The sequence below is a fragment of the Suricata suricatta genome, chromosome 8, assembly GCF_006229205.1.
Source record: "Suricata suricatta isolate VVHF042 chromosome 8, meerkat_22Aug2017_6uvM2_HiC, whole genome shotgun sequence".
Taxonomy (NCBI): Eukaryota; Metazoa; Chordata; class Mammalia; order Carnivora; family Herpestidae; genus Suricata; species Suricata suricatta.
Window position 1 is genome coordinate 95,412,511 of NC_043707.1, and position 106,780 is coordinate 95,519,290.

The 106,780-nt window shown below is 45.6% G+C and overlaps 1 protein-coding gene, 2 long non-coding RNA genes and 1 other non-coding gene across 6 annotated transcripts; 1 reads left to right on the forward strand and 3 right to left on the reverse strand.

The window, feature by feature from the left end:
• Positions 1 to 8,305: 8,305 nt before the first annotated feature.
• LOC115299315 lies at positions 8,306 to 79,163 on the reverse strand. 3 transcript variants are annotated; one of them, XR_003912124.1, is made up of 5 exons: positions 79,059 to 79,163; positions 17,888 to 17,982; positions 13,699 to 13,844; positions 9,500 to 9,647; positions 8,306 to 8,799 (listed from the first exon to the last, which is right to left on the reverse strand). It is a non-coding gene; the product is annotated as an uncharacterized LOC115299315 (long non-coding RNA). The 3 variants fall into 3 exon arrangements; XR_003912122.1 differs by lacking the exon at positions 79,059 to 79,163 and adding an exon at positions 69,222 to 69,368; XR_003912123.1 differs by lacking the exon at positions 79,059 to 79,163 and adding an exon at positions 69,222 to 69,368 and having other exon boundaries at positions 13,699 to 14,597.
• A 3,240-nt stretch (positions 79,164 to 82,403) lies between these two features.
• Positions 82,404 to 90,176, reverse strand: LOC115299316. The gene is made up of 5 exons (XR_003912125.1): positions 90,118 to 90,176; positions 88,769 to 88,918; positions 88,079 to 88,168; positions 87,609 to 87,769; positions 82,404 to 83,389 (listed from the first exon to the last, which is right to left on the reverse strand). It is a non-coding gene; the product is annotated as an uncharacterized LOC115299316 (long non-coding RNA).
• Positions 84,911 to 85,016, reverse strand: LOC115300520. The gene has a single exon (XR_003912691.1). It is a non-coding gene; the product is annotated as a U6 spliceosomal RNA (small nuclear RNA).
• A 12,183-nt stretch (positions 90,177 to 102,359) lies between the features above and the next one.
• Positions 102,360 to 105,630, forward strand: JUN (Jun proto-oncogene, AP-1 transcription factor subunit). The gene has a single exon (XM_029948962.1). The coding sequence runs from the start codon at positions 103,338 to 103,340 to the stop codon at positions 104,340 to 104,342; it is 1,005 nt and encodes a 334-aa protein (XP_029804822.1). The 5' UTR covers positions 102,360 to 103,337; the 3' UTR covers positions 104,343 to 105,630.
• The last annotated feature ends 1,150 nt before the right edge of the window (positions 105,631 to 106,780 follow it).

Genomic DNA, 106,780 nt, shown 5'->3' on the forward strand with positions numbered 1-106,780 from the left:
AACTCTCTCTCCCTCCTCCGTTCCCCCTGGTTCTCCATTAGGTCTCTCTTGTTTTCCTGCTAGATCTATGAGTGCAAACATATGGTTTCTGTCCTTCTCTGCCTGGCTTACTTCACTCAGCATGACACCCTCAAGGTCCATCCACTTTCCTACGAAGGGCCATATGTCATTCCCTCTCATTGCCATGTAGTACTCCATCATGAATATATACCACATCTTCTTGAGAGGATGGTGGTATCTTTAACAGAAGTAGGCAATCCAGAAGATAAACTACTGGGGTGGAATGGGGGGTGGAAGAAGTGAAAATGTGTTCTTCCATTCATTCATTCATTGAACAATTATTTGCTAAGCCTTGTTGAGGCACTCAGGATTCAACAGTGGATAAGTTGAGTTAGATTTGGATAGTATCTCTGGGCCATCATTGACTTCTTTATTCAACTGACAGTAAGCACCACCTGTGGGCTATGCACTGTCCATAGAACTGAGCATAAATCTAGACAGTGGTGTCCAGCAGGCAGCTGGAAAGAGAGTTGAGTTGGCATTTCTGTTGTAAGTGTTATCCACATGAGGATAATTTTGGAAGACGTGGGAGACAGCACTTGGAGAAGAGAAGTCTAGCTCCATACGCTTTGTCCATCATGCCTCAGCTTCATTGGTGAGCTGAGAATGCAGTGTTTCTTCAGCCCATGTCACTGAAGCAGCCACAGAAAGAGCATGAGTTTAGGAGTCCAATCTGGTTGGCAGCCTGGGTTCACACACCAGCCCTTCCAGGTAACCGTGTGAATGATCCTGAATGAGTTGACTTGCCTCTTGGAGTCTTGGCATCCTTAGCTACAAAATGAGGATATGAACACTCACTCCCGTGTTGACAGTAAGAGAGAAGGCAGAAGTGCATTCACTCAACCACAGACATGTAGTGACTGCCTATATGGAGGACCAGGCTCTAGACTACAGGATTAAATGAAATCAGTATTAGGGGGCTCCTCTGAGAGAGACATGTGAATCTTTGGGGCTACCACGGATGAGTTCTGATTCACCTAAAGCAGATGATCTCTCTCTGCCCACCACAATCTGCACCAATCTGCCCCTTCCCCAGCCATACAAAAGGCAACATTTTCTGCAATTAGAGAAGAAAGGGAAAAATGAGTGTTCTGCTGTTCTCTGAGAGCTGTCTAGAGCAGCAGAAAAAGGGCCCACGTGAGCCATGCTGTTCTTGGCAGCCGCTACCCTGCTCCTCACAGCCAGAGGCTTAAAGCTTTATTTGTGGTTTAAGTTACAAGCAAGGGTGAAAACCCCAGAAAAGGGGGGGAGAAGGAAGAAAACATTTTAAAAGTTGAGAAAATTGCCCTGTGTTCTCAAGTGAGGGCAATTTGTCCAAACACCTGAGCTCTGTAGAATCCTAGTGGTCTGACTGCGGTTTTATATTTTGGGGCTCTGGGCCCAGGGTCAGGGGTGGGGGGTGTTTTTTCATACACAGTGAAAATCACAAAATCACTTTTTACAATATATTAATGAGTAGCTTTACCGTTTCAATGGCGACATTGTTGGAAGTTTTGAGAAAAAAAAATCCAGGTCCAGGTTTTGGAATGGTTTTGTTTTGAAGATTGCTACATAAAGCATTTCACAGTCATTACATGCCACGTCTGGGTGTTGACCCCAAGATCAAGAGTTGAGGAGGTTAAATATTTTAGAGATAGAGGCCTTTAAGGTCTTCAAGTCCAGTCCTCTCTTTACTCTGATGACAAAAACAAGGCCCAGAGAAAGCAGGAAATATGCCCAAGGAAGCACAGTATGCTTGTGGTAGAAGCAAGTCTAGACCCCAGGCTCCTGGATTCTGAAGGTCTTTCTGGCAAAGCCGTTGAGGCAGCCCAGAGGTGACATTCCACCTCAGAAAGCATGACTGGCCTCCCCTTCGTGTTGACATTTCTACGGCAGTGACTTTGAAAGCTGCCTTTTATGGCCCTGGCTCTGGAAGGGCAAACACTGTTATCAGTAGAACAACACAGGTGGCTTCTGAAGCTGGGCCCAGGTGGAGCCGGGCAGGAAGGGAGGCCCCTCTGCACAGGCAGACATGACCCAATCACCTGTCTGGGTTCAGAAAGTGCACAGACACTCCTTGGAGAGCAGGACAAGAGGTTAGTGTGGTGGTAGAGGGCTGGCTTTGGGGCAGACAAGATGGGTTCAAGTCCCAGTGACCCTACTCACCAATGGTGTGGTAAAGACAAGCTCTCGGACAGGGCTGTAAAACAGAGACAATGATCATTTGTGTAAGTGCTCAAGGGTCACATACTGTTGTGGCCACTGTTAGCTCAGGTCCAGGGTGATCAGTAGGTTGGCCATGCTGGGATGGGTACTGGGCTCTTGGTGTTGGTTGCTTGCTTCTGGATCTTGCCCAAGACAGCTCTTAAAGCTCAGGCTCCTGGCAGAGACATCAGGGCCCCAGGCTCCTCTCTCTCCTCTTTGGCCCCGTAGACAATGCAAGGATTTGGCTTCAAGATGGGCAGCCTGTCTGAGTGTCCCTCTTGTGCTTCCTAGAGCGGAATCCCAGAGTGGGAGGAGGTAGGGGTCAGGGATCAGGGGCTGGGCGATGCCTGATGTAAATACCAGTGTTCAGAGTCAGAAAGCCTTGGGATCAAGCCCCAGTTCTCTCGCTCAGGTGTCAGTGGCCCTAGGTAAGCCACTGAATCTCTCTGAGCCTCAGTTTCCACATGAGTGCTCTCTGCCTGCCAAGTCATGCACTAATGAGGGAATGAGGCAGCAGGGGTAGAAGCACTTTGCACTCTGTTAACAATGGGAAGCTCTTAAAAGTAAGGAGTTTGCTTTCTCCTTGCTTTGCTTCTCCTTTCACTAAAAAAGTACTGAGATGGAGGCTGGTAGATGCCTTTGAATCCAAAGTAAATGGCTGTTGTACTATTTGGAAATATTCTCCAGAAGTCTGAGGATTAGAAGAACCCAGAATCCCAGACATACCCTGGAGGAGTTCCCTGGAGGAAGGGACAGAGGGAGGAGAGGAAGGGGAAGCATTCTTTACACATCTATTATGTTCTAGATACCACGACAGACATTGCCCATACAGAAAGAGTGATGACGATGATGATGGCTGACTGTATCAATATGTTCAGTTCGGAGTGCTTTAAACAGAGTAACCTCCTTTTGCACATGAGGCAACTAGGCATGGAAGGGTTAAAACAGGGCAGCGGGGAACCTGGGTGGCTCAGTCGGTTGAGCCTCCAGCTTCGGCCTAGGTCAGATCTCACGTTCGTGGGTTCGAGCCCCGCGTCGGGCTCTGTGCTGACAGCTAGCTCAGAGCCTGGAGCTGCTTCTGGTTCTGTGTCTCCTTCTCTCTCTGCCCCTCCCCCTCTCATGCTCTGTCTCTCTATCAAAAATAAATAAAACATTAAAAAAAAATTAAAACAGGGCAGCAAGTTTGCCCCGAGCTGCAGTTTAGATCCCAGCAGTCTGTGTCTGAGCCGCGTGCATAAGGATCAACAGCCCTGCTCCCATACTCCTGTATGTAGTTGGATTCTCTGGCGACACCCACCTGCACCTTCTAGGCAAGGAGACCGAGGCTCAGGAGAATGAGGTAATTTGGGCAGGGTCACAAAGAGAAGAGGGAGAAGGTTCCTGGAGTTTTTTAATTGTTTTTTTTTCTCTTCAAAACTATTTCCTTATTTGGCTGCCTTTTTAACTGGTAGAAAGGCATCATTCCATTTGAATCTAACTCTAGCTTCCTGTTAGCTTCTCACTTGAATCCCATATTCCCCTGCGGAGTCAGTAGAAGAAATTTATGGCCTCGCTTAGGGAAACCTGACAGCATGCTCTTCCCAACTTCCTCACCACTTCCCTTCCTTGGGAAGAAGAAATGCGGGTCCCTCAGCCTATACAAGGATGACAACATCATTTCATTCTGTGTTCTGGTGCTGAGGTTTTGGACTGGTTTCAGGTTGACTATGACCATCTGAAAATGTGGAACTGGACCTTAACCCCACATTCCAGCTTTAGCCTGACCACGAAGAAAGTGCAATGTCACCTTACTTACTTGACACTGTGCTCCTAGTGATACAACCAAAGTTTACATGATCTCTTTTGGCAGCCGCCTCCGCACTGCTGACTCACAATGCTATCATGCCCTGATTTCCTATCCATTGTTCTTTCCTCTATTTGGCCTGATTTCTTAAGACTTCTCCTGGTCACATTATGCTGAGATTCTTGAGGGAGTTTTGTCAGCAGTTACCATGGAGGAGACTTCAGGTTTGAGGCTAATCCATATCCTCACATTTGGCCTTCAAGTTCCCAAAGATAGCTGGATCCAGCAGCGGACTGGCACATGCTCTCTGACCATGCTAGGGGAACCAGTGGATACAGGACTACTTCATAAACAGTCAGCTCAGTAGGTGGAAACTGGAAAACACCTCTATCTGTGGAGCAAACACCACCGTGGCCTGGTCCCTTTCAGAAGGGTTTGGGATTTGCCCAAGGTCACAGTGGGCCACAATCCATTTGCAATGTATTCACTTTACTGTCGTGGTTGGTAGTTAAGGCTTTGGAACCCAACAGGCCTGGGATCACTTGCCAACTTTGTGACTTGAGGCCAAGTCCCACCATCTTTAGGTCTCAATTTCTCACTGTAAAGCTGCAGCCACAATGGTACTTCCTTTCTCGTGGTGTTTCGAGAATGAAGGGAAAGCATAAGCGAATGGCTTCGCCCAGTGCCTGGGTGTGCAGTGGGGGCTCAGCATTGGTGATGAGTTCTTCATGACTTTGTCTCCCTTTAGAGCATGTATTCAGAAGTGCTCAGGGAGAGTCAGCATAGCAGGTGGCTGCTTTAGTAAAAAAAACACAGACACTTATAGAAGCTGGAGAGCTGGAACGGGCCCCGGAGCATAGGGATGCTTCCGGGGAACAGCTAAATTCTCTGCAGGAACTTCTCCCGTTCTGGGTTTGTACTACTGTGCGTCCCACGCACTGCACCACCACCCCAGCCACCAACAGACATCATCTCTCTGCCCATGTCTGAACGGGAAGCTTTTCAGATTACTCTCAATGTGACCTTGGGCAAATCCCTTAAGTCAGCCTCTGGCACATTTCCTACCAAACAGAGATAAGAATACCCACAGTGCTGAGTTTTTCTAGAAGATTAACCAATAACAAATGCAAAGTGAACAGCCAAGCCCACACTTGGCCAACAGTCTGTAACTTTTAGCTGCATTGTCCCCACTACACCCTGTCAGCCAGCCCTCTGTCATTATGTGCCAAGCTGGGGCTAGATGCTTGTGGTCAACAGGCTTATGAGAAGTATGCCCTGCCTGTAGGGAGCTTAAAGTTTCGGGGGTGGGGGGATAAACATTTGAAATTCCAACCCTAATAAAGTATGCTTAAAGACTGGGGTGGAATCATGCCCAAGGTCATGTGGGAACACCAGGAAGGGCAAATCACTCTGCCTCTTTTGCCCTCAGTTTCCTTATCAGTCAAATGGGTATAATATGTTTTTACCTCACATGAGATGACTCAAGTGAGTTAGTAAACATGAAACTGTATGTTGGAAAGTTGAGTTGCATTCTAGTGCTTCTGTTTACTCATATGGTTCCCACTAGAATCTAAGAGAGAGCCTATATCTTATTCATTCCTTGTCTTCAGCACATCAGCACAGAGCAGGTCCCGGTCAATGTTGGTTGAGTGAACTGATGGAAGAATTTGTTCTCTAATTTTATGCCCCCTGACCCCAGAGAACTACACCCATTTTATAGACGGAAAAAAACAGGGTACAGAGTTCAAGGAGTTTCCCAGAAATCAGTGACTGAGCCAGACATCTTCCGAGCTTTCTGATGACCTTTCTACTAGATTCCACAACAGATGCCACTCCGGCTTGGATGGGGTAACACTGCTGTCCTGGTCATGACTCAGCCTGCTCCATGGGTCACAGAGAGAATCCATCAGCCTCTCACACTGAGTCATGGGCTGAGGTGAACCTGGGACCTGAGGAGAAAGCAGAGCTGTCCTGTTGGACAGGTATGCCCAGGGATCCCTGAGGCCAGCTAAGCACACTGCCTGGAAAATCCCTCATGGGAGGGGGTGAGGATGGGGTGGGTATAGAGACGTCACACCAGGTCGACTTCCCTCTCTTGCAAGAGCGTCTAAAGGACAACACCTAACCAGTCACTATGCCTGGTGGGCTCCAGCTCAGAAGCATTCCTTCCTCTACATTCCCAGAGCCAACACCCTAATTTTTTCCCCTCATCACTTTTTTGTCTTGACTGAGCTCCCAGTGTCTACCCCACTATCTTTCCTCCTAAGAAATGAATGAAGCTTCCATAGTCACACATTACGACTATGTTGTGCTTATGTTCACAAGATCTTTGATGGCTCCCTAGTTTTCAGGAAATAAAGTCAAAACCTCCAACTCTGCATTCAAGATCCTCTTAATCAAACCTCAATATATGTTTAGTCCTCTTCTCTACACTCCCTTGAATTCCTCACCTCAGCCTGATAAATGTGCTGCTATTGCTTGGAGTTGCTATTCACTCTTCTCTCCTCCTTGCCCTTGTTATTACACCTTCTTTCACCTTGTAGGCCCTTCCCTTGTTTTACTCATCTTTCAAATCTGAGCTTAATATCTGGAAACATTCCCTGATCTCCTCAGCCCCAAATGATGTAATGCTAGCATTGATCATTTCTTTTGTCTAAGTCATTGTGATTAGTATTTTAACATGCTTCCTTTAATTTGACACTTCCAACAATCTTACATGATGACTATTATCATTCCCTTTTTTGCAATGTGGAAACTGAGACTCAGGAAAGAGACCTAACTTGTCCATACCACACACCTCCTGAGGCTCAAATGTCAGTCTGCCTGACTCCCAAGTTGCTCCATGACTTTGGTTCATACACAGCACATTTTTTGCACATTTTGGAGCCACATATCTTGCTGGGTATTTTGTTTTCCTTTACCAGTTCTACTGTGCTCATCCCAAAGACAAGAGACTATTTCTTGTGCACCCCTAGCTCTCTTGTGGCATTAACACATGCTAGGCCATGGGAGAGAAAGCAAGATTTATCGAGCACTTGCTGTGTGCCAGCCCTGTGCTCATTGCTATGCCCACACATGCACACACATTCATGTAAGTCCTGCTAGTGTCATTTATAGAAGAAGAAAGAGAGGTGCAGAGAAGCTACCTAACTTTTCATTATCAAACATTTTGTTTGAATTAGCTTTAATCACTTGCATATATTTCTTTTTCAAAAATTAAAATCAGTTTATTTAAAATATGGACTCAGGCTCAGTTGGTAGAGCTTCCGACTTCAGCTCAGGTCATAATCTCACAGTTTGTGGGTTCAAGCCTCGCATCAGGCTCTGTGCTAATAGCTCAGAGCCTGGAGCCTGCTTCAGATTCTGTGTCTCCCTCTTTCTCTGCCCCTCCCTTGCTCACACACACACTATCTCTCTCTCTCTCAACAATAAACATCAAAAAAATTTAAAAATAAATAAATAAATATGGATTCATACAAATTTTTTTTTGATCACACGTCCTAAGAAGAATCCAGGTTTGGGTTTTTCTGACTCCAGGGATCATTCTACTGTAACCACATCATTTCTGACATACCTGAAGAAAATTTTCATTCATGGTGTTACTAGAATTATGATCAGCTGCAAGCGACAGACAACTCATGATCATTGCAAGGCTCAAGTCTTTCACATGTAACAGAAGCCCAGAGGGAAGTAATCACACTTTGTGGTGGCAGAGACCCAGGCTCCTTCTATCTTGTTGCTCTGCCATCCACAATGCACATTTTCTACCTTCTTACCCAAGATGGCGGCTCCCTCCAGCAAGAAGGAGGGACAGCAGGACAGAAGGCACATGCTCTGCAGGTAAGCACACTTCCAAGAAGTCTCATGCACCATTTCCATTCACATCCCATGGATCAAAACTTAAGTAACAGCTAGCTGTAATGGAACTCAGAAAATACTGACTTCGTTTCTAGCAGCCACATGCCCAACTAAAACCCGGAGGCTCTTTTGTCCATGAGGAAAGGGAAAACTGTTATTGGGGACCACCAGTCATCCTCTGACATAGGTATGAGTGTTTTGCTTTCAGGATGTATCTTGTTCCCTAAAACTGATTCATTATTGGAAATGTCTCATGCTTCTGACATACTCTCAGGCCCTCAATACACACCAAGAGAATACAATTTAATAACCCAGTTTCTAAACCAGATGATCAATAGGCTTTCTCTGAGGGAAGGTCCAGTTGTATGATCTTAAGCAAATCAATTAGTCTAAGTTATATGACCTTGGGCAAGTCCTTTATCATCATAAGCCCATTCTCTATCAGTTAATGGAAACAAGAATAAAATATCTACCTCATAAGGTTGTGGGCAGCTTAAATGACATGGTGAAAAACATGATAGATTAATTTTGATAATGTATTCTATTCAACTTAATATATCCAAAATATCATTTCAACATATAATCAATTTAAATTGCTAACGAGATATTTTACTTATTATTTTTCATACTAAGACTCTGAAATCCAGTGTGTTGCAAAATCCAGTATTTGCAAAATATCTCAATTCAGACCAGGCACAATTTAAGTGTTCAATAGCCACAGGGGGCTGGGGGCTACTGAAGGAGCTAGTACTGGTTGAGATGAATTTTAAATGCCCTTGGTAGGTGCTCCTCTAATGCCCTGTACTTAAAAGTGAAGAGGCAATTCTCCCCATGGAGTGTCTTCTTACTTGACTTATCTGCAAACAATTCCCTTGAGGAGAGGGAATGACGGTGCCCCTGGGGTCTCACAGCACCTAGCACAGAACAGACACTCAATAAATACTCGTTAAACAAATATTATTCATCTCTCTATCCCCAATACCCAGCCCAGTGCTTGACCTTCAGTAGGCATTTAATAAAGACTTATTAAACTAATAAAGTAATGACCCAGAATTGTAATGGTAAGTGAATTTGTGATTTGTCAGCGGGTGAAAACCAGGCAGTTTATTGCCAAGGAGACAATGGGACCTTTCTAGCCCTCAAAGTAACACCTGCTGTTAAGTTTCCTCCACCACCTCTTCCTCCCCAACGCAGAAACTGAAGCCAGATGGGAAGCCACGGGCCTGCACATTCTGCTAAGATCACACAATGCCCCGCCTGCAGTGATCAGCAGGCATATCAAGTTCCCATGAATAAATGGTTAACTCCCAGCTAAGGCTTAATTTGTCTGTGTCACTATTTCTTTTCTCTCAAGACTGACTCCGCGTAAGTGCAAGGGGAGAGGCTCCACCAAGTTGCGAGACATTGTGCAACAGAAATCTAGGGAACTTTACGGTAATGCCAGTAGTAGTCATAATGCTGGGACTTTTCAGCGCCATGTGCCAGTGTGATAACCTGAAGATGCTTGTGTCCCTTCCATGAGCATTAACTTCCTCATCTGTGAACTGGGAGTGACGGCGTGGCTTCTCCAGCACGCAGCTGCAGCCCCTGGGAGGGCAGAGCTCCTGCACTTACCGGTGCTCAGTGAGTGGTAACTCGCATTGTCTCTGCTGCAGCCTTGCAGGGCTCTCCTGAATGACATCATTTTTGTCTTGACAATCAGACATAAGCTGGATGGTTTTCTTAGAGTTCTGTAGAGCTTTTTTCCCCCTCCTGTGGACAACTAAAACACAAACACTATTTAGAAAGATCTGGGCCGAGTCATCTCTTTGGAGCCTGGTGGCAGGCCAGGAGGCTGGTCACAAAGGCTGCATTCAGCTTTGAACAGCAGCCTGATGGGCAGGGGCCTTGTCCCAAACATTCTTAACTAGGCTTGGTGGGGGGTGGGGGTGGGGACAGGGAGGTGTCACTGGCCTCCTCCAAATATTTGTTTCCGCATCTCCATAGCAACCCCATTGGCCATACAGAAACCTTGAAACTGCACATCGAAACTTGGGAGGTGCTGCAGAGTCACCCATGATTGGGAGAAGGCTTTTGCCTGGACCTCTCCCCCCTCCTCTACTGAAGTTTTCCAGCCTCCTTTCAAAGGGCTTTAAAGAGAAGCCATTATTCTGGCAGCACAGAGCCTGCCGACCGCTCTAATGAAAGTTGTGTGAGCAAAGGTGGCACCAGTTGCCCAGGAAAGGTTCTAAGAGACTTAGACCAAGTTGAGCAGCCTGGTCTTATCTGCAGAGCCTTTGCAGCATGGCTCTGTACACTGGACAGTAACACCAGTGACTACCTGTCTGACCTTGGGTAAATCATCTATAGTCACTGAACCCTTTCCTCAGCAAAAATACTAATAATAAATAAATAAATAAATAAATAAATAAATAAATAAAGCCCAATTCTCAATTCAGTAAATTCTTATTGATGCCTATCCTGAGCTAAATTGCAAAGCTGGAATTGCAAAGCTAAACACATATGGCTGTTGCCCTCAGGGAACTCATAGCGTCTACCAGGTGAAGCTGTGTGAAGTGTAGTTGGATCATACCCATGTCCTGCCTCCCAGTGTGGAGAAATACTATAACGGTTTATTTCTCCCACTTCTTCTTACTGAGCTACTCCCAAGAAAGCCTTGAAAAGTGAACAAGAGTCCATGTACTTTGATAATGTTCTTTTCACATCCAAGACAAATTTACCAACTTGGACGGCACTGGGGCAGAACTGATTTTTTCACTGATTTTATAAACCACGTCTTCATTATAACATCCTTTCATGATCCTCATCTCATTGGATTTTCTTTCTGCTGAATCTAGAAGGACAAAGCATCATTTTCCAATGTATTCTTTCAAAAAATATTTTTGAGTAGCTCCAAGGTGTCCATATTGTTCTAGACACTGAGGCTAAAGCAGTGAACAAAACAAATGTCTGTTGAAGAACTTAAGTTCTAGAGGAAGGAAGCAGGCTATTAGCCAGCACATAAATACCTACTATCTCTGGTAGTGATAAGCACTATGGAGAAAAACTAAGCAGAGTGAAGTAAATACTAGTGTGGGATACTATTTTCTATAGCCATCTGGAAAGTCTTTTCCATGGAGACCTGAGAGGAGAGAGGAGCTAGCCATGTGAACACCATGGTGGAAGAGTACCCAGGTAGGAGGAGGAGGGAACCTTGAGACACTGAGGCAGAAACAGTGTCTCTGCTCGCCTGTGAACAGCCAGCACACCAGCATGGCTAGAGCAAGGAGAAAGATGAGGAGATCTGCAGGGGATGAAACCAGAGAAGATGTGAAGGCTCCAGTTCATGAGGGCCTGGTGCGGGGGAATGAATTTGGATTTTACTCTGAGTGAGACTGGAGCCATTGAAGGGCTTTGGGCCAAGGAGGCTGACATAATGTGACTTGGCGTCCTTCATGCCCACATGACCGTCGGCCTGAAGAGCAGCAAGGATGGACAGGAGGACCAGTTATGAGGCTAATGAAACAATGCACGAAAGAATGGTGGCTCAGAGAGTGGTAATCATGAGGTGAAGAAGTGACAAATTCTGGAACTATTTCTCAAGGACAGACAACAGGATTTGCTGATGGTTGGAGGTGAGGTGTGGGCAAGAAGAGTCGGTGATGACTCCACAGCTTTTGGACTGAGTAACCAGCAGTGTGAAGTTGCCATTTCCAGAGACGGAAAATCCTGGGATAGAAACAGGTTGGGGGTAGGGTGATAAGGAACAGTTTGTTTTAGATAGAGTAATTTTGAGACACAATGGGAGAGGCAGAGTAGGTGGAGAGCAGCAATCTGGAGATACTCAATTGCCATTCATCAGAACACATGCTATTTATGGGAACCATAGGCCTGGATTGAAATTACCAAGAGAGTGACTGGGGATACAGAAGAACACCAACCCATGGAGCATTCCAATGCCAGAACTGATAAAGAAGAAGACCCAGCAAGAAAGCTGTGCAGGAGGGACCCCTTAAGAGAGGAAGAAAGTCCAGAGATTCCAGTACTGGCAGTTGAGTGAAGGGAGTGCCTCAAGAAAGAGTGAAGATCGGTGGTAGGTTAGGGTAGAGACTAGGGATCTGCCTTGGGTTTTGGCAGAATTTCCTATCTGTGGAGATGGCAAAGTGTGGCCTTGACAAGATCTGTTTCAGTGATGTGGCGAGGGCAAGAGCATAACTGGGTGGGTCTGAGAGACAACAGGAGGAGAACAAGTAAGGACTACAAGTAGGTTCAACACTTTGGAGGGTTTTTCTGGAAAGAACAGAGAACTGAGGGGAAAATGGGATCAAATGGAGAGTTTCTTTTTAAAGATGGCTAACTTCACGGCATGTTTGTGTGCTGATGAGCATGGCCTACGAGAGGGATACATTGATGGGGTGGGCGAGCAAAGGAACGGTCTGGTCTGAGAGCAATGTCCTTGAGTAAATGAGAGGCTTGGAACAAATTTCAACCCTTAGTGTATCTTCTACTGTCATGACATGGCCCCTCAATTGATAAAATTATATGTTTGGGGATAATTTTAGGCCAGTTTCAAATGCAAACATTTCTCTCAATTATATAGAATACATTTAACAGGAGGTGGAAAAAATATTTCCCAGTGGGTCTTGGAGAACCTGTCTTGGTGAACATGAGTGCGACAGTCCTCCTACTGCCGCTTCCCCTAGCATGTGCATGCAGCTCTGGTTGCAGGTCACTGACATGGCAGGCTCCCGTCCTTGTCTTTGTACATGGGACCTCGCCACAGGTAGGGACTGCACTCTACTCCTCTGCAGCCCCGTGACTAGCAAATGTCTGGTACATGTGGATTCACAAACCACTTGGGACAAGAAGAAAAAGAAAGGGTAAAATGAAAGGAGGTTAGAAGTAAATCTCTCTGGAGTGCCTGGGTGACGCAGTCAGTTGAGCGTCCAGCTTCGACTCAGATCATGATCTCATGGTTTGTGGGTTCAAGCCCTGTGTCAGGCTCTGTGCTGACAGCTAGCTCAGAGCCTAGAGCCTATTTCGGATTCTGTGTCTCCCTCTCTCTCTGACCCTCCACTGCTTGTGCTGTCTCTGTCTCTCAAAAAAAAAAAAAAAAGTGAATCTCTCTGCCCTACAAAACCTTTCCCTTTTCAAATGAGGCAAAAACTTAACATTATTTTGTAAATATACCTTCCTGACAGTATGGTCAGTAAATAGTTTCTTTTCTTTTTAATGTGTGAAAGACATAGAGGAAAGGAGGAAAGAAGTAAGATTTATTGAGTGCCCACACTGTGCTAGGCACTCTGCTGGGAACAGTTGATGAATTATCCCTTTTACAGATAACCAACATGGTTGGAAAAGAGCTTTATTTTGCACACCGTCATCAGCACTACAATTGATTTAGAGTCATGCAGTGTAACAGGATTCCTTAGATAGTGATGAGCTTCCCATCAATGGAGGTATGTAAGCACTGTCTGGATGATGTCTGTGAGAAGTCCCAGCATCTAATGGTCACTGGACTTTATCAATTATGGTTCAACCTAATCCTGGGAATTAATGGGTCTAAGTCATATCATTCTTTTTTTTAATGTTTATTTATTTTTGAGAGCAAGAGAGAACATGAGCAGGGGAGGGGCAGAGAGAGAGGGTGACACAGAACCTGAAGCAGGTTCCAGGCTCTGAGCTGTCAGCACAGAGCCCAATGCAGGGCTCAAACCCACAAACCATGAGATCATGACCCGAGCCAGAGTTGGACGCTTAACCAACTGAGCCACCCAGGTGCCCCTAAGTATATCATTCTATAACTGTACAACAGGTACCTCAAGGTTTCTCACCATCAGAATAGAAACATGTAGAATGTCTTGTTTCAGCAGGCAAGACCGCATAGTAGTTAAACATGCAGAGTCTAAAGTCAGACCATCAAGGACAAAATCTTGGCTCCACTGCTTACAGACCATGCTGTGTGCCTCAGTTTCTTCACCTGCAAAATAAGAATAATAAGAGCATATACCTCACCCTAGAATCCATCTCAAGTGCTTGGAGCAGCATCTAGCACATAGTAAGTACTCAATACATGTTAGCTATTATTTATTTATTCAGTTCGACCATCTTTTATAGACTGTGCTGACTGTGTCCTGGAACTGTGGGTATCTGTTATGACCCATGCTTATACATTAAACCAAGTCTAGTTAGAAAGATTGGCCTCAGCAGACAGAAGCCGTTGGGGATTGAGGTGTTTTTGTGGGGGTACCGGTGGCCTCAGCCAAGCCAGCCCCGCTCCTGCTGCACGAGTGTATCCATCTGCCCTGGTTGGGCAACGTGCAGAAATGTTTATGGCGACCTCATCTGTTTTCCTTTCTGTTACTGCTGCCTTCCAAAGGCCAGGAACCGCTGAAATTAAACCAAGGCAGGGACCAGGGGAGCAGCCGGGGCCTGGGCCAGGGCCAGGAGTAATGAAGTGGAAAATGTTCACACCACAGGCAGCATTACAATGCACCTGTACAAATAGAATGAGACCTGCCCACCCCCTTCCTCCCCAGGGGCCCAGTGAGCTCCAAGACTTCTCTTTATGGCTTCACTTTCTCCCTTGTCCAATCAATGCTGAGGTCCACGGTGAAGATAAGAAACAAAGACATCCAGAGTGTAGTGATGAGAGGAGGAACAGAATGAGAAGGATGCTCTCAGCCCCAACAGTTCCAGAAAGTTCTGGTGAGTTCTCTGATAGCCTGATTACCTAAAACAGGGGAGAAATAAACTGTTTATTAGTGTCAACTGTGAGCTAGGATTTGGGCAGACACGTTCATATGCCTTTGCTAATGTGACCCATCCAATATTATTTCATCCCATTTTACAGACATGGAAACTCAAATCCAAGGAAACAAAGCTAGCAAGGGACAGAATAGAGATTCTAAGAAGGTATCACCATTTCCGTTTTGCAATAAAGTGACTCAGAACCAGAATGTTGAGGGCCTTTCTCAAGGCCATCCAGCTGCTAAGCAGAAATCCAGAAGTGCTGCATGGTCCATGGGGTGGTCAGTGCTGCACCCTTGAACAGGCAGGGCAGTAAAGATGAAGGACCTGGCCTCCCCCGGGCAGAGGAGCAGGGCCATAATCTCCAGCATGGAGCAAGGCAGAGAATTAAAGGCAGACTCATCTGAAACCAGCATTGCATAGTTTTTGAAGCAATGTGATACAGGGTGAGACTCCAACCTCCTTGAGGCTCAGTTTCTTCATCTCTGAAATGGGTATCTGTGAGCATTAAGTGAGATGGTATCTCTAGAAGCCCAAAGAGTTGTGGCTTTTCACCTCCCTCAAGCTCCATCTGCAGTCACTCCCAACTGCTGGGGCAACCAGGTGCTTCCATAGCAACATGAAGGAAAAATACCAGCCAAAAGTAAAGGTCTTGGCCCTAACATATACTCCAGGGGCTTGCCTTTCACCACAATTTTCTCTTCCATAAGTTATTGGGATCCTTAGAAAAGCTAACAGACAAAAATGCATCCCACAAAGTGTCTGGACACAGTCACTCAAAAAATGTTAGTTCCCTTGGCGGAATAAGAGCTCTTTGCAGACCAACACACTTGCTGCTTTTCACCTTCAAATATATAACATCATGTCCTCATAGTAAATGCTGAGTAAATGTCTGCCCGTTGAGTCTGGTAAGCACTTGAACATCCGTCATTGCGTCCCCTTATCTCAGTTGACTTCCAGCACCAACTTTGTTGCTGTCCGAATGCCAGGTACTGGATTCCAGGATCCAGAAACCCAGGTGACACAATTCCCTGAGGAGGTACTCCGTTGTTTCAAGGAGTTCAACTACACTTAATTCAACATTGGGAATGAACTAGTTTTGCTGCGCTTTGGCGCTGTTGATATTTGTGTGGTTGCTATAGGCTTATCTGATTATTATTGTTGCTTTATTCAAGGAAGACTTCTTTGTAATGTATAAAAAAGTCAGGACTGTCATGTGTTTGTAAAAGCCTCTGCACTTACTGTACTTTCTCCTATTCAATAAACTTGCCCTGGTCTCTCACAAGGTCCAAGGCAGAACAAGCTCGCTGCTTGTGGAGAAGCAGACACTGGAATAAATACCTTCCATACATCGTGACTCCTGAAACAATAGGAATATGTCCAGGTGGGAGAGAAAATTCAGTGCAGGAGTGGGCAGTCAGCAACCTCTTCCACCAACATTGTACTAACGGTGGTGATCTGAGTTAGGTTTGACTTCCACCATGGGATAGTCCCTCAGTATGGACTGGCTAGATCTTCTGAGCAGTTGAGTGGCCTGCATCTTCAAAGGGAGAAAGACCCAGCCACACATGGTCTGTTTTCCCTTCATTTAGAACATACTGTTACCCCTATAATGGGTACTAATAAGATGCTATCTAGTGTTGCCATTTAATAGTTTTCACATGAAGATTGTCATAAAAGGAGCTCCAAAATGTCTGTCAATCCATCTGAACTGAATGATGAAATCCAGTCCTACAACCATGAGACTGTAAGCTTATGAGGACTAGAAGCAAGTCTTAATAATTTTAATCTATGTATCTGCCTTCTAATTCCTATATCCCTAGGGTAGCTGACTCCTATTTGTCCATCAAACTAGGATGACCAGCATCTCCCCAGGAAACCTTCCCTGATTCCCAAGGCTGGTCATGCCTCCGCACTCCCATTGCTCCCCAAGTCTCAACCACCACAGCATCCACTTGTTCATTTGCTTGTTTCCTCAGGAAAAGGGTGAGACCCAGTCGTCTATATGTTTCTCTAGGCCCAGAACATAGGAGGTCTTCGGTAGACACATGTTGAATGTATGAACAAATGAGTGCAGTTTCCTCTAATAGGGCTGAATTCCCCCAAATGGATGTTAAGTTCCCTGTGGAGAGCTGGAGTAAGCCAGGGCTCTAGAAGAGTGTTAACATCAGAAGAGCAGGATGGTGCCGAAGGGTGAAGGAAAGAGATTCCTTCTATTTTTTTTTTTGGCAGATTTTCCTCATCTTTGAGATTCTTCCTGAAACCTGGAAGTAATTCTTTTATTTATTTATTTTTGAGAAAGAGCGTGCAAGCAGGGGAGGTGTTGAGAGAGGAGGGGGACAGAGGATCTGAAGCAGGCTCTGAGCTGTCAGCACGGAGCCCCACATGGGGCTTGAACCCACAAACCATGAGATCATGACTTGAGCGAAGCTGGACGCTCAACTGACTGAGCCACCCAGGTGCCCATGGAAGTAATTCTTGAAGCAAAGCTCAGTGTGTGATTTCAGGAAGGCTCAGGCAGGCCAGGTGTTTCCTGTGAGGGGCTGGCCCAATCCACTCTTCCTGGCCAGGCAGAGGTGCCATGGCTGGGAGAATGTGCTGGGCTTGAGTCACTGTGTAGGACAGGAAGCAATTCCAGAAGGGCAGTTGTGAACCCTCAGACACAAATGCCAGTTTGCCATGCTTCCAACATCATTATAAAGATTGATAGTTCTGAATTATAAACATTTTTTACATTATTCTATGAAACCAAAAGATAAAAATGAAAAGATTTCCTTTTCCTTGTGGGGAACCCACTTAATTCAGCTAATATCCGATATGTTCTGCATAAGAAAAAACAGACCTCAGAAACAGCACAGAAAAATCACAGAGTGCTCACCTGATATACAGAAGAGCCCCCTATATGCAGCTGGCACTGTGACAAACTTTTGGATAGCAAGCAACCCCACAGTTCTGAAACATTTTACAAATAAGAATGTGATCATTCAAGAAACACCAGGCACACAACAGGGGCCAGGGGTATCTAACATGTGCCAGGGTTGTACAATCCAATATCGAGCAAACAGATAAACAAGTATCTACCAGTCCTTGGTAAATGTGCAGAATTTTAAGTCATTCTTACCTTCAAGGCTTCAACATGCCACGGGGATGGAATTTGACTTTTCTTTGTTCACATCCAAACTAGATGCACTGAATATTTTTCTGCCTTCCTTGAAATCGACATGTTAGACCCAAAAGTAACATCAGAAATCAGGGACAATACAAGGGTTTTACCTGGCAGCGACTGTGTGGAACGGTGCTGAGAAGGATTCTGAGTTGGACTGAGCCAGAAGGTGTGCAGTGATCGATTAGGGATGCATGTCCTGGGTCTACGAACAGAGAATAACAACACACCGTATGTTCACCATCCCTGATTCTGTTTGAACGTTCCAATCTATTGATGATGCAGCTGAGGTCCAGAGAGACAAACTGACTTTGTCTAAGGTTACAGTGAACTTTTTTTTCAAAGGGCTTGGAATTATGTAGCTATAATTACTAGGCCATTTGTATGAGCTAGAGAAGCTCATGCCAATATGAACTCATAATCTGTATAGCTTAGAGAAGATGCCTAGCCTTGGCACAAAGGGTCTTGGGCAATAGAGATTCCTGCACCATCCAGCATCTAAGAAAATATATCCCTGTTGAATGGAACAGCCTTTTTCCCACTGGAGAGCCTTTTCCAACTATATTTGAAGTTTAATGAACAGAAACTACTGATACCATAATGCGGCCATTGAGACCCACCACACCCCAAGTCTCTGAAACTCTTTCAAGAGTTGGGGATGTTGATGATCACCAGAGAGGGGATGGGATATGAACCCATATCCCCTCTGGTCCATGTCCTCACAGACCACTGCACAGCTATGTGGGTGGTGGCTCTGATACCCTCTTCTAGGAAAAATATTTCCTTAATTTATTCAGGCTTTCTCTGAGATCACCCTCTCGTGCCCTGGCTGGATGAGGCACTATCTCCATGCTCCCTTCATCCCCTGTGAATCCCTCAATTGTGGTATCCATGACACCTTCTTATGATCACCCACTAGAGACAGGTTCACACAGATTAGAAGAATATCTTAATCAAGATTATGGCTCTCGTAGGAGAGTACAGTGTCTGACCCAGAGTAAGTGCTTCATAAGTATTTGTTGTAAGAATGAATGACTGAATGGATGAATATTCTTCAGTTTTTACCCTTCTCAGAACTGTTTTAATCCAGTTGCTCCCAAGACAAGTTTTCCTTACATTCTGTGAAATCCTGGCAATCCGTGATAAAGCTGTTACCCTGAAAAAGTTGTTAATAAAAAGTAAAAAATAAAAATAGTTCTTGGGATTTTTTTTCTAAAATGTCATTTGACGTATATGCATAAGAAATGTGTGTATCTGTGTGTGTGTGTGTGTGTGTGTGTGTGTGTGTGTGTGTGTCTATGTACTCTTTATCATTATAGCATCATGCTCTGGTCAGAAGAAATGAAGAAATGGCACACCCTACATTGGAATGCCTGGTGGTCTTGCGAAAACTCCAGACTCACAAACTTGGGACATTCCATAACTGTGTGATGCATCCATGGCTCTACCAACTCATGTCTATCACCTTTTTGGATTGTTGGTCTATGTTACGTATACTTCTTATAAGATCACCATATACACGAAACATATGAACCAAAATGTGACAATTTCTTACAACAATTAAATATTTTCATTAAAACAATAAAAATACTTTATTCCTGTCGATTAAAATGGACATTCTAGTTGTTAGTTCCTTTCATATCCCATCAATATACTATTTTTTTAAGTTTCTTAGATACATAAATCTGATTATTGAATTGTTCCTTCTCTGACTTGCTGTTTTCCTTGGGGAAATAGGCAGAGATTTGGAAATGGAGGGAAGAGTGGATGGGGAATTGGAGGTAATAAAATGAGATCCCACAAAAGTTAAAGTTTAAAAAGACACGAAGTTCTTGTAAGCCCACTATTAACCACAAGAGCAAGGGAGCTGTAAAACATGTGGATAAGCAGAAATGAGCTTGTAAAAGGATAGAAACTCTTGGTTTAAATTTTAAACTAAAAACCAGTGGTTTGTCTACATCAAGGACTGGCACACATTCTTGAGTTAAATTTTTTGAGTTAAATTTTAAAATATAAAACCAGCGATCTTTTTAATCGTTGGCAGACCAACGATTACAAAGAGTTTAAAATACTAAGGATGCAACAGATAAACATAAAGAGAAAGCATAGTAAAATAAATTAGGCAAAGAAATTTCAAACGGGGGACAGATAACAAAAATCATTTTATACTGATAAAATTTACAAGGACATAATAGTGACAAGTGCATTAAAATTTTAAAATGGCAATGTTGAAAAGTAGCAAAAAAATAAGTTGAAGGTTTCAGATGTTCACCAAAGCTCTAATTCTGGTGATCATTTTGCAATACATACAAATATAGAATCATTATCTTGTAGCCTTGAAACTAATATAGTGCTATATCTCAATTATACCTCAACGAAAAAAAAATAGATCTTCAGTGCTCTCAACACACACACACACACACACACACAAAGGAAGCTGATGGGTATGTTAATTAGCTTAATTGTGGTAACCAATTCACATTGTATACTTATATCAAAACTTCAGGTCGCTGTATACCTTAATTATGTATAATTTTCACTTGTCCATTATACCTTAGCAAAGCTAGATATATAAATAATTTTTTAAATCTGACAGATACTACCAAAAATAGGTAGCATTAGCACAATCTCCCACATTAATGTTTTTATAAAAATTCTAAATGAAATAATAATAAACTGAATTCAAAAGTATACTATGAAGAATAATTCACCATGACTATGTAGGGTTTACCTCAAGAAGGCAATGATTCTAAAATTCCTCTTGATTAATAAAGAGCGGAGAAATACAAAGAGGATTTGGACAATAATTATAGTGAATAACTAGCCTTGACAAATTTGAAAGCATACCACAAGTCTATAATTAATAAAATAGACAAAAAGACATGGACAGAAAATGGAATACAATGAACATAAGAACTAAGCCCTATTTTACATTCAAATCATAGGTATACTAACGATGACATCACATATCAATGGAAAGGGAAAAGAGAAGAGAGGATGTGGTCAGGAAGAGAGGAAAACTCAACTGTCTTTAACTATCTCAGGCTAATCAGACTTCGAAGGCTGAATTAGACCAAAAGGGCACCAAGGAAGGGAGATTTCTGTTCGATAAATAAAAAAGCATCATAGCTGTCAGCCTCACCCAAAGAGGGATGCAGTCCCCAGAAAGTACACGCAGGATCTGCTACTCAGTTTATGGAAACTAGCACAAGATGATAACGTGGGGCTCCTTGTTCAAAGGTATTAGGACTTCTAAGATGGAGGCAGCAGAGCATGAACCCAAACACGGTTGGGGACCACATGGCTGCATCCGCCCTGGGGGTAAGTTTTCCATCACAGGGAAGAAGGCACTGGAGGAAGCCTTGGTGTGGGCACTGTCAAATGGTTTCAGGTACAAGCCTGATAAAGAGACGATATGCACCATTTAAGTTAAGCAATGATAACCATTCCCCCTATTCTTACCTTTTCATTAAAGTTAAGAAGTAGGACATTGACACACCCTCAGGCTGCTACTTCAGACTTACCTCTTTCCCCATTGTCTGGCGCCATGTCAGTTTTAAAATGTTCATTATATATTGCTGAAATACGAAACATTATTTTGTATTTTGTGACTTTTCTGTTTGCACAGCATTCCCACCCACATTACTTCTTTTGATCATAATAGAAAAGCATTATTTTGTCCATTTGCCTGAAGGGAGAGTCAAACCCAGCGAAGTTCTGATGTGCCCTCGTCACACAGCTGATGAACTACCACCCAGGCTCTTCCAATGCTAAGGCATTCCATTATTTATTTATCTGTTGTTCCATCAGTCCTAACACCTGCTCTGTACAAGGCCCTGGGGACCCCACAGCTCCTGGCCTTGGGAGCTCATGGTTTAGTGAGGAAGACTGCCAGGAAAACAAGTTCTACCATAGCATGAGGTGAGTAAAATAATGGAAGTGAGTACACACAACAGAATGCTGAACTCTGTCTAAAGGGCCCAAGGGCAGCTTCACAGAGAAAGCAGCCATTGAGCATGTTTTGAAGGGCGAAACTGTGGGTTCCCCATTGTACGCTTGAATTAAACAGACACGAAGAAAAGCACAAGCTTCACTGCATTCTCGAGGGAATTTTGCTGGCTAAAAAGCTTCTCACCCAATTGATTTACACCAATGGGAACCTGTACCACATGGAGCCTTTTGTAGCCAGTTTCCCTTGCAAGTGGTCCTGGGTCTAGGGAGGGTTCCTGGGATGGAATGGCCAGAGCCCAATGATAGTCCCCACCAGAAAAGCGCTTTCCAAGCACTGACAAATGGAATACATCTCCTTTGGAGTTCACAGTCACCTGTCCAGGTCAGTGGGGCAGAATTCTATTCATGGTTCATAAACGGCAATCACATGGAACATGTCTAGAACTTATTCTGAGCCATCCACTACTAGGTATCAGAACCCATGTGGCTTACTTACTACTTCAAGGCTATATCCACTTGCCCCATAAAGAAGGTAAGAGCTCTGCTTAATCTCCAAAGAAAGAGGCCTCTCCATTTTTAGGTAACTCTCTCCATCTTTGTAGTTCAATTTATCTCTAGGGCAAATATGACTAAATGACTGACAGTGTCTGCTGCCTGCCTGTCAATCCTAGTAACTGACCTGAGATATCACCTAGGAAACTCTAGCACCACAACAGATTTCTATCAAATACTTGACCAACAAGGGAGTGTATTGCTATAATGAGTTTACATCAGAGAGAGCAGGGCTATGATAAGAACAAAAGAGCCACAATGGCCTGTGTTGTATTTGTCAAGAGCAGCGTGAATGTGATGATGAATGATTGTATTCTAGCTTTGCCTCCACCAATCACTGCCTGTCGGTGGGTGCCTTGGGTGACTCTTGACCTTAGTTTTCTTTTATGGAAAATGGATATAAGTTTACCTACCTAATAAGGTCGCCTGCAGAATTGCAAGTGTACATCCAAGTCAAAGAAATTCAACTTCAATCTTTCCTAGGCATCTACTCTGGGCACACTGTTGAGCGCATGTCATGAGAAGACACAATGCCTTGTCCATCCTAGCTGTCCCCTTACAGTCCCTGGCAGAGCACACAGCACATAGTATGACTGGTGTTTTGTCAAACTGAGATAAACTGATTCTAATGGCCAAGGGAATTTCAAATTTCCCACACAAATGAAATAGAACCAATCGTTGGGCAAATGGTCTGTACCATTGTTTCTCAAAAGGTAGATGGCAAAGGACCAGATTTTTAATCTCAATCTGTGGCCAACGAACACTTTTCTAAAATACAAAATCACATGACTGGATGTGATGAAAATGTCAAATTGCTGTAAAATCTCTCAGCATCCACTCTCAATTTCTGAACTTCTCTCAGCAAGGACCCATAACAGTTGGCAGGCTGACACCAGTATACAGATCACGCTCTGAGAGACACTAGTTTATATCATTCCAAAACCGTCATTATCTGGAAATCCTAGAATGACTGAGAAAATTGGCAAGTTTTGTTAAGCATTTAATAATGCTGATGAGAGTATCATTTTCCAAGTGTTTCCTAAATTGAAGGCACTGTCAATTACTAGGAACTAGCCTAATCTTATCTTTTCATTGAGGAGACTAGTGTTTAGTGAGGGAAACTGATGACTGCACATCTCAGTTCTTTTTGTCCATAGCTTGAATGGAGCAAGAGAAGGTATCATTGGCAGTAGAAAACATAGGAGCTCTGTAATTACAAAGCTCTTAGCATAATCCCTCCACTACTTACCATCTACATGAAATAGAGCAAGTTGCCCCACCTCTCAGAGCCTCAGTTTCTTGATCTGGATATAAGAGGCCCTCCATAGTGTGTGGTCATTTTTTCAGATGTACAATGGCTTGTAATGATTGGTGTTAGTATTATGGAAAGAGGCAACTAAGTGGTTTGTCACAGGCTCAAATGAGGGGTATCGGAAAGAGAAAAATTCTGATGAGATTGTCAGTGTAGTAAAATGCCTCAAGGCTGCATGATTAAGAGCATCTGAAGGATGTGAAATATCTTGGCTTGAAGGAGAAATGATTCAGAGGACAAGAGAGTCGCCTTCATTTCAGAAGAGCTATTACATGGAAATGAGCATAGGCCTGTTTTGGGTGGTCCTAAAGCCTGGAACCACAGCCAATAAAAAACAAACAAACAAACAAACTAGAAAAAAGGTAGATTTCTGCTCAAAGGAAGAAGTCACTGGCAGCCAGAGCCAAAGATGGAAGGGGCTGGCTTGACTGGAGTGAACTATGACCACTGTGTAAAGCCTGTGTCCTTTGTCTGAAGAGCCAATAGCAGGCAAGCCTAGTGTCAGATCATGAGTCTAGGCGGTCTCCGGGTGTTCTTGCACCTGCCTTTATAATTCTGAAAATTCAGGAATCAACTTTCTCATGGTGCAAAGAGTCTCCTCAGACTTCTGTGAGTTTGGACATTTAAGGTAGAACAGCTGGGAAGATGTCAATCAGTCTGTCAGAACTGCCAAAATAGTAGTGTGCACCCAAAAAAATGGTCCTCATGTCCCTTTTATTTGTCTAGCCCTGTATAGTATATGAAACATCCTCACACATCACCTTCCCCACAACTCTGAGAGGTAAGTATTATTACTACCCCCAATTTACAGAGATGAAACAAAAGCTCAGAAAAGTTCCTAGTTCAGTCAAGAACACTCATCCCGTAAGTTAGAGACCTGGGGCTCAAACACAATCCCTAACTCTTCTCATTGCACAGACTCCTCTCATCCTTCCCAAGACTCAGTGTCCTTATCCTGGGTAACTATTTCTACCCCAGCACTCAGCCTCCCCGTGAAGGTCAGATGGGGCAAGGCATTTGAAAATACTTTGAACAGCTGGAATGATTTCCTTCCTTCCTTCCTCCCTCCCTCTCTTGTTCTCTTCTTCCCTTCCTTCCTTGAATGTTTACTGAACAGATTTAAGGTTCCAGGCACCATGACAATCCGTTGGGATGCCAAGATGTGTAATATACAGACTTTGCTTTCAAGAAGTTGCCAAGCTGGCTGAAGGATACAGACATGTTCAAGGAAAAAAATCACAAACTGTGTCAATAGTGCAAAAATTAAAATGTATATAATGGAGATTGCTCAGAGATAGGGATGATTAATTCAGACTGGGGAGTGGAATGATTAGAGAAGTCTTCCTGGAAGAGGTGACATCTGAACTTGGTTTGGAGAAAGACTTGCAGTTCACCAGGAAGATGGTGTTGGGACAATGCTTGGATAGGGAAAAGATTTTCCAGAGGAAAAAAAAAGGGACATCTACTAAGGTATAGAGATTTGGAGCAGGATGGGGTATTCAGAGGCCTGGAAGTAATGCAGTAGAGTTAGGGTGTTGACTAAGAACTGGGAATGGTAAGAGATGGCACAAGAGAGGTCAGAAAGGTCATTAGGAAGATTCAGTGCCAGCTTAAGGAGATTTGGTTTTATCCTAAGAGCAATGGGGAATTTCCATAGTGGTTCAATCAGAGAAAGGATATGGTCAGCATTTTAGAACTAGCACTTGGGCATCAAAATGCAGAATGGATAGGGGGGAGGAGGCTAACAATTCTTGGTTCTCCTCTTCCATGTTCCTGTATCTGTCTCAGCCCTTCTCTGCCCAGCTCTGCATCCCAGGAGGCCAGCCCCAGATGACCGAACCTTCTGAACTCCCTTGAACAAGCCAGCTGGGTTCAAACAATGGGAAACACCAACAAGGAGGAGAGAGGTAGATGAAGGAAAATTGTGTGATTTCTTCTTTGCCTCCTCGCTGCTTCACATAGCCTCTCGGCTATTTCCCACTGGGCAGTCTTTTTCCATAGCTCCAGTCCTCAGTGGTCTTCAATATCTTCCTTTCTTCCACTCGTGCCTTCAGTCCTACAGGTTGTTAACAGCTTCCAGTAGTTGCTAGTCTCTAGATGCCTCCATTAATCTAGCCCCCGCCTCTCTGGTAGTCCCTTCTTTAATGGTCCTTCATTTGAACCATGCGAGATGAGTTCTTCTTATAGCCATGATCCTGACTGATACAGAGAATCAAGATTAGAGGTCTGGAGAGCGGTAGAACCATTGTAGTAAACTGCAAGAGATTAGAGAGAGAGGTGCAGAGGCAGAGTGATGAAGAAAGGGAGCAGAGTGGGAATCCTTCCAAGGGGGAAGCCATGGGTCTTGACTCCAGCTTGTTCAGGGTCTCCAGCAGGGGGAATTCCTATAGGACTGAGTGGGTGATGGGGCACTCCCCAAAATGGAGAACTCAGGAGGAAAACCAGGTTCCAGTGGGCTGACGAGATCTGTTTTAAACAGCTGAGTCTGAGGTACCTGTGGGCCATCAGGAGGAGATGTCCAGGAGTCTGGTGGACTAGAGGTCTGGCCAAGGCACTAGGGGCATACAGCTAACAGTTAAGGTCCATTGACAACTGAAAAAATGCACTAAATTTGCCACAGGCTCATCTCAATGGCTGTCTTAATTACTGATACATAAAGAAGTAGAGTTATAATCATCTAAAATCTCACAGAAGACTCTGTTAAGAAACTGCTGGCCTTGTACCTTGATTAAATACCCTCCTCTTAAAGATGTAGAGGTTTGTTTTTCAAATCCACAATTTTCCCTGGCATTCCATTTAGTCATTCCTATTTTTCACCACCAGATTGTTTGCTGGGGAAAAGAACAAAAACAGCAACAGATGTCTTTGTTTTGGGGTTTGCAAAACTCTCTGGTTAAGATAACACTTTCAATTAAAGAAGTTGTATCATCCAAATACCATATGCCGACAAGCCCTCATTTGCAAAAATCACCTGCTTTTAGAAATTGATGAGTCCCCCCAAACTACCACCCAGCAGCTATGGTGGGCATCTAAACAGGCCTCTCCATTGCTCTTCTGGATGATTCTGAAAGCTTCAATCCAAAAAGGTGAAGTCAAGATGGTATATTCTGATTTGTCCTCAGGCCTCTGCAGATAATCATCACCAATTCCTCAGTCTTCCTGCCCACACACACACACACACACACACACACACACACACACACACACAAACACACACACTCCTGCATGTATGTAGCCTATGCTATTCACTGTATATAAAGGGCCTGGAATATTTTAGACACTTAGCAAACCCTGTGGAATATATTAATTCATTTCTCCTTTCCTTCCATCAACCTTCTCTCAATCTTTGTTTCTCCTATAGCTTCACATTTTCTGAGCCTTCTGTGCCGCACAGTTGCTAAGCACTGAAAGCACAAAGATAATTAAACAGACGCCCTGTGCTCATGATACCCATAGTCTGGAAGGCAGACGGCACAAAAGGGCTCCAATCCCAGGAAGACTGTGAGCTCCCTGAAGGCAGGAACCAGTCCGAATGCCTGGGTAGTGCTTTTTTCACACAGTGCTGGGACCGCAGCAAGCATTCAGCGTCTGTCGAGTGAAATGTTTGTCCAATGCAACAGTCTCTGTCCAGACAAGCAAGAGCCATGCTGCAGAAGCACAGGGAAGCCCAAGCTGCAGTTCTGAGTGAGAGTGAGCTGGGAAGGACTCTTGGAGCAGCGGCATGTGCACCGAGCACTGAAAGGATGGAGGAAGGCAGGAGGGGGGGTCCGCTGGGCTGTAGAAAACACTTCAACCGAAGCATGGAGACACAGCAGCGTTTATGACTGAAGTGACTGCAATGGTGAGCGGTCCAGTTTGGTCACAACATCTGGTGAGAGGAGGATTTGACATGATCGGAGTCCCATTACAGAGGATCATAATGGGACTGCTTAGAGTCTGGACTTTGTTAGACACTGGGAGCTATGTCACACCGTGATAAATATAAAGTGGCAACACATCTAGCTCAAGCCTATAATAGACTCCCCTCACTCCAAACTGTGTTGTTTGAATATTGGGTAAAAGTCTCATCTTCCTGAGAAGCCTGGGTGGCTCAGTTGGTTAAGCGTCCAACTCTTGATTTCAGCACAGGTCAGGATCTCACGTGTTTATTGGATCAAGCCCTGTGTCTGGCTCTGTACTGACAGTGGGGAGCCTGTTTGGGATTCTTTTTCTCCCTCCCCTGCCCCCTCCCCTGCTCATGCTCTCACTCTCTCAGTCTCAAAATAAATAAACAAACTTTAAGATAAAGTCTCTTCTTCCCTATTTGACCATAAGCAATTCTGGCATGGGAACTGGGATTCCATATTGAAGGAACACTTTGTTGGATATTCTCCGTTTGCCCGTGCAGATCCACCCTCCCTACTTCTCCATCTGACTGTGTCCCAAGATGCTGGCCTTATAAAGGACCTTATAAATCCTCCCTCACCCTCTGGCTCTCAGCTGGGTTTGGCCAGTAGAAGCCACCAGAAGTAAATGAGAAAATAAGAAGAGAGTAAGGATGGCATATTGGTTCCCCTGGCTCCTTCGGGATCTGGTTGCCATGGATTAGCCATAATCCTCCACCAAAGGCCACAGCTCCTGAAAAGCGGTCCCTTTATATGGCTACTCTCTTCTGGTTCCATAACTGACTAGCACTCTTGGCCTTAATTCCTTCATGTGGACACTGAATAACAATTCCTACTATACAATGTGATTGTAGGGTTTAAACAAGATAATATTCACAAAGTACCTAGAATAGAACAGGAGCTTTATAAATGATAGGCTTATTTTAGGCAGAAAAAAAATGAGAAAGTAAGAAAAAAAATATATATATATACACACACACACATATATATATATATATATATATACAAATGTGTGTATATATATATATATATATATATATATATATATACATATACATATTCTGATTAGTACTCCAAACAATGTTGAAAACCCACATGGACAGGTAGCTTCAATGAGCACTCTTCTTACAAATTACTGCTCCAAACATACAGACAGACAGATGTACATACAATTCCTTATGAGTTCACTGAAGTTGTCAGTGCTTAAAGCTTCTTGTCCAGACTATTCCAGTTTCTCTTACTTGGCCAACTCAGACACTCTGTATAGGAGACTGTGCAGGTAGAAGGGATGTGACAAAAGGGAGAAAGAAAACAAAGAAACATTTGAGACCTGTCATGTGCTGTGGACTCCCATGTCCCCATCTTATTAAATTTTCACAAGAGCACACATAACACAGGCAGAATTCCCATATTCACTGATGAACTTGATCAAATTCAGAGAAGTTAAGGGCTTTGTTCAAAGCCATACAAGGAGTAAAGAGTGAAATCGGGCTTTGAGCCTAGGTCTTCTGGTCCCCAAGTCACACACAGCCCTCCTAGTGCCTCCCTGCAGAGTCCACACCACTTGTTGCAGCCAGATAGCTAGAATGCTTATGTGTTTTTCTCTTTAAGCTCAAACTTCTTCAGCTGGAAGCAGCAAATCGTTCCAAGACACGTGATAGTTACTCACTTAGGAGTGAGCCACAGGTCTTTCCTGGCTGGTCCTGCCAACCCTTCTCTTTTAATTGTTTCTGGGGGAGGGGAAAACTCCTCGTTAATGGAATTCCAAAAAAGTATGTTATGGTGGCAAAGCAGGGAGAAAGCTCAGACAATGGGAGGAAATGTTGAAAGATTCCCTTTCATCTCCTAACGGCAGTTTGGGGCTGCACACATCCACTCATGGGAACAGACTCCAAGAGCAAAGTTGCCCCACGATGAGGAACCCACATTTCGAGAGTGCATAGTTACTCTTCCTTCCGTTTTTTAAAAATATTTTTCTAACCAGGTCTCCGGAATTGAATACAAACACTGCAAGGGTTGTTTCATCCTTTCCAAAACAGCATTTCACTCTCCAGCCCCTCTCTAACGCCCCTGGTGAGAATCTGAGTATCTAGATAAATGGACCCGAGCCTTTGAAATCTTGGGAAAAAGAGGTGTGACATAAAAACACATAAGCTCTGTTCTGGTTCTGTTTCATCTCCAAAGCAACTCTGTGAGAGCGAGCCTGAGGAAAAATAGGACGGGGCTCTGATTTGCTCTTCACTGGTTGAGGAGGCTCAGCTGTGCTGAGAAAATGAGGCATTGTGAAGAAAGTGGATTTGGACTGAAAAGCTCTGCTTTTGAGTCCTGGCTCCTGCATTTATTAGCAAGTGGCTCAACCCATCTGATTCTCAGTTTCTTTAGCAATGCAATGGGGACAATGGCAACCACCTCTCAGAGCTATTGTGAGGATTTAAAAAATCTCTGCCCTGTGCTTCGGGGAGTCTCCAGGATGGTCTCTTTGGGGGGGGGGGGGGCTGGAGCTGGTTGACAGGTGGTGGCAAACCCATGGGTACCCCCACAGCCATTTTTGACAGGAAACTGTGAGCTCCCTGAAGAAGTGGCTGGCTATTGCCCATAAGTAACCCCAAGTTGAAATTTGGGGTTCCACAGTTACTGAGAAGCTGAGGTATAATCCCTCAGACTACAGAAGTTTCCTCCAACTCAATGGGTCCACCACTCCCTTTTTCATTTTTATTTGTTTTTTGATTTAGGAAAAGAGATTTGGCATGAGTACAATAACACAGATGTTCTAGGGAGTGGGAGCCGAGATGAGTGAGGAGGGGAGAGCCAGTGTGAGACAGTTGCTGGGGAGACCAGGACGGCTGGAGGAGCTGGCTGAGCCAACAGAAGCCCTTTAAAACCTGGCTCAGGCACCCCTCCTCCAGGAAGGCTTCCCTGACCACCTTCCCACAGGTTGATTTAAGTGTCCTTCAGGGTTAGCAAATAAAGCAAAACAAAACAGTGGCCTTCAGGGTGTTCCACAGACTTCCTGTGCTCACTTCCATCATAGCATTTGTGCATGGAGCACTGTAAGTTTCCATGTGGTCCTTTGTGAGCTAGTGATGAGATCTTATTAATCTCATGAACCCAACTGACATAGTGCATGGCATACAGTATTTTGCCCAAAGTGGTAAATGCTATCGAAAGAATAGGTGTCTAACTGATTCACTGAGCCTGAGCTCCCCTCCCCCAGTGGTCCTGTCCTTCAGCGGGGTATAGCCACTGGCCATGTTCAAAACTGGGCGAATGGTGACTGCATGGGGGCATTGAAATCCTCACATTCCTGCTTCTGTCAGTACAGGATGAGTAGGAAAAGCATAAGACAACACCTCCCTTCTCCTTCCCCCAGGCCCTTCGAAGGAAAAGTAGCCTCAGCAGCAGGGCTCCAACCCATCAGGCTCAAGTCTGACCTTTACCCCAGGAAGAGCCTGAGGTATCAAGCAGGGAAATTGAGGCAGATGTCCAGAAATTTAGATTAGGCAATAAAAATGTCCCTTGGTCCAAAGAGCCGATACTTCTAACAGTCAACTAAAAGAACACAGGGCTGCAGAAGCAGATGAGGGGACACCTTCATCGAAATGACACGAACACAGCAAAAATACCCTAGCTCTGTCCAGAAGTTATCAGTGTAGATCTCTGGGGAGTTATGTTTTCATTAACTTCCTCTGTGGGACTGTGTAATTTAAGGCAACCATAAAAAAGAAAATCACTTCATTCTGAAATTCTCTCTCTCCCAATGCCAAAGATGCAAGATCACCCTGTGACTTAAATGGAAAAGTCTCCAGGGTAAGACCTGTGTGAAAATCAAATACCAAAAGTGGACTATGATGGGGTCCTCATTTGTCTGGGTTCCTCTCCTACATAATCAAGACAAACACTGGGCAGAGGGGGCTGGGCAGCCTGCTCAAGAGAGAGTATGCTGGGAGTCTGTGTGAAGGCTTTCCTTGAACACTCCCAGACAAGGGGAGTGGGAAAAGCAGAAATGCAAGTGATTTCTGTGAGGTGCTTCATGACCATGGCAAGTGTAGATCAAGATTTCTCAACTCTTGACATGAGGGGTAAAATCACTGCCCTTCACTTCTACCCCAGTGAGGAACTACTGGGCAGATGAACTATGAAGCTTAGAGCAAAAGTCTGAGCTTGGGTATGGCTTCACAGTAGAGGTCTTGGACATATGGAGATTCTGGACAATGTAAGGTTCTGGTAACATCATGAGTGCTATTACTATTAGACTATAATCTCCATTATTAAACTATAATCTCCATTATTAGACTATAATCTGCATCCAAAGAGACACCTGTAGAATTGAACCACATAGAGACAGAGAGAAAATAACCAAAATCACAAATGCATGAAAAAAACCCCACAGTACTCTGAGTCTAACCCAAGAATAATATGAAATTGAGCACCAAATTTATTTCAAAGCTTTTGAAGCCAAGACAGAAAAAAATGGGAAACTTGGGGCATTTTATAGCTCTTGGTTTCTGATGAAAGGAAGCAAACCTTTTTTATTTGTCAAAAGAAACCCACTTTCCTCCTTAACTGAATTTTACAGGGGATTTATTGGAAGATCCTGGTAGAAGAATTATTAAAAAACAGAAGGACCAGACAAATAGCAGGAAGGCAGCCAGCCTGACAGAGAGGATTCAGGGCCCCATGTATCCTAGAAAAGAACAAAAAGCAGCTTATCCATTTATGCAGCAAATTTTATTGAGCACTGTCTGCATGCCAGGCACCACATTCGAAACAGGTGGCATGTGGACCTACGGACCTCAGAGGTAGTGTATCTCCAAATAAGACCAAAAAAAGTTCCAGTTTTCCTAGAGCTTACATTCTTGTTGGTTCAGAATCAACTCCTTAATCTCTGTGGGTCCTCAAACATGTCATTCCATTTTGTGTACCTCCATTTTTTCATCTATAAAAGAAGAGTAATCCCCACCTATAGGACTAGACTGACACTTGAGGGAAGGAAGAGCTGAAAAGGAAGACGGTGGTGGGTCTCCCGTGCAGGGCTGTCATCACTTGGTGTATGGAACAGGGCTCCTCTCTGTAAATACACATACGGTACGTGTGAGCAGTGTGCAGCCTCACAAGCAGTGTAACACGATGTCGAGGATGGCAGCACCCCACCGCATACTCCACGGAGCAGACCAAAGCTCTGCCATCATGTCGCCCACCCTCCAGGGAAGACAGTTTAGGCACCTTTGGGCTCACTCCTCTGACTCTTCCATCCACATATTCTGCCTCAGAGAAGCTCTGCAAAACATACATCTTGTGTTACCGGTGATGCTCGATGCTTAATGTCTCTGGAAGACTGATGGCCTGAGTTACAGCATCCCAGGTTATTGGTCAGCTGGCTAGCTCTGCTTACCTCTAGGGCCTGGAGGGTTAAATGAAAAAGAATGTGGAAACCACCTGGTAGGTAGGACCCACTCAACAAGAGATAGTCCTCATAATGTCCATCATGCTCCCCCAGGACTGTTTGAGAAGTGAATGAGGTAAAACAGGAAGCTAGGGGATATCTATTGTCCAAATGCCCAATAGATCCTAGTAAGTATCATTACTGTCAACTCATCCATCAGAGGCAGCCCGTTGGACAAAAGGCCAAACTATCAGCAAACTAAATAGCTCAGGGTCTGAATTTGTAAAAACAAACGAAGGAGAACTGAGAGCCAAGGGCAACTAGAAACTCTTTGCCGTTTGCAAAGCCATGGGCACAAAGGTTCCAAAGGAAACCCATCCCCTTCCCCCATTCTCCCCACCTCCTCCGCCCCAGCTTCCACTGCCCAGCCAACATTATTTTCTGGACCCCTTTAATTTGGAGGCTTTTAGGGCCACATCCTGCCATCAATTTGGGGGCTGACTTCAATGAACATTCTGTGTGGGGTGGGAGAGGGGCAGGATGCAGCTTTCTCCTGGCAGGCCCTGATACAATAGGGTTTTCTACTGAGATCAATGGATTAATTGCAAAAGCTCCGTTTGAGGCCATAAGGAGATGTATTGTTTTCCCACAGTCGGCAGTCAGGGCTGGGCTGGCCAAACTTCATTTTTGAAAAGTCAGGGAAAACAATTTTGTAAAAAGGGGGTGGGGGTGGAGGGGCAGGGGAGAGTAATTTTGCTCATCTCACTAAAGGTCAATAACAATTATAGTGAAAATTCAGAAGGCACATTTGTTCTCTGACTGAGGCCTTGTCTGGAAAATTCCATCCAGAAACAATTTGCCATCTCTCTTGCCGGCCTCCCCTCCCCCACAAGGCTCTTTCTCACTAATGCCACAAATGTTGAGAAGAGAGAAATAACCAGGGAATTCTCTTTCTGACCCTTGAGGTGGGTATGTTGGCACCATTCCTTTCTCCATGGAGTTGTGGGAATGCTTTCCTGGTAATGGATACAGCCCGGGCAGACAGGAAGTAGAGCCTTAGCACTGCCATTTAGCAGCTGATAAACTTGGGAAAATTCAACTCTCTGAGCATCCACAGTGCCATCTGTAAAATGGGAATAGTAATTTTGACTTCCCAGGACTACTAGGAAGATTACATGCAATGTGATATGCAATCTGTACTGAAGTCAGTGCAGCTTAAAGACAAGGCCCGATGCAGCCCAGAACAGGAGGCTCTGATCGTGGCTCTGTATGAAAATCTTCCAGGGGAAACCACTCTCACACCATCAAGACCACATCTGCTGGCCCAATATTCCAAGCCCTCTGTTTTCTGTCCCCCTCCTCCCTTTCCAGACTTATTTCCCTCTCCTCCTCACCCCACGCCCCCTTCTCTGCCTAATCTGTCCTTTCCTCTCTACCAGCCATGCTTCCGACTCTGGAGACTCGACTCTGAAATGCACCTGTTCTCACCTGCCCCATTCTCAAATGAAGCATAATTGTCAACTTCTCCAAAAATTTTGATTCAGTCAGCTACAAGGCACTGGTTCTCTTCACTACACTTGGCTCACTGTTTTCACCCTGCCTTCATAATGCCTACTTAGACCTGGTTCTCTCAAACATTCACCTACCCATTGAACATTTAGAACCATGGTTAAAACCTCCAGTTCTGGGGTTAAGATCACCTAGGCTTGAAACTCAGCCTCACTTCTTGCTAGTTGTGGCATCTTGGCCTTTCTGTGCCTTGACTTCCTCACTTGTAAATGGGAATAATAACTGGAAATACCTCAGAGGTTTCTCGTAAGGCTAAGTGAGATAATACATGTAAAATCAATCTTTCAAAGAGCTTTTGGAACATAAGTGTTCAATAAATACTAGATAGTATTATTAAATACCTAGTTTGTTTCAAAGCCTAGGGATACAGTGATGAATAAAACATGCTTTCCTTCAACAAATATTTCTTACATGTTTTCTATATGCCAGGGATTGCTTTATTCCTGGCAGGAAGGGGAGAGGAGCGGAGAGATAATAAACTAGAAAAAAAATAGAGAAGCAAGAAAAATACCATCTTGTAAAAAGCGCCGTGTTGCAGGTTACAATAGATTGAAATGGCAGAATGTAGCCAAAGGTTTCTTTAGATGGGAGACCAGGTCAGGGAGCGTCTCTTTCAGGAGTGGCATTTCGGCTACAGTGGTGTCATGCCCTGGTGGGGGTGTGTATGGTGGAGCACAGCTTGACTTAGTGCTCCAGAGGACAGGGGACTGGTCTGGCTCATCTCTGTCGCTCCCTGAACCTTGTTCTGCAATCAGAGCACAGAAGATAGTGAACAGGGACAGTGAATTTGAACTCTTAGCGCCTACTGCCAGGAGGGGTGAGCAAGGGCTCCTGGGAAGGTATGGTTTGGATACAGAGGTTGGTTAGAAATATAGATGACGAGAATGAAATCGGATAATGTGTTGACTGGGTGGAAATACATCCTCGTATTTTCTTGAAGAAGCTGAGAAGTGTGCGAGCCACAGCTTTAGGGCAGGGCAAAGCTAGAAGTGCACCCCAGTTGGACCACTCTTTGGCCTCAGAGCCTTACTCCCCTCTTCTGTGACACAGTGCAATGGCACCTCCCTTCAGGGGATTGTGAACACCGCATAAGACCTTGCACCTAAAGTGGCTTCCCGGGTAGGCTTCCCATAAATATTAACTCCCTCCCTGAAGACCAAGAACTGCATTCCTGGACTCATCACTATAATAAAAATCTGTAGGAAAAAGTGGGATATTCCAGTGACCACTTGTTCATCTCCCATTCAAACCCCATAAAATGTTTTTTCGAGGGAAACAAAATAGTAGGAAAAGGGAATAAGTTTTTTAAAAGTTCTCTCTTCTCCATTGCCCTCAAAAAAAAAAAAAAGATTGGCTTCCAGAACATCAAAAGCTCCTCAAAGAATCAACAATATTTTTTGATGATGGAAGTATGAATAATCAAACATATGGATTACATTTCCTTAAATTATGCAGAGCCTAAAATCCAGGAGGAAAGGGAGGGTGCTGGTAAAATGTTTTTCACATTTTATTAAAACCTCAAGGTCTGAGAAATAATTTTATGACTATTACACACACGCACGCGCACACAGACACACACACATTTCCCCTCTCAAGAAAAAAATGAACACATTGAGCATCTTTTTTTCCTGCTGAAAGCTTTATGTTCCCTCTGCTCAGCTCTAATTCCTCAGCACCAGCCTTATTCATGGAAATAAATGGGCCACAAGTCAGTGTGGCTCTCAAGCTTTGCCACCGTACCAGTTGTGTGGCCTTGAGCAAGTCACGTATATTCTCAGAGCCTGCATTTCCTCTGTTGCTAAACAGGACCGTAGTCTCTACTTCATGGGCGGTGGTTAGGATAAATGGCGGGAGACATGTGAAGACACCCTGGAAATTGTACAATGTCAGGTGGGCGGAAGGGATGGAAGCGGCTCCAGGAAGCCATTCCTGCCTCGACAGGCAGAACAGCTTGCTGGGGGTGGTTAGAGAACCTGACCACCCACCTGCAAACTCCTGCACTGCTGATTGCAAGCTGTGTGTTCCTCGGCAGGAAACTAAGCCACTCTCTGTGGGCCCCATCTACTTACTAGCAAAATGGGATGCCGCTGATAATCATAGTGCTTACATGTATCCAGTGGTAATGAGGATTAAATCAGTAAATATTTATTAAGCACTTAAGTTAGAGCCAGGATTTGTTTTGCAAAACCAAGAGAACCTAAGAGGAAAGACACAAGAGAGCAGGAGGGAGGAACAAAGGGAGAGAGTGAAAAAGGAAAGAAATGTCCCACTGAAGGTCACCTGTGCTAGAAATTCACCACTTAGTTGTTGCTGTTAGATATTATCTTTTCCAGGAGTCCTTTTTGAAACTGCAAACACTCTTAAAAGCCGTGGCATAGTGATTCAGATTTAAAGTGTATTCATTGAGCACCTACTATATGCAAGGTAGTATATTGTGTTATTTAATCCTTTGGAAGATCTCTGACCCCTTGAAGAGTGAGGGTGGGGATAGGTGACAAGTGGGAAAAAGGGGAAAAGAGGATGGGGAGAGAGAGAGAGAGAGAAGAGCCACTTCCCTACTGTGGCCTTGGCACTGGACAGATGTAGGTCCATATGTCTGTTCTGCCAGTTAGTAACTGTGAACTTGGGACAGGCAAGGGTAAATTCAGACGCCACTCCAGATTTGGCACCCTTGAAACGGGGAGAGTGACAATAGATTGTACTGGAGATAAGATGAAACACTGTGTATAGAACATCTAATTGTCCTTCTCCCCAATGCCTCGCCTTTGTCCAGGCTTCCCAGGACTTTCATGCACCGAGAACAGAAGTGCTAATGGCGACGTCTAGGGGATTGGAGTCAGACCTCTCAGAAGAGGAAATTAGTTTGCCATTAAACTTTCTCTGCACAATAAAAAGTCCCCTCTTTTAAAAATAAAAAACCATGCTCTGCTAACTCATGGAAGCACATTTCCTCCCTCTGACATCTCTGATCAATTAGCCAGCAGTAACCAAGTGACTAACTGCCTTGAGAGGCAAAGAGCCAGAACCGGTGTTTGACTTCTCCCCAGCCTCTCAAGTGCAGAGATGATTCTTGCCAGATACTGGTCCATGGAGGAAATGGGACAGAAATTTAGCCTTGGCTTCGGCAATTTCAACCAATAAAGGAGGCAGGGGAAAAAGCTGAGTGAGAAAGAGAGACTACAAAGCCTTCTTCCTGGATTCTGGCAGATGCCAAAGGAGGACTCAGTGAGTGAGTAATCCTGCAGCCTGAAGTCTAAAGTCTGCAGCCGGAGGTCTGTGCCAGGAAGACAACGCAGGGTTCAGGAGAGGTGGGCGGCTCCTGGGCCAGCCACGGCCGGATGAGGGACAGCTCAGTGTGAGTCAGGGACCCCATCTCTGCTCCAAGGGTCTCCTGCAGGTCACATCCATTCAGAAGAACCTCCCACAAAGGGAGCTTTCCCTTGCAGAGATTCAGATGACTATCAGGGCAGTGTGTCATCAACGGGCATTGAATGGAAATGATAGAAAAGCACTGCAATCCAAGCTCAAGCCAGCACAAAACGGAGTGCAGATAAGTCTAGGACACAGGTACCAGGTGTGTGCCCAAGGCCGTGGGCTGCCAAACTCCCACACTGTAAATGACAATAGCTATCATTTACCCGTGGCTCACCAGGTTCTGGCACTGTGCTAAGTACAAGCCACACCATAGCCCTTATGTGCAACTACTAAGCATTATGGTCTTCAGAGGTCTCCCAGTGAAGCTGGGAGACTATTAGGTAAACCATCCCCCAACCCCCATTACCTGCTTCCCCATTGCAAAATAGGGCTGATCTCTGCCTACATTCGGGGTTATTTTGATAACTGCAGCATGGTGATTCAAAACCCAGACTTCTGAGTCAGAAAAATTTGGGTTTGGGACCCAACTCTGCCTCTGATTTGCTGTGTGACCTTGGGCAAGTTTCTTAGCCTCCTGGGCTTCAGTTTCCTCATCTGTGGTCATAAAAGAACCAGTCTCGAAGGAGTAAGACAAAGATCAAATGAGGTAATGAGTGAACCTGCTTCCTCATCTGTAAGCCAGAGAAAATACCATACAGCTTTCATTGTTGTGAAAAGTAAATAATACTTAAAAATGGCCTAATAAAGTATCTCTTGATGAGTCAGGGTTATTACTACTACTGCTATTATTGTTATTCTTAGCATCAAATGATTCATTACATGAAAAGTTATTGGTAAATTTTAAGATGTTGCTTTTGATAAAATATATTACTTATTAAACTCAAGCAGGGGGTTAAATGTGGTAGTTAGTATTTTGATTATTACTGCCATTTTTGAAAAAATAACTCTGGTTCTTTTTCATAAGAAGATTGTTATATTGTGGTATTTTTTTAATTTTTTAAATGTTTACTTATTCTTGAGAGAGAAAGAGAGAGAGAGAGAGGGAGAGAGAGAAAGACAAAGTGTGAGTGAGGGAGGGGCAGAGAGAGAGGGAGACACAGAATTTGAAGCAGGCTCCAGGCTCTGAGCTGTCAGCACAGAGCCAGACATGGGGCTCAAACTCACAAACCATGAAATCATGACCTGAGCTGAGGTCAGACACCCAACCAACTGAGCTCCCCAGGCGTCCCATACATTGGTGTTTCTGATCTTAGATCCCTGGACTCAAAGGGACCTGGAGGATGGTAAAGACAATGAGAGAAGGGTGCTTGGGTGACTCGGCTGGTTAAACATCTGATTTCAGCTCAGGTCGTGATCTCACAGTTTGTGAGTTCGAGTCCTGCATGGGGCTCTGTGATGACAGTTTGGAGGTTGGAGCCTGCTTCAGATTCTGCCCCTCCCCTGATCACACTCTGTCTCTGTCTCTCTCTCAAAAAATAGACAAACATTTTAAAAAATGTTAAGACTTTTTAAAAAATGACAAAGTAAGAAAAGTACCTAGAAGTGCTTTTGATATTCCAAAATACACTGTCGATAATGCGACCTCCACAAACTTCCTAGAGGACCAACTCTCTTTGCTGTAGACTATAGTGGCTTGGTTTGGCACCACTAATTAGCTGCTGTTCACCAAAATCTCCAATTGGCAGAGGAGTGAATGGTAGGCTACCTCCATCAGTCCCACCAGGGCCTTGAGCCCAAATCCCTGGGCCCCCACTTTTCATCTGTGTGGGCTTCTCTGGCCCTCAGTCTCTTCCTCTGAGAACTGAGAATGACAATACTGGATGGTGACAGTATCTCACCACAGGGCTACTGAAAAGAATTATGCATGCAAACATGTAGGGACAGCCTGGCCCATAGTAATTACCCCAGTCTATGAACTTTAGGGCCACTGTTCTGGATACTGGACTTGAGGAAACATCTTCCCAAGCTCAAATACGGCTCATCAATGGTAACGATTGAGACATTGTTCAGAGTGAGTTTCTGTGATAGGGAAGCCAGTGAACAGTGTGCTATGCGGTATAGATGTCATCCTTTTGGGTCTGGTCCACCACAGTATGAGACGGGTACCCTACCAAGGAAGAAGCAAGATGAAGAGGGTCCCCAAGTCATGCAACCAGAAAGTAGCACCAGAATCCCAGTCTAGTCCTTTGGACCCCAACAGCATGAATTCTTGGATTACACCATGGGGATCCTAGGAGAAAATTAATTGAAAGGAGGCACTTCTTGGACCACAAGTGAATCAAGCATTCAATTCAGGGTCACAAACATGACCCTGAATTGGTGAAATAGGGCATTCCTCCCCTTTCCTGATTTTAACAAGAGTGAGAATCACTTCTGAGCCCTTTGAGGGGGAAAAGGAGCCTCAAAATCGCCTTCTGCTGGCAGGCTCCAGCTGCCCTTGGCACCTTGGATTCTACACCTGTATTTACACTGGCAACAGATTCAGGCAGCCCCAAGAGACTTTGTGAAAACCAAACTCCCCATCTTGGAAGTGGCAGGAAAGCAATATTTGCATCCCAACCCACTTTGACTGGACACTTGATTAATACATTCAACTCAAGTCTTGAGAAGGTGGCTAAGAATGACTGACATGTATTCATTCATTCATCTCACCCACATGCACTGCGCCCTTCTCTGTCCTGGTTCTCAGATGGGTGTAAGGAACACAGAGCTGCCCCCATCTCTTAGGGGCACCGACAAAAGTACAGATGCTAACACTTACCATTTTGGTGCCAGGAGGTCACGAAGCACTCAGGTGCCTGGCCCTCCCTAAGGAGCCCCTTAGAAGAGGTTGTGTCTTAGAGGAACGGCAAGGTTTGTAAAGTTGAGAAGAAGAAAGGAACTGCGCCCTCAGCAGAGGGAATAGCACGAGGAAAGGAAGGACAGTGTGGGGGATCAGAGTGGAGTTCTGTGTGGCTGAGCCTGAAGGGAGATTTACAGAGTGCTGAGCAATGAGGCATTAGTTACATGACAACAATGCCTCCTCAGAAGCTAGAATTCTGTCCTAGGAGCCATTAAAGAACCTTCAGGAGAGGAGATGCATGATGATTCCCTGCAGCTTCATGCGTGCCATTTCTGACTTGACCCAACATGTTTTGGTCCTCTTCATGAAGGTCCCTACCGTGCCAGACCTTCATCTACCCCAGGAAAACTGATGACAAGAATTATTAAAGTAACAATAATCATTGTCTCATATGGTGACATTTCCTCTTTAACCATGAAGCCCCAGGCGACAGAGGCACAGTCTTGTTCACACCACATGCCATGCCAGGCACACAGAGCTTTTCCTTAATGAACATGAGTGAATGAATGAATGAGTGAACAAGGACTTGCTTCGTTTTGCTCAGTTCGTCCAACACTATCATACTTAAATCTCTCACAGCTCCGGGAAGGTAGGTATGCCTCCTTCCCCCACCTCCTGTTTTATAGATAGAAAAGAAAACAAACAAACCTGAACTTGAGAAGGAGAACACTTCCCTGCCCATGATGATACAGGGAGGATGCAAGACAACATGTGTGGCGAGTGCCATGAAAGGGCCGACTAAATTACTCTAGTATTCAGAGGAGAAAGCACTTGCTGCTAGCTGGAGTGAGAAGTGGGGGTAACCTTGAACTGAGCCTTGATGACCTAGTGTGTGCTCCTCACCTTCCCAGACCCTGAATTTCACCTTAACAATAACTAATAAAACTTACTGAGCACTTACTATGTCAGGCACCGTGCTGAGTGCCTTGCGTGCTTTTTTCACTATTTAGTGGGTGAAAAAACGGAGGTCGGAGTTGCTATGCAGTTTGCTCAGGTTTCCACCGCTAGTGAGCAACAGAGCTGTCACTGAAACCCAGGTCTGTCCAACTCCAAAATACTCTGCTTACAAATGGGGAAGGGTGCCCCAAGCAGTAACTGTGCCTCAAAGGATCACAAGTGAGCAAAGAACACAGAGAAAACCAATGCAAACACCCCTGCCACCAGCCTTCCATTCTCATGCCACAAGTTTGCCATGAAATGACCTCAAGCCTGGGTGAACGGGAGGCCAGACTTCGCATTCACTACAAGAGCATTATATAATAAACAGCGCACTGGACTGGAAGTCCACTAATGTCAATGACTTCTTTCAACCTGTGGACCTTGGGAAGCCAGCTGACCGTTCTGGGTCATTGTTGCTATTGTTGCTGTGTAAGGAAGGGGCTGAAATTGATAAATTCTGCACGTATTTTATTTTATTGAGAGACAGAGAGAGAGCAGGGGAGGGTCAGAGAGAGAGGGAGACACTGAATCTGAAGCAGGCTCCAGTCTCTGAGCTAGCTGTCAGCACAGAGCCCGACGTGGGGCTCAAACCCACAAACCGTGAGATCATGACCTGAGCCGAAGCCAGATGCTTAACCCAGTGAGCCACCCAGGTGCCCCTCTGCACGCATTTTAAACCTGAGTTCCCATGACTCACCTAGACTTCTTTTTAAAGTCCAGTTGGAGTTTTCCTGAGAGATTTTGCATGTCTATTATTTCACAAGACCTGCTCAGCCCACATTTTAGCAGTTCCTATTTCTCCCTGAGGGAATCTTAAGAGGCTTCTCATTGATGACCAATGCTATACTGAAAATCAAAGAGGAAAGTAACCGCTTCTCCACCCTGGTTGCAAAAAGAAAAATGGTAACAATTAAAATGTGGCTCCCTTGTTAAGGAGGTTTAGAAAACCTGACTTGAGTACATTTCCATCCAGCTTCCTACATGTTCTCCAGCTACAGGGACACAAAGATGTTTCTCTTTTGCAGGGATCAGCCCTGTGCTGTAGCTGTTAAAGGGAATCCTCAGTAGGGCTCAGTTTCTCCCCATGTAGAATGGGGGTTTTCACAATCGTTGTTCTGCCTATTTCACAATGCTGCTTTGTGAATAAAAAGGAGACAACAGATGAAGTGGGGGCTAGACAAATACAAAGGATATTATGATGATTATGACTGCATTTGTCAGGATTCTCTAGAGAAATGGAATCAGAGAGAGAGAGAGGCAGAGACAGAGATTTAAAGGAATTGGTTCACATGACCATAAAGCATGACAATTCTCTAGACTTACAGCCAGCAAGCTGGAGACCTAGGAGAGGCAATGGTTTAGTTCCAGTCTGAGTCCAAAGGCCTATGAATCAGGACAGCCAACTAGAATTCCCCTGTGACCCAGCAATAGCACTACTGGGGATTTACCCAAAGGATACAGGAGTGCTGATGCATAGGGGCACATGTACCCCAATGTTCATAACAGCACTTTCTACAATAGCCAAGTCATGGAAAGAGCCTAAATATTCATCAACTGACGAATGGATCAGGAAGATGTGGTTTATATATACAATGGAGTATTATATGGCAATGAGAAAGAATGAAATCTGGCCATTCATAGCAACATGGCTGGAACGTGAGGATATCATGCTACTTGAAATAAGTCAGCAGAGAAGGACAGATACCATATGTTTTCACTCATAAGAAGAACAGGAGAAACTTAGCAGAGGACCATGGGGGAGTGGAAGGGGGAAAAATCATTGAGAAGAGGGAAGGAGGTAAACCATGAGAGACTCTTGAATACTGAGAACAAACTGAGGGCTGATGGGGGAGGGGGAGAGGGAAAGGGGGGTGATGGGCATGGAGACGGGCACTTGTTGGGATGAGCACTGGGTGTTATATGGAAACCAACTTGACAATAAACTATAAAAGAAAAAAAAAGAATCAGGATAGCCAACGGTGCTAATTCAAGTCTGAAAGCTAGCAGCCTGGAGACTCAGGCAGAGCTAATGGTTCAGTGTGAGTCATAAGGCAGTAAAACTGCTCATGTCTCAGTTCAAAGTCCACCAAATAAAATTTTCTCTTACTCATGAGAGAGTTCATCTTTTTGTTTCATTCAGATCTTCAACTGATTGTATGAGGCCCACCCACATTAGGGAGGGTAATCTGCTTTATTCAGTCTACTAATTTAAATGTTAATCTTGGGGTGGCTGGATGGTTCAGTCAGTTGAGCATCTAACTCTTGATTTTGGTTTGGGTCATGATCTCATGGTTCATGAGTTCAAGCCCCATGTCAGGCTCTCTCAAAACTAAATACATTTTTTTAATGCTTTATTTATTTTTGAGAGAGAATGCAGGATAGGGGCAGAGAAAGAGGAGGACAGAGCATCTGAAGCAGGCTGTGTGCTGACAGCAGTGAGCCATATGTGGGGTTTGAACTCATGAACTGTGAGATCATGACCTGAGCTGAGGTAGGACACTCAACCAACTGAGCCACCCAGGCACCCCATTAAACACTGTTTAAAATGGTAATCTTGTCCAAAAACACCCTCGCAGACAAACCCCAAATAACATTTCTGACCACACACTAGACATCCCGTGACCCAGTCAAGTTGACAAAATTAACCATCACAATTATGAAAATGTAAGCTCAGTGAAGGAATCAAATTTTTGTTGATTTTGGTCCCTGAAGATCTCCAGAGAGAGCCTAGAAAAAAAAGTCTAGCACAGAATAAAGGCTCACAGTATATTGAATGAATGAATGAATGAATGAATGAAAGAGGAGGAAGAAAATTTGATGCCAGTGGAAGAAGAAATCCTATACACAACAACGAGCCAGGTACATTTCCATCATTTTTCCATCAACAATCATATATTTAACTCTCACACAATTGTATCCTTATGTCAACTTTGTGAGTTAGCCATTATAATTCTCCATTGTCCAGATAAAGAATGTGAGGTTCAGAGCAGTGAAGTATTCAACAGGAGTCCTATCTCCACTCCACAACTTTCTAGGTTTCTTTTCCCACCTCACCACTAACCACAATGTGCAATTATGTCGTTTGTTTTTTAAATTTTATTCTTGCCTCCTGCAATGGGTTGCACAGGGCCCTCCAAAAGATATCCCCACCTGACACCTGATAAATATGACCTTGTTTGGAAAAGACTTTCGTAGGTATAGACAAGGATCTTGAAATGAGACCATCCTTGATCAAAGTGAGCTTTAAATCCAGTGGCCAGTGCCCCAATAAGAGGAGAGAAGACCCACGGAGGAGAAGATATGAAGACAGAGAGAGGGATTAGAATGATGTACCTGTAAAAAAAAAAAAGGGGGGGGGAGAAATACTAAGGATTGCAGGAGCCACAGAAGCTGGGTGACAGGCCTGGAACAGACTCCCCCTCAGAGCCTCCAAAAGAGCCTAACTCCATCAACATTTTGGTTTCAGGCTTGTGGCCTCCAGAACCAGGAGAGGATAAATTTCTGTTATTTTAAGATGCTCAGTTTCTGGCATTTTGTTATGGTATCTATAGGAAACTAACATTCTCCCTACTTCCACTCCACCCTCCAGTGAGGCTCAGAGGGCCACAGAGGCCGTGATAAATTCTATTTTTTTTTCACTATTTTATGCCTTCTAGTGTTGAGAAGTGCCAGGTTCAAAGTCAGAGCATGGCAAATATTTGTTGAATAAAGGAAACATGACTAACCAAATTTCAGATGCTTGTAGCTAAGAATGTCTTCTACGTGGGAGCAAGACATTCTGGGTTCTCCTTTCTGCTCTCACCAGGAAATGCATATTCCCTGGGACTACCATCAGAATGTTCCATAAAATTCATTGTGTTTCTGGAGGCCTTACCAGTGGGGAGGAAAGGGTGGGGTGTGAGGGCATGTGTGTGCCCATCCCCCAGTTTATAAAATGGGCATGGGCCTCCCCCCACCCAGAGACTTTGGAGGCCAGCACCAAGTCTACACACCAACACAGGAGCAAGTGGGGTGCCCTGCCCAAGGAGAAACTAGTTTCCAGAATTCCAGGCCCTAGTCTTCTTTTTTTATTAATTTTTTTCTGTTTTCTTTTTTTAATTTATTTTTGAGAGACAGAGAGAGACAGCACAAGCAGGGGAGGGTCAGAAAGAGAGGGAGATACAGAATCTGAAGCAGGCTCCAGGCTCTGAACTAGCTGTCAGCACAGAGCCTGATGCGGGGCTCAAACCCACGAACCGTGAAATCATGACCTGAGCCGAAGCCAGATGCTCAACCAACTGAGCCACCCAGGCGCCGCTGGGCCTCAGTCTTCTGCATCCGGGATGACGGAGTTCTCCTCCTCTGCTCTACCTGCCTTTCTGCCATGTCCTCCCACTTCTCCAGAGGCTGCACCAAGGTACCTTTTTACCACCCATGTCACTGGATCCTCCACTGAAGAAAGGGGTCAGAGGTGCCCCATAGACACAGCTGACCCGAGCCTGGGGACTCATGAGCTTGGGCTCTACCACCCCTGGGCACTCTGGGCCAGGCTCTGCCTTTCTCCAGGCAGGTCTCAAAGACCTCCTTGACTGGTTTACCCAGACTTTACTCAGAACCTCCTCAGGCCTGAGCACTACTTCCTGTTTGTCAGCAACTCAGGAAAGGATCTCAAAATCCAGGAAAAAAGAGATCCGTACACCATTTTCAACTGGGTTAACATTCTTGGCTATACTTATGTGGCAAGTTCCTTTACCCCTTCCTTTAAGGATCTATAAATTGTGGTAATAATACTCACCAATTTGAAAAGAGGACACAAGGTGTTAAGGCATCCAAGATAGTGTCTAATACATAATAGCTGCTCAAAACATCCCTTTACCTCCCTTTTAACTCTCTTTTCCAAAAGAGATAAAAGACTTTGCATTCATTCATGCAATTCATTCATTGATCCATTAAAGCACCTAACGTGACTGCTTAATTAATGGCAGGTGCTATTTTTCATTCACTGAGCAATGATAAGTATCTATGATCACTTGTGATCAGAAAACGAAAGCACTCCAAGGAAGCTTCAAGAGCATGTAGCCTAGCCCTCATTCTTCGGATGAGGAAACAGAAGCACAGAGAAGGCGAGGGGTTTTCCTGAGGTCACACGGCTGGTAAACTGGGAGTTAGGAAGGAACGCTGTTAGGAAGGAACAGCCTGCCTGCCTTCATTCCCCTGATGACACATCCAGCCTCAGGCAGCGGGGAAACAACCATTTGGCCAACATCCTCTGGTGTCTGCAGCACGGGGGGAGCGCTGGCCACTCTGGGGGCTCTGAAGACCCTCAAGGGCCCACCAGAACGGGGCCAGCTGGAAGGAATTACAAGGCAGGCATTTAGGAAGCAGTTCCTTTCCAAATCAAGTGCATTCTTGCTGCTACTCTCTAACACTCATATCCTAAAAATTGTTATTGAACATGCTCTCCACATCCGAGCTTGACTCACCCTTTGAAATGGAAATCTGGGCAGTTTGGGTGGCTGTTCCTAACGCTAGGCAGCAGGCGACAGGACAGTGCTTGTTGGCAGTCGGATGAACGGGCAGCCTTGACCTCAGGCCAGAGTTCCAGCCTCCGAGGCCACCTGGCAGGCTGTGGGGGCTCCAGAGCTGGGGCCTGGGCCTGAGCAACCCTGACCTTGCCAGAGGCAGGATCTGTTTCTGATACAGTGTAGCAAATTTCTAAATCCCAGCTCTGGGATGGCATTTGCTCCTCTCGGAGAAAGAGCAAGGGGCCCAGGGGGTTCCAATTGATTTCAAAGTAGAACCAGCTGTTGGAATCCTGCAGCACTGATTAGGAAAGTTCACTTCCAGGTTGCGGTTTCCAGTTGATGAAGCCTTCATTTGCCCCCTCACCCCCCACCCTGTGCTGTCAGAGAGGCCCCCAAAAACTGAAATTGCTGCATTCACTCATCTGGAGCTGGAAACCAGGCAGAAGGAGGAAGAGGGGCTGGACACAATAGCCTCCATCTCTTGAATACCTACTATGTGCCCACCTTAGCTTAAGGGGCTTTATAAATAGTATTTCCCATTCTTGAAACTGTGAAGCAATACCAACATTCTCAGATTTACAATGGAGAAAAAGAAAGATTCAGGGATAGTAATTATTATTATCATCATTATTTTTCAACCTCACAGTTACTGAGCGCTCACCCTACTTTCCTCAAGCAGATTCCCTATCATCTGCCAATTTATTAGCATATCAGCCCCGTGATCTGGGCATTATTATTGTCTTCACCTTACACATGAGAACACTGAGCCTCATGGAAGGTAGGTAAGTCCTCATGTCCCTCAGCTTGAGATGCTAGCACACAGCTGTTAGCGTCCGAGCTGGGATACAAATTCGGGTTTTCCTCAATATAAATTTAGTAATAATGAACATCTACCACTTACCAGCTCACTATGTGCCACATATACAATGCTGGGTTTTTTTAACGTATGTTACCACATTTAATTTTCATGACAATCCTCTGCTGTGTATCATATTTTCTTGGCTTTATAAGGGAAAAAACTCAGGCTTGGTGATCAAGAGAAGCAGGATTCGAACGCAGGTACCTCTGCCCCCAGGCATTGGTCTTAGCCACTGTGATCTCTGCCTCCAAAAGTGTCCTGAGGACCCACATTCCCTGGTTTGAGTCTCTAAGTTTGCCATTCTTTGGTGCAATTTTATCATATTGTGGAAAAACTGGAAGCTGGCCTCAAGCTCAGCGCAAGGTTTCACAGTGACTACTCTGTCATTCTTTCCAATAGCAACCTTCAAAAGCCACTGTAAAAATGCATTTGCAATCCGAAACTTGCCATGAATGCTATAAACAGACCATTAGTTTAAACGAGTGTTGATTTTGTAGACTATTAAGAATGAAATGAGTTTGATATTTACTAAGTTAAAGGAACATGAAGTTTATGGTTTTTAAATTGCTTTTGAGGAGGCTTACTAGAATTTTCCCTTATATAAAGTCAGGATGAATAATATCTTTGACAATATATGTTATATGTTCTCAAACCAGGTCCACTTGGCCTCAAATATGTCCTTTAAAGCAAGGTGAGATTGACACATCAGAAAGGGAGAATAATGACCACTGCTTATTTTGACCATCAAACCACAGATACTAGACACACACTGAAGTGTCTGTGACCACTGGACATTTTCCAGGAGCTTCCCACGTGGTTAGACTTGTTTGTTAAATTTGCGTCAATATGTGATATGGGCATTCATACATTCATGGAATCATTCATTTATATGTAAATGTTAATTAAATGTATCTGTGTGCCGGCCTCCATGGCAGATGCTAGACCCAAGGGTCTTCTAGAATTTCCAAGTCTCAAGGGGCAAGACATGCCACTTAGGGGTCACCGTTGGTACCACGGGAGCAGCTGGAAGCTCCTCATTCAGGCTAGGTCCAAGAGCGATCAGGAAAACTTTCTGGAGGAAGCATCCTCTAAACTGATGAACAAAGGGAAACATGGAGTTTAAGAGAGATAAGCAGGACTTCCACACGAAGCGAAGAGATTCACAAAGGTCTTGAACGGAGAGAAACAGTCATTGGTAAGTGCTGAGAGAAGGAGACAATGACACTGTCAGAGTGGAGAGAGGGGAGCTCCGTCTGAAGGGGCGGAGGCCAGGAGAGATGTGTCGGAGACACTACAGCAGGGCGCAGAGGCTGGGGAGGCGTGAGGGGCCGCATACGAAAAAGCACCAAGGGCAGAAGTCATGTTGAGGCGTCCGTGAGAAGAGACAGCGTCCTGAACGAAGCAAAGCATCCACGCCGGCACCACGGTCGTCCTCGCCATGGCTGAATGCTTACAAAGCATTTAAACCCCTGTGGCTCTTGTTGGGAGACGATTCTCCACAGGTTTCCCGTGTTTCTGTGCATTTTGCAAGCAGAGCTACTGACAGCCTTTGTTCCAGACCATCCTTCAAGGATGGTCTTATCCGAACAGACATGAAAGATGCAACGTGCCTCTCTATACCAGGGAGCAGTTTCTCTTGGAGTCCATTGAGAAAAATTCTGGTCCCTGGAGCTCAGGGTTCCTCTCCTTAATGCAACCCCCGGATCTCAGATATCACCTGGCCTTTTTCATGCACCCATGGGAGCCGGAGCAAGGGAAGGGGCATAAGAAAGCACTGGGAATCTGACCCCTGCTAGCTCCCTGACCGAGCAGCCATGAAGTTGTGCCAGGCTGACCTATTAGTTTGCAGGTTGTATCAGATCCCAGACTCCCGATTCTGGAGGGCCCTCTTTTAAGCGCTTTTGCAACATGAACTCATTTAATCCTCATAAAAATCCCATGATATAGAAATGCTTATTATCCCTTTTCAGACAAGAAAAGTCCTCGAAGTAGAACAGCGGTACCTCAAAAGGGGTCTCGTGTGCTGGGCTAAGGAGTTTAAAGGATTTTGAACAGGAGAGGAGTCAGAGGAAAACAGCATTTTGCAAAATCTCCTCTAGCCTTAGTCTGCTGGATGAATGGAGCAGTGAGGAAACGCTGCGAGGACACAGGCAGGCAAATGGTCGGAGGCAGCACCAGACTCCAGACAGGCTTGATGGATGGACTAAATGTACCTGCGCTAGAATTTCACAAGCCTAAATGTCAGGCCCTGGACAAGACTCCTCAACACCAATGGCTCCAGCAAGTGGTTGGGGAGATGTGACTTAGCAGCACAGCCCTTGAAAATGAGGCCGAAGCCTTCCAGGGACCAGACAACCTGGGGTGAGTCAGCAAGGGCCTCGCTGCCAAAAGGGCCACCGTGATCCCCGGCTGCATGAATAGGCCAGTGTTACCTCAGGCGGGAGGTAACCACGCAGCTCTGGCTAGGCTCTCCCCAGTCAGCTCGGATGCAGTTCTGGGCCGCACACTTCGAACATGGCCACAGCGGGTGTTTACTGAGCACTTGCCTTGTGTCGAGCTCCGAGTCAGCTCTTTGCCCTCACAGTCAAACGTAAACCCCCCAGCAGACAGACGGGGCATAGGACCCTCTTGCTTTACCCACAAGCAAACAGTCTCAGAAGAATTTGCCTAAGGTCTCCCAGCTAGTAAGTAGCAATGCCGTGATTCACAATTGGGCCTAGTGTCATCACAAAGACTGGGTCCTTAAGCACACCAGCTGCTCCTTTATTTTTTTAAGTTTTATTTATTTATTTTTTAGAGAAAGAGAGAGGGAGAGTGCGTGCATGTGCACACAAGGTGGGAGGGGCAGAGAGACTGGGAAAGAGAATCCCAAGCAGGCTCTCACGAAACTGGCAGATCATGACCTGAGCCAAAACCAGGAGTCGGACACTTAACCGACTGGGCCACCCTTTCTGAAGGACATTGTCAGAATGGAACAGGTTCATGAAAGATGGTCAGAGATGACAAGGAAATGAGGAACTGTAGTGCTAGTCAAGGAGGCTAGAGATGCTCACGCGTGAGGAGCCTGGCCACACAAACAGCAGAGACGCAAGCTATTCCCAGCTCTGGGGCAATCCCACAGAACTCATGTATGTATGTGGATCCTCAGAGGCACCAGGGCCCATGAATGGGTAAGAATCCCTCCTTGTCGAATTCCTTCCTTCTTTATCTCTGCGTGGAGAATCCCTTTGCATCTTTTAAGACCAAGCCTGGACACCACTCCCCTCAAAGCCTCACTGGGCTGCTCAGGTGCTGCTGCTTCATGAATCTGCAAGACCCTGGCCTTGCTTTTGATCACCCTTTTTACCCTAGGTGAAGCATTCAACCCTCCCCCCACCCAGCCCCCAGACAGGGAATGCCTCAAGGGTAGAGGCTGTGTTCAACTCTATACTCCTAGAGATGCCTGGCCCAGAAGATGCACACTGAATGAAGACAGCCTGAGGATGCCCTGGTAAATAAGAAAGCCATGATCCCTAAGAGACACAAAAGTCATGAACTGGACCCAAGAGTGCTGGTTTGCAATGGCTGAGGAAACAGAGCCCAAGAGAGAAGCCTGGACTGCGAGTAACTGGCTCTGGCCAAGGGAGAGGATATTCTGGTTGGCAGAGCTTTCCCTCCTCTTATTGTGCAACTGTCCCCAATAGCATTCAGGTCTGGAGAGGAAGGGACAGGAAGGAACCATCCACCTCAGGCAGTCAGTGGTCCAGCATCTTAATATCCTGTTCCTCACTGGACACATTCCAGGGAGAAAAAAAAAAAAAAAAAGCAGGTGCCCAGTCAGGGACTGGTGTTTTCTTTTGCGCCTGTGGGGCCAATGCACCAGGGACAAAACCCCCTCCCTGCCCGGCAGCGTGCCCCTGCTGAGAACAAGAAGGTGAGGCTGAAAGAGAAGAACACAAATGAATCAATCAGACCCTCAACTAAGCTCCTACTGTATGCCTGGCATTGAGAGATGAATACCAAGATAAATAGCAAGTAGTATGGTGTAGCCAAGAGGCTGGGGGTTAAGGCCGTGCTAGGAGAAATCCCAGCTCCATTCCCTGTGAGCTGTGGGATGCTGGCCAATGACCTTCCCTCCTGAAGCTCCAGTTTCCTTCTCTATTCGGGGATCCTATGACACTACCCTTGCTGGGCTGGTATGCAGATTAAATGGAACCACACATGGGAAGCCTTTAGCAGGTAGATAGCAGGCATGCCCCAGATGCTAATGCACTCCGCTCGTCTACCCGCAAGTATGAGATTGAGAGCAAGTACGAGACTGAGAGGCAGACAGGTGGGAGCAATGGGCTGGGTTACCCAACTGATGTCTTAAACTCTCTGAGCCTAAGTTCCCTCTTAAAAACAGGACCATCTGAAGGAATGCAACGAGGGGGATGGCCATGACCGCACTTGAGGAACATTGCAAAGTTCTAAACAAACCCAAGGCATTGTAGCTATTGCTCTTCATTCTGTCATTCAGAACATAAAACTTCATCAGAAGAGATGTGCAGAAACAAGAGTCAGTTGGAGGTACCAAGGGTCGGGGCAAGCACTCAGAGCTAGAGGGTTCCAGGAGCAGGGGCCATGGCCATGCACAGGCTAGGGCGGCTGGGAAGGGCTTCCTTGCCAGAGAAGAAGTGGGCTCCGTGGGATGAGCTTGGTATGCTGACTAGAAAGTATTCTCAGCCTCCCCGAACCTGGAGCGGAGGGGACAGGAAGGAACCATTCACCTCCGGCAGTCAATGTTCCAACATCTTAATATCCTGTTGCGCACCAGGCACATTCCAGGGAGAAAAAGAACAGGTGCCCTTCCTCCAGGATCCCAAATTCCCTGCACTTCCTTCCCACAGCTCATCACCCTGAATTCAAATTGTCTATTTGGGCTTCCACTTCCCCAGCAAACCATGAGGCTGGGGCCGTTTCTCCATGATCATATGCCTACTATCCACACAAGACCCAAGGCACAGTGAATGCTACAGAGATGCATTTGAGGGAGGGCCAGGGCGAAAGGGCACAGAACCAAACTAAAAGCCATATTTGAGCCCAAGCAAAACCTTGGGGAGATTTTTCTGAGCCATGAAAGACCGGACAGATCCTGGCCCCATAGAGCACTACAGCACAGGAGGAGACCGGACCTGAATGAAATCAGGGTTTGGTCCTGCCTGCCTCAAGGTGGCTCTGTGGTTTGGCCTTGCCTGGCCTTCTGTAAGCCAGACAAGTGCCATCTCATGGGAAGGGTTCACTACCCCCGTTCCCTTCCTTCATCCCAGCCCCTGTGTCTGAACCCGGATGTTCTGTCTGCCTCCAGGGGAATTTGAAGTCTGGAAAAGCAGTGCTCCGCAGCCCATTCCCTCATGAAAGCACACCTCCTCGTACCTTCTAATTAAATGTCTCAGCACACCTGGGAGGCCACGATTCCACCCCTACCCCTGTCTGCCTTCCCTTTTTACAGTTGGGGCCAAGGGGGGCTTTCTGGTGCCTGTTCCTTTTTCTGCTCCAGGCCATAGAGAAGGAGTCTGATTTTCAGGACTTTATGGCTTCTCATCCTGTACTCAAACCCTGGGTTACCTCTTTCATAGGGGAACTGGGAGGTGTAATTATCGCTGCTGAGAGCTTTGAAGGTCGACATGCTCTGTGGCAGCAGAGGTGTCAAAGATGATGATTAACATTAACAATAAGTATTATTAGCAGCAGGGCTTAGCTCTTTTGAAAGGAGGGAAATGGTCCTACAACTGTTTCCCAGTTGCTGAGAACTATTTCTCCACTGCTTGTTTTGCTCTTAAAGAAGATGCCATACCAGAATGGGGTGGGCTTGGGATGTGGGCCACAGGCCTCCTATAATGAGCAGATATGGCCACAGGCCTCCTATAATGAGCAGATATGGCCACAGGCCTCCTATAATGAGCAGAGGCCAAATATGGCCACAGATGAAGAGAGAGCACTGGTAAGTGCCCACTGTGGGCCTAGCATTTAGTATGTCTCGAGATGCCTGAGTCAGCTCCTGTCTGCCTCATCTTGAGCCATTCTCTCTACCAAGACACACCGGCCCTCTTTTACTTCCTCTAGCACGCTCTTTCCAACCCCAGGACTACTGCACTTGCTAGTCCCACTACCCAGAAGGCCTTCCTCACACCCATGACACTTCACTGAGCTGATATCAGCACACCCTTTGGTCTCTCTTATGTGCTGCCAGGTGCTCTGCATTTCTCTTTCGCACAGACATTTACTGAATGTCTGCCTTCCCTGCTGTGGTGGCATGCGTATGAGCCCAGGTCAGAGTTCAGCTGTGAGCCAGTTCATCTCACTCCATCCTTAAATTTGACAAGGTAAGTAGGTGCCTATTCTGTACATTACACCTAGCCAACTTCTCTGAAGCCAGGAGTAGAAGACATCCCAAGTGTAATCAGTGCAAGGTTTCCACCTTATACTTCTAGGCAGGCCTGCACTCCCAGAACTAGAGCATCCTGAAGGAACCAGAAATCTGCAGAAGAATCGCCTTTTGCCATCTTTTATTGTTTAAGTTCCAATCGTTTAGGTACCAATGGGCGCAGCCACACTGTGCTTTCTGTGCCCCTTGGCCACATGGGTGGGCCCGAGGCCTGAGATGGGCCAGTGGTAACACACACTCGGCTACAGTGATTTGTCCGAGGCATACACGTGACCTACGTCAGGCCAATCACGGGGCTTCCATGGGACCTTTCTACCTCACGCTCTACCAAAACACTCTTCCCTCTCTGAGAACAAGCTGAGAAAAATAGAAGCCTAAATGATACATACATCATTATGTATTTTTCTGTATATATTGTATTTTACAAATTTAAAAAGACTTCACAAAAGTTGGAAGACAAGCCTGAAGCTTTGGTAACTATTCTAGAAGTTCACAAACATCAGGAGAGAATAAGGCAAATAGGCAATAAGTCAGGGAGGTCAAAGACACAGGGGTGTACCGGAAGCACTGGAGACAGATCTAGCCATTCCTGAGGATGGCTATCCTTGCACTTGACTTATCTGAGCAAATAAAGTCCCTCTTTTGGCTTAAGCTAGATAGAGTTCAGGTTTCTTTTACATGAACTGACTAATGACCAAGAAATAAAAATAATACTTCATGTTTTATTTTTGCCCACTTGGTTCCACAAAGAATCTAAAGCTAACATCATTCCTTTGTCTTACATTTTCTGATATATGATAACTTTACTCAAGGTAATCTCTCAGCATAACTTTGTGAGGCAAACCAAGCAAGTAAAATTCACCCATTTTACAGATAAAATAACCAAGGCCCAAAGAAGTAAAGGAACTTCAGTCCCATGGCTAATAAATGGCAGAGCCATGACTGGAATCTAGATTTTCTCCTTTTTTTCTCTGTTTTGTTAACAAATCATGGCTATGAGCACTGAGAGAGAGAGAGAGAGAGAGAGAGAGAGAGAGAGAGAGAGAGAGAGAGAGAATTTGGCTGCTTAGGTACACAAGGTTCCCACAGCTTCTTACTGTGGGAAATTGCATACCCTTTAAGAAGCACATTTTCATAGTACACAAACACTTGCTAGAAATATTCCTAAGAAGTATGAAAGTTGAAGACTATCAGAGTCTTAGGAGTCTGCCCAGGTTGAAATAATCCATTAATGTCAAAGAGATACCATGATCCTGACTTGTTTCCAAGGAGAACAGGGTGCTCAGAGCCCAGAGGAAGGAAATATTGGGTGATGAAGCATCCACTGATGTTGAGAAAAGGCAGGAGGTAAGAGGGACGAAGTGGGAAAGTTCTGCTTTCATTAACTGAGATGTATGAAAAAGATGGGAGGTTGAAAACCACTGCTGTGAAGCCAGATGGACCTGAGTCCAAATCTGGCTATCAAGTCCCACATCTTGTGCAAGTCCCTGAATCTCTGCAAGCCTCTGGCTTTGTGTGTGTGTGTGTGTGTGTGTGTGTGTGTGTGTGTGTGTGTGTGTGTGTGAGAGAGAGAGAGAGAGAGAGAGAGAGAGAGAGAGAGAGAGAAATGAGATTAAGAATTCCTTCTTTCAAAATGCATGTGTATGGATCATACATATAAAATGCACCCAACAGTGTCTGACACACAGTGCTTGCTCAATCAGGTTCTCTTTCCCTCATAGAGGTAAGGTTCACACTTTGTCCTCTGCAAGCAAGAATCCAGTAGGAAACATCTGTGTGACCCAAGGCAGAGGAGTACAATGGTGCACCGTGATTCTGGGACAGGACCTTTCACCATGTGGCCCCAAGCGCCTTCTCCGCCATGATGCCCTTTCCCCTCTTCCTTCTCTCACACCACTCCAACCACCCTGACGGGTTGTCCTTGGGCAAAATCACATCTTCTCCACTCCACCTGCACCTTAGTGTATCTCGAAACATAATGTTTTCCTGGATGGTTTATTTTCCAATCAGTCTTGCCCTGAAAAAGCTTCTAGAGATGTCCCTTCCTCAGAGTATTGCCTCTTTCAACTGAGAAAAGGGAAAGAAGCAGAAAAGGAAGGCAGAGGAGGGTCTGCAGGATGGGAAAAAAAAAAAAAAGAATAAAGGAAATATGATAGACTTACTGTTTCAAGGGCTTTCTCCAAGAATTTTATTAATAGCCATAAGAAAAGGTTCCCTTAAACATCATATTTGCCAATTACTATATCCAAGTTTTCTATTTTTGGAAACTTCTACTACACACTCCACTCTCTTATGGTCAAAATGCTGCATTAGTCCTCAAGGCTCAGCTCAAATGTTTTTTGACTTGTGGTAATTAATTCGTGTATTTGACTAGTATCAATTGAATTCCAGTTATGTGCCACACACTGCTTTAGGTGCCAGGAATACTTTGGTGACAAGACAGACCGCATCTCTATTCTTTTTTTTTTTTTTTTAATTTTTATGTCTTTTATTTATTTTTGAAAGACAGAGAGAGACAGTGCAAGCAGGGGAGGAGCAGAGAGAGAAAGAGACACAGAATCCCAAGACAGGCTACAGGCTCTGAGCTAGCTGTCAGCACAAAGCCCGACATGGGGCTCGAACCCACGAACGATGAGATCATGACCTGAGCTGAAGTCAGATGCTTAACGACTGAGCCACCCAGGCACCCCAGTACCTGGCTCATTTTAGGCACTCAGTAAATTATCGCTGGCTGCCAGGGGCACCTGGATGCATGTATGCACAGCTTTGCTATGTGAATGGAGCACAATAAAGATTCTTGAAAATACAATCATAAGAAAGAAGACATTATAGTGGGCTGTATAATGACCTCCCCAAACTCATGTCCACCTAGAATCTCAGAATGTGACTTTATCTTCAAACAGGGTCACTACAGATACAATTAAACAAGTGAAGGTAATATCATGCTGAAAGGAAAATTGTAGATTTGGAAAACAAACCCCAACATCTTATAAGAAAAGAAAACAGAGAAGACCTATGCACAGAGGGAAGGCAATGTGAAGACGCCAGGAGAGAACACCACATGAAGATGTAGGAACAGATCAGAGTCCTGAAGCTGCAAGCCAAGGAATGCCAAGGACTACTGATAACCACCAGAAGCTGGGAAGAAACAGTGGGTGATTCCCCCTTAGAACTTCCAGAAATAGTGTGGCACTGTTGACACCTTGATCTTGTATGTTTAGCTTCCAGACCTGATGGAATAAATCCCTGCTGTTCTAACCACCACCATCCCCAGTTTCTATTTTTTTAAGTTTATTTATTTATTTATTCATTTTGAAAGAGACAGAGGCAGCATGAGTAGAGGAGGGGCAGGCTCTGCGCAGAGCCTGATTTGGGGCTCAAACTCAGAAAACCATGAGATAATGACCTAAGCCAAAACCAAGAGTCAGATGCTTAACTGACTGAGCCACCCAGGCTCCCCTCTAACCCACTCAGTTTCTGGTAATTTGTTATAGCAGCTACAGGAAACTAATACAGACAGTTTAAATGTTTCACTCTTCCTTTCTTATATTCAGCCTGAGAGGATGCTCTGAGAGTATTGGAAGAATATTCAACAAAATTAGGAGAGGGTTCAAATCATGGTTTAACCACTCACAAGCTGTGTGACCCTAAAGAGTAATCTCACTTCTCTGATCCTCAATTTGATCAGTAGCAAAATAGGGACACAAATATATAGCACACAGAATTAGTTTGGGGACTAAGAGTGATAAGGCATAGGAAAATGCTTTACAAACTATAAAAACTTTTCAGATATCAGTCATTTTTCCCCTTTTTTTTCTTAAGTAGATTTTCTATAGGTGTGCCTATTTTATTTTTCCCCCAAAGAACCAGCTCATGAATATATTTATGAATCCTACTATTTTTTATTTCCTTTTTAAATGTTTTTATGTTTACTTTTAAGAGAGAGAGAGAGAGAGAGAGAGAGAGAGAGAGAGAGAGAATGTGAGCAGGGGAAGGACAGAGAGAGAGGGAGACACAGAATCTGAAGAAGGCTCCAGGCTTTGAGCTGTCAGCACAGAGCCCAATGTGGGGCTCAAACCCACAAACTGTGAGATTATGACCTGAGCTGAAGCCAGATGCTTAACCAACTGAGCCACCCAGGCACCCTTACCCTTGTCTTTTTTTAATCATCCTGTGTTTCTTGGTTTTGCTTTACTGCCCATTTTCTAAATTCTTAGGTTAGACATTTCATTGCTTTCTTTTCATCTATTATTATTTTTAAGTGAAAGCATGAAAGCTATGATTTTACCTCTGACTATGGCTTTTGCTGCACTACATATATTTTCAGAGCTAGTATTCTCTAGTATTTTCCCCCTAAGTTATTTACAATGTGTATTATTTAAATGTTTCATCTTTGAGTTATTATTACTATTATTTTATACTTAGCAGTGTGTGCTAGCCTCACTGATCCAGGAGCACACGGTGTTGTCATCACAATGCTGATGTTGAAGTGTTACAATTTTCTTTAAACATCTTTCAGACATGTACGTCATGACTGATTTTTTTTTTTTAAGTAGGGAGTTTTTATTTTCGTATCATGAAAGCATCAGCCACAAAATATTTTGGATTCAGCTCTTTGGATTCAGACATTTGTAAATGAGTACATTACTAAAGTTTTCTCATATCTCCCTCCAAATCCACCAACAACTAAAGAAGTCAACAATCCTGCTGATGAAAGAAAAAGTGTTAGCAGCACTAGTCAATGGCCCTGAACTTGGCTTATGAATTATGTTCCCAGGACTGCAGTCTAAATATTAACCTTCCTTTATGTTTAACGTAGGACCTGATGTCTCCTTGAAAGCTTCACAAACTACCTACACATGGTGGGGGGGGTCTCCCCTTTCTCAGAGCGCATACTTTGCTGAGTCAACGACTCAATCTTGACTCCTAAATGAGACTGTAAGCTCCTTGAGAGTAAGACCATTTCTTTGTTGTTGTTGTTGTTGTTGTTGTTGTTAATTATTTTTAATGTTTATTTTTGAGAGAGACAGAGAGAAAATGCATAAGCAGGGGAAGGGAAGAAACAGAGAGACACAGAATCCAAAGCAGACTCCAGGTCTGAGCTGTCAGCACAGAGCCCAACATGGGGCTCAAACCCACAAACCGTGTGATCATGACCTGAGCCACCCAGGTGCCCCAAGAGTAATATCATTTCTTACACTTCTTTTAATCCCTCCTTACACTTCCTAGTATCTAGCTCCAATAAATAGAAGAAATGTTTGATTATAACTCTTGAAGAACATTTCTTGAGAAAGGAAATGTAACTGAAATTTAGGCTAGACACATGGTAAAACCAAGGCCTTTTAAAAACCTTTATAAAGGTTGAAACTAAATACCTTGGATGCACTTTTGTAGAGAAGAAATTGTGGTATCCCAAACATCAAGGGATTACATTTCTAGGCTGCAAAAACCAAAAATACCATATCAATATTGTCCAACTAGAGCTACCTTGGGCTTATGTTCTCCCAAGTATCATGGTGATAGCAATGGGCTCCAAAATGATTCTAATAAAACTGTGTCACATATGGAAAATACTTCACAATTCACAAACGCTCACTTGATGCTCAAGGCAGACCTGTGAAGAAGGCAAGTTAGGGACTGTTATCCTCATTTTGAAAAATAGGTGTTTGAGGTTCAGAAGACATTAGTTAATTTACCCAAAGTCACAAAACTAGTGGGTAGTTGGAAGAAAAATTAAGCCAAAGTCTCTGATTCTCCATCCTAACTTTTTTAGCCTACAGCTACTTTAATTTGATTTGGATACTCATGCTATAAATCTCTGCACTCAGTCATCAGTTTCAATGGCTAAATAGTCACTCGCCAAATATCCTTTGTATAGCCACATGCTTGGAGATACCACACAAAGAAGACACAGTCACTACCTCTAAACAGCTCACAGAAAAGTAATCTGGTTGTTATAATGTAACATTATATTTGCTGCAAGTACTAAGAGTATTAAGGTAAATAATGAGGATGATAATAAGTCACATTTATTGAGAACTTACTATGTACCAGTTTCTGTCCAAAGCACCTTGCATGGGGGATGAGTAACATTATGTACCAAACTGCCTGGTACATAACAAGAGTTTAAGTTAGCAACTATTATTACTGCTGTTGTTTAAAAAAAAAAATAAGATCAGGGATTGATATCTGTAAAAAGGGGGGGAAGAATATTTAAATTTTAAATTATCCAGAGCAACACAGTAGGGAAGCCACTGGCCATCTGAGAAATCAGAACCAAGGGGGACATGTTAGAGCTGAGTCTTCAAGGACAATTGAGGGCTCGCAGACAGGGAAGGGAGGAACATTCCAGACAGAGCAAGAGCACTTGCAAAGACTTGGGCCCTGCGCAGAGAGAAGGGAGAGGCAAGGAAAGGAGGCATTGCCCTTTGGGCAGCCAGAGACAACATACAGAAGAGGAAAAGGAGGTGGCTTCCAGCGAGAAGAGACAGAGGGTGGGGCTCGCTTTCTCTGCGCTGACCCAGGCCCTGAGGGTGAGGCACAGATTTTCCAAGGCTATTTGTTTGTAGGTTACATTTTTCCTGAACAGGATCCAAATTCCTTTGTTTTCACAAAGAGCACCATAGTTTCCAAAGAAAAGAAAAAACAGACTTCTTGGTCCAAGGGCTTTCCCTGAGAAATATCCTAATGGCTAGGGGCCAAGACAGGGTTCTACCAAGCTCTGCACTCAGAGAACAATAGAGCAACAAGCTGGAATCTTCTCTAGAACCTACAAGAAAGTGGGACTTCGAGGTCATCCCCTGGGAGATTTTTAAATACAAGTCCTGTGTCCTGTTGCTTCTGCCCCAACCAAACCCTCCCACTTGAAGTTCCCAGAATACCGCATGTAGTGTGAAAAGTCTGTGCCTTGGCAGGCGCTGTCACTTACACTGACAGTCCCTCCTCCTCTTCCCTTTAGAGGGGGCCAGCCTAAAGGCTCCTCCTCTGCGCGCCTTCCCTGGCAACATCCCCACACCCTAACACCAGGGTGGGTGGGTGAGTGGGTGGCGCGTACAGAACCACAGACCCAACTCTGCGCGGCGGCCATCCACTGCCCTGTAATTAGAGCATATCTTCTCCCCCAATCGCCCCCACCCTGTCTTTCTCTTCGTTTTGTAAGCCAGCGAAGAACTAAGGAGGGGAGGTAGGAGCAGCCCCCTCCGGTGCAGGTAGTAAGGGGGTACGTTATCTGTTGCAAACTTGAAGAAGTAAATAACTTTTTTAAGTTGTCTGTAATAAGTCAGTCATCTTCACTATCACCCTTTGCAGGTAAGTCTGAACTATTTTAGAGATGAGATGTTCCTCCTCTCCAGAGCAAAAGGCGTGTGGCCAGGGGTATACACCACTCCGGTGAACACCTTCCCATTCCTGCTGGCCGAGGAGAGAACATGCTGTCCGTGGTCGAATGTGATGTAGGGCAGAGCCTTTCCTCGGTCAGCAGTTACTCAGTAAGGCCTACTGTGTGCCAGGCACCGTTTTACACGTATTGTAGCCAATCTTCCCGAAAGCCATAATATGCACCCATATTTGGTCTTCAGATAAAGAAACTGAGTCTCGAAGTAGTTAAATGATTTGTCCAGGGTTCTACCACAAGGAGGTAGTAGAGAGAAATTCGAACAAGATCTGCGGAGCCCAGCGTCTGTGCTCTCTCCCCTGTGCCTAGAACTGCTAGCCACACAGCCTCTTCTTGGGGCCATCACAGCCTGATGAAGAAAGGAACTCTCAACTCATTGTAATTCAGCCTAGCATGGGACAAGTACCTTAGGAATAAACCGGACCCCCCCCCCCCAAGAAAACGCAAGAAATAAAGCAAGAAACATAAAGGTCGAATGGTTTACAAAGCAAGAATATCACTTATGCCCTATCCTAAGCCAGAGCTCATTTGGTTCCTGAAAAACAGAAGTTAGCGTTTTTGTGGTTTCAGAGACTTACTAGGCACCATCGGCGACCCACAAAGACAAGGCAATGTGATGGTAAAAGTCTGGGCCTGGGAATTATTAAGTGATTGAGAGGAGAAACATCAAGGCTCAGAGAGGTTAATTAACACTCTGAAGCTCACACAGCACTCCACATGGTTGAAAATGAAGACGGAATCCGAATCTCAGTCTTTCCGCCTTCACCTTCCCTGCCCTTTTGGAGTCAAGTGTGTATTTATCTGCCCTCCAGGCTGAGTAAAAGCAAACCTAAAGTTTGCAAACTGTGCCTGAGGGCCTGGGGGCCTGGGCTCCTGCTCCTCCCTTAACTGTCCTGGATCCCATAATCACTATAGGATGAATGTTACATGCATGAGGCAGACCTGAGACAAAAGAACTTCCAGATCATCCTCTTTTATTCTATCCTTATTGTATCAGATAATGTCACTGTTCCAACCACATTCCCTTGGGATTCGTTTTTATTGTTTCTGGGGCAGGGGAGTACCCCACCTCCATGTGCCTTCAGCCACCAGTGCCACAGCTATTCCTGGGAAAAACATCAGGTGCTATAGCTCCCTGGCCGAGGCCGAGGATAACTCTGGGATGCCACCCACACTCCAGAGTCCTCCAGCAGGGTCAAGGTGAATCGACCTAGCCTCTACAGGTGGCATCTCAGTGCCATCCCCAAATCAACAGTGAAAGTAACTTTTACCTTTCCGTTAAAACAACCATGGGATGGATTAGGCAGATTCCTTTTTAAAGAATAAACGCTTTTCAATACTGAGAACAAACTGAGGGTTGATGGGAAGTGGGGGAGAGAGGAAAGAGGGTGATGGGCAGTTGGGAAGAGCACTGGGTGTTGTACAGAAACCAATTTGACAATAAATTATATTTTAAAAAAAATAATAAAGTCCAGTTGGAGCTTAAAGGGAGAGAGAGGATAAACACTAGGGATGCCTGGGTGGCTCAGTGGGTTAAGTGTCAGGACTTTGGCTCAGGTCAGGATCTTAGTGGTTCATGAGTATGAGCCCTGCATCGGGTTCCATGCTGACAGCTCAGAGCCTGGAGCCTGCTTTGGATTCTGTGTCTCCTTCTCTCTCTGCTCCTTCCCCACTGTGATGTCTGTTTCTCCTCTCAAAAATAAATAAACATTTAAAAATTTTTAAGAAAAATAAAGAACAAACACCAGAATGCTACCTATTTTATACTCAGAAACATACTCTTTGCTATACTTTGATCATTTAAACTCATTTTTAAAATCATATTGTTCTTATATTTTGCTCCACAAACCTTCATTTGTTGCTGACTAAAAGCTATAAAAATATAACCACGGTGTTTGGTCTGATTCTTGGCTAAATAGCCATGTTCCATTCATTCATTTATTCAGAACAAGGTGCTAAGGCTAGTCTTACCTCGTCTATTAAATTGGCATCTGACCCCAGCAGTTGCCATTGAAAACAAACCAACCCCTTCCCCAGCCACTGTCCATGCTGTCACTTCAGCCATGCTATTGATCCTCAATGGGCCCCATTGTTTCTACCTCAGGGTCTTTACACTTGCTGCCCCTCCTCTGCTTGAAATAAACTTCCTACAAACCTTTTCTGGCTCCCTCTCTCACCGCATTCTGGGTTCTGTCAAAATGCTGCTTCTTCAAAGAGCCTTTCTTGACCTCCCCATCTAAACTAATCCGCCCATCCCCTACTTCATCCATTGTTTGTGGTCTTGATCTTTCTTCATAATGTTTATTACCAGTTGAACTTATATATTTACTATTTACTTATTTATTGTCTTTCTCCTTCAGGAGAATGTGAATGTCATGAGAGGAGATATTTTTTTCTACCTTGCTCATCATACCCATGGTTCCAAGTAAAACCTGGACAACGAAAGCCAATATTTTTGGAATAAACAAAGAATTAATGAAAAAAAAAAGTTTTCTCCTGTGCCTCTTGTTGATAAAATAAAACCTTCCCAGAGAAAGATTATAAAAGCAAAGGCGTGGAAACTGCGAGATCTACAGCTTCAATCCATGAGCAAGTTTCTATGGATCAAGGAACTCTACCTCAAAAACCTGCAATGGCTCCCTATTACTTCAACAGAGGACAGTTGTACATAAGAGCTGATAGCCTGGGTGAAGTCTTAAAACTATTACAGTTAAAAAAAAGAAAAACCTGATAGTGAGCTGTGTGTCTATGTGTATATTTGACACACATTTACTAAATGCTTGCTGTATGCCAGATCTTCTGCTGAAAAAATATAAAGATGTGGTTCATCCCCAAACACCGTAATTTTGGTAGTAGTGTTGATGGATGCTCAGGGAGGCCAAAAGTGATAAGAGGCAGCAAAAGAGAGAGGCTTGCAAATAACATTTAAATATTAACAAATACCAGGAGATGCTTCTACATAGGCAGACAGGGAAGAGGAATCAGTTCCCTTTATTTGGATATAGATGAGAGTCCAAAACACTTTTCGTTGAGAGAGCTGCATTTTAGCAGAGTCCTAACCGATAGGAGGTCAGCCAGCAAACAGGAGGGCACGGGGAGTGAACGTTTCCAGGAAAGAAACAGTCTGAGCAAAGGCCTGGAGGAGTGATACATTCTGGAAATACAGGTGATAAAGTTGGCCGGAAGTGTGGACCCTGTGATGGGTCATGGGAAGAGACCAAACTGAGAGGCAAGCAGGGTGTTTAGAGGGAAAACACTACACTTGGAATCAGACGGACCCAAGTTCAAGTGCTGGCCGTGTCATGAGCAAGTCACTGTCTCCGGGCTCCAGTTCCCAGGAAGGAAACAAGCTGGGGGTGGGGGTCAGAGCAGCAGCTCTCCACTGGGGACAGAGTGAGGAGCTGGAACCAGAGGCTCCAACGAGGCTTATTTTGCTTAAAAACAACATGCTGAAAACTTTGTCCTTTTGCTTTCATTTGTTTTGAATCATGATATTTAAATTATTTTGAATCAGAAACTCATTAAAAGGATGTGAGGTTTTTGTGCTTATCTAGGGTCACCTGGGTTATCAAAGAGGCTGGGCTGATCTTAAAGTCCCCTCTGCCTCTAGCCTCCAGTTTTAAGATGACTGACAGCTAGGCAGGCACACAGGAAAAAGACGGCTGCCATGACTCAGACACTGAACTTGGAGTCAGACCCAAATTCCAGCTCAGACTGCCCCTTATTCTCTGGTGATTTAGGCAAGTGAATGAACTTCTTGGACTGTCAGCTTCTTTTACAGCATATTCTCGTCACAGGCTTATTGTCGGGTTTATTTTAAACAATGGACTTCCAAGCAACCGGCACATAGTAGGTGCCCAATAAATGTCAGTTGAGGATAACGTCTCTAACTGCAACCCAGTCCCAGATTTAAACAGCTTTCCCTGAGTGCCTACCATGAGCTGAATGCTCTCCACAGGCCATCTCATTTACAAGAAGAAACTCAAGATTTAATACTATGTCATCAATCGAATTCCCTGAATTGTCTAAAGGTGGTATTGACCCTTTAGAAGAATGTACCCATGATGAATGATGGGAACTTAGGGTATGCTGTCTGGAATCAAACCAGGCTTAAAATCTTTTAAAATTTAAAGCTGCTTTTTATTACTCTGGAAACCTACCCACTGCACGCTTTTATTTCTAACCGTGATGGTGGTTTTTTTTTTTTCTTACTTTCCACATTTAACTCAAGGCTTCAAATGCAAAAGCCAAGCTTGAAGTGATCATAACATTTAAGCGATAAATGTAAGGACAGCTTACACTTGCATCGCAGGAAGATCTACGTTCTATATTTAATAGCTTCAGCCACTTACAGCAAGAGTTATCACGGGGACCCCACGGGGGAGGGTTGGAGAGGGAGAACTCTACAGCTTTGACTAAAGGTGTCATAGTCATAAGCTCTCTGGGAAATGATTAAGTGATAAATACAGTAAATTCACCCTTAGTTCTGGGAACCCCACAGCCCAGACAGTAACTCTCAGAGGCAGAAGCAATTATTATTATTAAAAGGTCTAAACCTTAAGGGTGTGCTGTTTCAGTCTATGTAATTGGAAGATCACTAAGTACAGAAAAGGAGGAACTGAGGTGTGCAAAGCACCTATGGACGTCAAGTACTCCAACACCTAACACACCTCATGTCCAGGCTCCACGTAAGTACTTTTAACTCCCCCTCAACACAGAAGAAGGGGGAAACAAACAATGTTGAGTACCTTCTGTGTACCAGATGAACACAGCATGCACAAAAAATACCATACAGTGCGTGCAGTGCTTAAGCAGGTATAAGGAAGACCAGTAAACTCACAAAGGAACCCCTGCCCTTGTTAAGGAGGTGACTGTTCCATGTTCATGCTGGATGCATCCCCATGGCCTGGCATAACGCCTGGTACATTCAAGTAGGGGTTAAGAAAATGGAATGTAGAGCCAGATTTTGTGGGTGCAAATCCTACTTCCTAGCTGTGGGACCTTAGGTAAGTAACTCAAGCTCTCTGTGCCTTGGTTTCCTACTTGTGAAATGGGACAACAGTGATACCTCTCTCATACTGTAATTGTAGCATTAAATAAGCTAATAAGTACTAAGCACTGAAGACATGTTTGAAGTTGCAAACATAAACACCTGTGGACTTTCCAGATACTGAGGAGCTCATCTGTCCTCACCCTCACCTAGCGATGTACAGCGTAATAAAGCTCTCTTTTCCAGGTGGGGTAACTGAAGAAAGTACACCTGCCAGGTCATCGAGTTCTTAATTAGCCTAACTTACATTCCTACCTGGGCCCGCCTAACATTAAGAGCAAAACGTAGCATTTAATTGTTGTTGGTTTTTTTTAAATATTCTAGGCTTTTACAGATAGGCACACATTTACTTTTCATGGCAATTATATGACGTAAGTGTTCCTCCCCCCCACCCCCCATTTTACGGATACAGAAACTGAGAGTGAGCAGATAATTTTCTCAAGGCCTGATAATTAGCAAATATCAGGATTGGATTTAAATCCAGGCTCACACGCTGTCCCAACACACACATCTGGTCCCAGGTGTCCGGGGCAGTCCTGGGTCCTGCACCCCCTCCCCTCTCCCGCCCAGCCAGGGGACAGCAGAGAAGAGCTATGGCCGGAAGGACCCAGCGAGCTCCCACTGCGGGGACCCCGGCGGTGGCCCCGCCTGCGCGGGCGCGGGAGATGTCCACCCACCGCCCTCCCAGACCGTCACCCGCGTGTCCCTTTCGCTTTTAGACCCAGCCACGCTGGTAGCCTGCATTACTCAGAATCGCCCCCACTTGGCTGGCTGAGAGACAAAGATCGGCGGTAGTTGTCCGAGGAAACCTATTTGCAAACTAGGACTCCCGCCCCCAGCAGAAAGCACCCGGCGGCGGGCCGCTGGCCCAGAGTCCGGAAGTCGCGGTTCCCGCCCCCGCTTTGCCTCTCGCTTTCAGTGGCTTCAGGCCTCAGTTTGCCCATCTGTGTAAACAGTGTCAGCAATGCTCCTGCCCAATAGATCGAAAGGTGAACGGAGTGTAAACAGCCCGAAATTTCTTTGAAGTTCCCTATTTTTGGCTAAAATGAATATAAGAGCATCATATTCTTAGCCATCATTATTTGTTTCACTAAGCATCTTTTGTATTTTCAATTTGAAAAGGAGTAAAATTACCACCCAGGAAAAACGATACGTGATCATCCTGCAGTTCAAGTCCCTGTTTGAGACACCCAAGAAAATTCCGGAAGACCCTTTCAGCTCCCGTTCGGCTGTTAATCGGATTCGTTGTGGTTATTTTTTATTCTTTGCCGTTAAGACCTTTAGGAGCTCACTGATAGGTGCGGTAGAGAAAAGGCTGGGTTTTGCAACCAGATATGTCCGGTTAGAATTCCTTGTTCTGCCATTTTTTGCCTGTGAACCCAGTCAAGCCATTTAAACTTGCTGAGCCTCAGTCTCCCGTCTTTAAAATGGGGAGAATACCCCTGGCAGGGTTGGTATTTGTCAATGGATGAGGGTGCTCATGGGCGGGGACTCTGAAGGTCTGTCAAACCACAGACTTCGCCCTCGGCTCCTGCTGGTGGCCCCCTGCGCCCCGCCCTGCGCCCGAGAGGGGCGCGCCGGCTCCCCAACCTCCCAGGTCCGCGCTGCGCCGGGGGCCCCGGTGCCGCCGCCCCCACCCGCCTGCTCTGCCCGCGGGACCCGCGGCGACCTGCAGGCGGAAGGCCCTGGCTTTATTTACACAAAAAGCAGCCGGTGGAGGCTGGCCATGTATGGGCGAAACGCTGGCGGGGTGGGACCGTCGCCGGGGGAGGCCTTCTCCTGATAGGAATCTGTGAATAAATCAACACGCGAAAGAAAGAACGCGTTGAAATGGATTGCAGAAACACGACCCAAAGGCGGCCTTCAGAATCAGCCCACACGCCCCCGCCCATTGCATAGTTTGGCAGACTGAGGCTCAAACGAGTTATGGCCAAGCCAGACCTCCTGCCACCAAGACCCCACTGTCCTAGGATCTCCTGTGTGGCGCGACCTCGGGTCGGGGGGAGGGCAGTGAGAGCTGGATCCTAAACAAAGGACGAAGAGGGAACCCCGCTGTATGGGCGCCCAGGACTCTCTAGGCACCGTTCCTATGCCCTTTCACGGACCTCTCGCACCACGCTTTGAGCCCGGTATTCCCGTTTTTCATCTGGGGAAACTGGCTTAGAAAAGCGAAGTCACTGGCCCTAGAAACCAAAGGCCTGTAGGGGAAACAGCTGGGAAGCCAGCGCAACTCCGGCCGGGCTTTTCCCACCCAAACGTGCTGCGGGGGTGGCCCGGGGGTAAGGCACCAAATGCGCGGTGGCGACGTCAGTAGGGCAGCTAGATCACCCGGCCGTTTCTGGGATCCGCCCCTTCCCTCGTTTTCCTTTCCAGGCAAACTGGACGTCCAAAGCCTCCTCCAGTCCAAAGCCTCCTCCAGTTGTACCTGTCAGCTGATTCGCGGCTGCCCCACCCGCTCGCCTGATTTAGCAGCCGGAAGTCGCACTCCCGGTGACCGCTGACCCAGAGCCCCTAGTCGTATCATTGCCAAAGCCAGTGTCGCCCTGGAAGACACACAGGTGCGCCCAAGGAGCGCACTTCTCTCGTCTCCGCCTGAGTCGTCACCGGGCTACATCCGGTCGGGAGCAATTGAAACTGGTCCGGCAGCCCCGATCCCGTCAGGGCCCCGCCCACGCCCAGCCGGGGGAGGCTCAGAACAGCTTTCTTCACTTTCCCTGGCCAAGCTCCTGCCGGGGGCGAGGAAGGGAAGCTGGTTGCTCAATGTGCCTGAGGATTGTTCTGGTTCTCATGCGATTTGTTGACCAACCATCAGCCAGGGGAGCCCAGCTCAAGCCGCCCAGCACGTAGAGGCTTGGCCGTTCAGGTCCAGTCAGCAAGCCCTTAGGGTTCCTCATGGGACACCTGGACCCTGTGCTCTGTGCTGGGCCTCCAGCATCAAGTCCCAGCATTACACCGCGGAGAGGGTGGGCAGGATGTGGTGGGCAAGATGTGGTGGGCTACCCTAGCCTTCTTGGTCCCCTCCTGCGGTCAGAGGGTGTCAGAAGCTGGTGTCAGGTTTGACCTCAGGCTGGCACACTGACCTCTGGGTGACCTCGCAACAGCATATGCCCTAGGATCTTCAAGGACTTCCCGAAGCCTCAGCTCCTTTGCTTTAGACCTCTTGACCAAGAGGAAGGCTTGAGCAGGAGAGCCAGGCAAGTGACAGAGTGCTAGGCACTGTACTAGGCCCTGGGGAGAACACCATGACCCAGACACAGTTCCTGCCCTCACCCAGACTAGTGAGGCATCAGGCAAATAACAGGTCACTTTAATTGCAGGCAGGGAACCATTTTCTGGAATGCCTCTGGAAGATGACCCTAAATTGGTTGGGGCTGAAGGTGGGAGACACAAGGAAAGACTTTCTGAGACTTCAAACGCTACCTTTCCTTCCTTCTTCCGCCTTTCTGCATGCATTTCTGGAGTGCCCGAGTCATGCAAAGAGCCCAGGGAACAGCTGGTAGTTTTCCAGGGGCAGCAGGTAATGGATGTCATGGTGTAGCGGTTAAAATGCCAGGGCTCTGGCTACAGCCACTTAACCCTGGGTGATTTGCCTAATTTCTCTGAACTTCGGTTTTGTGTCTGTAAAATTGGGCTAATGATAATACTGGCTTCATAAGAACAAGGCCTGGCCTACGGGAGGTAATCAGTGAATGGAATCTACTGCTGTTGTGGTTCACATTTTCTTCTGATCCTCTTGACATCTTGTGTGGAGTGGCATGGGTAGCTTCATACCCATTTTACAGAACAGGAAGCTAACCTGAACACATTAACAGGATTGCCCATATCTGGCAGGTTTTTAAGACTAGGACCCCGGGGAGAAATGGCCTCCGGCAATTGGGGAGACATTACAACCTTCACGTGCCCTCCCTGAAACCCCAGATGACTGGTTGAGACTGAACTGTCTGGGGAACTTCCTTTGACCTAAATCCTATCAGCTATACCTGAGCAGCACCCAGAAAATACAAAGAGCCGCACCTTTGGCATTTTTGTCCCAACTTGCATTCTATGCCAGGGATTTCTTTTTCAAGGACTGCTTTAAAAAGGGGAGTGATATATGCTAATTGAACACCTACTATGTGCCAAACACTACAGCAGACATGCTCATGTGGGTTATTTCACTTTATGTGGGCAGGGAAAGGAGGAGAAAGGAGATCAGGAAGAGGAGGAGGTCAGGATCAACTTATCGCAACTGTTCTCCGTAATGTAACTTGACATATGCATAAACCCCCAGTGTTCTTTTTAGAAATGCAAATGTGATGATGTTATTCCAACCCCCTCACTTAAAATCTCTCAGTGGTCTCCCACTGCCGTCACGCAAAGTCCACACTGCAGAAGGGCAAACTCAGCCAGCCACATTATCACATCTGCCGCACCCATTTACCTCCTAGCCTTTGCACATGCAATTCCTTCTTTCTGGAATGCTTTCCTAACTCCCTGCTTCCTTTCCTACTTTTATTTGGCTAAGTACTATTATCCTACAGCTCTCAGCGTTAGATGGCACCTCTCTTCTCCAGGAAGCCTTCCTTGTCCATTCAGACAGGGCTAGGCCTATCTATACTCAATTGGAAATATTTGTTTAATGGTCTGTCCCACTAGATGGTGAGCTCCTTAGGAACAGGGGCTATGCTTTGTTCCTCTGTTCTCAGCACCAAGCACAGTGTGGCTCGTAAAAGGCATTAAATAAATGTTGAATGGGTGGATGAGAAAAAGTTGAGCCTGAAAATTATTCCCATTTCACAGAGGAGAAAACCAGCTCTCAAAGAGGGCAAAAATGCCTACGTAAGGTCAGATCGCCGGTTAGGAGAGGAGTTAAGCTAGAACTAATTCCCTGTAAATCCACTCAGTTTTGAGTCACCATTTCACTTATATTAAAGATAATACAACTGGAGCGCCTGGGTGGCTCAGTAGGTTGAATGTCCGACTTCAGCTCAGGTTATGATCTCGTGATCTGTGGGTTCGAGCCTTGCATTGGGCTCTGTACTGACAGCTCAAAGCCTGGAGCCTGCTTCCGGTTCTGTGTCTCCCTCTCTGCCCTTCCCCTGCCTGTGCTCTGTCTCTCATGCTCTCAAAACTAAATTTTTAAAAAGCATTAAAAAATTAAAAATAAAATAAAGCTAATACAACGTCCTTCTAAGATTTCTCCTCGAAATGGCTCCCAGCACTGGTTTTCAAAATGGCACAGAAACAGGACCTGGGGCCTGATAATGTAATAATTATAAACACCAATCGTCAAGAGTACCGTTAGTCCCAGGTACTGACTGTAGGTGCCTGAGACGTTTTATACCTCATAACATCTTAGGTCAACTTTGTGAGGTCTATTTAACAGATTATGAAGCTGGTTCAGAGAGGTTAAGTGATTTGCCCAGGGTTCCACAGCCTTCAAACCCAAATCAGTCTACAACTCCTAAGCTGGAGTTCTTTCCACCTCCCCAGGCAGATTCTTGGCCATGACCCTGGGGCCAACCCTCATGTGGCCCTTGTACCCCAACTGGGCCCCCTTTTCTCTCCTGATGGGACACAGATGAGACTCCGTAGCTTTCCATGGTCCTCTGGACATGGCCCAAGTGTCATATAACCCCGGCATTTTTCTCTGGCCACTCTTCTCTTCGCCCCTGTGATTCCAGCATCTGCGCCGGCTCCGCCTCCGGAGAAAAGACAAGGCATGGGAAGCCGTCATTGTTCCTTGTTCCCAGTAATGGCCCCCTTGAGAATCGGGCAGGTAGGGGCAGATCCCTCATTCTCAGGTGTCTCAATAAACAAACTCCTTAGCAATTACACACACCCTTGGCCACAGCTCCACGACCTTTCCTGACTCCCAGAAACTGTTCCCCAACTCTAATGTCACCCCAAAAGTTTCATTAAGGTGCTCGCATTGACTTATTTGTTCAATGAATATTTGAGCATCTATTACATGCCTGATATAGACCTCTCGGCTAACAGTTTCCCTTAGCGCCCTGGCCCTTCATCAACTATCTTCGAGGAGGGAGTTGCCCCCAGGCATCTACGCTAGACTGGAAGGTCCATGAGGGCAGGGACCTCTGCTGTGTCACTCTGTCTCCTCACCTGACGTACTGTAGCCCTTATTAAATATTTGTTGAATGGCTAGATGGCTAAATATTAAAAGATCCATTCATCCCTTAAAATTGCTGCATGGCCTCCACTTACAGAGATAGGATCATGGCACTTTACAGTCAAAAGAGACCACAGAGGGGAAAAAATACGTACTCCAATCCCCTCCTTTTACAGAAAGGGAGACCCAGAGAAAGGAGACACAAGAGTTCAGAGAAGAATCTGAAATACAACCCAAGCCTCCTGACCTTTGCCTAAGTACCTCCTCTGTGTTGGGACCCTGTTCCAACAGCATAAATGTATTCCCATTTAATTGTCACGACCACCATCTGGGGACAGGAGCAAGGAAGAAAGAGCAGCACCACAGCCAAACACCACAAGAGATAACTGGGCCCAGAAAGGGAGTGGCGTGTACCCAGGATCACAAGCTCGGCTTTCTCCACCACAGCCATGCTAAGAGCTCCTTCTTCCCAGGTCTCTCTCTGCCTATTGCTCCCTGCTTGTATGAGCCCTAAAAGAGTTTTGGGTGGTTCAGTTGCTTAACCGCTGGACTCTTGGTTTCGTCTCAGGTCATGGTCTCACAGTTGGTGAGTTTGAGCCCCACGTTCATCAGAGCCTGCTTGGGATTCTCTCTCTCTCTCTCTCTGCCTCTCTCTGCCCCTCCCCTGCTTGTGCGCTCTCTCTCTCTCTCTCTCTTTCCAAATAAATAAATAAACTTAAAAAATAAAAAGAGTTTTGAAAAGACTAGCCCTAAGGTTGCAAAGACCTTCATCTTTATCATTCATTCCACTTCTGAAGGTTTGATCAATCTGTCTGCTCAGTGCAAAAACTAAGACCATTCAGGTATGCAAAACTGTCATCCCTGAAAAGGGCTGGTGGCCCCAGTACATGTCTCAGAGGCCAAATGTTCTCAAATGGTCCCAGAGACGTCTTCCTACCTGCTATGGTGGCACTGTGTAAGTGGGGACCCGGGGTCTTTGGGAGACTATCAGAGCCTGTCTCAAACCTCAGAGGCACTTCTGGGTGCTGAGCACAGCAGGCTTCTCTGGCCATAGGCTCATCCACACTACAGGTCCTGCCTGTGCCATCATGGCCAGCACTACCTCAGGTGCAAGTAGTGTGGTGACAGCGGAGAAAGGTCTTAAAAGGAGGCCAGATGCCTTAGGAAAAAAGGAGAAAAAAAAAAAAAGCCAAATGAGTGAGAGTAGCCGTATTCTACCCTCCTCACATCACACTCCAGTGACCCGACTTGAAGATTTTTATCTCTGGGACAAAACACTCCAGTTACTCAGGAATGAAAAGATAAAGCATTTCGTTTTCTAAAAGAGCAGGGGTGGAGTCAGTATGCCAGCCTCCTGGGCCATGAATTAGTAAAGGTAATTTACAACTTAATTGAAAAATAAAATGTCTTACCAATAACTTTAAAACGCCACTGTGGGGGTGCCTGGGTGTCTCAGTTGGTTAAGTGCCTGACTCTTGATTTTTGCTCAGGTCATGATCTCACAGGTTGGTGGGATTGAGCCCCACATTGGCTCTGCATTGACAGCTCCCTCTGCCTTTCTCCCTCTCCTGCTTGGGCTCTTGGGTGTGTGTGAACTCGCATACTCATGCACACGTGCTCTCTCACTCTGTCTCTCCTAAAGCAAATAAACAATGAAATAAAATAAAATAAAATAAATAAAATGCCAGTGTGGCTGCTGTTTGGATGGTGCTGGGCAGGAGCCCTGGCTTGCTCCACACCAGCCGGTGGTCTTGAGCAAATGGCCCAACCTTCCTGAATCTTTTAGGCTGAACAGTGGTGCCCACGGTGCCCCTTTGGCAGGGTTTCAGGGATTCAGTGATGTCACAGATGTAAAGAACTGAGCACCACGCCTGGCATAGAGTGGGTGCTAAACAAATATTAGTTTTTTTTTTTTTAAGAATAGGGAATAAATTGTACTTTGGAAATAAAATAGCCATGGAAAAAGCCAGGGGCCCCCACTGAAGTAAAGTTCCACCAGGGCTAACCAGAGCCATTTCCCAATCCTTTGTTCAAGGACCAACCCTCACCCGTGTGACTGGCTTCCCACACAGAGGGCTTGTGTGCTTCCTTTCCCGTTCTCCCTGAGCCAAGCCGTGCCAGCAAAAATGCATTTAGCCACTCAGAATGCAATCATGACGACTCACTGGGCAGGTGCTTCAGCATGCTGGTTGTTTGACACGTGCACGCAACTTTGTAAAAATGCATGCGACATGATACACCCTGATGCTACACGTGGCTCCCCTGCACATACACTCAGCACAGCGAGAGCTTGGGAGCCGGAGGAACAGGGGCCCAAAGCCGTCCCCTTCCTTAACAGTGGTGTGATCTGGAAGCCCCAGTCTGAAAAGATGGTAAGCCCCATACTTAGTGTCGGGGCTTCCTGCAGGGATCATATAAGACAATGTCTGTAGAGGGATGGTCTAGAGTGCTTAAAGATAGTTATTGCAGAAATGCCAAGAATTTGAAATGGGAGGAGAGAGGCAAGTCTAGCAGTGAGCTCCCCTTCTTTATGGTGTTTTACCCAATAAAGTGGCCTCATCTGTTTCTCAACTCTCTTGGGGGCTTTCTGCCTCTTAACAGTAAGACTTTGACTTTAGCTGGCTTTGCTCTGTTACAGGACCTCTTTTCGTTTTGCCTCAGCAAATGAACCAGACCGCCATCTGAGTGTGAATGCCATGCTCCCCCTACGTCTCCGCCACACACCACTCACAGTCCCCAATGCTCAGCACACAGCTGGGGACAGCAGGTCCTCAGGGAAGGCTGGGAGAGGAGAGTTGAATTCATCTCTGCCCTCAAACCTCTCCCCCAATCCTTGCCCTCCTTCTCTGCCTCATTTGAGCCTGGTTGGATGGGACAGCAGTGAGCGGGAAGGCCAGGGATAAAAAATTGCACAAGAGCGACAGTCCATATCCAGGGTACATTATTCTGGAATGGGAAACAAACAAAAAGGCACTGCAAACATAGAAATTCTCCCCCTCCTCTCCTTCTCTTTTATCTGACAAACTGCAAAAGGTAGGTCAAGTGAAGCAGTCCAGACCTGAGACAGGTTAGAATCTGAGGATCCCATTAGCAACTGTTCTACATAATATTTTCCCCAGTTTTGTCTCATTTCAGTCTTCACATCTTGGTGAGACAGATGCTGTTAGCCCATTCTATAGATGGTAAAACTGAGGATGACAGAAGCATAGCCATTTTTCTGCAATCTCACAGCCAGGAAATACCAGATATGGGGCTAAGAATGGAGTCTGCCTTCTCCAGATCCCAGGTTCTTCCTTTCACAGGGGCCATTTACCCATAGGACAAAAAATGGAATTTTGAGTCCTGGGCCCATTTCAGACTCTCCTCTATCCTGGCCCAGCTCTGACAATCCATATACCTAAGCAACATGGGGCTGCTCACTTGCTCAAACTTCACTTGTGATCTGTGTATATGCTATAGTTCTTTTAAAAAGACACAAGGGGCGCCTGGGTGGTTCTGTCAGTTGAGCATCCAACTTTAGCCCATTTCATGATCCCATGCTTCATGGGTTTGAGCTGCGAATTGGGTTCTGTGCTAATGGTTCCGAGCCTAGAGCCTGCTTCAGATTCTGTGTCTCCCTCTCTCTCACTCTGTCTCTCTGTCTCCCAAAAATAAACGTTAAAAAAATTTTAGTAAAAAATACAATAAATAAAAATAAAATGACACAACATAATAAATACTATCAAATCTATTGACACATCACTAGGTCTTTTTCTAATTTTTATTTAAAATTTTGATGAACAAAGCAGGAGACGATTGATGTTGGAGAGGATGTGGAGAAACAGGCACCCTCCTACATTGTTGGTGGGGATGTAAACTGGTACAGCCGCTCTGGAAAACAGTGTGGAGGTTCCTCAAAAAATTAACAGTAGAACTCCCCTATGACCCAGTAATAGCACTGCTAGGGATTTACCCAAGGGATATAGGAGTGCTGATGCATAGGGGCACATGTACCCCAATGTTCATAGCAGCGCTGTCAACAATAGCCATATCGTGGAGAGAGCCTAACTGTCCGTCAACTGATGAATGGATCAAGAAGATGTGGTTTATATACACAATGGAGTACTACATGGTAATGAGAGAATGAAATCTGGCCATTCATAGCAATGTAGATGGACCTCGAGGGTGTTATGCTAAGTGAAATAAGTCAGGCAGAGAAGGACAGATACTGTATGTTTTCACTCATAAGTGTAACAGGAGAAACCTAACAGAGGACCATGGGAGAGCAGAAGGGGGAAAATAGTTGGGGAGAGGGAGGGAAGGAGGTAAGCCATGAGAGACTCTTGAATACTGAGAACAGAGGGCTGATGGGGGAAGGAGAGAGGGGAAGAGGGGAGATGGGCATGGAGGAGGGCACTTGTTGGGATGAGCACTAAGTGTTACATGGAAACCAACTTGACAATAAACTATAAAAAATTTTATTTTTAAGAAATTTTTCTGAATATTGATTTATTTTTGAGAGAGAGAGATAGCACAAATGGGGAGGAGTAGAGAGACAGGGAGACACAGATTTTGAGGCAAGCTCTAGGCTCCAAGCTGTCAGCACAGAGCCCGCTGTGGGGCTTGAACCCATGAACCACGAGATCATGACCTGAGCCGAAGTCAAATGCCTAACAGACTGAGCCACCCAGGTGCCCCTTTAAAAAAGTTTTTTAAGTGTATTTATTTATCTTGAGAGAGACAGAGGCAGTGTGAATGGGGGAGGGGCAGGATCCCAAGCAGGCTCTGGGCTGGTATTGCAGAGCCCCACTTGGGGTTTGAACTCAGGAAACCAGGAGATTGTGACCTGAGCCAAAACCAAGAGGCAGATGCTTAACCGACTGAACCACCCCGGTGCCCCTCTAATTTTTATTTTTAAATGCACCCTATACAATCTGACCCCTTGCCTGCCTCTCCAGCCCACCACCTACAGAAGCCAGGCTTTCTTTCCTCTGTGCCTTCTTCCCAAAGCTCTTCCCCCCCTCCCGGGGCAGGCTGGCTCCTCCTGCCTCCTCCCTCCTCCCTCCTCCCTCAGGCCTCAGGTGTGGCAACCCTTCCTCCAGAAGTCTCCTCCAGAGTTGTGAGCCAGACCTGCTGAGCCTCACACATCAGGGCCCACGGCCTGCATAGCCTGACAGTTCTGAGCTGGGAGTACCTGTTTCTCTGTCTGCCGCTACCAGTCTATAAACTCCTTGAAGGCAGGGACTGGGCTTCGTAATTCCTACTTCCCAGCACCCAGCTCAGCAGATGCTCAGCAAGGGTTTCTGGGTCAGAGAATGAATCAATCCACCCCTACTCACCTTCCAGTAGGGTTTGTTCTACACTTTACTCAAAACTGGTTTTCAGTGGTGTGTGCTCTGTTCTTTTGCCTAATCAGAAATTCTTGGTGTGAGGGGGGTTGGGGGGGAGACAGGGCACTGTTGTGGGTGAACTGTGTCCTCCAATAAGATATATTCAACCCTTGGTACTTGGAAATAGGTCTTTGCAGATATAATTAAAGATCTCAAGGGGAGCCTGGGTGGCTCAGTCGGTTAAGCATCCCACTCTTGATTTTGGCTCAGGTTATGATCCCAGGGTCTTGAGACTGTACCTCATGCTGAGTATGGAGCCTGCTTAGGATACTCCCTTCCTCTGCCCCTCTCCCTTGCTTGTGTGCACTCTCTCTCTTTCTCTCTCAAATGGTTTTTTTTTTTTAATTAAAAAAAAGGATTTCAACATGAGGTCATTTTGGATTTAGGGTAGGCCCTATATCTAGCCTACTACTGTCCTTATAACAGAAAGCAGAGGGAAATCTGAGACACAGAGACCCCCAGGGAGGAAGATGGAGGCAGGGGTCGGAGTGACGCTGACAGTCAGGAGCCAAGGAACCAGAGGCGGGAGGAGGCCAAGAATGGCTTCTCCCTTAGAGCCTTCCAAGGGAGCACAGTCCTGTCCACACCTTGATTTCAAAGTTTTTGGCCTCCAAACCTGTGTGAGAATAAATGTCTGTTGTTTGAAATCACCAAATGCTGTGGCATTTGTTACAGCGGCCCTAGGAAACTAATATTAGCAGCAACTGTGACTCTCACGGCTGTGATGTTCCCCACACCCATCCCAGATCTTTAGAAATCTCCCCGTGCAAAGAGAAAAACTTACGAGGTGCTGCACCTGAAAGGCCTTGTCTGTACTGTCAGCTGGGTTGCCTCTTGTAAAGGTTGACAGAAGCCGAGGCAATGTTACCCGGAGCCTTGCTCACGCCAGTCAGCCAGTGCGAAAGGCACTAGCACCTGTGGGTGCTCACTCTGAGCTAGCCACGCTCCCCTGGCGTCACGTGTCATGGTCTTCCACTCAACACATATTCTTGAGTACATTCTCAAGGCCCGTTTTAGAGAAGAGGGAACTGAGGCTCAGGGAGGGGGGCTACCCTGGTTGGGATCTCCCAGGGATCTCACTGTGGGTCTTGGGGTCTGAAGCCCTGAGCTCTCAGTGCCGTTTGTCACTGCACTAAGCTGCCACACTGGGTGACAGGAAGAGAATCAGGACAGGGAGAAGGAAAGGGAGGGAGAGACCAGCGGAGGAGAGTGGTTCGGTTGGCAGATTTTGTGTTTTTGCTTTCATAGTCTGGGAACAATCCGGTCTCCTACTTCTAACTTTGTGGCGGCGCCAGATTTAAACCTTGACTGATCCTTATCTGGGATCGGTATGCATCTGTATGAGCAAGATTAATCATATTGTAAAGCTGCCATGGGAATTCCAGACAGCCCAGCAACCAGGGCCTGGAGTGCAAGTGCGAGCACAGGTATGCCACTGCCACACATGAAAGGGCATTGTTCCTAGGGGCGCATGTGTGCAGGCAGTCGGCCCCTAATCCTCCTTCTCCGTGTTTATCGCTTCAGTCCAGAGGAGATAAATGCCGGTCAGGGAGCCCTCCAGGCCTGGTGTCACCTGCAGCATTGATTCAGGCTCTTCCCTGACATTTCTGGGAGTGGTCACACACATCGTGTACTCAGCAACTCTTTCCTGAGTGCTTACTGTATTTCGGGCTCTGGGGACACAGCAGAAAACAATCCTATCGTAATGACATCCTAGGGTGGGTGACAGGTGGTATCTACACTTATCATAGTGAACATTTCCTTTTTTTAAAAAAGTTCATTTATTTATTTTGAGAGAGAGGTGGGGGGAGAGAGAGAAGGAGAGGGAGAGAGAGCCAAGCAGGTTCTGGATGGTCAGCGAGGAGCCCAATGTGAGGCTCAAACTCACCAACCATGAGATCATGACCTGAGCTGAAACCAAGAGTCAGACGCTTAACTGACTGAGCCACCCAGGCACCCCTGAACATTTCATAATGTAAAAATTGTAGATTCATTATGTTATATACCTGAAACTAATATGACATCATACGTCAACTATAAAACAATTTTAAAAAATAGAAAAAGGGAGAAAATAAAATAAAATCTATTCTTTTTTAAAAATTTTTTATTGATTTTTTAATTTATTTTTGAGAGACAGAGACAGCACGAGCAGGGGAAGGTCAGAGAGAGAAGGAGGTACAGATTCCAAAGACAGGCTCAGGCTCTGAGCTAGCTGTCAGCACAGAACCTGATGCGGGGCTCGAACCCATGAACCCATGAGTGCTGAAGCCGATGCTTAACCAACTGAGCCACCCAGGAGCCCCTAAAATCTATTCTTAAAATGTTCTCATTCTACTGGGGGGAGAGAGACAATAAAAAGTAAATAAATAAATATGTAATATTTCACTGGGAAGCAAGAAGGAAAATGCAGTGGGGAAGTGGGAGAGGCTAGGGGTGCCATTTCATGCAGGTGATCAAGGAGGGCCTTTCTGATAAGGGGACATGTGGGCAGAGGCCAGACGAAGTGAGAGAGAAATCTACAGATATTTGTGGGGGAGGGAACTGCCGGTATAAAAGACCCAAAGGTAGAATGTACTTGAAAGGTCCAGTAACAGCTAGGAGACCTTCGAGGCCAGAGCGGGGGGAATTGAGATAGGGCATGAGGAAGCCAGATCCAAGAATTCCCCGGGACAGGCCCTGGTGAGAGCCCCAGACTGCTCTGGGTATTATGAGAAGCTACTGGAAGGCATGCCACAGAAGAGCGGCCAGGTCTGTGCAGGTTATGGACAGATAAACAGCAGCAGGCCAGATGGAGGCAAGGAGGCCAGGGAGAAGCCTGCTGTAATCGTCCAGGGGCCAGATAGTCCTGGATGGAGACCATGAGTCACAGTGGATTGGAGTGGACCAAAAAAGACAAAGAAAAGGAAGCGAAGGGAAGGTCGGGGGAAGAAATCAAAAGGGTGGAAAGGCAAAAATAAAAATGGAATGTGAGATGGGGCACCTGGGTGGCTTAGTTGGTTAAACACCCAACTTTGGCTCAGGTCATGATCTCGAGGTTCGTGAGGTCAAGCCCCACATAGGGCTCTGTGCTGACAGCTCAGAGCTGACAGTTCAAGCTAGGGCCTGCTTCAGATTCTATGTCTCCCTCTCTCTCTGCCCCTCCTCTGCTCTCACTCTGTCTCTCTCTCCCTCAAAAATAAACATTAAAAATTTTTTTTTAAATGGAGTGTAAGAGAAAAGGATGTTTCACATATCAAACAAGAACTCAATCGTCAAACAAGAACTCTGGGATAGACAAAAGGGAAATGGATACCGCCTATGTGTTAATCTCTGTACTAGGTCTTCATATGTCCCGACTCATCGTATAACAATCATTCGAGGTAGGAATAATGAGCCTGAACTCAGAGGAGGAATCTGAGGCCCAGAAAAGGTAAGTAATTTCTCCAAAGTCACACAGCCAATACGGGAGTGCTGGAATCAGTCGATAGGGTGTCTAAGACCAAAGCCTACTCTTTCCAAACCTCATTATGGCTAGGTACAGAGAAGATTGTAGACAGAGTCTCTGCCCTCAAAAAATTCCCGACAACAGTTCCATGAGGTCAGAACTGTTATTATCTCTCTTTTCAGAAATAAGAAAACTAGAGGCCCCTGGGTGGCTCAGTTGGTTAAGCATCTGACTTTGTCTCAGGTCATGATCTCACGGTTCATGGGTTTGAGCCCCACATCGTGCTTTGTGCTGACAGCTAGCTCAGAGCCTGGAGCCTGTCTTCGGATTCTGTATCCTCCTCTTTCTGACCTCCCCTTCTCGCGCTGTCTCTCTCTGTGTCTCAAAAATTTTTTTTAAATTTTTTTTAATTCTAAAAATGAGAAAACTAATGCCCAGAGAGGTTAAGTGACTTGCTGGATTCACGACAGTTGGGAGGTGGCAAAGCCAAGAGGCAAACCCTGGTCTACCTCCTCATATCTTAAGCACAACTCTGTGTCATTACATAACACAATGGTTTTGAACTTTAGTAAAACATATTGTTAAACTTCATTTATAGATAGAAGGTAGGTAAGAGAAGAACCAGGTCATCTAAGCCCACCCGTACTCCAAGACTTCTTCATGAACACACATACACATGCACACACATACATTTATTGACATGGATACATATACATATAGATATGGACACACCCAAAAAGTGCATGCATACACAACATTCCAAAGTCAATTACTTCCTAAATTAACCTCTGTTATCTGGGTCTTTGAGGAAGGTAGGTCATCTGCCCAATTATAATGAACTACCAAAGCCATCTTGTCCATTCCCAAGAAGTACACGAATGTAGTCCTCAAATTACTTCTTAAAAAGCCAACTGTACCACTGTGTTAACATTTCCTTGGGAAGCTCAGGGAAAGGGTGATAGGTGGAAGGTTGAAATGCCACATTTTCATCACTTAGCAATAGAGGACTCCTCAAAACACCAGTCCCCAGGGCCTTGCTTCTCTGAAAATGCAGACTCAAATATACTGGTAATTCAAATTCCAAACAAAGGGAGGAAAAAGTCTCCTGGTGAGAAGTGCTCTGATGTAGGGAAATATGTGGAAGCCAAATCTGTCCTCCAACAGTCCTGAGTTCTAAGCCTGTTTCCAGTCCTTCCCAGCTACATATCTCCAAGAGGTGACTGAGTTCCCCTATAAACCAAACAAGGATAATATAATACCTACTTCTGAGCTGTCACGAGGATTATAAAAGATTCCTTAAATAAAATGTCAAGCACACACCTGATGTTGATGGAGGGCAAAGTTCAGAGTCTTGACCTTTCCCCTACAAGGTAGAGAGTCACTAACTCCCAACCAATAGGACCTATAATTACTATCTTTGGCCACCATGGGAAGGAGTTTAAAAGGTGTGGGGGGGCGGGGGGAGTCAGATGTTTTGATCCAGAAAGGCAGGCCCAGGCATCATTACCACGTTGCTAGGTATTGTTAAGCCACCCACCTAGCCCCAGAGTGGGCAGCAATTAATGTAATTAATGCAGTGATGAGTGTCCTCTGCAACGATAAACAGCTCAGTCCTGCAGAACTGGACAGACCTGCTGGTCCCATGAGGCTCCTGACCTTGAACGTCCACTTGGGGAGTGGTGTAGTACGGTCTAGTGGAAAGAGACAGGCTTTGAGTCAGAGAGAACCAGAAGTCAATCCTGTCTTTGCTAATTCCTAGCTGTGTGACCAAGGGCAACCTGTGTCACCCCTCTAAGCCTTAGTTTCCTCATCTGTAACACAGGGTTAATGATATTTTCACAGGGTTGTTATAGTCCTCTCTATGATCACCATCATCATCACAGAAAACTCCAAGCCCAAACCGGGCTGGTGTTGAATAGGCAAAAGGGTGGACACAAAAGCTGCTGGTACCTACAGCTGGAGCGGCCCAGGGCTTTGTGTCTGGCTAAAGTCAAAGCGTGCAGTGCTGATCTGACCAGCGTTAGGGAGACTGCTGGGGTTTGGAATGCAAAGCATATGGACACCTAGAATCAAACTGGAGAGAAAGTACTCTTTGACTTGATCATTAAAGATAATGTTATAAATAATCACCACAAGTATTAGCAATACCATCACTTGCAGAGAATAAAAGCACCAAGGCAGTCTGGCAGTTGGTAATAAAGCACAAAACCTGCTTATATTTTGTAACTATATTAATTATATTCCATGTCAAGAATTAGTACCCTCAAAAGATGTCATAGAATCCAAAGGCTATTACATGTATATAAATGTATGCTGAGGGTCCTGATAATCATTAAGAATTCACTAATTTGTCCAACAGTTCCTAAGTGCCTGTTGCTACTAGGGATAAAGACCCTGAGTGTGGGGACACACACACACACACACACACACACACACACACACACACACACACAAATTAGGATTCTTTGAAATGAAGGTTCTGAAAAGGTCTGTATAGTAAATCAAGAGGGAGGGAGCTATAGGGAAACTGCTAACAAACTGAAACAAAATCCCTGAGACTGACGTGGGAGAGAACCACATGGCTTCTTGGAAACACACATCTGAAATGGTGTTAAATGAAAGAGCCAAAGAAAAAAAGAGAACTAATCACACGTCTCATAGAATGTCAAAACTAGGAGGAGCCTCAGAGAACACTCAGTTCTGTATTTCATTCAACCCTTTCCATGGAGTCTTGGAGACAGGTGAGGCTCATATATCCTAACAGTCTAGGCAGAGAAAACAATTTCTGCGTAATAATAATAAACATTTCCAGCTGTTAGCTGTCACACCACTGTTTTCTTTCCCCCTAGAGAAAGCTTTTCAGTACACCCGGGAGTTCGCTGAAGCTATTAAAGGGATAACCTTGAATCCACTCTAATTTGTTTAATAAAGTAGAGGTTGGGAGTCAACACTATAGTTGGAAAACCAATGGTCTGGCCCAGCCCTTCATGCTATTGATGGAGAAGCGGAGGCCCCAAGTGACCCATATGGCCTGTCATGCTAGCGCATACTTCTTGCTCAATTGGTATTTGCTGAATGAGGATTCGTGAATGAATAGGCAAATGAGATGATGTGACCAAGGTTCCCCAAACATACTGATTAAAACTTAGGGATTGGGAGTGAATTACCTATCTACCTATCTACCTATCTACCTATCTATTTATCTATTTACTTATAATATGGAACATTTCCCAAATCTGTGTGTCATCTTGCACCAGGACCATGCTAATCTTCTCTGTATCACCCCAATTTTTGTATATGTGCTGCTGAACTGAGCACTGGAATTTGGAATGGGGCACCTAGAAATCCATATTCATTGTTTCCTTTCTGTATTTTGCTCAAGTGTAACCTGAGAACTAAAACAACAGACATGCAGTGCAGAGGGAGCCACAGTCAGAGTCTGAAAAGGCATGGAGTTCTAGAATCTTCAGGAGATGGAGGATACCAGTGTCCAGGCTCCAGCCCTTAAAAGCCACAAGTGAGAGCTCCCCATATAGTAGACACTTTAACTGACCAATGAAGAACAGAAGACCTTTTAATAAAACTGACCCAGGGGTGCCTGGGTGGCTCCATCGGTTAAGCGTCTGACTTCAGCTCAGGTCATGATCTCACAGTCTATGGGTTTGAGCCCCGTGTCAGGCTCTGAGCTCTCAGCACAGAGAGCCTGCTTCAGATCCTGTGTCTCCCTCTCTCTATGCCCCTCTCCTGCTCATGCTGTCTCTCTGTCTCTCTCTCAAAAATAAATAAAACATTAAAAAAAAAAAAAAAACTGACCCAGTGCAGAGCCCCTAGGAGGAAGTCCTCAATACCTGATCCTTGGTGATGGCTCTTCTCTGCCGAATGCCCTTCCCAAACCACCCTCCTCTCTGTGTCAGCTTGTTCCCCCTTTATTTTGTAGCCCCTCTTTAGAGAGGCCCTTTCTGATCATCCCTTGAATACGATCCCTGTTTTTCTTCTTTAAACCCAGAAATATAGAGAGTTCTTCTAGGTCAATAGCTCAATTGTCTCCCAGCTTCCCTGTCAGGTAACATTCACATGCTCTATTAGCTACCCCCCAGGGAAAACACAGTTCCAGGTTATAGGCCATTCTCACCTTGTTTGGGTGTTTTCCACTCAGAACACTTACTGCTTATTGTGATTTCATATTTATTCCTTATCTATATAGATAGCAACTATAATACTGGTATTATAGTTAATGCTTATTAGGCACTTACTGGGGCAGGTACTCATCAATTCATTTAATATTCATAACAACCCACTGAAATAGGTTCTGTTACGAGCCTCATTTTACAGATGAGGAAATGGGATTCAGAGAGGAATCTGGCCGAGTTCATACACTGCGTAAAGGACAGAGCCAGATATCAGCTCCCAGGTGATCTGGCTCCGGAGGTTTAGTGCTTCACCTCTAGGTGATATAGAAGCATCAAGAGGGCAGACTCCATGTCTTTTTTGCCCACAGCTTCATTCCCAGGACTTTGTATACTGTGTGGTATGAGATGGGGCCTCACTCAATATTTGTGGAAAGAATGAAAAGGAGGGAGGGGTGAGGGAGCAAGGGAGGGAGGGGCGCTGAGGAGGGAGATAAGCCACTAGCCCCTTCCTGCTCTCCCATGGGTGAAGTAGGGCTGGGGCCCACTGAGGAGTCCCCACCAGGCAATAGAGATATTGGAAATAGAGCTGAACGAGCCACTGGTCCTGTCCTGGCAGATGGACTCCATCCTCAGCTCAAGGTCGTCCACTGGTTCTGAGAGGAGTCCAGGAACCCTTTCAGTGGGTCCAGAGCCCTTTCCTGCCCTAGGAAAAAAAGTTCAGCTGTAATGCAACCATTCCTCTTCAGGGTCCTTGTGCGGGCCCTCAGAGCACAGCAGTGAACGTGACAGAGCCCTCCCTCGAGGAGTCACAGGCTAGTGAGGAAGAACAAGCCTGGAACGAAGGAGAAGAGGGGAACTGGACCCATCAGCCCCACTCTACTCCGCGATGCTGTGACACATGTGACGTGAAGAGAAGCTAAGACTGATCACCAGAGGAATGAGAGCAGTATTACATGCAGGCCACCTTATCTCACAATGGATTTGCTCCACTGAGGACAGCAGTGAAGCAGAAACCACTACCACACAGGACATGCAATTGCCTCAGAGGCGTACAGAGCCTGGGGTACTGGGAGTAATGCCCTTTCACCCTCCAGCCTCACACTGGGCTGTTCACCTACATCCTCTTTCTCAAAAGAGCTAATTGCACGGTGTGCTCCTGTCTTCAAGCATCTGCCCACACCCCCCTAACTCAGCAGCCTCTTCTCTCCCTTATTATGCCCTCCATCAGGAACCTTCGCCAGTTTTAAAAAAATTTTTTTAATGTTTATTTATTTTTGAGACAGAGAGACAGAGAAACAGAGCTTTAGAGGTGAAGGGGCAGAGACAGAGGGAGACATAGATCTGAAGCAGGCTCCAGGCTGAGCTGTCAGCACAGAGCCTGAGGCTCATGACCTGAGCCAAAGTTGGATGCTTAACTAACTAAGCCACCCAGGTGCCCCTAACACTCACCAGCTTTAAAGTCAAGTCCTATATTTTCTATATTGTGTGTGCCTCTACACAATTATTTATTTAGTCAAAATTTAACAGGTCTTTTTAGCACTATTATTTGTATTAGGATATTTAGAGTTTTATCTTAGCATTGTGGCTATAATATTGTACAGATTATCACTGAGTGCCTCAACCCTATTTTTGCAAAAAGTTCTGTTATTTTTAATGTACAACTCTGCAGAACACAAAACTTTTCAGGAACATACATACATGTCACATTATAGCAGAAATGCCTTCATCAATGCACCAATGCACCAAAAGCTTTCCCATCTGTTACTAAGGCATTCCTTACCTAAGTTCTTTGAAGTAGGCCTAAGTGGCAGATGAGGGAGTTGAGGCTCAGAGATGTTAAGTGACTTAACCAAAGGCGATGAAACAAGACTTGAATCCAAGTCTTCAAGTCCATTTATCCAGTTTTCATTGTACCCACAATATTCAGCACGAGCACGTTTCCTAGCAATATGGTAAACAATCAATCAGTAAGTTACTCAAGGAACAATTAATACTGCCAACAGATCATTCATCTATCTAACTAAACAGTTTATAAAGGCCATTTTTTAAAAATGAGGGAAAGAAGAGGGTAGCTACATTTTTGAGCTCCTACTGTAAGTCAGGAACAATCCTCGATGCTTTTTGAACACACCTACACACATCAAACACACACACAGACAAAGATACTATGAGACAGCTGTTTTTGTTCCATTTTATATATTAGAATTTTATGCTCAAAAATTTAAGGAAATTGTGCAAGATTATAACTACCTGGAAAGGGAATGTACTGAGATTTGAACCCAAGTCTTTTGATTCCAAGGTCCATACTTTTCCATTAGATTAACGGAGAATGCCTACTTCCTAGAGAATAAGAGAATACTTTCAGTGGTATAAAAGACAAATCTGTTTATTTTAAAGACTATATATTTATTTTTACATAATTTTACAAAGGTCTAAATGCTTATGGCCAGTGATATTTGTAATTAGTTTACAATTATAATACATCATATCCCATAAAAAATATCTTTAAGTTTTAAGAAAGTAAATCTTGGGGCACCTGGGTAGCTCAGTCCGTTAAGCGTCCAGCTTTGGCTCAAGTCATGATCTCATGGTTCGTGGGTTCGAGCCCCGTGTCCAGCTCTGTGCTGACAGCTCAGGGCTGGAGCGTGCTTTGAATTCTGTCTCCCTCTGTCTCTGACCCTTCCCTGCTCGTACTGTCTCTCTCTGTCTCTCAAAAACAAATTTTAAAAATTTGAAAAAAAAAAAAAAGAAGAAAATAAACCTCTTTCAAAAAAAAGTATTAAGATCTGTAAGTGGATAGAGCAAAATGGAAAAAGTGATGGGTAAAAATCACTGAAATTTGAGGAACACAGCTCGTAATCCTAACAAGGCCCTTAATAAAACATTTTCCTTGTGCAGTTGATTCCCCTGAGCTGGATCAGCAGACATTTTCTAAATTACCTCGAATAGAAAGGAAATGAAAATAGGCATGATTCCCTGGCCAGTGTTTTCAGGACTTTAACATGGTGCTCTTTATTCCAGTGCCTGTACCAATTGGTGTTTTCTTCGCAGGACTCAGAGGTAGTTGGTCGAAGAAGTGCTTGGGTTCTCCTAAGACAGAGGAAGCAGTAGAAAAAGAAAACTATATTTCTTAAAGAAGGCAATGAAAGTTTCAGTGCCTAGTGAATATTCCCAAATGACCCATATGCTTGATGTTTGCGTTACACAGGGAGAAGAGAAAAAGCCCTGGGCCTACTCGAGACACCTGCATTTCAGTCTCATCTTAGCCACAAATCTAATGTGCCACTCAGGTAAGTGACAGCTGGGGGGCTCACTATTCCCACTAGCTAAATGAAGGAATTTTGATTTCCACAACTACTTTCCAGCAATGTGAGAGATGCCCGATCGAGAATAACCACCACTAGGTTCATGTAAGTTAGATGGCATCTGCCTGCCCTGGGCACCAGAGCCCTTCCTGCTCCAAGAATCTGTGCTTTCATGATTGAAGCTCCTTGGACTGCAGATGACCATGCAATAGCCAGACTGCACACAGAGAGCCACTGAAGTCTCTGGGTTATGCTTAAACTGTCACACCACAGGCTGCATACACCAAGCTGGTATAAATGCCTACCAGCCCTCTAGCATGGAGTATCCTGGTTCCTTAAATGCCCATGTTCATATGGACAATGCTCATTATAATGATAAATATGGAGTTTGTATTTTTAAGAAATGTTTAATGCAACTTTGTAATATACTGAACACAACTCAAACTTTCTCAGCTAGGTATTCTTTTCCTCCTTTCATTATTATTTTCATGACTAACAAAGCAATGAATGCAGACTGTAGTCGATCACTATACAGCAAACATTCATTATCTCCTTCCACAAGCTCCATGACCTCCCAGCTCCACTGATTTTGGACTCGGCCACGTGACTTGCTTCAGCGAATAGAAAGTGGGCAAAAATGTTAAGGCAGCAGTTCTAAGCCTAGCTCTTAAGAAGCTTCCTGTGGTTCTATTTGCCCCAACCCTGCCCAGGATCCCTGATAGATTCTGCCTCTCTAGGATGGGTTCCAGAATGGGACACGTAAAGTGGAACTGCATCAAACCCCAACCCTATTTCTCCAGGGTGTACATGAACCATGCAGCTGGGCACTAATGTCAGTAGATCCAGGAAAAGCCATCACCACTACTCAGAACGCTGCAGGGGAGGCACGTGCAATGGAGGCAAGAGACCACCGATGGGACCCTCGGATGCGAACACCACCTCAGCGGATCTGCAGACCACTACGTAGGAAGAATTATACTTAACCTTCCAGAGCACTCTGATTTTGTGGTGGTTTGTTTCACGACACACGCCAATTGATCCACCTATGGTGACAAGTAAAAATTTACAGAAATCGTATATTTTAAAAATTAAGTGCAATCTCTTTAATCCCACCCTCAAAGAAGGTAGCTGGCACTAACTGTTTGATATGTAACTTTCTACTCCTTTCTCTGGACTTTAGAAAGATTAAATGAGCAAATGCATCTTTATAAAGAGCGCTGAGCACAGTGATGGGCATGTGGTATAGGTGCTCATTAAGCACTGGCTGTTCTTACTAATATTCTCATGCAAAGAAATATACTCAAAGAGGTTTTTTTTTTCATTTATGCAAAAATGAGACCATGCTATACACCTTACTCTACAGCTGCTTTCTTCATGTAATATGGATTCGTGGATTTCTCTTCAGGTCAATTCATCTTTTTAAGTGCAACTAAGTCTTTTTTAAAATTAGCTACATGATATTCCATGGCTTAAATATATTATAATATATTTTCCCTATTTCCACCTTGTAGATAAAGAAACTGACACTCTGGGACCTGAGGCATTTGTCAAAATCTTTGCTGCTCCTCCCTGTCAAGCCCAGGGACACCCTCTGGCCAATCAGAGGTGAGTGGAAGTGACAGGTGAGCAAAACTTTTAAGAGCTATCTCCTGGTGTTCCCTCTCTCTCTTCTCTGTGACACGCAGTAGCAATATTTCAGACAAGGAGCTGCTACTTCAGCCTGAGTTTCAAAGAAAGAGCTCAGGCCTAAATCAGGATGGAAATGTAATGTGCACATGAAATAAACACATTTGTTTTAAGACTCTGAGATCTGGGAGGTGATTTGTGACCACGACAGAATTTAGAGAATGCTCATACAGCGTTTTAAGGTTTTTAAGAGTTTGGGTGTTCATGGTGGGTATTCACCACCCACTGGTTTGGCCAAGCAACATGCCAGTCAATCAAGATGTAGGTTGAAAGAATAATGGGAAACAATCCACTCCCTAACATCATTTTAAAAAATCTTATCAGTAGCCCTCTCCCCCTAATGCCAAAGCACTAGGCAAAGGACATGATGGTATCACAGAAAAAGCAAGTCTAATGATATAGTCCTGTAGGCTGAGAACATCCTTTTTATGTGGGGAGGCTCTTAGGTAGGTCAGGATCATGAGAACGTTGACCCATTTCCTCCAGGTTGCAAATTACATGCACAGAAACACGCAACATGGCACTAAGGTCGGTGAGCAGTTCCAAGAAAAGCCATCATCACTACTTAGAAAACTGCAGGGAAGGCAGGTGCAAGGGAGAGAAAGCAGACTGAATGGGACTTTAGGAAAGCTAATCCCAGCTTCACGGGGTATCTTCTCTGGGCCTCCGTTGTTCAGAGGAGCTACTGTGAGGATCCAATGAGAGACAGCAGGGGCAGTCACAACTAATAAGAAAAAAACACTTATTTCTTATTTTTTTATTACATGTAATACACGTTGATTGTAGAAAGTTTTAAAAGAAAAAGAAAAGCATGAGGAGGAAAATGGAAATTACCCAAATATCATAACTGCTAATACCTTGATGGTTAATCAGCCATATTTCTTTCCTCCTAGGTAAATGCATACACATTTAGTCCAAGGCCTTCTGTATGCACTTATTAAGTGGATGCGTACGTTTATTACAAGTTCCACCTACCATGCCCATCCTCTCCCATTCTCCCTTTCCAGTTTACCTTGCGGTCCCTCCAAGCATGCACCATAGTCTTGCCCCATAGACAGACACTTGTTCATGCATTCCCTCAGCCTAGAACACTCTTTCTCTCTCCACCAACTCTTCTTCTGGCTACACCTACTCATCCTCCATGTTTCAATTTCTTCATCACCTCCTTAGAGCACAGTTCTCTGGCTACTACTCTTGTCAGGTGTCCCTTCTTCATGCACCCAGAACATCCGGCCTTCTTCCCAGAGCATCATCATGCTCGACTAGTCTGCCTCCTTGTCTGTTTTCCTTGCTATACCCCAACTTGTGGGCAGGTACTACAGCTTTTGTTCCTCAGTGTTTACTAGTGGCCAGCCCGTAAAAAACGATCCAAAACAGTTGAATAAATGAATAACACAGTTAACAAAATGTGCTACCTATATTTCTTCTGAAATCCCCCAGGCACCCGACACCTCTCAATAAACATCCAGTGAAAGATTAAATATAGAAAAGGATACAGGACATGGCCACACACTTCATGAAGTTTATTAATTATATGGGGAAAAAATTACCAACAGGAAGCATCAGTACATAATTAAGTGCTAGGTCCTTTGCTTCTGTCTCCCCCATTAATTGTCTTCAAACAGGAAAGGGCAGAACAAAATCCTTAACCTCAGTTCCACATTTATTCCCTCCCTGACGGTATCCTGCAGCACCAGTTGGAATAAGAAGACACTAGCGACTTTGACCTTGATGGTTCAACACAAAAAATGTTGAGTTCCCATTCAGGCAAAGCTCATTGCAAATTTTTCTGGTCAGTGGACAATCTTGCATATGATCATTCAGAGACTGAGTCTCCTTCCATCTGTGGCTCTGTCCTTCCTAATGTCCCTTACACTTCACCAGGAGATGGGGAGAGGTGGGTTTAGGAGCCAGGCCTGTAGCTATTACACATTATATTCACCCGTCTGTATTGGCTAAAACTCAGCCACATGGCCACACCTAATTACAAAGGAGGCCAGGAAAGGTAGTTCAGCGGTAGACATAGGAGGAAAAGGGGTTTGGTGGACACTTCGCAGTTTTTCTGCCACAAATATTTGTTATACATTAGAGCACAGAGAGTATCAAGTCTTAAGTGAGCCCAGGGACAGGGAACTTTGGTTTATGAATACTGAAAATGCTTGTTGTCTTGCTATAAGAATATCCATCTTCTAACTAACATTGCACTTGAGAAAATATGATCTCAGATTTTCATATTTTGAGAATAAAAAATGGTCAAGTCCAGAATTGATAAACCACGAATGCTGATCACCATCCCCAGACAAATTCTAAAAGAGAATATTTAAAGATGGCTTTTTTGCACCTTCAGAATAAAGTGAGGATTACTACAAGTTACTACAGGCTCACTAGGAAGGATCATAAACGAGGGGAGCATAGTGTCTAGTACATAGAAGAGAACAAATATGTATTGAATGAATGGCTTTCATTTCTACATTGAAGGCAACTTTCCCATTGATACCTAACCATGACTTCAGAAATTTCTTCCTTAAATATTGCAGTGTTTTCCTCTCTAACGTCTAAACATTACCCTCGCTGTGACCTCAAAACCTACCGAACAGCTCAACTTACCATGTAACACCTGCACAACTATTTGAAGACTTCTCTATATGCTCTCACAGTCATTTGCTTTTCCCCCGAGTTCCTTTATTTCTTCTCCATGGGACATGGTTTCAGGTTTCTCGCCATTTGACTGACCTCCTCTGAGATCTGACTGTCCAAATCTGCGTTCCACAGTTTCACGTCCAATGTCCCCAGGGAGGTCCAGCCAGCAGCATTCAGCAGAATTACTGCTCCCCAGCTCTGAGTATCACAGAAGTACGTAGTAGTGACAAAGCCACCAGAGGGATTCCTGCACTGGGAAAGGGGGCGGGACCTGAAGAGGACTTCCACTTTATGATCTCAGAAGTTGTGTGGAAGTTCTGAGTGCCATAAGGGTGATGGTGTGCACCACAAATACCCATTCCCCTTTGACCAAAACCTTTTTTTTTTTTAAAGTTTACTTATTTTTGAGAGAGAGAGAGGAAGAGAGAGCAAAAACACAAGTGGGAGAGGAGCAGAGAGTGACGGGGACAGACAGAGGATCTGAAGCAGACTCTGCACTGACAGCAGAGAGATCATGTGGGGCTCAATCTCACAAACTATGGGGTCATGACCTGAACTGAGGTCGGATGCTCAATTGACTGAGCCACACAGGTGCCCCCAAAACCTATTTTTTGATGTTTATTTATTTTTGAGAGAGAGCAAATGTCAGAGAGAGGATGGTCAGAGACAGACAGAGACACACAGAATCCGAAGCAGGCTCCAGGCTCTGAGCTATAAGCACAGAGTCCGATGCAGAGCTTGAACCCACAGACCATGAGATCATGACGTGAGCCAAAGTCAGATGCTCAACCAACTGAGCCACCCAGCAGCCCATCCTTGGTCAAAACCTAGTCCATGCATACTCTCCAATGACTCAGTTCACTTACTTATATTTCAGGGTATTTTTTATTTTCCATTTCTCTCTCTTTATTCCATTTGTGATGTGAATGCATATATCCAAACTGGCAACTTGGGGAAGAAAAAGAAAGAAATCAGGTGGAGGGTGAGGAAGAGAATGGAAAATTCCAAAATTTTCTGGAAAGCAGTCTCAAGCAAAGAAGAATGAATTTTATGGAGATTTGATCCAAAAGAAGGACTTCCACAGGGGCTCTGATGTGTAACCTAGATTTAATGAGCACCCTGTCTGTGCCAAGAACCATACTAAATGCTGTGGATACAGTGAAGACCAAAGGATATGCTGATCCTGCCTCTGGTGGGCAAAAAAGATCTCAAAAAAGCAATTGCACAGGGAAATATGGGATAATAAGTTAAGGTAAATTCTATTGAGACAAAGAAATATCCATTTCCTTGGCTTTGGCTTTCTGGGATGGGACATTTGCTTGAGCAATTTCTTGTCTACTTTCTCCCATCCCTTATTTCTTCCCCATGGGAAAGGTGGGTCATCTCATCGTTTAAGTTGGTAGAAAGATTCAGCATGCCCATCCCAATCATTGCACTCTCTTTGCAAAGTCCATCTGTCCACATGATGTACACCCTCACTGTCTGTTTGGAAGAGGCCTGCAACAGCCCACCTTTGCTAGAGACCAGCAAGTAAGTTTAATTCCAGGTAAAGCATTAGGAAACCCATTGTGGCCTTGTGGCTGCATGTCCTGCAATCTATCCTATAACAGAATGACACTGCGACCTCCATTCATCTCATTCCTATCTCTAACTTCCAGCTGGTTCTGAACTCAAGAGGGAAAGAAAGGAGTGTTATTTATTACACTGCTTAGTTCCCAACCACTACTAAAAAACAACACAAAACAACAACAAAAACAAAAGACAGACTTATGAGGTATAAGAGAGGAATCTAATTAAATGGGAGAAGGGCGCAGTAGGAAAGAAACCCTTTTCAAGTATTATGTAGCTAACATCTGAAGAAAATAGAAATTGACCAAGGAATAGGGAAGAAGGGGGTAGGCTGATATAAAGGTTCTTAGGCAAGTTTGAGGAACTAAAGAAGTCCATTGTGGGAGTCATTAGGGCCAGTCACCAAATGCTTAGAGCTCTCTGCCTTCCAGGCAAATAGGATTGCACTTCCTGGTCTCCTAGTGGCTGGGTGGGCCATGAGACTAGTTCTAACCAATGAATTGTGAGATCTGACTTGTTACACTCTCTGGCAAAGGTGCTTAACTGCCTGGCCAAAGTTCAAAGTTTGCTTTCCTTCTACCACGAGATCTGTAGTGTTCCTGAAAGTAGGTGCTACATTAGGCTGGGTCCCAGAGAAAGCAATGTGATCAGAGAGTCCCTGCCAACCCTTGATGGATATGGAGCAGGAACAAGAAAGAATTTTTTTTTTCTTAAGTCACCAAGATCTGGAATTTTATAATTGTAGTATAACCTAGGCTCTCCTGACATATACAGTCTCACCTAGTATGGCTACAATATAGTAGGTGAGTTACATAGGCCAGATCAGGTGAGATCTTACAGGCAAAGTAAATAATGCTGAGTTTTTTCCAAAATGCAATAGGATACACTCAAGGAGGCTTCAGCAAGCGAGTTCCAGTTTTTCTGCATTAAAACAAGTACTGCTGTATTTGACTATTAAAATGCCCCCTTAATTCCACTATAGAAAGGGCTATTTATAAAAAAAAAAATCCATCAACAAGCATGTATTGAGCACCTTCTATCCTTCCATATGCCAGGCATGGCATTAAGCATTGGAGATACAAAAATTAATTAGAAAAAATAATAATAAACATTTTTTAAAAATAGACACAATTCCTGGTTTTGGACTCGGGGATACAAGAAGACATCTACGAGCACACCTGATAAACATTCTCTGCTTCAAGTGTATGCCAAGTATGGTGAGAGCTAAAAATAGTAACTGGGGTGCCTGGGTGGCTCTGTCAGTTAAGCGTCTGACTTTGGCTCAGGTCATGAACTCCAGGTCCGTGAGTTTGAGCCCTGCATCAGGCTCTGTGCTGATAGCTCAGGGCCTGAAGCCTGCTTCATATTCTGTCTCCCTCTCTCTCTACCCCTTCCCTGTTTGCACTCTGTCTCTTTGTCTCTCAAAAATAAACATTTAAATTTTTTTATTTTTTTAATTTTTTAATGTTTTTTTATAAATTTATTTTTGAGAGACAGAGAGAGACAGTGCCAACAGGGGAGGGTTAGAGAGAGAGGGAGACAGAATCTGAAGCAGGGTCCAGGCTCTGAGCTAGCTGTCAGCACAGAGCCCAATGTGGGGCTCGAACCCATTTACCATGAGATCGTGACCTGAGCCGAAGCCAGACGCTTAACTGACTGAGCCACCCAGGCGCCCCTAAAAATGTTTTAAAAAGGAAATAATAACTATTGGAAGGTAGGGTGGGAGATGGGGTAATAGAAAGCTTCAGAGGGAGCAATAATTTGAGTAGGGGTCTTGAAGGGTAAGTAGGAGTTTGCCAGGTGGCATTTTGATTAAGGATAAAATTAAATGGAAAGAAAAAAAAAACCAGAGTAATTGACAATGTTTAGAGTAGCTTAGACCCTGTATAGTTCAGGGTATGGTAGACTATATCACTATTTGCAAACACTTGCTGCCCAGTTCCACTGACATCAGGCTTGACAATGTGAAGTGCTCTCAGCAGAAGCTCTAAGTACCATGCTCTTTTCTCTTTGCCATGACAATCAGCAATGTTTCAGAAAGGGTTCTAGAGGAATGATGATATTGTGTGAGGCAGAGACAGAGCCAACCCATAATTGGCATGCAGTATGAATGAAAAATATTTTTGAGTTGTCATCCAGTAAGATTTTTGTATTGCTATCACAGCATAACCTAGCCTATGCAGAGGTGTGCATTTCCAGCTCTTGACTTCCAGGCGCATAGTAGGATCGCATTTTCTTGCACCCTTTAAGTAAGATATCATCATGTGACTTGTTTTTGACCAAAACTATGTACGTGCAAGCAATGTGTGTCATTTCTAGGAGGAAACTTCATTGCCAATGTGAATTCACCATGTTTTCTTCCCTCTGTTAAGGTGATTGGGATGATTATATAAAGCATTGATCAAGATGAAACCTCCTTCAGACTCAGTCTCAGAATGAGTACGTTTAGCAGAGCCCCTCTGACCTTGAACATGTAGTATGAGCAAGAAATAAAGTGTTTTTGTTAAGCCACTGACACTTCAGAATTGTTTGCTATGGTCGCAAACATAGCCTATCCTTACTGATATAAAAATTAGCATCTAGGGGGTGACTGGGTGGCTCAGTAGGTTAAGTGTCCAACTCCTGATCTTGGCTCAGGTCGTGATCTCATGGTTCACGGGTTCCAGCCCTGCACTGGGCTGTGCACTGACGAGGGAGCCTGCTTGGGATTCTTTCTCCCAGTCTCTCTCTGCCCCTCCCCCTTTCTCTCTCTCAAATAAATAAACAAAAAAATTAGCACTGAGACATTGGGGAACGCAACAACAACAACAAAAGTAAACAGTCATTTAGAAGGCAATAACTAAGAACGCTGTTATCAGAAGCTAAAAGGATGGTGATCTACCTGGTGAACATATCACCCGTAAAAATGCAGAAGGCATATCATGAACCTAGTGAATTAAGCAGGAGATTGTAAAATTGTAAAACAAAATGTTTTATATTTGTATAAAACACAAAATGTTGTACCCCTGTTGTTGGCTGTTGGCTACATCTGGAAGCTTACTACAAAAAAAAAAAGATAAGCAGGCTCACAGAAGATTTCTGCGGTTTGTAAGCAGAACTGAGAGTCTGGACAATCTATAAATTCAGAGATATTTATAGGGTTAGAAGAGGTTATTGTTTCTCAGTCTCAACTAGTAAAATATAAAATTAAGACATGTTTTCAGCAAATAAATAAATAAATAAATAAATAAAGGCAAATTAAAATGAGCCTTGAAGTATGGATCAAGTCAAGGGTATGGCCTCAAACCTATTGTTTTAACCTCTGGATAAACTGAGATGTTACCCAGCATATGCTTTCAATTGGACAAACTGGCTCTGGAAGTGGATGGAAAAGTGTCACTCTCCCACCAAAGCCCAGTAAACCCAAAGCACACAAAACTAAGTCAGGAGAGAGCAGAGGAGAATCGAGGGGAAGTGAATGAGAGAGAGAGAGAGAGAGAGAGAGAGAGAGAGAGAGAGAGAGGGAGAGAGAGGGAGAGAGAGAGACAGCAGCCAGCATGAGAGCAAGAAAGCAAAGAAATATGGCAAAACATGGAAGTGTGTCTAGGAAAGAGCTGGCTGTGGCTGTTAGCTCATGGAACGCCTGGAATCAAACAGATAAGAAGCCTACATTTTTGTGAGAGTTGTACTGCCAAAAGCACGTCCGCCTGGATTAAAGGAGACCGAACTGGAGACCTAATATCACTCTGTACCTCCCCTAATGTTTAAAAGCTAATTTTAAAGCTTTTATGCCTGCTTTAGATGTAGAGAAGGAAGACTTTCTCAGAGAGCAAAGCCCAAGGTCATGGAGAGCCATGGGTAGGGCAGCTACATGCGGGAAACAGAATCAGGGTCTAATCGGGGTGCTGAATGGGGGTGGTCCTCAACATGTCTGCTCGGGGGGACTGGCGTCTACTATGGTTTCCCGTCCCTTCACTCTCCAAACCGTGTGCCCGCTGCAGCTATCCTAGCTCCGTCCTGTCACGAACTGAGGGTGCGCAAGGAAGATGCCTGGCATTTAGGAAAAAGAGTCACATCTGGAGCTGATACAGAGTCTACTACGAATCACCCAGAACCTGGAAAGTGAGCTTGACGTACTGTGACTAGATGAATCTTTAGGGTTGTCCCCCCTCCCCCACCCCGAGGAAGAAAAATGAGGAAATTCTGCCTGGGGTGGGCAGGGGGAGACAGTAAGCCAAACATTTGGTGAACAGAAAGGAGACTGCTAGAGTCATTAGTGTGGTTCCCCAAATATTCCTGGCTCTCTCCCTTCCAGACACCCGGCTGGATTAAAGTCAGGCGTTGCCACGTGACTTGCCTTGCTTGGCCAATGATGGCTGAGCAGTGTGTCACTTCCAGGTGGATGCTTCGAGAGCCAGTGAACAGTTGGTTTGCCGCCTTCTTTCCCCCAGCTAAGATAGTAATGGGAAGCACGTGTCAGGAAGCCTTCCTCAGTCCAAGTCCGCGAGTGTCCACCCTGAGCAGAACTCCCCTGCAGACCCAGAGTGGGGTATGTAGCATGAGCAAGAAATAAACCTCCCTGGGGCAAGCCACTGACACGTCCGGCTTGTTTTTCGGGAAGCAGAGCCCAGACTTTCCTGACTGATACTGGGAGTGAGAGACGAGGCAGGAGAAGAGGATGGGACTGTGAAAGACCCCTTCTCTCAGGCAAAAGCCTCTCTGACCTCTTTTCCTGGTCATAAGGGGAAGCCATGAAAGCTTTCAAGCAGGGGCATTCGCATGAACAGATCTGTCACTTTTTGGATGAAACATGCTATTTCTCAACATAAGGAGACAAGAAGCCTACTAAACCACATAAGGCAGAGAGAAACACACAGAACCCTTAAGCAAAAGATATATATATATGTACAAAGTCTTAAGTCTCGAAGTTTCTAAATACAGGAGCTCTAAAAGGAGGCTCTGAAAGGAGTTACAGGGAATCAGGCACGGTAGTTTCTTCTACCGCACCATCCAAGTGCCGTTTCCCCCACAGACAACTAACATGAGAAAGTCTCCCCGAATGGACCAGATAAAAGGGCATGTAACACAGACCTGAGGTCAATTTCCTCTGTGTGACTTGAGCAAGATACCCAACTTCTCCAGGCCTACTTCCTTGTATGTTAAATCCATATAATAACAAATGCAGCTCGGGAAAGGTGTAAGGAGAAACAGCGTATTTCAATTGCTCAGATGAATGCCTGGCTGGTGGTGGTAGGTGTTTAATTCATGAAATTTATTTTTGCTACTGTTAACATAAAAATTATTAAGAACACCAGCTCTCCGATCACAGAAGAAAATGATTCAAGGCAAGAGAATAGAGTTCCTTCCTTGAGAAAAGTAACTGGAATTGCCATCACTGTATCCCTAACCCCCCCACCTCATGCCCAGCGCCTGGTTCACCGGAGCCACTCAGTTTTACTCTGCTGCCTGAGAGAATGAGACAAGTGAAGAAAGTTGTCAAGATTTCCCCGACAATAGCTGCTGTTAGGCCACTGAATCTGAACTCTCAAAGCCACAAATATCTTAAAGCTCTGGGCTACAAACCCGAGGTTGAACGCCCCTAAGTTCAGAAGCTGAAAAGCCAGAATTAGAACCTAAGAATGTAAATGGCTGCAGGTCCAACTTCATGCCCCAGTCCTCAACAGGAGGTCCTGGAAAGTGCTGACTTCTGCTCCTTTCCACTGGGTTTCCTCCCCTCACAGCTCCTCACAGGAGTAAGTGCACCTGCTCCAGCCAAGTCACACTGCTATCCCGGCATTCCAGCGCAGCTCTGGGAAACCCACGGAAGGGCAGGGAAGGGGGCTGTTAGGAGACTACCTCCTGGCGCTGGAGGCGATAATGCTGCACTATCTCAGCCATGTGAGGGGTGTCTCACCGGCCCCACTGGCAGATCTGAAGGAACTCAAAAGAAATTCGGCGATAGGTTCACTTCACACCCTGGCAGCGCTGGCCACGAGAGAACCTACGATTCCCGAGTTCGGTATTCTTTCCGCCATACACTTTTGTCCCTAGGGGTGCGGGATAAGGGTAGAATAAAATAACAACCGCGGGAAAGGAACCACTTCCAAGTGTCTAGCGCTTCCTAGAGGCTACTCGGGATATGGGCCCACCACCCAGCCAGGAGCGGAGAGATTTTAAATCCTGGTCCTATCCGACTCGCTCACTCGCTGCGTGACTTTTGCCGAGTGTCTCACGCTCTCGTTTTCCTGTAAGCAAATCAGGACCGGAGGTGATGTGTGTGTGTGCGTGTGTGTGCGTGCGTGTGTGTGTGTGTGTGTATGTGTCTAAAGTCTGGTGGCACGTTGTGCGGGGGCGAGTAGTAGACGATCACCGGGGTTCCCCAAGTGTCAAATTCCAAATACGCTCGTTCACAACTGGACGCTGAATTACCCCCCAACTCCACCCTCTACAAAAAACTTCGCCATCGAGGCAAAACTGTGAACCCTCGCACCCTTTTTCCCCCGGTTTGGAGAGAGCATTAGAGGGTGCAACGCGGACTTAACTGAGCGCCCAGTTTGGAGCAATGCAAATCACTTGGCTTCTAGGCGCAACCAGACAGCAGAGATGACCGTCGCTTGTGAACTTGACCGGGAGAAAACTTCGGAGCGTCCTCAACGTGGGGGGCCCACTCTCGAGAGACCGCCCCTAAACTTAAGCCCACTTTCACTCGCCCCCACAGGGGACTGAACAGAGCCACCTTAAGGGCGGTACTCCCGCCCCCCGGAAGTGCGGGGGGGCACAGAGGCTGGCCCTAGGCCTTCGGCCCCGCAGGGAGGCGAAGTGCCGGTGGAGGACAACGAACTCCCTCAAGTGGGGAACACCCTCCCCCCCCATATCACGTCCTTGGCCGCAAACACCTGGCCGGGTTCCCGAGCCTTCCGGGTGTCTGCATCTCCTGTATTCCCGCCCGAGCCCTGAACTTGAGCCCGCTTCGGTCAGAGGCTGCGAGAACCCGCGTCCGCCCGACTCGCGGCGGCCACCGTCACTAGACAGTCAAACCCCAAGACGTCAGCCCACAATGCACCGGGCGGGCCGGGAAAGACGCGCTGGGGAGGGGAGAAGGAAGAGCGGGGCGCGAGTCGCGCGGGAGGGGTGGGGGGAGGGAGGAGAAAGAAGGGCCCAACTGTAGGAGGGCAGCGGAGCATTACCTCATCCCGTGAGCCTCCGCGGGTCCGGAGAAGAATCTTCTAGGGTGGGGTCTCCATGGCGACGGGCGGGCCCGCCCCCTTGAGAGCGACGCGAGCCAATGGGAAGGCCTTGGGGTGACATCATGGGCTATTTTTAGGGGTTGACTGGTAGCAGATAAGTGTTGAGCTCGGGCTGGATAAGGGCTCAGAGTTGCACTGAGTGTGGCTGAAGCAGTGAGGCGAGAGTGAAGGTGCGCGGACTCAGGGAGACGGGCAGACACAGGCAGGCAGGCAAGACGGCAGCAGAGTCCGAGCTGCAAATCTTATTTTCTTTTCCATTTTCTCACCAACTGCCCAGAGCTAGCGCCTGTGGCTCCCGGGCTGGTGTTTTGGGGAGCGTCCGGAGAGCCCCTTCTCCAGCCGCCCCCAGAAGGAGAGCCCCGCTTCCCAGAGCTGGTGACAGCGCAGAGAGCGGCGACAGTCTTTCTGGGGAAGTCCAGAGAGCCGCTGCAGCGGCAAAGAACTTTCCTGGCCAGGAGCACAGGGGACAAGTGGCCCGAGTCCCGGAGCGAACTTTTGCAAAGCTTTCCTGCGCCTGAAGCTGCTGCCGCGGCGGTGAAGACAAGAAGGCGGCGGAGAGAGGAGACCGAGGAGGGACGTGCGCTCAGTTTCACTCGCACCGGTTGCTGAACTTGGGCGAGTGAGAGCCGCTGCTGCCGGGCGCCCCCTCCCCCTCGCAGCGGAGGAGGGGACAGTCGTCGGAGTCCGGGCGGCGGACACCCGCTGCCGGCCGGCCACCGCGGGATCGGTGCTGACTGCCGCCGCCCGGAGGGCCGCTGTCGCCGGGAAGCGTGTTCGTCTGCGGGCTCCCAGCGACCGCTGCGCCAAGAGCGCTCCGTGAGTGACCGCGACTTTCCAAAGCCGGGCGGCGCGCGCGAGCTGACAAGTAAGAGTGCTGGCGGCATCTGAACCCTGAGCACCTGGGAGCGAGCTGGTGAGCAGGGCGCAGGGGGGAGGACAGCCGGCGGGTGCGCGCGCCCCTCGAGAAACTTTCCTTGCCCGGGGCCCCGGGAGGGGTGTCCCCCGCTCGCCAGCGCGCTGTTGCGGCCCCGAAACTTCTGCGCGCAGCCCAAACTAACCCCAAGTGAAGTGACGGACTGTTCTATGACTGCAAAGATGGAAACGACCTTCTACGACGATGCCCTCAACGCCTCGTTCCTCCAGTCCGAGAGCGGCGCCTACGGCTACAGCAACCCCAAGATCCTGAAACAGAGCATGACCCTGAACCTGGCCGACCCGGTGGGCAGCCTGAAGCCCCACCTCCGGGCCAAGAACTCGGACCTCCTCACCTCGCCCGACGTGGGGCTGCTCAAACTGGCGTCCCCCGAGCTGGAGCGCCTGATAATCCAGTCCAGCAACGGGCACATCACCACCACGCCGACCCCCACGCAGTTCCTGTGCCCCAAGAACGTGACAGACGAGCAAGAGGGCTTCGCCGAGGGTTTCGTGCGCGCCCTGGCCGAACTGCACAGCCAGAACACTCTGCCCAGCGTCACGTCGGCGGCGCAGCCGGTCAGCGGGGCGGGCATGGTGGCTCCGGCGGTGGCCTCGGTGGCGGGCGGCAACGGCGGCGGCGGCTTCAGCGCCAGCCTGCACAGCGAGCCGCCTGTCTACGCCAACCTCAGCAACTTCAACCCGGGTGCTCTGAGCAGCGGCGGCGGGGCGCCTTCCTACGGCGCGGCCGGCCTGTCCTTTCCCGCGCAGCCCCAGCAACCGCAGCAGCCCCCGCAGCCGCCACACCACCTGCCCCAGCAGATCCCCGTGCAGCACCCGCGGCTTCAGGCCCTGAAGGAGGAGCCGCAGACGGTGCCCGAGATGCCCGGGGAAACGCCGCCCCTGTCCCCCATCGACATGGAGTCGCAGGAGAGGATCAAGGCGGAGAGGAAACGCATGAGGAACCGCATCGCCGCCTCCAAGTGCCGGAAAAGGAAGCTGGAGAGGATCGCCCGGCTGGAGGAAAAAGTGAAAACCTTGAAAGCGCAGAACTCGGAGCTGGCGTCCACGGCCAACATGCTCAGGGAACAGGTGGCACAGCTTAAACAGAAAGTCATGAACCACGTTAACAGTGGGTGCCAACTCATGCTAACACAGCAGTTGCAAACGTTTTGAGGAGAGACTGTCGGGGGCTGAGGGGCAACAGAGAAAAAAATTACACGGAGAGACACACTTGAGAACTTGACAAGTTGAGAGAGAGAGAGAGAGAGAGAGAGAGAGAGAGAGAGAGAGAGAGAAAAGAAGTGTCCAAGGACTAAAGCCAAGGGTATCCAAGTTGGACTGGGCGGCGTCCTGACGGCGCCCCCAGTGTGCACGAGTGGGAAGGACTTGGCGCGCCCTCCCTTGGCGTGGGGCCAGGGAGTGGCTGCCTGCGGGCTGCCCCGCTTTGCGGACGGGCTGTCCCCGCGCGAACAGAACGTTAGACTTTTCTTTAACATTGACCAAGAACTGCATGGACCTAACATTCGATCTCATTCAGTATTAAAGGGGGGAGGGGGAGGGGTTACAAACTGCAATAGAGACTGTAGATTGCTTCTGTAGTACTCCTTAAGAACACAAAGGGGGGAGGGTTGGGGGAGGGGAGGCGGGAGGGAGTTTGTGAGAGCAAGGCTGAGCCTGCAGATGAACTCTTTCTGGCCTGCCTTCCTTAACTGTGTATGTACATATATATTTTTTTTAATTTGATGAAAGCTGATTACTGTCAATAAACAGCTTCATGCCTTTGTAAGTTATTTCATGTTTGTTTGTTTGGGTGTCCTGCCCAGTGTTGTTTGTAAATAAGAGATTTGGAGCACTCTTGAGTTTACCATTTGTAATAAAGTATATAATTTTTTTATGTTTTGTTCCTGAAAATTCCAGAAAGGATATTTAAGAAAATACAATAAAATATTGAAAAAGTACCCCTCCCACAACCTCTTTTCTGCATTATCTATGGATTACCTATCTAGGTGGAGTTGAAAGAGTTCCAAGAGTGTCAACTAAAATCACACTCAGTGCTTCTTACTATCAAGCAGTGAAAACTGTTCTCTACTAGACTTGAGAATAACTGTAGCGGATACTCTTCCCTCCCCCAACAATCTATCTAGAGTTGCTTACAAAGGATAGTGTGGCCCTTCAGAAGGCTGAGGAAAGGGAGGTTGTGGTGGAGGGGGAAAGACAGCCCACTGGGAAGTCAAAGAATTTAAAGTCTGGTATATACCAGGTGGCATGTGCTGTGGCCATTTATAATGTTAGAAATTTCAGAGTAGCTGCTAATTCTCAAATCAGGAACAGTGGCAGATTTTTACAAAAGATGTATCCTTCCAATTTGGAATCTTTAACAATCCCTAGATAAAAAAGATGGTCTTTGCTTATGAATATTTATAACAGCATTCTTGTCACAATAAACGTATTCAAATACCAATAACAGATCTCGAATTCCTTTCCCTTTACTACTTTTTTCTTCCCAAGCTCTACACTGAAGCTTTTCTTTTCAGTTGCTGGGCTTAACATTACTGCCAGCTAAAGTTACTGGGTAATTAAGAAGCAAAGAATTTAGGAAGAGTCAACACAATTTGCAATCTGGATGAAACATTCTCCCAGTTTCATTAATATTCTCTCTCTCTCTCTCTCTCTCTCTCTCTCTCTCTCTCTCTCTTTCTCTTTCCCACTCCCCTCCTCTCTCTCTCTGTCTCTGTCTCTCTGAAATAAACACCTATACTTAGACAAATTGCCACTATAGCCGTTTACCATTTGGGATTCTTCTATAGTTTATTTCTTAATTTGTTTCTAAAATAATCAACCTTGTTTAAGTTATTATTATAGAATCAACTTAAAAAGATGGTATCTATATAACATGGAAAAGATTCATAAAAGAAAACATGAACACCAACACAATGATTACATATGTAAATCAAACCTTAGCTCTGGGGAAATAGCAAGCTTAGATTCTGTCTACAGGTAAAACTTAGGAGATCAACAAGACGTATGCAACAAGGGAACAATTTTTGCGTTGTTGCCTTTCATCCCAAGAGCCAGTATGATTATCAAGCAGTAAAAGCAATTTGATATCCAGGAATATTTCACAAACCACTAATTGAGGCAGGGCTGTTTGCTCATTAGCGGTGCGCTGGTACCCAACAGGTCTGAGAGTGCTAATATCCTGCCTGTGGCTGTAAATCCAAAGACAAAAGAGTTTTTCCTTAGGAGTGTATCTAGAAGTAGAAGAGATCGGACAGACTTGTAAGTTATCAGATTCACTCGGTTGTAATAACATTTCTTTAACAAAGGGTTACTGGGAGCAAAGCAGTTTGCCAAAGAGTGAATTTGCCGATGTCAGCAACCCGGAAGGTACGTTGATTTTGACCATATGTAGGAATAGTCAGCAGAGGGACAATAAAGCACTTTGGGGTGGGGCTTTATGAAAGCTAAACAAGAGCCAACTAGAAAAAATAAGCAGGCTGGGGAATTAATTACCTGCAAAGGTAGACTAAGCCCAGACAACAGAGCAGCACGGAAAAGCCACACCACTCCACAGCTTTATTTAGAATTCAAGTGTTAAAAAAAAAAAAAAA

Excerpts from the sequence above, each read along its gene's own strand:
- JUN (XM_029948962.1), top strand. The coding sequence starts at position 103,338 with ATGACTGCAAAGATGGAAACGACCTTCTACGACGATGCCCTCAACGCC.